This window comes from Leptosomus discolor, chromosome 3 (assembly GCF_034619465.1).
Source record: "Leptosomus discolor isolate bLepDis1 chromosome 3, bLepDis1.hap2, whole genome shotgun sequence".
In the NCBI taxonomy this organism is placed as follows: Eukaryota; Metazoa; Chordata; class Aves; order Leptosomiformes; family Leptosomidae; genus Leptosomus; species Leptosomus discolor.
In genome coordinates, this window is record NC_141393.1 from 11,853,272 (window position 1) to 11,981,693 (window position 128,422).

The 128,422-nt window shown below is 39.3% G+C and overlaps 3 protein-coding genes across 3 annotated transcripts; 2 read left to right on the forward strand and 1 right to left on the reverse strand.

The window, feature by feature from the left end:
- Positions 1–23,576: 23,576 nt before the first annotated feature.
- TDRD9 (tudor domain containing 9) lies at positions 23,577–108,395 on the reverse strand. The gene is made up of 36 exons (XM_086462969.1): positions 108,229–108,395; positions 87,200–87,306; positions 80,248–80,345; positions 79,611–79,832; positions 77,036–77,158; positions 74,589–74,669; positions 70,780–70,944; positions 63,366–63,469; positions 61,754–61,812; positions 57,408–57,462; positions 57,174–57,258; positions 56,436–56,493; positions 55,728–55,832; positions 53,557–53,654; positions 53,044–53,175; positions 52,207–52,369; positions 52,061–52,124; positions 51,466–51,529; positions 48,803–48,847; positions 47,728–47,781; positions 45,480–45,596; positions 44,418–44,525; positions 41,227–41,327; positions 40,301–40,474; positions 37,805–37,916; positions 36,216–36,428; positions 34,411–34,500; positions 32,196–32,456; positions 31,584–31,733; positions 30,429–30,499; positions 29,786–29,895; positions 29,505–29,601; positions 28,677–28,815; positions 27,501–27,610; positions 24,641–24,713; positions 23,577–23,627 (listed from the first exon to the last, which is right to left on the reverse strand). The coding sequence occupies exons 1-36, from the start codon at positions 108,393–108,395 to the stop codon at positions 23,577–23,579; spliced, it is 4,026 nt and encodes a 1,341-aa protein (XP_086319095.1).
- Positions 101,005–102,470, forward strand: RD3L (RD3 like). Its single transcript, XM_009956761.2, has 2 exons — positions 101,005–101,303; positions 102,173–102,470. Exons 1-2 carry the CDS (start codon positions 101,005–101,007, stop codon positions 102,468–102,470), a joined length of 597 nt encoding a protein of 198 aa, XP_009955063.2.
- A 908-nt stretch (positions 108,396–109,303) lies between the features above and the next one.
- On the forward strand, positions 109,304–114,032 carry ATP5MJ (ATP synthase membrane subunit j). The gene is made up of 4 exons (XM_086463246.1): positions 109,304–109,362; positions 111,013–111,136; positions 112,958–112,978; positions 113,834–114,032. The coding sequence occupies exons 2-4, from the start codon at positions 111,013–111,015 to the stop codon at positions 113,857–113,859; spliced, it is 171 nt and encodes a 56-aa protein (XP_086319372.1). The 5' UTR covers positions 109,304–109,362; the 3' UTR covers positions 113,860–114,032.
- The last annotated feature ends 14,390 nt before the right edge of the window (positions 114,033–128,422 follow it).

Below are 128,422 nucleotides of genomic sequence, written 5' to 3' on the forward strand. Positions count from 1 at the left end.
GAACATGCTTCCTGTATGAAAGTGGTGGGGATTTTTGGTTCCACGTCATATGAACTTGATTTGTACCCTGTGCTGCAACTTTTTAGTAAAATTTAACTCAATTTCAAGGCAAAAATACATATTATGGGATGGTCCAAGCAATTTCTTCCTCTTCCAGTTTCTATGACTTACTATTCCAAGAGAACCAAATTTTATGCACTCCCTCCAAGTTGTCAATCTCTCTCTTATACTGGCTAGCCCAAAACTTGGCACAGAATTCCAGACATAGCCTTTTAACTGCCAAGTAGAGGAGAGCAATTGTTCCCCTTGATCTGCCGGCTCTAATTGTCTTGCTAATGCAGCCCAGTCTGTAAGCTTTCTGTTGGCTTTCATCACTGCAAGGGCCCTTTGCTGACTCATATATGACTTGTCCATATGACCCCCAAGCCCTTTTTGCACATCTGCTACTTAATTTTTTGGTCTGCAGCCTGTACTGATTTATGTGGTTACTCCATCTCAGATTGTGCATTTGGCTTTGATGAATTTTATGTGGTCCCTGTCAGCCCATTCCTCTGGCCTGTTGAGGTCCCACCTTGCATTTCAGGCTGGACCATTATTCTAGTTTTAGTTTGTCCCTAAAGATCACCCAGCTCTCCTAGGCTTCTTTGCACTTCAGGACGGCCTCCCAAGGTATCTTGCCTACTAGATTGCTGAAGAAGCCAAAGCCTGCTCCCCTTAAAGTCAGAGTCTTTAGTCTACTCCATCTCTTCCTCACTTCTGTAATATGAAGGCCTGTTTGTGAAACACCTCCTCTTTGCCTTGCATCTACGTATACCACAGAACTGCTTGTAGTTCTTGAAAGTAGGAAATGTTTTGTAATACCAATTTGCTTTCCTTAGTTGCAAGAAGACCAAGAACTAGAGATAGCGATTGTAGCCAACAACTCAGCATCAGACTCATAGTATCACATACCTAATAAGGCTTGACTAATGTTTGATTAATGCTTAATTTTTAGTTAGTAACAGATGGATTACTTTATAGCTGCATCATAAATCAGTGCTTGTTTATTTGCGACTTGCCTGCTGTCTCAGAAACATCCCCATCATGGCAGTCCCTGCTTCCCCAGTAATAACAGCTGCACCTTTTCCTCGAGGATCCTAAGCACTGCTATCTCAGCCGCCGCAGCCAAAGCTGCCCTTGACTGTCATTCCCTGAGTGGCTCCCTCTTGTTTGTGAGTAGCAGATCCAGGAGACTATCTCCTGTATTCAGCCTGTCCAGCACCTTTGTCAAAAAAATTGTCCTCGATGTCTGTAAAATCTCTTGGATTGCTTGTCCCTCCTCCACATTGCCCTCTTAGATGTTGAGGTTGTAGAATCCCCCATGAGAACCAGGATCTGCAATCAAGGGATGACTTCTCCCTAGTCGAAGGGGGCTTCACCCACCTCCTGTCCTTGATGAGGTAGCCTAGAGTTGGCACCACTCATGACGTTGCCATTGCAGCCCTCACTGTGATCCTGACTAGAAAGCTCTCAAAAAGCCTATAAACCTTAGCCCATAGCACTCTGTGCATCCCTGTACATAGAGCACAAAACCAGCCCCAGCCCTCACCTTCCTTGTCTTTGTGAAAGAGCACCTGTATCGATGCATTGCAATCTTCCCTCGCATGAACTCTCCCATCATGTCTCTAATTCCCATATCATCACAACTCTTAACTGCACACAGACACCTGGTTTCTCATGTTGCTTTCCCCGGCTGCTTACATTCGTATACAGGCACTAGAGGCAGGCCCTTGGTTGTCCAACTTCCTTGGATGGGAGGGAATCCTCCCTGTTGTTCTGTCCAGTGTGTTTCCACCCACTGATGGACCTAACTTAAAAGTCTCCCTCAATAATCTTGGAAGCCCATTGACAGAGATGTTGCTGGCTCTCTGTGGTGTGGAAGCCATCTCTGGTTGGTAGCCCTTGTTCCCCAAAGACGGCTTTCTAGCTGTAGAAGCCCAAGTCCTGCCAACACCTGCCACACAGCTAGGTGTTTGTTTGCAGAACATGTTTGCCCCAGCCCAGGTCTTCCTGTTCACCCAGGAGGAACAAGGAAGATGTAACCTGGGCTCACATTGCTGTTGCTGCTCCTAAGAAACAGAAAGCAATTTGGGATTATTGTTTTACTAAAACAAACAAAAAAATGGCTTAATACAATGCACAGCATAAAATATGTTGTAAGTGCAAACTGCGGGCTCAGTTCCCCCTGGATTTTGCTACAATCATACTGAAACTGAACTTTTGGAAGTGATAAATCAGTGAAGATTAACACAATTGTAAATGGATGGCTTTATGACACTATATTTGCGATTAATTTCAGTATACAGAGATCTTCACAAACCAGTTCACATGAAACAGGTATTTCCCAGATGTTTTATGTTTTTAAATGAGTACATTCCATGAACATATTCCAAGTCATGTCTCTCATAGAGCTCTCAATGAGCTTTAGCATGAACAAATTACAAGACCATAGGAGTATTATCAGGTTATCTGAAATTTAGCTCGTGTTCAAGTGACAGGAAGCAAGAGTAGTGCTAGCATAAGATAATTGCCTTTTTCACTGCATAGGAATCCACAGAATTCCTAATAATTCGGAAAAAGGGTCTTACAAAAGGGGTCAACAGCATCTGTCTCATTAAAAACTCATCATTTATCTAGATTGGTTTAGGAGACACAAGTACCTGCTACTCTTAGTCACTACTGGTTCTCCCTCTCTCCCTCTTTTTCTTTTTGGTTTACTGCTGAACTTTCTTGTCAGGTTTCTCTCCCTAGTTATTCACATTTTGTCCCTTAAGTCATGGTTCCCTCGGGAGCAGTGCTTGATCAAGCACGTTTTGGACCTCCCATTTTCCACCAGTCTCTTCATTCACAACCCACTTGATGTGCGGCTGTCCAGATGGTGGAACATTGAACAGCAATCAAAATCATGGGAGTTAAAAAATAAACCTGGGGAAAACAGGTTGAAGTACAGAGTGTTTCCAACCTGGGCTAGTTTTCTGATCCAGGTTAGTACAAAGACCCACTAATTGTTATATTAGAAAGTCAAAAGTCGCAAGAATAAAGATAGAAGCAAAAGACTGAGAGTGGGAAGGTCTTAAATCAACTCCTACACTGAGTGAGATGCCCACAGAACTGTGGCCTCAATACCAAACCCTGAGAACAACCTGACCGGGGAACAAGAAAGAGAAAAGGAACGTACTTTGGGAAGGCAGAAATACTTTTTTTCCTCCTCCCTACTACAGTAAAATAAAGCTGTTTTTCCTCACCTTGATAAAGGCATTTATCACAACGCAAAATCTTACCATTTTTCAGTATTGACTCACCTGTGTCAGTGCAGAAAAGAAACTGCCCAGCCAGCAGTTTTCTGACAAGTTTTACATAAACTGTAGGCTGTACAACAAACCCCATCAATGTCTGAAGGCAGAAACGAGCTACATTAGTAACTCCAGCTGCTGTTGTTTAACTGTGTGTATTGACCCATCCACTGCAAAACCTTCTAAATAAACGTGTTTTTGCTGCAGGAAACCCTTTTTTCAAAAGAATGAAAAACGTACAGCTAATTCTTATTATGTATCAAAGACAAACATTCCACTTCCTTTATTTCTAACACAGGTCTCAAGCCATTTTTAATTGGTGTATTTTTTCCCTTTGCGGTGCTACTCAGAGTTTAAAAAATAATCATGAAAATCAATGAAAAGAATCATTAATTTTAAACTCTGCAGAAAGACCATTTTAGGTTCTGCGGGACTCCTTCCACAAAGAACTTGGGGCTTTCTGGTGAATATGCTTTGGCCTGTCCAGTAGATGACTGGATCTAAACCAAAAGGAACCATAAAATTTTCTTTCACATCTCTGATCAGAGAGACCCAGTTCAAAACATTTAAAGCTCTGACTTAGAAGGGAAGAAGACAACATATCTTTGCTTTGACAAAACTGAAGTTCATCTTGAGCAGGATTATTATCATTAAGTCAGAATTTCAAAACTTTGCTTTATTGAACAATCAGCTTTTGAAAATGTTTCTGGCAAAAAAACGTTAAAGTTTTTTTCCTTTTTTAAAAAAAACATGCATCATTGTTTATTTACAGTTCTCTTTTCCACATAATAATAGAGTTTATTTAAAAAATCAAACCTGTAGGCTCTTAACTGCATACACCTGATAATCACTTCCTATGTTGGAATATAGAATTCGCAATGACTTCGCTATGTCAGAGCAGCGACCTCGGGAAAATTGCAAAAGGACATATAGGAATGACTCCTTGCACACAGAGACGGGTGGAGGACAGGAGACCAAGCGGTACCACTGGCAGAGAAACTGTCTAGCGAGCCCACAGGAACAGCGCTTAAGGAAGAGATGTAGGTATCAGAAAAAGAAACATGATGTGGGAGCTCAGAGTTGCTTGTATTTCACTGAAACGATGCTACAGGCAACAGAATATTGCCTCAGAGGGTATAGAAGTCAAGCTTAAAACTTTCATTTCCAAGAAGAACTTGCTCCAGCATTTCTAATAGCTCAGCAAAGGGCCCAGGCTGTGCCTCTGTGGTGGTTGCCCACACCCCCCTCCATCCCCCCTGGCTGCATCGCGATGTCAGCATCCGCCATTGTGTTCCTCTATAATGAATGCCACGAGCTGGGACAACCTGGTACTTTCTGATCTTGCCTAATGAGGCAGTGAATTGAACCAAACTGGTACCTTCCCCTCCAAAATGCAAATGAGATGAGTTCTGTCATCTTAGTCTTGACAACTCAGCTTTCCACTCTAAAACATAAAGGCACTCTAACGATTATGATTAAGGCAAAATGTAGAAACAGCATACCAGCAAAGACTTCAGCAGTCAGGATAGTTCAGGAGAATGAGGACAGATATTTCTCATTTGTCAGTTTGTCTATTCGAAACGGTAACTAAAGGTCATTAATAGCTGATGGCTGCTCACAGGCCTATGTAAAGTAAATGGGTGCTGTCACTGAAGCGTAAAGAGACAGGGTTACTCCTAACACCACTTAAAAGTATTATTTGATATATATTGATGGATAGATTAAGAAGTAATTGCTGTGATGGCAGAAACTGGCTGCGATGGCAGAAACTCCTTCCAACAACTGAGTGTCGTTATATTCCTTCTCGTGTCCAGGATGGTATTAGATACAGAACATTAAATACCACTTTCCTCTATTAAATACCGCTTTGCTATTCTGATTTCAAAACTCCCTGCTTCAAACAAATCCAGAACTCACATCTGTTAAGTCATACAAGGCCATCATCATTCTTTTCTTCTTGCAAGAAAAGTCACTTATCTAGATGCGGCCTTTCCAATTAATTTTTCAGAGATACTCTTGTTTCTTCCAGGCTTACGTTTTAAGACACACAGACTGAACCTTTTGTTGAGCTATTAGAAATGCTGGAGTAAGTTCTTGGAAATGAAAGTTTTAAGCTTGACTTCTCTACCCTGAGTTCTCTACAGGCAATACTCTGCTGCGTGTAGCATCGTTTCAGGGAAATACATGTGTTGCAACTCTCTGAGCTCCCACATCATGTTTCTTTTTCTGATACCTACATCTCTTCCTTAAGCGCTGTTCCTGTGGGCTCGCTAGACAGTTTCTCTGCCAGTGGTACCGCTTGGTCTCCTGTCCTCCACCCGTCTCTGTGTGCAAGGAGTCATTCCTATATGTCCTTTTGCAATTTTCCCGAGGTCGCTGCTCTGACATAGCGAAGTCATTGCGAATTCTATATTCCAACATAGGAAGTGATTATCAGGTGTATGCAGTTAAGAGCCTACAGGTTTGATTTTTTAAATAAACTCTATTGTTATGTGGAAAAGACAACTGTAAATAAACAATGATGCATGTTTTTTAAAAAAAAGGAAAAAAACTTTAACGTTTTTTTGCCAGAAACATTTTCAAAAGCTGATTGTTCTATAAAGCACAGTTTTGAAATTCTGACTTAATGATAATAATCCTGCTCAAGCTGAACTTCAGTTTTGTTAAAACAAAGATATGTTGTCTTCTTCCCTTCTAAGTCAGAGCTTCAAATGTTTTGAACTGGGTCTCTCTGATCAGAGATGTGAAAGAAAGTCTTACACCACATATACAACTTGCTATTTGCAATTTTATGGTTCCTTTTGGTTTAGATCCAGTCATCTACTGGACAGGCCAAAGCATATTCACCAGAAAGCCCCAAGTTCTTTGTGGAAGGAGTCCCGCAGAACCTAAAATGGTCTTTCTGTAGAGTTTAAAGGAATGATTCTTTTCATGTGATTTTCATGATTTTTTTTTTTAAACTCCGAGTAGCACCGCAAAGGGAAAAAATACACCAATTAAAAATGGCTTGAGACCTGTGTTAGAAATAAAGGAAGTGGAATGTTTGTCTTTGATACATAATAAGAATTAGCGGCATGTTTTAATTCTTTTGAAAAAACGGTTTCCTGGTGGTGCCCAGTGCAAGGGCAAGAGGCGCTGGGCACAAACTGGAACGCAGGAGGTGCCATCTGATCATCAGGAAACCCTTCTTCACTGCGATGGTAGCCGAGCGCTGGCAGGGTTCACCCAGAGAGGCTGTGGAGGCTCCATCCCTGGAGACACTCAGCAGCCACCTGGACATGGTCCTGGGCAGCAAGGGCCTTGGAGAAGGTGACCCCCAGAGGTCCTTCCCACCTCAGCCTTTCTGTGGTGCTGTGGTAAAGAGGTTTTCCCAGCACATACGCAGACAAGGCTGAAGGCACCTGTTACCTGGTACCCGAGCACAGAGTGCCTGTACTGAGGGAGGCTGGATTTTAAAACAGAAGGGCTAATACCTGCAGTAGTTAAATACCAGCCAAGGACTGGGATAGCTTAGAGGACCGGAGGATCCCCAGACGCGCTCCTGAATTTATTTTAAGTACATTTGTGTGGGCCTGTCCATAATGCTCAAGGGAACGCTGATCCCACTCTGCGATGTGTGTTTAAGACTGACTGCTGGTATGTTCTCCCGTTTGCGGTATAGGGTTCACTCTAAATGGAGCATAATGACCTTTTCTAGTCTTAAAATTGTGATGGTTTTGCCTAGTACTTACCAAGGTGACGGACTCTTCATCCCTGCTGAGTGATCTCAGGCCTGCTTTAAGGAATTCCCAGTGCAGTTGTCTGTCACATCGAAGAGGAGAAGCAGCAACAGAAGCAAGCCAGAAGAACACGTGTTTTCTCTTTTCCTCAGCGAGCTGCTGGCAGACTGCTTGGACTTGAAGCAGGGTAATTGGTGCCTGTGTGTCCAGGTGGGAGCGAATGTCATATACCGGGGGTGGGGGGATTCTGGGAGGTGCAATGGTTTGGGTTGTGCAGGGGGTGGATGAAGGCGGAGGATGATTGTTGAACACAGAAGAGTGCTGAATACAGGGAAGAAGCTGAAAAACGAAGAAAGCAGCAAGAATGTGTAACTTTCCTCCTGAGCTGCTGGTTGGAAAAGGTGAACGGCACGGGAAGATGAGGACTGGTCAGAGGCTGAGCACAGAGATAAGTATGCTTCGAGGTTTTGCTTAGGGGGGTCTGTATCTGTCAGGGCCACCCATAAAGCGTTTGGGTTGAGGTTGACAGCGGAGCTGGGGAACAGGGAAGAACCTGCTGTGGATCTCGAGATGGAGAGGCTGTTGCTAGTCAGATGGGGCCTTGGGGTGCCCAGACTTCTGCCTAGCTCCGCCCTCCGTTTTTACTTCTTCTCAAAGTGCAGTTGACCCACAACCGTTCATCTGTTGGCTGTACCAGCGCTTAGCCCACGTACCCAGAGGTTGCCAACAGACTAGGGAAGTGTTCTCTCTGGGTCCTGAATTGGCTCTTCATAGTGCTGGAGAGCACTTGCTCTACAGTTATGTCCATGGAATCATCCTGTTGTTATGACGAACACCTTTACACAGCGAAAGAGAAAAGGATATAATTATTAGAAATCAGTAACAAACCTGTAGGTTTTAGTCACTCAGGTTTGCCCTAGGGAATCTCGAGCTACACTGGCCTTTAACATACCTGCAGCTGTGAAACCAAGCGATTTCAAATGAGTTTGGCCGCCTTTGTGGAAATTCAGCGCTGATCGCAAAGCGAGGTTAGGAGTTTCACATTTCCTTCACCCCCAAAAGCGTGCTAGTACCGGTGTGGGTGGTTTGAATGAAGCCCACAGATCTCCTGCTGAGACTGTGGGCACTTGCAAAATGGCATTCTGCAGTGAGTGTGAGCGTAGAAATTAAGGTGAGTATGGATGTCCATTTAATGTGGTTTATCTCCAAGGAAAACACAACTGTCCTTTTTCAGCTGTTTGTGATTCAAAGAGGTACAGGTGAGCGTGTGTATTTACTTCAGAAATGTTGGTCTTTTCTGGCGCAGCTGTGCTGTTGTAGCCACCTGAGCTACCTGTTTCTAAAGCTGGCTCGTGGATTTTACAAGAGCTTTTGTTACAGCGCAGGCGTGGAGTTGACAGTGAACAGGAAAAGGAAGGTGGGAGGTGGCATCTGAATCATGAAGGGATGGAGACTTTATCCTGGGGTGATTTTATCGAGGACAACGAGTGCAGTCACAACAGGCTCTGCCTTGCTTCCCCCGTGGTCAGATGTCTCAGGTTTATTTACACTAAGCACCTCACTTCTGCAGAACTCTGACGTGCCCAGAATGAGAACTGGGTGAGACAAAGGACTGTTCAAACAGTCGCACAGATGATGGTCCAAGTGAAAAGAATTGCCTTGGAGGAAGTACAGAAATGCTTCAGCTTGCTAACGGAAGGTGAGACTTCTCTGAAACTGAGATTTGTGGAGGATTTGTATAATCTTGGGAAAGAAAAACATCGTTGCGTGCAAACTATAGTGAGATAAAGTATGTGACAGCTAAGGACTGTCATAAAAGCAAGTCCTGTGTATAGCCTTCCTGCAGTAATCCTGGAAGTTCTGGTGAACCCTTATTTGTGTGGGTTTACAATAGTCAAGGTGATTGTCTAGCTGCGTCATCCATCAAAAATAATGAAGCTCTTAAAACTCTCTATACATTTTTAGATCCTTTTTCAAGGATCAGCTCCTCTGGGCTCTAGAATGGTCCATTGCAATGAGCAGGAAACCAAGCAGAGGTAGAAGGATGCCTACGTGGATGAACAAGGAACTCCAGACGAACGTAAAGCATAAAATAGAAGTGTGCAAGATGTGGAAGAAGGGACAGGTGACCCAGGAGGAATATGGAGATGCTGTCAGAGAATGCAGAGATGTTATGAAAGCCAAGGCCCACCTGGAATTGGATTTATAGGGGGATGTGAAGGACAAGAAAGAATTCTACAGGTAAATCAGCGGCAAAAGGATGACTAGGGAACACATGGGCCCGCTGCTGGATGGCAGGGCACCTGGCAACAAAGGATGTGGAAAAACCTGACAGTGCCACCTTTGCCTCAGTCTTTACTTGTAATATTTGCTTTCAGGAATCCCAGGTCCCTGAGACCCATGGGAAGGTACAGGCCAAGGAAGACTTACTGTCACTGGAGAAGGATCAGGTTAGGGAACATTTGAGTAAACCAGAACTGACAAGTCACTGGGACCTGATAGACTGCACCCACAAGTGCTGAGGAAGCCAGGTGAGAGTATGTGGGGACACTCGATAATATTTGAAAGGTCATGGCAATCAGGGGAAGGTTCCTGAGGAGTGGCAGAAAGCAAATAGCACTTCTACCTTCCAGAAAGATGAGGAGGAGGAGATGGGGAACTAGAGGCTTGTCAGCCTCACCTCAGTCCCTGGAAAAACGGTGGAGCAAATAAACCTGCAAGCCATTTGCAGACATATGAAGGTCAAAAAGGCAATTAGGAGCAGTCACCATGGATTTATCATGCTTCATCAACCTGACAGCCTTCTGTGACTAGATGGCTGGCCCAGTGGTGAGGGGAGAGCAGTGGATGTTGTTTGTCTTGACTTTGCTATGGCTTTTGACACTGTCCCCCCTAACATCCTCACAGACAAACTGGTGATATATGGGCTAGGTAAGTGGATGGCGAGGTGGGCTGAAAGCTGGCTGAACTGCCAAGGTCACAGGGTTGCAATGAGCAGCATGATATCCAGCTGGAGTCTAATCACTAGTTACTACCCCAGGGGTCAATAATGGCACCGACATCTTCATTAATGAGCTGGATGATGGGACAGAGTTCACCCTCAGCAGATTGGCAGACAACACGAAACTAGGAGTTGTTGATACATCAGACAGTTGTGTCACTGTTCAGAGGGACCTGGACAGGTGAGCCAATGAGTCAACAGAAATATTTTGGAGTTCAACACAGTGAATTAAATTCTAAAACAAATTAGTAGCTCCTTAAAGAAACTGCAATCGGTCAGAAGAAAATATATTTAAAAAATAATAATCACAGTAGCTAATCTCATTCAATGTATGATTTCACATGTATGCTGACCCTGTTTAACACTTTGAGCTCTCAGCCCTTACTGGAGCCCAAGGCAGGTAAATTAAGTCTCTGATAGGTCCTAGCTGAATCCTATTTCCTATTAAACATCCTAACACACTTCATAGTCTGAAGAAAATCCTGAGGAGATATCTTATCAAAATCCTCTAATCAAGGCAATAGGTCTTTGGACTGGAAAAAAACAAGTAGCATTCTACTTGAAATACTCAACTAAAACCTAAAAAAACTAATTTGTCATTTTAATTTTTTTTTCTGTGGACAGTCACGTGCCAATTAATATACCTCAGAGGTAGGATTCATCATCTTACTGACTTCATCTGTCTAAAAGACAGGCGTTTAGTCTCAACTAATTAGTTTAATAATTAGTAGTTAGGAAGTTAATAATTTAATAGTAAACAGAATTTTCTGAAAGGCATAGTATACATCCAGCATTCACAACGGTTGACCACGAGCTAAAAAAACTTAAGGTTTTGTTTGTTTGTTTTTTGTTTTTTTTAAGATCTGCTGTGTTTGATCTGCTGACAGAGAACACCTAGGTCAGAGTACATCCTGTACCATCAGTTCCTCTCAGCCTGCAGCCCCATGAGTCACCGATTACAGTGACAAGGGACACAAGGTTGGGAAGTAGATGCTGTTAGTTGTGTACAAATGCCGCAGTGGTTATCAGACTGCAGAAGCTTGCAGAGTGGGCTGGGCAAGTTTAACTCCCCTTTCTTTGAGGAGTGGGCAGGACCAAAACTTTTCTGTCAGAGCCAAGAGCCCACTGAGATGACAGTGGCATTGAGGTATTTCCATGTTAAAAGGTGGTGGTGGGGGGGAATCCACAGGAATCATGCAACTGCCATAGGTGTCAAGTCTCAGAGAAACAGTCAGTGATGCTAAAAGCACCAGGGCAAATGCTAAGAAAAATCTGGATACTACATGAAATACTAGCAGAACTCATAGGTGGATTACTGTACAAGAGGGACTGCTCACTTCCGTGTTTTTTCAGGCTTCAGGTTATTAATCCTTGCCTTTTTTACATCTGCCAGAAAGGGTTAGGCTCTATGCATCACTGATCACCGTTTTGAGAACAGGGAAATCACACCTCAAAGCTGGCTGTATTTGCTCCGGCACCGGGTAGCTGTGTGGGCATTTGGCCAAGAAACTGTCCTGTCTCAGCCTTGGAAGCATAGCTCTAGAAAACCACTGATGAAACAAAACATGCCAATCCAGATGTGGCGCTCAAATGACTCGGTAAGGAGAAGTTTCTGCAGTTACCTCTCCTTCACCTGTGGGGTGTGAGTTGGTAACAGATCCTGCATTGGGTTCTCTAGAGTACAGTCTGGCACTAGGCTGCAGGCACTGGTAAGGTGCAGGCTGGATATGGCTTTAGGCAAAGATAAGTAGTTTGGAATCAAGGATTAAAATACAATTGGGAGAAGGCAGACAGGGTACATGAGCACTGAAGTGCAGCATGAGTCCCAGGCCCCACAGAGGCTGCAGGTAAGATAAGCTACTGACATTTTTAAGGGCTTCAGAAAATGAAGCAAAATTAATAATAAAAACCATCCTGACACACAAGTAGGAAAGGGGAACAAATGCCAGGATGGGTTAATAAAGCAAGTGCCTGAGCCCAGCCCCACTGAGGACATGGAGTGTGCTGTAACCAGTACACCAGCTTGTTGGCAGGAGGTGAAGGCCGGGGATGGGCCTCTGTGTGCTGATGGGGTATGCACTGCTTTCTTGAGAACGCCTGTGACACAAGAAGGAACTCTGAAGGCATATATAGGCTACCAAAGAGAAAAAACACCTGTGAAACACAACATAGCCTTTGAGTAACAAGTCAGAAATATCTTTCTTAGATTTTTCTGAGCTGTCCTGGTGCCCAAGCTGCATTAGCAAACCTAGCTGCATGGAGATGGTTTGGAGAAGATGGTGCCCTCCACAAGAGTTGTTTTTCACTCACTGAGGTCTACAACACTGGTCTTCTTCTGCTGGTCCCACCTTGATGATTTTTGGGATTGTCTTTTATCTCCTCTGCCCCCAAAATGCTGTAGCCTGCAAATTGTTTCTGTGGTTCTGCAGCCTGCCCAGCCAGTGTTTCACTGAGTCTCATCCACTCCAAAGAGCCCTGGGGGCTGTGCCCTTGGGGATGGTGATCTCACCTTGCAGTTGTTCATCCTCCCTGCTCTGGGGAAACCAATTCCAAGAAACTGACTGAGAGGCATTGTTCCTTTTCTTCTATTCATAGCAGTCTTAATCACACCACTATTGCTTTATTTTTTCCTAGTGGTGTTCATTATGCTGGTTTAGTAGTTTCTTAGCTCATCAATTCTGCTTTCTGTTCAAACTCAGTCAAAATGCCAACATAAATAATTCAATGTACTGGCTGAACTTAATAACAATTACTAGAACAATATGACAGTCATCACACCAAGGTGTTACTAACAACAGTGTGTGCATGTGTGTGGGGGATATATGCGGAAATGCATCTTTCTCCAGAGTTTAAGATCAGCTCAGTTTCATCTCAGTAAGTCTTTTTTTTTCCCCTATTGTTGCTTTAAGATCTTCTTGTTTATTTAGCAAGTAGTTTTTCAACCTTATCATATCTCAGAAATTCTCTGGAACTCTCTCTCTCTCATCATGTCTAATGTTTATGCACTGACAAAGACAACATGTTTCACTATTTGTTATTACCTTTTCTGCAGATAACAAAGTGAGGAAGCGAGAAAAGGAGTGGTGGATTGTCAAACGTGGCGTTTCCCTTTCTGTTGCCTGGCCTTCCCGAGCCAGGCTGCTTTGCTGTATCCAAGGAAAGCAGATCCTTCCAAAGAACTCCAATAAAAGCAACCTTGTTAAATTCAAGTTCCCTTCTACCTGTCTGAGAAGTAAGACCTACTCAAAAGTTTAGTGAGGGAGACAGAAATCATGTGAGTGCCAACTAATGCAACCTGCATTCTTAGCTGCTTACAGAGTCCAACAGAATCAGAACCTTACACAGCATCAAAGATGGCCTAATATGTGGAACCAGGTATTCTGGGGATTTCACAATTCCCTGTTTTGTTGAGGGTTAGAAAGAACCATCCTAGCCTTCACAAGGGCCCTTCAAGTACTGTACTTTAGAAACTAGCTGGGTTCTAGGTTGGCTGGAGCTCTTAAAAATTATGTTTATTGGCAACTGTTAGGGTGCTTGCTACCATCCTCAATGCTGGATGTGTCTAGTCAGAATTCAGTGTTTTATTTTTATTAGTTGATATTTTACTAGCCACTGACACAATTCATAACTGTATAAATAAAAGGCCAGAGCTCTTGTTGGTGGAATCCCATATTCTCTTCTATAGGTAAACAGGAACCGGGACCACATGGTCCAGATTCCTGTACACTGCCCCACCCCTGCTTGAATCATGAAAATTCCTGCTTCACATCTCTTTTTCCTGACACTAAAAGGTAGAAAACCACATTGCAGCCACCCCTTTATAGTGCAGGCCTATACAAGTTTCCCTTAGCCTCTAACTTTCTTTATAGTGACTACAAGAGAACAAGACAATGCCAAAGGTCATTTTTCTGTAAAAGCCTGCTGGCACTAACAGCCCCTCCAGCCCAAAAGTTCCTTTTTATTCCTATCTCATAAATCACTACTTAACAAAAAGATAAAACATACAACACCTCCCCTACTCACCCAGAGCACTAAATAAACCAGAATAAGAGAACTGAAGACCATGTCCAGTACCTCAGGATACTTGGCTATTTTGGCCAAGTCTTCTGCTGTCATGTTACATGAATCAAGCAATGACGCACATTCTGGGAGTGCATAGATTATCCTTACTGTGTTTACAGAGAATATAAAAACCAAAATTATATCATAAAATAAATTCTATTGTAAACTATAGCCATTTAACTACTACTTGCAGCAGGTAATGTGGCCCTAAGTCATAACCTCCTGTGTTTCAGAACAGTTTGCAGTAGTTTTTCATTTACTTCAGACAAAAATTACTTCAGATTATATTAAAGCTAGTCATTGGAATGACTCTGAACTGGGAAAATTTTTATCAAATGGCAGCAAGCTCAAGCTGACTGTACATTAATACTTAGCATGAGGTAAATATAAGAATTACATAATACCATGCTAGAAGGTCTAAATTAAATATAACTGGATTTATAGTTGTCAAGCAATCCCATGAAACTATATTGTTGTAGCAGAAAAATACAGAGGAAAAAAAAATAAGAACTGTCTCAGTTCAAAGAAATTGAAAAACAGTAACTTGAAATCTGGCAGCATAAAATTAAGACCAAAACTTACATTTTGGTATGAAAATAATAATTGTAGCCTCATCAGTGAATGCTTTCAGAGCTATGACACAAAGGTTTAACTTGCTATCTTGCATGTATGCATAGAGAAAGTATGCAAAAAGTCCTTTCCATTCTGATTCCAGTCTGTGACATGAAGGTTTACAACATAGGATTACAAAACAGCCATCTCTAGAAGCATTTTGCTATCCATCATGCGCTTCAGCCGAAAACATCCATTTAGCAAGTGTGAAATCTTACTTCCAGAAGCACTCGCGTGTTCTCTGGACACTCACAAGTATCACAGACTGTGCTTCCCTGTGTAGATTCTTCATCCTGTAGCACTGGCATCCTATGGTGGGTCTCTACTAAGGTATTAGCTTCAGTAGCTATTCCAATTTTGGGATTTTCTATCAGCAGCAATCACTTTAGTTTTCCCCCAGTGTATTTACTACCTCCTTATATTCTACTTCATAAATAAAATCCAAGAAATACCTATTCCTTAGAGAACATGTAAAATAGTCAGCTTTAAAGTGTGCCTGTTCAATTCCCACAGGAATTGTGATTGGGCAGGAGGAGGCTGTTTGCACATGATTGCTATCCAGACCGAGTGAAACTAGTTCAAGAGAGAGCCAACATTTTAAACTAGAGAAAGCGGAGGAACTCCCTACAGCTATTTTCCGTGATCCCCTGAAATATGTGCTGTGGAAGATACTGTTCGTATCGAGAATTCTAATCAAATCTTATCTACTTTCCTGTCTTTTAAATGTGGGTTTTCTGTCCTTATTAAAAAGATAGACCAAAACAGCCCCAGAGATATATATGCATCCTTTGTGCTGTTCATTTACTGATTATGCAGCCTAGATTTTCCCTAACAGACCAAATAAAAGAGCTTTGTAAATGTTGAAGTATTGCTGAGAACTGTACTATTCCTTTTTTAAATACAAGTATCCAGGGAAAAAGCTACCCCTGGGTGTTTTATTCTCTGTTTAGGAAGAAATCAAAAAGAGAGAAATGAAAGATTTAAAAACCCTCCATGGAGTGCATGAAGACCAAACACAGGAGGGAAAAAGAAAACCATCACAGTAGTGTGTTTGTGGAACACCTGGGACTCATCACTCTGACCAGCAAGGAGAGAGGAGACAAGTTGCATAAGCATTGCATGAAAAGGATGTGGACTCATCCAGCTGTGAGAGAAGTTTTGATTGCAGTTTTTTTTGTAGGAGAAAGCAGTCTCTGCACTTTTTGGAGGGTAAGAGGAAATGGACACCTGCATTCGGAACACACTCTTTTACCTCCTTCCTCCCCTGAACCAAGCGGCAACCCCGCTGCTCTCTGTCCCCAGGTGACTCACTGGAGGGAGGGACTTGCTTGGGAGCAGTGAAGGCCATAACCCTTCAGGAAGGCATGTGGTGCATGCAGCTCACTCCTGCCCCGCTCACCTCCACCTGCCTGCCGGCTCACCAGTCTGAGGTTGAGCCCCACAGTGAGCACCACCACCCAAGCTCTGCTCTCTGCTCCTTTGGAAGAGGCCCCAGCATGCCCTGCTGGCTCAAGAAAGAGCCAAGAGCTCATCCCCATGCCAAGAAACAATTGCTAGGACCTCCCCATCACGGGGATGTGAAGTCACCGAGGGGGTGACTCGTCTCCCTTGAAGGGGGGACCTCTGGGATCCTGTCACAAAGCTCCCTCAGCAGATGGAGCAACCACTGTACCCTCTGCTTCCCCAAGGGATTTAAGTCATAGAATCTACCAGACTAGACATTTCTGAAACTCGAGTGAAAGCTAAATACAGGAGCTTCAGATGGAGATGAGAGAAACCCCTGCCCATGGGGCTGTGCTCAGCGCCTAAGAAAACAGCAATCTATCTTTCTACAGATTCACCAGATAATCTCAGAGGTTGCCTCTTCCCTCAACACACCTTTGGAGGATTAATATATACATTTTTCCTTCCTCAGATATACCCCATTCTCCTCAGGTTTCTTTCATTAGCTTCTCTGGAGTTGCATCTGCTTTTCTGCAGGTTCTTTTACGGAAAGGAAACTCCAAATCAAACTATAATTGATAGCAGCATCTTTTGTTTGGTTGTTTTTTTCTGTTCCGTTCTGTCCCTTTCTACAGGCTAAGATAGATAAAAAGCCCCCTGTTACTATGCCCTTTGAAAATGTGCTAATTATTTTCCAAAATCAGTATAACTCCTGTCCCAGTCTATGCCAACACATCTATCCTGGTTTAAACTGTGATACTATAATTTACCCTAATTCACATGGCCTTTTTCTGAGATTTGTATGTAGACTGGCATCTCGCTTTAATCTGTTTTAAGGAGTGTGGCAGATGTACACAACCTACCGCACGGCATGCTGTTTCTGTTTGAGAGATCAACAGGGGAACAGAGCCCTAAGAATAGGCTGTCTTATTTAAAACTTAAATAGTTCAGCTCTTTCAAGGACCAACCCAGGTATCTCCAGAGCTACAGTACTAAATACATCCATAGAGGCTCCCCTTTCCCATCTACATTTAAGTGAAGGCTAACTACTTCTTACCCACTAAACCACAATCGGAGCGGTAGGGGGGAAGCCCTGAAAAATCTCACTATTGTTTGCACACAACGATGTTTTTCTTTCCCAAGATTATACAAATCCTCCACAAATCTCAGTTTCAGAGAAGCCTCACCTTCCGTTAGCAAGCTGCAGCATTTCTGTACTTCCTCCAAGGCAATTCTTTTCACTTGGACCATCATCTGTGCGACTGTTTGAACAGTCCTTTGTCTCACCCAGTTCTCATTCTGGGCACGTCAGAGTTCTGCAGAAGTGAGGTGCTTAGTGTAAATAAACCTGAGACATCTGACCACGGGGGAAGCAAGGCAGAGCCTGTTGTGACTGCACTCGTTGTCCTCGATAAAGTCACCCCAGGATAAAGTCTCCATCCCTTCATGATTCAGATGCCACCTCCCACCTTCCTTCTCCTGTTCACTGTCAACTCCACGCCTGCGCTGTAACAAAAGCTCTTGTAAAATCCACGAGCCAGCTTTAGAAACAGGTAGCTCAGGTGGCTACAACAGCACAGCTGCGCCAGAAAAGACCAACATTTCTGAAGTAAATACACACGCTCACCTGTACCTCTTTGAATCACAAACAGCTGAAAAAGGACAGTTGTGTTTTCCTTGGAAATAAACCCCTGCTAGGGCTCGGCCACCATCGCAGTGAAGAAGGGTTTCCTGATGATCAGATGGCACCTCCTGCGTTCCAGTTTGTGCCCAGCGCCTCTTGCCCTTGCACTGGGCACCACCAGGAAACCGTTTTTTCAAAAGAATTAAAACATGCCGCTAATTCTTATTATGTATCAAAGACAAACATTCCACTTCCTTTATTTCTAACACAGATCTCAAGCCATTTTTAATTGGTGTATTTTTTCCCTTTGCGGTGCTACTCGGAGTTTAAAAAAAAAAATCATGAAAATCACATGAAAAGAATCATTCCTTTAAACTCTACAGAAAGACCATTTTAGGTTCTGCGGGACTCCTTCCACAAAGAACTTGGGGCTTTCTGGTGAATATGCTTTGGCCTGTCCAGTAGATGACTGGATCTAAACCAAAAGGAACCATAAAATTGCAAATAGCAAGTTGTATATGTGGTGTAAGACTTTCTTTCACATCTCTGATCAGAGAGACCCAGTTCAAAACATTTGAAGCTCTGACTTAGAAGGGAAGAAGACAACATATCTTTGTTTTAACAAAACTGAAGTTCAGCTTGAGCAGGATTATTATCATTAAGTCAGAATTTCAAAACTGTGCTTTATAGAACAATCAGCTTTTGAAAATGTTTCTGGCAAAAAAACGTTAAAGTTTTTTTCCTTTTTTTTAAAAAACATGCATCATTGTTTATTTACAGTTGTCTTTTCCACATAACAATAGAGTTTATTTAAAAAATCAAACCTGTAGGCTCTTAACTGCATACACCTGATAATCACTTCCTATGTTGGAATATAGAATTCGCAATGACTTCGCTATGTCAGAGCAGCGACCTCGGGAAAATTGCAAAAGGACATATAGGAATGACTCCTTGCACACAGAGACGGGTGGAGGACAGGAGACCAAGCGGTACCACTGGCAGAGAAACTGTCTAGCGAGCCCACAGGAACAGCGCTTAAGGAAGAGATGTAGGTATCAGAAAAAGAAACATGATGTGGGAGCTCAGAGAGTTGCAACACATGTATTTCCCTGAAACGATGCTACACGCAGCAGAGTATTGCCTGTAGAGAACTCAGGGTAGAGAAGTCAAGCTTAAAACTTTCATTTCCAAGAAGAACTTGCTCCAGCATTTCTAATAGCTCAGCAGAAGGCCCAGGCTGTGCCTCTGCGGTGGTTGCCCACACCCCCCTCCATCCCCCCCCCGGCTGCATCCCTGGGCACTGCTGAAGAGCCTGGCTCCGTCTTCTGCATAGACTTGATGTACGTTGGTAAGAACCACCCCCCGAGCCTTCCCTTCTCCAGGCCGAACAGCCACGGCTCTCTCAGCCTTCCCTCAGAGGAGAGATGGTCCAGTCCTGAATCACCTTGGCGGCCTTTGCTGCATTCTCTGCAGTAGTTCTGTCTGTCTCCTACTTTTCATAGTTTACAACTGAGTATCAAAAAATGAGATGATGTTTTGGAAAACATCCTCTAAATCTGTTCAGCACAAGCATCAATGATGCTGAAATCTGGCCATTTTAAGCACAATGGTACTCCTGCATTGCTGCCACTGTCCATGACTACACACTGGTTGTTTTTAATAGAGAAGCCTTCCTGAAAAATGCCCATAGATATTTGGAATTCTCTTTTTTTGGTACATAAACCATAAGACCGAGATCAGAAAGGATCTTGCTTCCGCGTCCTTCCAGCCCTCTTGTCCCTAAATGTATCTTTCTGGAAACCACCTTTTGGCAACATTTAGGCATACAGGAAAAATACAGAGATAATGTGAGTGACAAAGAATGATTAAGGAACTAATTTGAAGAAGGAAGGGTATTGATGCTGAATGCAGTCAGCTGGCTTTGGCTGACCCAACACTGTGTGTTCATAATAGCTTCAAAGAATTCAAGAAATAAGTATATTGTCTTGTCGCTGAGGGATGGTAATGTTAGCGTTTGCTCTTGGGGCAAGAACCACAGACTTCAAACTAAGGCTAAAATTTTTCCAGTCCAACAAATTCCACATCGCTGTCTGTTGCAACACCCTCACAAAGAGAAATGGATAAAACTCCCTCAGATAGAGCGCATTTATCACCCCTCTTTAGGGTTCTCAAATTTCCTCAAGTCACAAGTTTCACATAGCACAGCTCTTGAACTGTAGCTCCAAAAGGTATTGCATTTCACATTTTTAACACTATCCTTCTTTATTATTATTTAATGATCTGAAGACTAAATGAATAGGCTGGCAGGCAAATGTCTTCTGGGAATGTGTTTTAATCCAGACAAAACCAGTCTGAGCAGTAATCTAGGAAAAATGCAAGATTTCAGTGTAAACCAAAAGATTTCCTGGGCCAACTAGAGCATTTTTTAGGGTGTATTTGTCCATAATCACATCCAGCTACTGAGGCGCATACACCTTGTGTTCTAGTGGAATCCTTTTGGGCAGGTCTATCTGAATTTGCATGGGACACCTGCACCCTGGAAGTCCCACGCTTCCACCAGAAGCAGTGTTCTCTACCTGCGGGCAGAGAACCCCAGCTGTGCCGCCACCTCCTTCCGACTGCAGAATCCTGCATAAGCAGAGTTATGAGGCAGAAGAAGAGAGTTGAGAAGAAACACAGACTCCGTGTCCTGCACAACTCCTTAGTGTAAGCTGAGTTAAGTGGCATGTTATTCTACTAGTGATCATCCATGCTATTTAATTCTACTTTTGCTGATTCTAGAATGTTTCAATCACAGACGGAATTATTAGTCTGACCTGTTACAGCTTCTTTAAAAAGATACATAAACAGTATTCCCCACCCTTGTATCTACCAAAAGGAAACGCTTGGGTAAGATAAAACCAGGCATTCTTGCAGCGTAGCTTCTCTGGTTCCGGAACTCAGGAGGGTACGGAGTTTGAGTTGCTCAGTTTTAACAGCTATTGAAGGCTCTGCCTTCCCTGGAGTTCCAAATCCTTTTTTTATTTGTTCATTTATTTGGATTCTAGCACAGCCTGTGGCTGTAAATTCCAAAATTAACTATGTGCAACGGCTAAAAATTACTTTTGATTTAAGACTTCTTCCTGATTTCATTGTAGCTGTGGGGGAAATTATGAGTAATAGTGACTGCACATGTTTTCAGACTTCTCCAGCACCTATCAATACAGACTGCCACGTTATCACTACTACTGGAGGCATTCAAGAGGGTTAAGGTCACGATTTATACATTCAGATATTGATAGAAGAAATGCACAAATGTGGATGATCACTAATAAATTTGAGTAACTGAAATCTCATTCTGCTGGATGTTGGTGAGCACCTGGAGATAAGATGAACCTTGACAAACAGTCATGTCATGGCCTTTTTCTTATGGAAGCAACCCCTGAAAGACACAAGGTTTACTGCGAGCAGGTCTGCAGCCAGACAAAGACACTACTACTTTACAATATTTCTTTCTCCACTGCTACATACTATTAACCTTGAAGGGAGAAATCCCCAAGCTGTTTACTTTAAACTTGTTTAAGCACCTTTGCAATGCTGTTGAAACCTAAATCAAACAGTAAAAGACAACTGCTGCCTTTTAAATTTTAGTACTACATGTCCATCTGGCAACAAATAACATTTCCCAGCAAGGCTAACTTGTAAGATGTTCTGTTTGCTTCAAGGACGGTCTGTCAGGCATCACATCTGCAGGTGTATTATGCACACAGGACAAACCCGGGAGCTCTTAAGTCAATACACAGCGCTCTCTTCTCAGCGGACCAACGGCAGGTTATGGGACTGCGGGGAGTCAGCATCCCTCAGCAAAAGGACGAGAGCAGAAACCCTGCAGTCTGATGATGCCATCACGTCTGATGACGACAGGGTACCTCTTTTTTACCAAAAGCATCACAACCCGCAGGAGACCTTCAGAGGGGAACAAGCAGCACCAGTAACCCCCACCAGATGGCAGCAGGCGCACAGGCACAGACCGGGACACCTTGTCCACAAAATAAAAATAAAAATAATAATTAAAAAAAGACAACTATGGAAAATATCTTCTGTTCTTCTCTACTCTGAGTGTCAGTGTTGCTTATGAGGAATCACGGTAAGTTACAGATCATGCCTTCTGGCATTACCAAGTTACCTTTTCCTGTCATTAACGGGCAAAGAGCTGACATTCTGCCTGTTTCATTTGCCCCCAAAGGTGTTTAACTGCAACACTTAATCTGCATACAACACTCAGCCGAAAGACACTGCCGTCTAAGCCACTTGAGATGCAATTTTTCTATTAAATTTATCACACTATATAGTGTGATGTTTTATAATTCACAAGGATCAGTAATATGGGTCTAAGGAAGTAATGCTTACAATAAGCCACGGAAATTCCCTATTATATAGCTGCCCCTCTGTTTAAGTACAGCTTAAAATACTTTCTTAGTCTAAGCATCCCCTTATTTTTCCCAAATCTACCACTTTTTTTACGGTGACTAGTGATACTCTCGCTCTTCAGAGGATGACTGGATATTACATAATCTTCAAATCTCTGAGTGAACAGTGAAAAGATTAATACTTTTCCATGTACTGTTTGTGTATTCATGTATTTCATGAATGCAATCACATACCATTAATAACTAAATTTAGCTTTTATTAAGCATGACTGCACAACAGAAGAGACAAATGCATTTTATTTAAATTCTGCATTTTATTCTGAAACCAGTGACCTCATTTTTAGGACTAAAGATCTCATGGGTAAAAATAAGAGGAAAGGATGAAATAAAGGTGCCATGAATCAGTAATTCAAAAGCATTCTTCTGCCATACAGGAAAAGAAATAATATATTACGTTTTGCTGTACAAAAAATTAATGAAAAAATTGTATCCAGTAAATGAAATTATAGTTTGGATCAGAATATAATCTAAATCATCAGTTTCCTTTGACTTCTAGTTTTTGGTTAAGAAAAAATCCCAAAGACCTTTGTGGCATGGCTTTTTAACAAACTAATAACAAATAAAGTAGGAAAATGCAACTTGCAGTTAAAGACAAAAAAATCAGGCCCCATGACTTATGAACTTTTAGTCAGAAAATGAACAACTCACCTAGACTTGCTTTGTCTTATCACATGTACCTTGTGATAAACCTGCCAAGAAGTACTATTAAACTGAAAATTGCATCCTGCTTTACGTCAGTTTGTTTTATGAATAAACTCATCTGCTCTGGGTCAGCAAACCTTAGCTTTTTTAAAAAACATTAACATATTCCAAACTTTATTTTAGTATGCATAACACTAATCTTAAGGAACAGTCTTGCAAAACCAGTGTCCAAGGGTTATATAGGGAACAGAAGTAATTTTCAGACTAGCTGTAATACCCTGTCCTCTGAAAGACTTGTGGAAACACTTAAACATTCAACACAACAAGCTTATGTAGCTGATAGAGACAACCTTTTCTTTCGTGCTGCATTTCAGGCTGGCTGATGATACGCTGAGAATCCACCTAATCAAAAGAAGCAAGATGAAAGTCAGAATGTATCCTTAAGAATATTTTCCTACATAACACAGTTAAGGAAAAGTGTCTTGAAGAGTTTTGACAGTATCAAATCATACAGGAATTTCAGTCCATGCCACACATTCCAACGTAAGAGCCAGTACTATAAACTGCTGTATCTCATGGTTTGCCTGAGTCAGAATACCATTCCACAATCAATTCCAAAGCCTTACAGGTAGTATTTTATGTGATGATATAAGATGGATGTCCTGAGATTATTCAGGCTTCAGATGCAGTGAGGAAAATCCTGATCCAAGGCCTCCACGTTAACTTGTTATAAAAGCTAAACACCAATATAACTGAATAGGAGATTATCTTCATAATACCAAGGACAATGAATTTGAAATATGAAAATAGAAACACTTGGGCTCAAGGCAGTACATCAGGACTCTGACCCCTCACTGAATGCCTACTAGAAATATGTGCCCTTGGTGCTTGTTCACTGTTACCAATCTTTTCAAGACGAGAGACCTAAACCCCTCATTGATAGGCCTCAGGGTAGGAGAGGCACAGGGAGGGTGCATGTAGAAATCTTGCTCCTGCACTCAGTAATTCCTTGCCTCCTTTTAATTAAGAAAATGTACTTGTTCCGTCAGGAAACCTAATGGCCTGCAGAGACCCTTATAGAAATAAAGACAAGATTTCTAATGGAGCAGGAAGCTGGACTTTTCAGCTTTATGAAACCCTCCCAGGTTTCAAGAAAACTGCTCTCCTATCTGATCCCATCACACTCATTCTAAAGCAAACCACATTTCTGTCTGCTTAAAAGGGAGAAGCCACCCGAAAGCACAGCAACCCAAAACAAAAGGAAAATGCACTGCATTCAGGTAAATCCTAAACAAGGAAAATGTATCCACCTTTTTCTTCTGGGCTACAGGTGCTTAATAGCACAAAGAATTTTAACTTCCAACAAAGAAAATTTTAACTTCCACTAAATCTAAGTTGCCTTTACAATCTCTCAACTTACAAACCATTAAGTGTTCTGTTTGAAAAGGCTAAATATTTGTACACACAAAATTAAAAACCAAAACACCCAACAAATGAAACAGACTTCACAAAAATAGGATATCAACAGGGACTGATGTATACACAACAGTTCTTACGCCTTAAAATTCAACTGTACAGTTCCTTCAGTATTTTTAAATTCAAGACTCAAAAGAGACATCCTTCTAAAGGGAATTCTCCCTTTGACCACTCTTAACTAACTGTAGCGGGGTACTCTAACTACTTGTCTTAAGGATCAAAAAACAAAACAAAACAAAAAATTATCTTTATACCCTTACCTGATTCCACGCGTATGGTTTCTCAAACCACGTACGAACAATTGTATCTCGAGGTTTTGATTTGCAGATTAAACTGAAATTACATAAAAATAGCCTTAAGAAATACAGACAAAGGAATTTCTATATTAAATACAACTTGGCATTTATGAAGTGTCTGTGCTGAAGGGAATCTTAAATTTCCTTGTTAATCCATTCTGATTTGTTCACTTCTCTGTACTTGGCCCCTCTAGTGTAAGAAGTCAAAATACAAATTTTCAGAGGGTTGTTAAGTGTACCAGAATGTATTTTCTTTTAAAGAAAATAACATTATTTTAATTTACAAAGTACTAGAATTTGCAACTGTCATTTATCCCATAAGTTTTCTGCATGCTTATTCACTAGAATGTATAATACAGCTATTTTTATGGTATTTTGTTTTGCATGGCAACTCAATTACTATAGATTGTCTGTCTGCTCCAGTTATTTCCTCAAGCTGTGCAAAGTACAACAGTAGTAGACTTTAATTAATTCTGTCTAGATGTGTTTTTCAAACACTGATTTTAGTCTTAAGTAGTGGTGACATGTTGTAAATAAAATTAGCTTTCGAAAAAATGGAAAAAAGTTATGAAAGACTGCTCAGGCTAAATTTTTACGTATTTACTCTTATTAATTTAATCACAGGTTAATTTTTTTTCCAAAACATAAAACAAAGTACAATCAGAAAGAAGTCTTCAAAATGAAGGAAGATTTTACACAAAGAAAACGACACCATGACAATGACCAGATTGCCTCTTCCTTCAAGAAGGTAAAAAAAAAAAAAATTAGCTGTAGGATTGTTGGAACAGAATCAGTAAAAGCACAAAGATCCCAAGAGAGAAAATGCTACCACAGAAAGATATAAAGTCCTAAAGAAAAAAAAGCCCAGAAGGCTGATGAGAATGACTGAGTCAGGCAGTCAGCGCTGACTAACTGGGGAACACGTCAGCGCTGAGGACCTGTGCCAAGGAGCTGTGCAGGCTGCTCCTTCCCCTCCCAACGGGCTGCAGATGTCTGAACCAACCCAAAACAGGTGCCGAAACAGCAGTAAGCGTTCACCTGTCCAAAGAAAGAGCAGTGACATTTCTGTGCCTTGAATTTAGCACGTAAGTGTTGATGTCCAAGCATGAGCTCCTGTCACTGTCACAGTCACCTCCAGAAAGGTTTTGTGGTTTTGCTTCTTCCTGCCTATCCACTTTCCTTGACTTCTCCCTACACTCATTACCACAGGAATCACACAAGCAAGCCTTGCTCGGATTTGAATTCTAAACGTGGTACTACATGGCAGTGTCCAAAGGCAGTGCAGACACCAACTGGCCTGAGGTACCTGGACACAAGCAGGAAATTGAACATTGCATCAGCACCGCGCTTGACAGCCGGTATGTTACCAAGAGCTTTGCAGACGTGAAACACGAGCAGCTTGCCGCCAGCCCGCACTGGCGCTCCTGACACTGAAGCGCAAGCAGCCTGCACCTCTGAGGTACGGCCTTTGTGAAGCCGTACCACCACTTTCTGGAGGCACACACAAGCCCTGCAACAGCTGGCGGGAAGCTGCCATGTCCCAGAGAGAAGAGGAGTGAACCCACCGGCAGCAGAAGAAAATAATCACCTTGCTCCCTTGTCACATCCAACATGTCTGCTGGTCATCTAACTTATAATGGGTATCTCCACATCTTCTGGCAATTGTGCATGCTCTTTTAATTTCATTTCCAGTGCCTCAAAAGGTAAGGTTAACTCCCCCTGCACCACATTGAATTTTCTTTGAAGTTTTGGAAATAAGAACTATGGGTACTTGCTTTCAACTAAAGGCAATGTATTAGCTTTTTCACAGATAGGAAGGAAAAAAAATAATCAACTGAGCAGGTGCATTCAAAACCAAGAAACACCTGAAAATTCAGTGTGAACAGCTGCTCTGATAATCATTTTGATAACCTAGGGTAAGGGTGGCTGAACTTAAAAGCCTCTGATCTTTATCAGCATGAGGAACTGCCTCACTTCAGCATGATTATTTTAGAAGAGCTCTATTCATGAAAAAGGTCGCATTTCCTAGAGATGAGGCCAATAATAGAGAGCACAACTTAATGCTCTTAATCATGGCTTTTTTAAATCTGTTCAGTACAGAGCCAGGTAAGGATGAGAGAAGTCTACTGATGATGGCCAGTATCACATAACATCTACAAACAAAGGAAGATTCTTCACGGCATGCTCAGCAGTGGCAGACATCAGAAGGAGCTGTTACGGGGATACTTCATTGAACTAGCTCCCCCAAACACTTCCCACACACAACAGGCTGAAAGAATTCTCAAGACTGGCTGCACTGACCCACAATAGCCTTCAGTTAGCAGCAGCAGGGAGGGCCTGCTGGAAAGAGGCAGGTGGCCTTACTTCAATTCATAAATTAACCTGGGACTTCCAGCAATCAACTTGGCCAACAGCTATCCTACACAGGTCTGTTGAGGGAAGAAAGGCAGCACACGCAATTAAAATTTAATGTATAAGGAGAAAGAATTCTAAATCCTTCTGCGCTTCTATGCCATAGGACTTTATTAGCTTTGTCCTGGGTGCACAAAGCAAACACATCAGAACTGGTAACCTGTAGAACAGGTTTTACATTCTAGGTTTTATGACTTAAGTGATGAGGCTTCCCTGAAGAACCAGTGCTTCCACAAGAAGTCTAATGTTGTTGAGTATACTGCTTTATAAATAAACAAAGTAAATGAAACACATCACTAAATGCACACGTACGTAATTTCCCCAAAGCCTAACCTGAACTATACTTCAAGCAATCATTTATTTTGTTTTTGCTGAGACTGTGAAACAGATCTTATTTCTACAAAATTATTACCATAGAAGTTGCTGACGAATGTTTTCCTGTAGCTGTGTCATTCTCTCTTGTCCAGAACACACTACACATTCACAGAGCAGCTCATTAATGGCTGACCTTAGGATGTTTATCTGTAAAAATAACAGTGACAGAATATAGAGCACTCTAAACCAGCACTAGTTCTGTATTATATTATACTGACATGAAGGTGGTTGTGGCACCCATACCACCACTTCAACTGGAATATTATTAACATAAGCAAAATCATCTGAAGCTTTAGAAATGCTTCTTCCTCCAGACACATCTCTGCTGGTCAAAGATGTTAATGTTCAGCTACTTGATATCATGATCTCCAAGGTTACTCAGATATGCCATAAAACATACAGGTTACCACTTGCCGGGATTTTTTCCAAACACAGAATTCCTTTTGTAAGAGTTTTAAGGATTTTCTCTGTCTGTCCCTAATTTTCACATCACAACAGTTACCATTCTAAGGTGTCATGAATACTGACATCACACACATGAAGTCAGTGCTTTCAGAAAACAATGGCTCACATATGTGCACCAAAATGTCCACTGTGTCCTTAAAAAGCCTCTAGAAATCACTAGTCATCACCTAACATACCTGCTCTGTACACAGAACTGATTAGGCATGTGAGGTCCTTCACTGTCTAAATCACATGTCAAATCTGAAGCACATGTCAAATACAGCTTACTGTCCCGCGTAACAGAGTATATGGACATACTTCCCTCTGACAGGGCTCTGTCTACAAGTTGCAAAAAGGCTGTAATGAGGAATATGGGGGTTTTCATTGTTTTGTTGACCTGCTCTGAGAGAAGCAGCTTGATACAGATGACTTATCAGAGCAGCAGAATCAAAGTGGAGACTGCAAAGTAGTAATGCTAGGCTGATCAGTAAAAATCACAACCATCCTAAGAACATAACTAACAAGTATTGACATCTGATTAGTGCAAAATCGATGCTTTTGTTTTGAAAAGTGTACAAAGTATTGTTCTATAATATTTTATTTTGTTCAAAGTGTATGGAGGAGGTAACTGTTTTTTTTTTTTTCTGGTAAGAATCCCAAAACCACAGCTTAAAACAAGTTTTCTTATTAACTCTAAGAGATAACAAGCTCTGACGCACTGAATTCTACTTAATTCCTACCATAGTGAAAATTCTTATGCATGTTTTACCTCTGATATGTCTTCCACTCCAAGATGCACATCAAATGTCAGCTCCATGTCATTTTCTGGAAGTAGTGGAGCCCCACGTGTCTGACTCCAACCCAAACCACACAGAACACCAGTAAAATACTTTCCCTCTTTATCAACCCTTATAGGAAAAAGAAAGAAAACAGTCTTGTCTAGAGATGAAGAAACTAAACTCACATGATGACAGACTGAAACAATTTGACAAAGCCATGCCAAGCAAGACACAGATGTTTCAAAGATGCTAAAACAACTGAGAGGCATTCGCACGTAGTCATATCGTTTTTTTTAAATATAGCGATGAAACAAACTAAAGCTCTAGTTATGAAAACATATACTCATGAAACTTAAAAAATAAAATCATACATACGCAAAATGAAACTTTAATTAAGGAAATCTAGCTTCACTATGTTGAAATGAAAGACTACAGATACAAGGATTTAAGCAAAACACAACAGTAACACAACTGCCAGAACTCAGCTTTTACAAAAATCACACGATTTCCTCTCCTCACGTAGATTCAAAACTTGTCCAGTTCTACAGTTCATCTTTCCAGGCTTCCAGCATGACTGTCAGAAATTGTATTGCCTTATCGAGAGGACAGAGCCTGCAGCACCAATTTGTAAGTACATGAAACGAGTTATCTTAGCTACATACTATACTAAAACTGATAAAAGATACAAGTATTACATGAATAGGAAGAAAATATACTAAATGCTAAAAGCAGAGATAAAAAAAAAATCTGTCACAAATCTGTGAGGGTCCTAAACAACAAAAAATGAAAGAACCACCACTTTTAAAATGCATGAATACCTGAGTTCTACAGCAGGAGCAAAGAGCATACTGAGGAGTGCAGGTAGGCCGGGAATAGGAGGCATCAAAGATGTTTCCTCTAAAACCACAGTAGATCCTGTCACCAAAAAAAAAAAAAAAAAAAGAAAAAAAAAAAACTATCTGAGGAGCATCTAATGAAAAGGAGTATCTAATGAAAATGAAACCTGAAAAATATGTAACTGCAGCAACATGCTTATTCATAGAACTACTTAAAAACAAAAGTCTAGAGAAAGTAACCAAACATTTTTAATAAGCATTACCTGTTGCATTTAATGATAAAGACGCAGCGACCAACAATCGCTGAAAGCTGTCTTCTGGAGCATCATTGACAAGAACAGAGTTTATGCTTTCCTTTTGTATGACAGCATTTCTGGGGAGGACATAAGAAATATTTTCAATATTAAAAAACTAAAAAACATACAAACATGTAAAAAAAGAATTATTTTGAATTCACAATCCAACCTCAATGGATAGCAGTTACTGGCTGAAGATTGCCTGAACACCATTTAGCAGATGTACATGATGGTCCAAAAGACATTAAAGCACCTTCAATCACAGAATGTTTTGGGTCGAAAGGGACCTTAAAGACCATCTAATTCCAACCGCCCCCCTGCCATGGGCAGGGACACCTCCCACTAGACCAGGTTGCTCAGCCCCACCCAACCAGGCCTTGTAATAATAAACACTATTATTAATAAATAATATTAAATAATAAAATTATTCTTAAAACTTTCCATAGCAATAGCGTGCGTATTAATACAATTCAGGCCTGACTACTTTAGTCCTTTCAATGACTAAACATTTTGTAAAAATTTGTAAGAGTAAGTAGGATGGTTTTTGCTTATTTATCAAATGTAACAGCTGAGAATATGCCTATACTTCACGGTAAAACTCTTCTCATACCTGAACTGGGATACTCTAGTCATAGTGTAGCATCTCACCTCATAAGGACTGAATGGGCCAAAAACCGTTACCTTCAAAGAGAGAACAAATGACACTCTAGCTAGCCAGCACCTGGATCGCTCCAAATCAAAATCCTTTATAAATTAAAACCAAAAAATGTTTCAGCATGTATTGAGCAATAATGAACAATGTACATTGATAAACAGTATTTTCATTTCACCCGTCTAAAGCAAGCTTTGGCTGTTGAGGCTCCTAAACAAAAATAATGTATTTTCACAGGTGCTGGGGATTCATGACTTTCCTCTGGCTTAAAAAACACAAGTTCAGACTCTGTAGAACACCTGACAAAATCAAGTCATTTCTGTTTACATGAGCATGTCTTTAATCTTGAAAATATCTCACTTTATAAAAGCCAGTAGTTAAAAAGGATTAGTCCTGTGGGTAAACTGAGCATGATTAGGTGCTTGAAAGCCTAAAATTTTGTCAGGTCTGAAATGAGAAAAGAACTATAATGTAGACAAGGCTTAATTTGTAATCAGAATGCAGAACAGGACATATATTTTCACGTTTTATATTCCAGCTTAGTAGTGACTAGATATCTCAAAATATGCAAGTAAAAATAAATTCTGAGTTTGGAATTGGCAGTGGAAAGCTGTACCCACTGTTTCGTTACTATCCGTTACTGGGGCATTCACCGCATCACCAATCCTAGCTGCTTACCTATCACTAGCTAAGGAAGAACGAAACACCGTGTATAGTAAAAAACATGTTTAAATTTTATGAAAAATTGATAGGGTTGTAATCTTGCTCTTTGCTGCAGCTTATATAACTAAGACTATCATGTGTGGAAACATTGTGTTCAGTTTTTCAATTTTATCTTCATTCCACAGTGGTTCAAAGTGCTGCCTTAGAACAGGTCAGAAGAGTTGGTTCACTTAGCTCTTATGCTATATTTATAAAATTTTGGTAAAAGCTGCAATAGGCTGGTCTGCAATGGTGGCCACATACTACTTCCTATCAACAGAAAGCAGAATGCATTATGAAAGGCATCAAATATGGTTTGGTTATTAAAGGCACTTTCAGTCTTCACCTCCATTCTAACGATATGAGGAGCAGGGTCATGTAACGACACACCAAAACCACCACTCGCATTACCTTATGGGTTGGTGCTTCAGATTTACTGTCAGAAATCCAGTTTAACAATCTTTCAATGAGATGCTGTTCTCCTTCTGTCGAAGGTACAGGCATGTTCTCTTCTTTCTTTACTTGGTCCAAAAATAATCTCTTGAGCAAATCATGGCTTTGCTACAAAATAATGGAAGAATTAAACCCATGAAACAGATATGTTTTTCAAAAATTTTACATAAAAGGTCCTATGTAAAGAACATGCATACTTGCATATGAATACAAAAAACAATGTTTTTATTACCTTTCAGATTACATAAAACATAAAAATGGAAGAAAGTTAAAACTATGAAAGAGTTACGTATTTTCAAAGTTTCAAAACACAGTGGAGCAGTTCAATTGATACAATTATCTCCTGGGAAACATCTCTTTCAAAAGGTGTCTCAAATCAGCAATGCTTTTGGCCAACAGCTCAATATGAATTATGCACACACATAAAAATACATTGTCCCATTTAAATATTAATCTTGCCTAATCCCATAGCATTAGTCAAGACTTCAGCTCAACTTCTCGGGACTTCAGACAGCCTGAGCTGAAACAAATTAGAGTAAGAAAAATAGAAGCAGCTTACTCAATACATACTTGTGATTCATAGGATTCTTCTGCTAGTTCAGCATAACATTCTTCAATAAGCACATCTCTAATATTCACAAGCTCTTTGGATCTCGAGTAACGGAAGACATCCACACGCAGGACATTACGCACAAGCGAATACACCCTCACTGAATGACCATAGCCATTCACTAGTGAGGCAAATTTCTGCCTGGCACTGTAACTCCACCATTCCCCACATACAAGAGATTTTGCAGATGGACGCATCTTGCATATCTTGAATTCTAAAGCCTAGAGCAAAAACATTTAAAACAACACTTGCCCGAGTAAAGAATCAGCATCAAAATCTTTCATTTTCTCAACAAGCTGTCTGAATTAGTAACTATAAAAATGACTTCATAATTATTGCAGTGGCTTATGCTAATTCTGCTGTAAAGTTACTGGCATAATTCCTATTCTGTCACTGCGAATGCAGCTACACATTACACCTCATATCACTTCAATATTGTACAGAGTTGTTAACAAATCAGAGCAAACAGAGCATAAATAGAATATAATTTGGCATTACTTCACCATTCACATTAAAATCTTAGCAGTGTAGAGATGTCTTTTCTGGAAAAAAAACCTTTAAAATCCACAGTTCTTTTCAACTAAGGTAACAGAAAACTTGGCAAGACCACTGCACCTATTCTGTCCCTGGCAGGCAAAAATAATCAAGTTCTCATTTAACCCCTTTCCACAATCACTATCTGTAATTATGTCCTCGAATTGATTTACAACAGAAACTCTATTTTTTTTCTAGCTGGTCATTAAAACTGGTCACTAAAAGATTAGGCCTGAAGCAGAAATACATATCCCATTAATGCATCTGAAGGAAACACAAAAAAGAATGCTTCTTGTCAAAATTAATTCTAGGTCTTTTTAAAAATCAGTTATAAAAGAAAACCAAACAAAATTAACCCTGTTAGGACCTAATACTAAGAAGAGATAAATAAAACCATACCTCTGCTGGTTCCTTTCTCATTTTCAAACACATCAGAGATTAAAGTCAGTATGATACACCTGTTTCAATTAGCTTAAAAATATCTGAATGAGGACTGAAAAGCTGAATTTCACTTGAAGTCCCGTTATGTTACTTGTAACTATAGCTCAAGAGAATTATTTTTTTCTGAAAAAACTAGCTATTAGTTCAGAACAAAGCCTCTCAGATTTGTGTTACAGATCACAAGAGATTTCTGTCTGAAAAGATCCAAGTAAAGCCAGTAGTTCAAAGAATGGCAAAGCAGCAGAAAGCAAAACCAGAGACTTCTAGCTTTGCGAAATTTAAATCGGGTATTTGTCTTGTAACTAAGTGTAGCAGAGCAGGAGCTTTGATGGAGCAAAAATACTCTGCACAGTAACTGTTCGCAAGATACTTGCCACTGCAGACTTGTGCCATGCAGAGAAGAGGAGATACTATGCTGCAACTTGTCTGTAGCAGCAGCAGCTAGGTTTAAGCAGAGAACAATAGATTAAACCAGTCATCAGTATTTTCTCTTCTCTGGGCTGTTTTCTAGGCTGTATAAGCCTCTGTCATTTGCTCAGAGGTTCTTTAGACTAAAGCAAAGCTGATCTACTGCTCAGTCTGTTACTCCTCAGCTTTGCATACAAGCAGGCAATAGAGGAACCAGAACGTTCTCCTTCTAGAGAAAAGTTCTCCTTCTCAGAGAACTGATGGACAACAATGACACTGACAACCAAAAGCAACAAGCAGCAAAACACAAGCTGTTAGAGCAATTTCCTCTCTCCTTCCACCCTGCCTGTGATTACAGGTGGGAGACAAATCCCGCTATGTTGTCCCCGCAGAAACAGGACTAGTTCAAACATTTGGTTAAAAAAACCCCAACCAAACAATAAATACAAACAATGTGTTTTTTTGTCAGGCAGCAAGTTCAGGCTTCCCTCCTGCCTCCCCCCTTATCTTTTTCTTTGCAAGTGCCCCTGAAAACAACAGGCTGGGTAACATTTCTCTGCAATTAAATACAGTGCAATACAGTTACACAGAAGAATTACTGCTCTGTGCATACACATCTGTGGAAAACATCCATCCACCTATTAGTGAAGCTGATTTGTAAGTACTCCCATTAGCAAAATACATGTTACTTCATTATTATTCTGAAAAGCATTATGATCTGAAGTACACTTCTGTTTGCCAGAGCAGACATGAAAGTATCTACTAAGCAGCAGCAAATAGCATCACCCCTACCTGGAATGGAAGCTCTTGAAGACAGCTTGGAATCTCTTTTAAACTCTTTAAATGCACTTTTGATCTATTGCCATAATCCACAAAAAAAACCTGGAAAAATAATCAAGAGGATCAGCAGAGTTTCCACAACATTAAAAGCAACAACCCAAGTTTAATAATGACAGTACAACACAATCTTCTCAAGTGAAATGGAAGCAAATTCAGAGTCTGGAAAACATGCAAATGAAGTCATGTCAAAAATAATAGGTCAAATTTTATCATGTCTATTATTTGACCACTTGGCTTAACATTCATTGGTAATGCAAATAATCTGCTAAATCTAGAAAAGGCAAATTTCTCTGAAAGGGTCTAAATCTCTCCCCACAATTAAATCTCTATAACCTTAACTTCTTAAGTGAGTGATACTACCTAATAATTGCTTTTGATAAGCCAATGCTAGCATGGATCTGGTGACAAATACAAAAAAGAAAGTGATGAGATTAGCTTATTCACTAGTTTTCCATGACTAAGCAGGTGACAGTGTTCAGTATTAACTCTATAGTGGTGATACCCAGCTATGTTAAGAAATCAAGAAATTCAAGAGGGCTGGGCTGTGCAAAGGCAAACCTTACAAAAATAAACAAACAAATCAATCTGTCCTTCTGCTGAAAAGTATTGGCCTGAAAAATGAATAGCAATCTTGTCTGTGGCACTACTTTCCATTACTGATCTCAGCACAAAAAGCCAAAATGTTCTGACGAATTTGCTGATACAGAACTCAGGAACATAAACAAGGCTACAAAAAAGGTCACACTGAATGGATCTGAGAACTTGACAGGAACGGGGAAAACCAAATGGTATGAATTAAAAGATCATATCCTTTGGAATTTTTAAGAACTTCTGCTATAAACAGTCCATTATTATTTATAAATTCTAATTAGTTTGAAATTACCAAGGAGACAGAACTGAGTATAAGATGGTAAGAGATGGCCTATGCAAAAAAAGCTATGAAAAGGCACATGTGGCATGTGCCACATGAAATATTTTTGAATGCAGAGGAGAAACACTGTGTGGGAAGAGGAAGACAACCATCACTGCATAAGCAAAGGCTGAACTGTAAGTATGGGAGGCATGCATAATTCTGCTTCAGAAAACTGATGTCAAAACCAAATAAAGGAGTGAGATGGGAGACCAGGTGAACAGACAGTCAATGTAGTATGTGAGATGAGAAAGAGTGCAGCTTGCTTCAATTAACAAAACAAAGTCTAGGAAGACAGACAAGAAACTGGAGGGGAGGGGACAGAGGAGGGTAAGAAGAAAACTTAAGTAAACCAGGGGAAGAAACACTGGCAGAACAAGATTAGACGAACTGGCCATGAATGATTGAAAAGTACCAATATAGTGGGGTGAAGAAATTCACTTTTCAGATGGATCTCAATATATTTATGAAGAGAAATTGATGAGGCTGCTGCCCACAATGCAGTACTGCACTCTGATCTAAGCATTCCTTACCATGTTTTCCAAGTTACTGGAGGTTTTAATCTTTATTTTGTTTCGCTCTGCTTCAGCACACAAAACACTTGACTGTATCAACAGCCTCTCAATCTAGCACTAAAATATTCCTGTGTTCTGGAAAGAAAAACCAATTCATCTATTCTGGCAACATCCAATTAAGGTTTCAGTTTAGTTCTGGTTCTACAGACTTTACTGGAATATCTGTAACTACCATGAACAGAGTGCTTTATATAAAAAAAAGAAGTATAGCTCCAATATCGTTAACCCAATTACATCTTACCAATTCAACACAACATAACATATTACTGTACCTCAGCAAAATCTCCACAAACACACAGAATACGAGCTCTATAGTATCCTTTGTTTTCTAGATAAGTGAATGGTGCCAGACAAACCAACTCTGGATGTGGAGACACCTGCAAATCCCTCAGGTTCTGGTAGGTAATTTCAGAACTTAGGTGCTGGAGTACAATCCTATTTTTTTCATCTGTCCTGTAACCCCAGAAGTGTCCAACTTCAACTATCTGAAAGTATAAAAATTAGGCAATATCTGATTTCATATTATTTTACTCTTCTACATCAAAATACATCTGTGCAAAATACACGAAAGCACTCCTACTCCTGACACACACACAGAAATGTTCTCATACTGCAATAATGCAGTGAAACATTTCTCATAATTAGATGTTAATTTAGAGTGATTATTTGCTGTGCAACTGCAACACACTTTTCATCTAAATAGACCCTGATATAAGCATTACTAAAATACAGAAAATTAAGACGACTGCTTCCATTTTTCTAAACCATACAAGGTATACAGTTGATTAGACAGATACATACAGATAAGGTGCACTTTTCTTATTAGTGAAAGAATATCAGTTAGTTACATCTATCAGCAAATCAGCATTGTTATCGTTATGACTAGCCATCTTTTAGGAAGCTGAAAAGACCATGCCACTACTTACATCAAACTGAATAAAATAAGTCATCTTTTCAAATTGCTTACTGAACTCAATATACCGTTTCTGATCTTAAATCAAATGCTCATGATTAAAAAAAAAAAAAAATCTTTAAAATACATACAACCATTAAAGCTGATGTCTTAAATAGAAGTAGCATGGATACCTAAGTGATTGGAATGTGTCTGATCAAATCCATGAACATTTTTGTTCCAAGAGACTTAGCCAAATAAAATGAAGAAAATACTCTTTTCTGCACTTGCAAAACATGCCACTACTATTAAGAGCTGTTTTAATACTTCAGCCTATAATTTCCACTAGCTCAGTGATTTGGATTTTTTTTTTTTTTTTTAAATTTCAGCAGCATATATAGTGCTTGCTATTACTCAATTTGTTGAGATTATAGTTAACACAGATTTTAAAAACTCTCAGCTTCAGTATTCTGAAATACTTATATATACATATAATTTTCCCCTAACACGCTATCTTTTATGCATGCAATATTTTTCCAAATGAGCATGCAGTACTGTTAATTCATCTGATTTCTCGCATCTACAATTCCCAAAGAAAATTGTCAGTTAGTAATAATGAGGAAAATGGTCCAAATACCTAAAGATGCTCATTTCTATAGCGTGCACAAATATCTTACCTCTCCCATTAATCCTCTTTACATTTATGCCCACTTCCAGCTAACATTTACTGCCAGCAAATCCCACAAATTTTGTCAAGTGCAATGTTTGAAATTTATTTGCGACATGTGAGTACTGTTTAACAAAGAACTACTAAAAATTAGACCAGTAATACTCTCCATACTTCTTATGAATACCTCTGTGCTAAAACCTTTAGCAGCAGCCATTCTTTTCATTTAACATTCATCTCTGCAAAGTTATCTATGTACCAACTATTAGATACGACCTACTTCAGATGTAGAACATTCCTACCTCTGTTATCTTGATGGACAGAAAAAGATTTGGGATCATCTGTGACTGTCGTAGAGTACCAAATGAGATTTCCTCAGGCTCCACTGTCTGCTTCTGACAGTCCACATTCACTCTAAGAAGTTTATGGATAAAGACACTAAATACTTCAATCACAAGCAAAAACTCAAGAGTTCAATTTTTTTTGCTTTCATTTGCTTCCCACAGCGCCCCTAGGGCACATTTATGTACTTAATGATTTTTATTTAGAAGTACATTAATGCAATTAGAACATAAGATGACCACACAGAACCAAAATACTACAGAGAAACTGTCTGAATTCCATTATGACCAAACACAGGAACATAATAACAAGACATAACTGTGCCATCAGTTTATTAGAAATCCAAAGAATTAGGATTAAATAGTGAGGCTTTTTGCTATGGCATACTTTCTAAGCTTACTTTTTAAAAATAAATTGAGTACACCACACCACAAAGATAAATTCAGAATATAATTTTTTAGATATAATATTAATTTTACTTAACAAAAGTTAAAGACAAAACTCTCAAATTAGTCTTTCAGGCTAACAGACTTCTTTCTTGATTCCCTCAAGAATTAATTTTCACAGAATGCTAGAGTTTGGAAGGGACCTCTGGAGATCACCTAATCTAATCTCCTGCTAAAGCAGGCTCACCTACAGGAGGTCGCACAGGATCGCGTTCAGGCAGGTTTGGACTATCTCCGGAGAAGAAGACTCCACAGTCTGCCTGGGCAGCCTGTTCCAGTGCTCTGTCACCCTCAATGTAGAGAATTTTTTTCCTCATGTTCAGGCAGAACTTCCCGTGCTCCAGTTTCTGCTCGTTGCCCCTTGTCCTGTCACTGGGCACCACTGAAAAGAGCCTGGCCCCATCCTCTTGGCACCTGCCCTTTAGGTATTTATAAGCACTGATAAGGTCCCCTCTCAGTCTGCTCTTCTCCAGGCTGAACAGGACCAGGTCTCTCAGCCTTTCCTTATAGGAGAGATGCTCCAGTCCCCTCATCATCTTTGTGGCTCAGCACTGGACTCTGTCCTGTAGCTCCTTGTCCCTCTTGAACTGAAGGGCCCAAAACTGGACACAGTACTCCAGGTGTGGCCTCACCAGGGCAGAGGGGGAGGAGAACCTCCCTTGACCTGCTGGCCACACTTCTTGATGCACCTCAGGATACCATTGGCCTTCTTGGTCACAAGGGCACAATGCTGGGAAACGGGTAACTTCCTGTCCACCAGGACTCCCAGGTCCTTCCCCGCAGCACTGCTCTCCAACAGGTCAACCCCAGTCTGTACTGGTGCATGGGGTTATTCCTCCTCAGATACAGGACCCTACACTTGCCCTCATTGGACCTCATTAGGTTCCTTTCCACCCCACTCTCCAGCCTGTCCAGATCTCATTGAATGGCAGCACAGCCTTCTGGAGTATCAGGCACTCCTCCCGGTTTTGTATCACCAGCAAACTTGCCGAGGCTGCGCTCTGCTCCCTTCACCCAGGTCACTGATGAATATGCTGAACAAGACCAGACCCAGTACTGACCCCTGGGGAACACCACAAGACACAAGCCTCCAGCTGGACTTTGCACCACTGATGACAACTCTGAGTTCTGCACAGAGATTTTAAGTGCTGGTTTAGACACAGTAGAACTGCTAAAATGTTTTATTAAAAAGTAAATACAACCAACTGGAGGTGAAGTATTCAACTGCACTTTAACCTTTCCAGTTCATTGCTGCCTTCCTATTTTAATTTTTTTATTTTAAAATATTAAAAACATTATTTAAAATATAAACATTTAAAAATATTATTTAGAATATTTTTTTAAAATTAAATATTTTTTAAAAATTAGAATGGCTGCAGAGCAATCAGGAGCTAGGCAGGTTACCATTTTAGCAATTGCTGGTATGACCTCAAACTGAGAATCACAGACAGCATGTAACAACAATGAAACCCACAAGCCAGATTTTTCTGGCAAAAGCAGGTGTGGACCAAAGCAACTCATTACATCGCACACCTCATCAGTATGTTCTATTATGCCTCCCCACCTTACATTGTTATATTTCCGCCCCAGTTCCTGTTAATACTCCTTCTCCCTCTTTCCTTTATGTTCCCAAATGCCAGACCTTATTTATTTTGGTTCCAGTAATCCCACATTGTCTCTAGCATGAACAGAAATTACTGTGTACATCCATATTTCCATATGCCAAAGCCAAATAGACTAGAACCTTAAAAAAAAAGAAAAAAAAAAAAAGGACAGTATATACTTGGAGTTATCTTAAACAGTGAAACACCTTTAACTATAAAGAAGTATTTAAGACAATCACATTATTCCCAGTCCTGCAAAAACATTCAAAAGTTATACAAAGTTTACACATTTTTTTTTTTAACCTAATGTGTCTTCCTTGGTGACACTTCAAAGGAAATTCCCACTGAATCCAACAAACCACATTTCACTGCAAAGAAACCAATTTTCCATACGCACTACAATTACCTGAGAGATTTCATGCTTGCAGCTCTCAGACCTTGCACTTGCCTTTCAATATCTTCTGGATCATGAACATGCAACTCAAGAGGAATTTTCAGCTGTGACATCTTGACTGACAGGTACACTGCAGGAAGAATCTTAAAGCCCTCCGCTGGGTTACAGGAGAACTCCACAAAAGCCCTGTTCAAAAAAATCCAAACAAATCCCAACCCTGGTCAATAAATACTTCATGAGGAATCAAAACCCAACAAAAAACCCCCACAAAAGCCATAATTTCTTCTCCCTGTCTTGATCTTAGCAGGCCAACAAACAGGAAGAAGTAGGTTCCTCAGGCTTTGCTTACTGCTCTTATGCACCTTAAAACTTTATCATGACTGCTATAAGAAAACTTTCTAACATTCTCACAAGCACATACCAAATTTACTGAGCATATTTAATACAAATACAAAGAATGTGAAAATATATGTGAATAAGAAAATAATTAAAAGATTGGAAAAGGTATAAGAAGGGCTACATGAATTCAGCTTTGGGCAGTTGTTCAGAGTTAGCCAGTCAATTAGCTGAAACAGCCAGTCACATGCATTTTCTGCAAAGCCATCTGACTGTACAAATTTGCTAAATTCAGTATGCAAGTTAGAAATACAGACAGATCGGTTGCACTTAAGGTCCACTGTTAGACAACAGAAGAGACAAAACAGAAAGCAGTGTCTAACAGCTAGTTTATCTAATGTTATTCCAACCAATACATATCAAACTTCAAACACAACTTTCTTACTCTAGCTAACACATTAAAAATAAATTACTGATTCCAAAGAGATAAGAAGAAATAAACTAATTTTGTCATTGCACCACTGACAAAGAAAGAAACTGATTACTAGTTTCGTAACTGAGAATATGAGAAAGGCAGGATACTTGAAGTATTTTATACTTACTTTGATCCATCATAGGCAATAGATTTTACCTGCCCACACTGCCTAAACAGTGACTGTAATTGTTTATGGTATAGATATCCATAGGGAGGAATACCCTTCAGCTATTAAGAAAAAAAGAAGTTAAATTTGGACACATTAGATTATTTTAATGCATTATTAAGTTCACCTAAATAGTTAGCTTCCTCCTTCACTTGAGCTGCAATAGTGCTATACAATCTAACCCCCAACAAATTCCAAAAATGTTATATTCTATATTAAGTTAAAAAACCTCAGAAGACAATAAAATTAGAATTTTGCTGCTTATGCTGCCCTACTGACTCAAATCAGTAGATAAATTTTCTTTCTCTAACTGTAAATCAAGGAGCTTCATTTGTAATTACCTTTATTTCTTTGATAATTTTCCCTAGAAGTTGTCATGTATCTCTCTTTTTGCTTGTAACAGAAAAGGAATGAATTGCTGTGCTTCCCTGTCCACCACCGGGAACTACATCCTAGGCAGTGTGTGTAGCCTGGGAAATAGGAGGAACGACAGCTCTGCATGTCCTGGCAGAACTACCACAGACTGAATTACTGAAGTATGGGTGGGACAGCCTGCACAACTGAAGAGCACTTATGGATGGATGGATACTCTTCTTAGGCATGACAGACAAAAAGCAACCTCCTGGTCTTCCCTGAGTGGTGTAGCTCAAATCTCAGGTGCTCTTAACATGGAGCAGACAATGAGACAAGCCAGCTCTTGTGGGTCAGGATAAGAGAAGAGGTCAGTAAGGGTAACACTGAGGTGGGAATTTGTAACAGAGCATCACTCAGGACAAAGCAGATAATCTTTAGGCAACTTGCAGAGGTCTCCAGATCACATCTTAGATGCAGACTGTAAGTTCCCTGATAACCTGCTCTTAGACACAGGCTCTTAGATTTCTGAAGGGTGTTGAAAGCAACTTCTTAACACAGGTCATGATCCAAACAGCGCTCTTCTGGATCTTCTATTAGTGAACAAGGTACGACTTGTTACAGAAGTGATAATCAACAGCAGCCTGGGCCAGAGCAACCAGGATCTCAAGATCCTGAGGAGAATGAGGAAGACAAGTAGCAGAATACACATCCTGAAGTCTAGGACAGCACAGTTTGGTTTATTCAGGGAACTGGTAGGTGGGATACCATGGGAAGTTGTAGAATCTCCATCCTCAGCTTCTTCCAAACCCATGTGGATGAAGGCCTAAGCAACATAGTCTGAATTCACTGTTAACCCTGCTTTGACCATGTCACCGGACTAGATGACTTCATGAGGTCTCTTCCAAATTGAATTATTAAATGACTTTGTTATTCTTCTCGGATTTTAATCCTAAACTCACTACAAATTGATGAAGTCACTGGATTTGTAACACCTTTTCAAAGCCATTCTACCAATAACAACATTCTAGTTAAATATATTGGGTTGCATAATGTTAAGTAGAGTGGATTCTATAGATGGTGTACAGTTAAGTATAACGGGGATTATGACTTCAACATGTATGATTAAGGCAACAAGAGATAGTCACACATTTCACAAATTCCGTGAGCTAAACTAGCTTGAAAACTAACTACAAAGCAACACAATAGCCTTCTCCTACTTTAACACCTGCTCACTCAGGAGGCAGATGAGATCCAACATAAGAAAAGGGCATGTGTAGTCAGAAGCAAAGCAACGCTCCAGCAGCACTAATTTCCATCAGTATAAGGTTGTAGTTTCATGACTATTAACATGCTACTGTAGTCAGATATCCATTTCTCTACCTGTCTTCGGAGATCTTGCTTTAACACAGAATCACGTAACTCCTAACTAGCAAGTTGGAACATCTGGACTTTGAACTATTTTTCAGGGGCTATACAACTGTCTACTCTTCTCTTTGGTTGTTACTATCATAGACAGGAAAGAACAGATTATTTTTAGAAATTCTTCATATGCCTTGAAGTTACAGTACCACGATCAGCTGCTGGTCAAAAACGCGGTCTAGGTCAGACTGCAGAAGCTGCCTCAGGGCAAGATGATTTAGCGAGACCAGAGAGTGGGAGGAATAATTGCCTTTTATATCTGTGGCACACACAGTGTTAGGAGCACCATACAGCTATAAAGAGAGTCTCTCAAATTGAGAGCTTGAGGAACTTGCAGCACTTCTGCCCAAGAAGATCGTTTACACTGATAAAGACATAGCAGCTACTTATTCCTTCAAGATAGCAAGCAGTTGATATGAGTAGATCAAGAGTTACATACATTAAAAGTAAACAGTCATTAAAGCTAACAGTTTAATCTTAATCAGTGTTGCTCTGGCAAAACTAATCTTGTCTTTATTCCACCAGATTGAGTCTAGTCCGCTATTTTGCTTTGATATCCTTAAACAATATGTTAAAAACTTATATAAATGTGTTTGTGCATACATATTGCCATGCCAGCATCTCCTTCAGTATAGAACTAGCCTCTCCTCTTGGGTAAGCAGTAAACCACGAAATTCGTTGTCAGTAAGCTTATTTATGAGTTCTTCTCCTGCCTTTTCTTCTAACTATTTTCTCTTGTGCCAATACAAGTCTATTCTTTGAGTGTCATCATTTTTAGGTTTCTTTTCTTTAAGCATAGGTCATGGTTATTTTTACCGTGTTATACCTAGGTCAGATACTCCAAACATTTTCCTAGTTTGGATTGTGTACCATTTTGCAAATTCAACACAGCCATCTCAAACTTCCACTTATTCAATCAGATAAAAAAAAATATTTCTAAAAGAAGATAAAAAGAAAGTAGAGTTCAATATCTGAGTAACCTTAAAGCAACAAATATGTTTGCTATGCCCTATCAAGTAGGAGATTACAAAAAAATAACATTAAAGTTGCAACAACACATTTCATAAATAATTAGCCTTGATAGTCCTGTTCTATTTTTCAGATCTTCTGTTAGTTTTATGGAAGTTGTTTGCCTGTGCAAGACTAGCAATCAAATGCATAGAGGCAGTCCTCAGCAGGAATTCTTCTAAAATTGCCCACCCACACAATGTTTATTATACGGAAAGAGAGGTGGGAGAGAAGACAACTTAACCAGTGAGGATCAGAGTAGGTAATTATTTCTGTCCTTGCCCAAGACAGAACAAAGCGTGAAAATACCACCCAAACACTACATATTTATTACTTGATTCTTTATTAAGTCATTTGCCTTCTTAACATACCATTACAGTGGTTTTTGGATCTTTGCCAGCAAGCTGTCTCACAGCAACTTCTTCATCACATTTTCCAAATCTAAAGTAGTTTGGATAGAAAGCACCAGCTATTACAACCTGAAATCAAGAAAATATTTTGTAAAACACAGATTAGATTCACTTTCTTGAAAAGAGATACATAGCAACATAAAGAGATACCAACAGATCTTTATAGGAAGATTTTTTTCCTGTGTCTTACCAGGAATTACTGTAATTGCAGATTAAACTAACTCACGCAAATCCTTAAAAGCATACTTTCATGAAAAGAGTTCAACGTCCGGAACAATTTTACAGCATTTTACTATTTTTGTATACAGACTTGCTCTGTGAAAACTGTAATTGTTAGCCCCGTTTTCAAGAAGAGCCTTAATTTTACATAAACTCACATAAAATAGCGACATGAAAATTGTTCAGTTTTCATGTTACATCTTACAGTATTTAACAATTCAGCTCTGAAAGTTCACTGCTTACACAGTTAAATCAATAGCCACTGAAACAATACACAGGTCTGTGAAAATAAAATCACTACTAATCAGTTCAAATAAGACAAGAAATTTAATTGGAAATTTGACAAATTTACAACACCTCAAAGACACCTAATGCCACACCCCCACCCCAACTAAACAAGCCAGTTGTGGTCTGAATAGAGCACTCAAAACAAGTGAAAACACCATTTTCAAAACTGTTAGTTCTTAGCCTGCCAACACTAACCATCCTTCAGAGTATTTTTATGACTTTAACAAACATTAGTCTAGATACACAGTTTAGTTCATCTCAGCATGACTTGGTTTTATTCTGATGACCTACCAGAAGTGTAGGGACAGCCAGAGTGTGAATTCTGAACCATTAAAAGTAACAGGTTTCCTTGTAAGTGGTCAAAAATAATTATTTTTTTTTTCACCTGCAATCTCAAAATCTACAGTGAATTTTGAAACACAGGTGTAACACTAGCTCATCAGTACTAGTATATAAAAACCCAGTCATAAATTTTGTAAATAATGACTCTCCCCTGAAGAGTCAATAAAGCATTACCTGCAAAATGAAACGTTGTTTGTATAGACCTTCCTGATCTGTAGCAGATGGCTCAGCATTAACACACATGTTAAATTCTCTGACTCGCTTTTTCAAGTTGTGAAATAACTCTGACACCTGAAATTTGAACTCTAAGTTACATATTAAACAGATCAAAATTGTCCACAAATTAAAATAAAATCTGCTAGTAAAAGTCTAAATAAGTGCGCAAACTCCTTTTCCTTTTTAGGTGACTACTATGCATTTCACCTAATACACTGCTTAGCATCTCTACTTTGGAAAATAATTTCAGTACTTTGACTCAAGCAGTTTTCTGACTTCTCTTTATAAAGTAGAATTTTGTGGTCACAAAGCATATTATGCGTATATGATATAGAACAGAATTAGACAAAGAACTGAAATAACCTTTTACAAGATGATAGACTGATTCTTCATTTAAACTGTTTTGGGTTTGTTTCTTAAAAGCTAAAAAACATGTTAACAACCTGCACTTGTGCACCGAACTGTAGCATTGACCACACATGCTGCCCCCTCAGTTCAGCAGACAACTGTGATGACTTTAAGCGAGATGAAACTTGTGCCCTAAAGCAGAAGACGCTCTGTTATGCTTCCAACCCTAAGCATATACAAGAAGCTCCCATAGGCAGCCACTGGTCCTCCAACCATACAGTGAACGTCTTCATTGTCTCAACTGGTTTTAGACCAAACATAGGAAAGTACAGCCCGCTCAACTGCTTCACATCTATGTTTTCCTTTCTCCTGCTGGCAATTTTAGGATACTAAACTCCTGTTATTTTCCTCACAGGACAACTACCATAAACAGAAATCAAGCTGTGTGGCTGCCTCAGTTCTGCAAATCCACTTGCATGCAAGGAATGATAAAATTAGTATCTGAAAGTGTGGTAAATAAAAAAACCCAGATCTTTTTAACAGGGGTTAGTGTAGGTGGCCATTCGGAACTCTCTAACTATTATGTCATGCACAACCCCCTCTTGCACTATCTGAAACTGGGCCAAGAGAACACCAGCTACTCAGGAGGCTATCATATAACACTGATCCTTCAGCTCTCCCGTTTTACACAATTTGCTTTGTTCTCCTCTTTCTTCCTTGCTATCAGATATATAAGCTAAAAAACTATTATTCCATCTCTTATCCAGATGGTTGCTTACTATTAAGCTTTTTCCCCTCTCCTGTGCTTTACAGGCCCTACATTGCTCATGCCAAGGTATGACCTGCTGGAATAATGGGCAAGGCCATGCTCTGCCAATCACAGTTATTCAGGAGATTTATTTGCCTCCCCTCTCAACATACCACAATAAGCTTGAAGCCCTTTGTGATGCAGAGTTCTCATTAATTGCTGCAGTAATGTGAGCAACAAATTTTCAAGTCCAGTCCTCATTATGTAACTGTATTTGCTTAAAATTATCCTAACTGTAAGAACAAAAGTTATGTAACAATAGACAGCAGTCACACAACCACCAGTGTATATGAGGACCTACAGAATGAGCAAACAATACTAGAGGTATCTTAAAAAATGTTAAAAATACATTAAACAGTTAATAATTTAACGCCTCTTTGTTTATCCTAACAGGATAAAGGAAAACTCCCTTCATCTAAAAGCTGCCAGCTTGACCGTTTCCAACCCCCACTTCTGAGCTAAGGTAATACTGGCTGTACCTCTCCTACAGGCTCTACCAAGAGCCATCTCTCCACAGGGTCAACTGTGGCAGTCAACAAGCTACTTAAAGAGTCCATCCCTCCCAGGCATGGGTACTTAGCCTTACCCAACATAAGTGATTATCTGCACTCCATTCTTCACAAGAATGCTCATCTGCCTTTGTAAACATTACAATTATTTCCTTTACCTCCTTCCTTTCTTTGAAATGGTATATAAACAGGGTCTCCGCAAACACTTAAGAGAAAAGAGAGGAAGAGAGGAGGAAATGCTGCCTGAATGTTTGCTCACTAGGACCAGAGGTAATAAAGCTTCTGTCTGATTTGTCTTAAATTGTATTTGGAGTCCCGATATTCTCCAACAACTTTACGTAGTACCATCCCTCCTTCCCCAAAGAAACAAAACCTAAAAATTCACAGTTCATTTAAAGAAAAATATACATCTATATATATATGGATAGATACACAATAATACAGTAGGCTTATCCAAGACCTTAACATTTGTAGAAATGGAAATAAAATAAGGAAAGTTAAGTCCTTCTGCTTATAAAAACTATTATCTATTTCATCTTACCTCTCTGACTTTCTTGATATGAATACAATTTGATCGACCCCACTCAAGCTCTTCCTGGAAAAGAAAGTGAAAAATGTAAAAGCAAAAATTGTTAGAAACTTGTTTCTTCTACTGCTAGTAAGCCTTCTCTCATGTTCTTCTGTACAGACACAAATAATACTTATACATAGCGAGGTAGAGAGGTAGACATTTGATCTTGTTTCATGGCTTTCTTCTGCATCCATATCAATCGCGTATTATGACATGTATGAAAATAGAAGACAATTATATATTTGTCTAATGAACTATACTTTGGTTACCACCAGTGCAGCTGTGGGTCATCTAAATTTTTCATATAAACCCACAAGTCCCAATTTCTTTGTGTTGCTACTACAGAACCTACTTTAAGGTGGACACTTCTCCCAATAAAACAGAACTTTATCTGGCTGCCTAAGTATCAGACAGATTCTGGCCATCTTGGCTACTAATTATGCCTCAGTGTATGTTACCCACTGGTGTGCATAAAGCATATTATGCTCTGAAAGAAGCAGAAATAAAAAAGGTTTTAACTTAAACACACAAAAGAAAGACCGGAGGCAGTTATTGTGTGCATACTACTGTTTTTTTGTGACTGATGCACATAAAGATATTCCCATCTTTCAGGTTTCGGTGTTTTGGGTGGTTTGTTTTTTTGTGGTTTTTGTTTGTTTGTTTGTTTGGTGGTGGTTGTGGTTTTTTTTTGGGGGGGGGGGGGCGGCAGGCAAGATTTGTGTGTTTCTTTTAAAAAAAGAGAGACACATGCATATTAAAAAATATTTATTTCAACTACAGCCTAATTTCCCTTGGTAGTTTAGATTTCAAACCTTCTGTCTACTGGTTGTCCATCTGTGAAAGGCACTACATAAGGGATTGCCTTCAAATATTTGGCACTGGATTCAAAGACTCGTGCTCTCTCAAAGCCTATGCTTCTATTGACTTACAAAAAATCATAACTATTATAAAGAAGGACTGCTAGCAAAAATTCCTTACTAAGAACATAGAATTCTCCAGCATTGTCAAGTCACCAATAGAAAAGAAGAAATAAAGTTTAACTGACCTTGGGATGTTTCAGCTCCCCTCTTTGTCTGCAGGCCTGCCATGCCTAAGAAAGAAGTGGTGTAGTATGCAGGCACACACTGTAGTGCTTTGGTAATATCTATTACAAATATTACCATGACATTTAAAACTATGAAGTTTTTTCCATACCAATACTGAAGATAATTTTTTTAAAACCAATTTAAAAACTAGAGATGCCCTTGGGCTAACACAGGCTACAAATACTTAAGCAGAAAAGAGTATAAGGAAATCTGAATCACAGTAATTTAGGTTGGAGGAGACTTCTTCAGATCAATTGTTCCAGCACCCCACACAGCAGGGCCTACTTAGATCAGGTTTTTGAGGATCTTGTCTATAAAACCCTGAGTAACCTTGACGGACCTCATGGCTGAACCTGCTCTGAGTAGGAGACTGGACTACAAGACCTCCTGAGGTCCTTGCCAGCCTTAATTATTTAATGATTCCAGTCTAATACGATGCTTGTCTGGTTGATTCCTAAGTAGATATAAATACTGCTCACTCTTATGAACAGTCTTACTCTATTTTGTTGAGGGTTGGCAAGCTCTGGGTCTTCCTCTGCTCATACGCGAGCACACAAAGCAGTGAGGCTGCAAAATGTAATTCTAAGAATGCATTACCGGAAGGCTGAAAGCATGGCAGGGTTCTAAGTGTTGTACCACGACATGCTAAAGAACAAGAATTGCTGTAGGAAGATAACGATTCTGCCTATTCAGCTTAGAGATGATGGTGTGCAATGCTTCATCTACAGACTGAAAAGGAGGTTAAGCACTATTGGATGAACAGTAATTACATATACTGCCTCAAACTTGCCATCAGCTCCTGCAACTAAATTGGAAACACAGCATTTAAGCCACTGAATTTCTGGACATAGCTTATTGATTCTGGATCATGGAGCATTCCAAAAGGAGACTGAGCATGGTATGTTCCAAGGCTTTAAAGGACTAAGTCCTGATCTGTGGTGGGGGAGGTACAATAGCCACCTGATAGCACAGCAACATACAACAGGCTATCCACCTAGTTTTCTGAGAGGAGACAGACTGAGTATTAAAGCACATGCAAACATTCATAAATAAATAGAACAACTTGGATGCTTTGATTTGATGCTGTAATAAAGCAGAGTACTTTCAGAACCTTTCTTTTGTCCTTGCTTTGGGACAAAAGTAAGTGAAGTGACTGATTCAGCTACAGTTCTGACATAGAAGCCTCCCAGAAAACAGGGCTGGCAGAGAAATTAACATACCCAGAATATTAATGAAAATAATTTCATTATTAGGCAGTAAATCTATGACAGAAGTCTGCAGAATCCATTTTGTCTAGTTTGAAAGCAAGCCACCTCATAATACAGTTTTCCAGCTTACTGTGGACACTGACTATTAGCATAGTTGAGTAGCCAGACTGCATTTCCCTATCTTGATTAAGGTTATCTGATGTACTGATTTTAAATAACACTTTTGACATCCACCATTGACTTCCATACCCAGGTCTTACAATATGTCAGAAAAACAAACTCCACATTTTTTCTTTTAAAAAACTCTCTTTTTAAAATTGCGTCACTTAAACACGGTTGATTAGCCTTTACTCCCCTGGATTCTCCTCTTTCTACTACCAAAGCTTTTGACCTTTTCTAATTCACTGAAACCTTCTCATAAGCAAGGACTTAAACAAGACATGCTAATGATTCACAGAACTTCAGCCTACCCTGGAAGAAATCTAATCCGAACCAGGGAGTTCAAAAACAATTTCCTTCCCTGTTCTTTTCAGATACTCAGCCATTCAAAACATAAAGCTTCACATCACTCACACACAGAGATACTGCACAGGAAGCTCTGTCTGAATGTGTGTGTTTATTCTCAAGGGCAACACATTGCGTTATAGAAATATCACCTTCAGATTAACAGGACATGAGGGAAATATAGTATACAACATAAGGGAAATTCAGAAAAGATGACGCTTCAGCCTCAGGATCAGTGGGTAAGGTAAGCACAGCGTAAGTGCCCATGTGCATTTCACAAAATTCTGATGCCAGAGTACAGAAAAACAAGTCAGCTTTCACCAAACTGAAAAAAACGCAACATACACAAAATGGAATAAATTAAATCTGCAGCTGAAGATTGTGGAGTCTCCAGAAGATTGCAGAACATGTCAGACTATCCATAATGTAAACCACTGGATTTTCAGCAGTAAGTTCCTCTGGCAGGCAGCTTTTCTGTGCTGTATCAGCAGCTCTGCTTGTAACTGCATGGATCGACACCACTGTCCATGGTGCCGCGCTACCGAAAAGCCAAGTGTGCAGAAAAATCCCATTTGGACAGAATAAATATTACAAAGTCAAAGCTATGAAGTCTGGAGAAAGCACATCAAACTCATTCTGTACTAGAATCTACCAGTCCAAATTACCCTCGGTTAAAAAAGAACTACCAACATCACCGCATCTCTGGCATTTTATTTCTACTACAATAGAGACAATTAGACTAGTAGCGTTATACAGCAGGACACAGCCTTCAAAAAGTATCACTAAGTAGCCAGGAGTAATTTGAAGTTTTTAACAACTTCAGAGCACAAATGCACTGATCCTACAAAGGTGAGAAGCTCCATCTTGGTCTGTCAGATTTCACTGGAAGATAAGCTAGAAAAAAGACTTACCTTAAATGCATTCACAATTGCAATACAGTCACTCTTACTATTCCTAGCAAAATACAGTTTGTTGCTGGCAATACAAACAAAAAGAATTATCAACAATATTCTTCTCAAATATTGAATGTATTCTACAGCTCAGAATGCTACACTATTAACACCTCCCAGGATCTTAATAAACAAGGTCAATACATTTATAATAATTATTTGTTCTTATTCACATCTCCTTGCTGAAGGTAAACTGTGGGCAGCATAACAAAAAAAAATAATCCTTACTATTTAAAAAAACCCACCATTTTAATAGATGCTACACACAGCGTCTATTTCACATCACAAAGGCAAAGCTGTGGAGCTTTGAAAGCTGAAGCTTTGCTGAAGAGTACAGGTCTCTTATTCAGAAAAGGATGAGTTATCTCTGTGATACCAATTAGTTCACACAGAAATAGATTTCAATATCTCAGCTGCCCTGGAAAAGCTTCTCTTTGCACTGCTCGGCATTTTGACAGAAAATTACATTCATAATATGGAAAATCATATTTAGTGGTCAACTTAGCCCTCTGCCCTCAAATGTAGTCAGGAAGCTGTAAAACACACAGAAAAATACCTGTATCCACCGATATGCTGTTTGAAAGGTACTACAAAAATATTCCGCAGAGAAAGTGCTGCAGCTACAATAAAAACAAACCAAAATGAAAACCCGCAAATAACTTGTTTTAAATAAATGTTCTCACATGTTCTTCTTTCAGTTACCTATAATAAGGCATTCTTCTAAGCACCCGAAGACATGCCCAAGGACTATCAGTTTTCCAAGATGCAGATCCACTGGCAACTGTGCCAATACCCTTCCTAAGAAAGTCAGCTCACCATCATGTGGATTTTCTTCTTTTTGCGCACAAGTTGTAAGTGCTCCTAGCTAGAGAAATTAAAATGTGTTCACTTGTAAAAGTTGACAAAGTAAATCTAAGACCAGTTTGTAAGAAAACAAGCTAAGAAGCAATCAATTGTCTCAAAGTAACATCAAAACTGTAATTAAGTTGAAGTTCTTAATTTTAAAAGCCTAGTATTTTGAAATCAAAGCTTCTACTACATATATTGTATATAAAAGCAAGCTACAAATTACACAAATATCATTTCTCACACACTTTGGAAAAGAAAAAGGTTTAATGTAATGAAGGTTCTACCCTGTATCAACTTTATAATTGAAAAGCAAACTTCCTGTACAGGTCAGTAGTAGATCTTCAGGCTGCCTCCTATACATCATAAGGTATAAGAGTGTGATTTTGCTATTTATGAATAAACAATTTCACTTACAGAGTTCAAGTTCTCTTACTTTTTTTTTTCTATTTTTTTCACCACAGAAGCTAGTTCCCAAACAGTATCATTAGTCCCTGCTGAAATTATAATCCTGTTTTAATGAAGTAACTGCAAAATTATGCTGAAGAAGGTGGTAATCAAACAACAGTCAAACATGAGAAAAGATTCTCTAGCTCCTATTTCAGGTTCCAATTAACGCTACTACTACCTTAAATACCAAGAAAAACACTCCTACAGTACATTTTTATTATCTTGATTTTAAGGAATGACTACCTCTTTCAGCTGAAGTATGGTACGCTCAATGTCACCTAAACTGGGTGGAGAAAGAGCTGTTGCCAGCAAGTCTTTTGGTCGCCCCATATCAAGCTGCTTTATTTTTAAGACTGTAGATGCCAACGGACAACGCTGAAGGGAAGACAATGTTATTGTTATTTTTCCCCCATGGGAAATGTGACAAAGTGTTTTATATGAAAAAAAAGTTAAAGTTTACAATTTAGTAAAACCTGAAATTCATTTTGTGTAACTAAAGATATTTTTCTTTTGAACAGATTGCTTACTTTTAATCCACATCCATTTTACTGCTGTAATGTGTCTCCTATGAATAAAACTATGTGTAATGGTCTTTGTCAATTATTTATCAACTTGAATTCTATTCAGCGTTACAGTTATTAGTAACTATTCAAATGGTACACTGTCTTCAGAAAAAGTAAAGCAAAACTACTTTTTATTGTTTCTGCTATGACCATATGCATTAAAAAAATTCTTAATGTTCCCCAAAAGTCTTACCAGCATCTCAGGTACTGACTTCTCTGGAATAAAGACTGTCCAGAAGTCCTTGTGTACAAGCCTGTAACAATACCCTTTGGAAACACGTCCAGCACGACCTTCACATAAAAGAACAAATCACCAATTTGTAAACTGCCCAAGTTTCAGGCTGTTCAAAACCCATCCATCTACAAGCTTTCTGGGCAGCTGAGCAGCACATGACAGCTGACGCTGCAGGCTGACTGGTATTCTGCTATGTGGCAGCAGACAGGCCCAGTGGAGACATTCTCTCTATCCTTTCCTACATAAAGACTGGATGAAATAATTTTGCTTTCATAGCAGCAGTAACTAACAAAATGAGTTACTTAAGTATTTCACTCAAATATCTCTTTCACATAACTGCCTCAAATCAGCATCCAACTTTCTCAGTTAAAGACATGACAGATCCTGTGCTAATATACACTTCCTTAAAACCAGGAAAATGCAAGTCCTGCCAAATCTAAATTTAATATAGGTAAACGTAGCCAATGCCAGTTAGCCCCAACATGGACCCACTGCTGGCCAAGACCAAGCCCAAGCTCAGCAGCAACAGTAGTAGTGCCTCTATGGTAACATATTAAAGAAGATGGAAAACCTGCTGTGCAACAACAGCCGGAAAAGAGTGAGAATATGAGAGAAAAAACTCCACAGGCACCAAGGTCAGCAAATAAGGAAGAGGAGGAGGTGCTCCAGGCACCAGAGCAGAGATTTCCCTGCAGCCCATAGTGAGGCAGGCTGTCCCCTTGCAGCCCATCAAGGTCCATGGTGGAGCAACTACCCACCTGCAGTCCATGGAGGACCCCACATCAGAGCAGGTGGATGCCTGAAGGAGGCTGTGACCCCACGGAAAGCCTGTGCTGGAGCAGGCTCCTGTCAGGACCTGTGACCCCATGAAGAGGAGCCCATGCTGGGGCAGGTTTGCTGGCAGGACTTGTGACCCCATGGGGGACCCACACTGGAGCAGCCTGTTTGTGAAGGACTCCACCCTATGGAAAGGACTTGTGGAAAGGACCAATGCTGGAGCAGCGTGGGAAGACCTGCTGCCTGTGGGAAGGACTCACACTGGAGAAGTTAATGAAGGACTGTCTCCCATTGGAGAGACTCCATGATGGAGTAAGGGAATAGTGTGAGGAAAGAGTGGCAGAGACAATGTGTGATAAACTGACTGCAACCCCCATTCCCCATCCCCCTGTGCTGCTCAGTGGGAGGAGGTAGAGCAATCAAGAGTGAAGTTGAGCCTGGGAAGAAGGAAGGGGTGGCGGGAAGGTGTTTTGGTTTTTTGGGGGTTTTTTAAGGTCTGGGGTTTTTTCTTATCACCCTACTCTGATTTGACTGATAATAAACTGAATTAATTTCCTCAAGTCAATTCTGCTTTGCCTGTGATGGTAATTGGTGTATGATCTCCCTGTCTTTATCTTGACCCACAAGACTTTCATCATCATTTTTCTCCCCCTGTCCCTTTGAGCAGGGTGGGGAGTGATAGAGCAGCTTGGTGGCCACCTGGCATCCAGTCAAGGTCAATGTACCACAAGCTGTAATTGTGAAGTTCTCATAATATTTAAAAATTAGGATATTTTTATATCTGAAGATGCCATTGTTATTAATTTATTAAGTACTGGTTTTGCCTGAAATGAAAAATTTTGATATTTAAGAATACTGTCTTACAAGAGCCTGTATGAAACCTTATTGTGCTACAAACACTGGTTTACACTAGAGACACTGCTGTAGGTATTTCAACTGATTTAAGAGTGACAAATAGACATGAAAGTTTCTTTTACTCTTGAAACTCACAAGTAGTTAATAAATACCTAGCAGCATCTATCTCCTCTTTTTAAAAATGGCTGATGACAAAAAAATGATGACTACTAAATAACAAAGAATCCTCCTAAGTTTTATGGCCCATGAATTTTATATATTTTGTTGAAAAATACTAAAATTCCTCTGAAAAAATACTTGAACAAAATAAAACATTCAGGCATAGTTGTTTAATCACATTTTAATATCCTGACATGGTAAGAAGTTACATTTCCGTATAAACTATTCATGGTAAAAATAGTCCACACTTTTTACTGTTAATAAAATGAAAAGCAACATGGAATTCTCAGCGAAGGTTAGCTTCTAAAATTCATTTCCATTACCTACTGTCACCTTACCTTTTCTTTGATTACAGTCCATTTTAGACGCCCAGCAAAGTCTCAAACTTTGGTAATTAGTTTCCTCATCACAAACCAAAGTTCTAGTTAAGCAGAAATCTATCACTGCAATTAAGAAAAATAATCTAGTATTATTATGAAACAATTTATCTTAATGGCTAACTATGTGTTATCAGAAAAGGAAAGTACCAATTATTTGAAAACCAATAAAGAGAACACTAGATTTATAAACAATCAGACCCAGAGTACTCTGAATACTAACAGAACTGCAAATAGATTTTAACATAAATATAGGTTAGTGCAGATGACAAGCATTAAAAGTGAGATTTCCGCATTTAGACATTCTGTATCAGAACTTGCTTAATCTTATGCAATTATTTCAAAATATAGTCAGAATGAGACTATAAAGCTCAAGGTACTTGTGACATAAGGTCTGATTCTGCTTGTTACTGCATTTCAAATTATTTTTTCCCCTTCCAGTAAAGATTAAAACAAACAGCCCACTCAGCACCTCTACTATTTGTTCATATATTCAGGTTTAAAACTGTTGTCTGTTGTGAAAGAAAGAATTCAACAAATGGCAAAATTAAGCTCCAACAGCAGTGCTTCGAGTAAAATGGTGACATATTGTGCAGATTTAGGCTAGCACAAGTATGGAAAACATTACAAATACAGTGTACATACAATTAGAAGATTCAGATAACTTACCATACTTAACATCAGGAATTGTCACAGAGCTCTCAGCTATGTTTGTAGATAGAATAATCTAAGTTTTGAAGCAAAAAACGAGCAACAAATGCATAAAGAAAAAATTACTCACATTAATATTTCTACATGAAAAATCCAATTCACTATGAAGAAATGCAAATGTAATGGCAACATAGTATTTCTGCTCTGCATATTAAAAAATGCAATACAAGAAAACTTGTATTTTTTTGTCCTAAGATCAGAAAAGCATAACAGAGTAGTATAGCATATGACAACATAGAGAAGAAAGGAAATACTTCCTTATGCCTTTGTCATAAGAAAACATCACACTATTAGCAGTGATAAAAAACCAAGACACTACCCAAAATGTTGGGTACAAAGCAGGCAAGAGACCCCATACTGGGGGACTACTTTGCTATGTAGCATCACCAGCAGCACACTACTGTCATGCAGGTGCAAGAATTGACATGCACAAACTATTCTGAAGGATAAAAACAGTGTCACACAACAATATAAGGATAACTTCCCGTTACTGCACTTCTCTTGAGGGCTGAACACCAGTTAAAGCAACAGCTTGGTAAGAAAGGCAGTTTAAACCTTGAAAAAACAGAACTGCTTTGCCCTCACACAATGGTTTGAGTTGGCGCAGCTAGTACTAATTTATATACATTATTATTTGCTATTATTACTCTAGCAAAAGGTTTCTCACACTTAAAGTAATGATTCAACAATATTTACTTTTCTGCAGCCAGGAACTGTAGGCAAAAATACGTTACTTTGTTCCTCTAATGTCACACGTGAGTGAAGCGTGTACACCTGCCACCTAAAGAAAATATATTAGTGAAATATTTACTGATGCAAGAATATAATCAATTACACCTCTGCTAAATCATATTATGTACTTAGAACTCATACAGCTGAAGGATTCATGTTCAAGTTTAATTGAACTGAAACAAATGTGATCTAACTTACCTTTTACGATACATATTTGAGAGACACGAGTGCATGTAGCTTATTTCACTTAAACCTACGGAAAAAGTAATCAAGAGTTTGTTTTCTTTTCAGTGACCACTAACAATTCTAAAACCAATTCTCACATCTACTCAAATTCTTAACTGAATTCCATTATTACCTCCTTTTCACCATATAATAAAGTAGCAAAGGTGTTAAATAGTAAATGTAATAATGAGCCACTGAAACACCGTGAGTTAATTTTTCAAGAGTCATTTTGCATAAATTTACACTTACTAAAGTGGCAATATCAGATATAAAAGCCATCTGTCAGCAGCCCATTATTAGCCCTTGTTTCAGCTCCTTACAACTGACATGCTCACCACATACTGAATGTCTGGTCTAGGATAAATTTGGGTATTTCAGCCAAAACAAGAGCAGGGTCAAGGAAAAAAAAAAAAAATTTTGCTATTTCTGCCTTAGTCATCTTACCTTTGGCAGTTCCAGTGCCCATTCTCTAAGGCATGGATTTCATATCTGGGGGAAATCTTACAACTAAGGGATTTTTACTGTGTTCTCGAACATCTCCACAGGCATAAGCCTTCCTGAGAAGCCTAGATTAGTTCTTATTGAGACAAAAGCCCCATTTTCAAAAATCTGTCCAACACTGGGCTTCCCCAGTTGGATATTAAAAATGAAATTGTTCTGCAACTGCGGTACAGGATTGCTGCAATTTTCAGTAAGGCTACATGCAGTTTGAGCACCTGTACATGAAAGTTCTTGCATTCTTTAGATGACTCTTACTTGACTTCAGAACTAAGAAGGAAGGAAGGCAAATGCAAGAGGAGGAAGAGAGGTATTTTCAGGGAAGATAAGAGAGAATAATAACTTAACTCAGAAACAAAAGGAAAGGAGGATAAGTGATGGGCTGGAAATTGTGATTAAGTAAGCAAGGAAAAAAGGCCAGAAAGCAAGAAACTGGGGCAAAAAAAGGAGAAACAGATTCAACAAGAAAGCTGACTGGGAAAAGAAATTGCAGGAAAACATGGAGATTAGTCAACTACTGGAGCCAAAGACTGAAACTGGAAAATGAGGGGAAGTGACTATACGTAAGGGAGATAAAAGAAGTCAGGGTTGCGGGGAGAACAGGTGAGTTAGAGAAGGAAAAAAAAAAATGGGGGCAATCAGAGGGAAATTTTAGAAGTTTCAGAGATGTCTTTTGTCTGAGGCTACTACAGGGGAAAGCAATGTCATTAGAACCTAAAAAGGACATTCAGGAAGCCTAATTTACATCACAGGCCAAATGAAGTAAAAGTCCTTGAGAATGCAAATAACTGTCCATATAACAAACTAATGAGTAGCACAATAATGTAAGGAAAACACCTTCTGTGCCCTAGAGAAAAACGTGCAGACTGAGAAATATAACAATACCACTTTTAAAGACTATTATAATATAGAAAAAACATGTGTCTGTTCATGAACTACAGCATGAAAGTAAAGATAGAGAGAAAACAGAAGAACACCATGATATGGTCTGTCTGGACAAAGCCTGCCAGACCAACTCGATCCCACTAGGCACCTGCTTGACTATCTCACTGTCTAACGCGTCCTACTTGCCATACTGCCTGGAGACATATCTGAGTGAGACATTGAGGCTTGAATCCAACTCATGTTTAAAAACAATTAAAAGAGGCTTGATCCACAATTGGTAGAAGCAGACTCTGCATAACTAATATTGATAGTAGTTACTAATCAGTCTAGTAATTACTCACTAGACGCAGCAGGCAGTATCTGCTGCCCAGTTCTGGAAGTGACAGGAGCTGATCAGGACGCCTACAGAACAAAAGGCTGCCACCAGGAATCTTGGAATGAAACCGTAACTAGTAACAAAATCTGTTTGGCAAATCATACCAGGACAACAAGGGGAGTGGGACACAGAGAAGTGCAAAAGAAAATACAAAACAAAGAGACAGACCCAAGTCGAAAAGATGAAAGCTTAGGACAGTAACAGCAGAATCCCTTTGAAAGAAAACCCTAAAGCTTTAAGCTAATGCAATTCCTGCCATCAGCAAGCGCATGCAAAGTACAGAGAAATCAGGCCATCCTCATCTCCTGGCAAGCTCCTGAAGAGGATGACAACCTCCTGTTGCTTTCATTTAGCCCGTCAGCTAGTCTGGCAGAAGCATGTTATATACTTGAAGGTGTAGCTCCGTGATGATTCAGTCAACACAGCCTGACCTCTTTTTCCAATTTGTTCTTCAAAAAGTCTAAACAATCATACATCAACGTACATGCTCAAGAAACACTGAGGTTTGTCAAGCACACAAATGAAAAAATGCCAGACTTAACACTGGTTGTGCAAACATAATGCAGCCCACTGGGAATAGATTTCTGCATGTATGTTAAAAAAATAATCACCATACAGTTTAACATGGTACTTCGTATCACCTAGGGACGGACTAGCCCTAGAATCAAAGGAGATCTGAGTACTGAGATACACCTATCTGTAAAGAATCAGACTTGGTAACATAAAAAGAACCCAACTAAGCACTGAACAAGACAGGCAATTACAACAAGAAGGGAAAGCATGGCATCCTACTCAAGACAGCTACAGCTGCTCTATAGAAGTGCATTCTGCCCCATCACTGAGTTCCACAAGCACAGTGGGCAAAAATCATGTAACTACTCCTCAGCACGACACTACTCTTTCTGGCTGCTGATGCCTACTGAGCCTGAAATGTCCATGGGAGTCTTATTTTGAATGTACAAAGTGCTATGTAATTGTAATCACTCAAAAAATCTAGGCATCTCAAATCAGAGTCCTAAATGTGGAGATTATTTTTACCCAAATCTCTATCTCAGCTACCCTCTTATAAACTAAGAGCTCTCCTCTCCTTTTCTCCTTCACAAATAGTTCTGTATAGACTATTTGTGAAGAAAATTTCAAGAGGTATTTACTTATCCTGTATTCAATATCAGTCTTGAGTATCCAGTTATAAAACAGGACAAGATCAAACTCTGAACAACAACAATAAAACCAAATGTAAGTACCAGCTCATTCAGAAAGCCCTACCTATACAGGTTTTCATGAATTTACCAAATGTATTTAAACAAGTTTAATTTTATCAGTTGCAGTTACAAGCCATCAGGGATAACAGCACAGTAAAAAACACCTCAAAGTGAAAAATAAAAAAGATTTGGGAAATCTAAGGAGTAATGTCAGCCCAAAATGAAGACTCAGAGGGCTTGAAGAAGACTGAAAGCCTACCAGACAAACACCAATATGAGAGGCCAGAGGCAACAGAGATGCCTCCCTACTTTATTAATGTAGGACCCATTACTGGAATGGGTCCTACATTGACACAATAAAGTAATTCCTTCTGCCCATTTTTATAGAGAGGATAACTCCAAGAAAGGCAGCTCTATTGCCTTTTAGCTGGCAGGGAGCACCCTCCACTGAAAGCTACTCTGAAAGCGCAGTATATTTTTGTGCTGGTGTGCTGTGTTTCAAGCCCTAGTGCTAGCACGTCTACTGCTATGCTCAACACTGCAGGGAGATGACATTCATAAAGATTTACAGAGTCAGAAAGTCCTGGTAGGGACAGACCTCACTGTGCCCAAGGAAACAGCTGCTCCTGCCTCGGAGGTGACTCTCCACTAGAACGTAACAAAGTCTTTTGAAAGTTTTCAGCTAGTAAACTTTCACATCCATGAATTAAAAGAATACTTGAAACCACCGGGTAACAGGTTTGTGATGCTTGGGAAACCTCATCTGCAGCCTAGTTACACAAAAATGAGTATATGCTTTTGTTTTGGCTGTCATTCTTGACCCTCTAAGCCAGATTTTAGAGGGAGAGTAAGATAACTTAGCTTTACTGTTTTAAAGAAGACTAAAACTATATATAACCAGTTCTCTGATCATTAATTGCTACATCATCGTACGTGCTTTTGAGCATTTCTACTACACTAATCCATGTTCATGGAAAGAAAAAAGTGAATTTTAACTGTTACAAGAAGAATCTAAATAAAGACTACACTATATGCAGCTAAGAAAACGTCTCAAAGAATCCTAGGAACTTCATAAAATATTTAGTAACTATTCTAAAAAATTGAGCAACTGAATTTCTGTGGATTAACTGCAGAATTAATTTTATTACTGTAACTTCATTTTTAAAACAAAGTCTTAATTTTTGACTCACAACTCATCCAATTATTGCCATATGTAAACAAGTGTGCAAGAAAAATACCCAGACAGACCAATCAACCCCACATAAATATATTTTTAATAAATCCCTAGAAGAAGTGCCAGAAGAAAGCTTGTTAGATGACAAATAGCGAAAAAGAAGGTTATTAAGATGTGAACTCACCTGGTAAAAATACTAGCACGCTTCCACACTCTGATGTAACACTCAAGCTTTTTTCCTCCCTAACAAGAATATGCAGTTTCATTACTTTTACAACCTCAGTCTACTTTATTACCCCAAGTTATTTTATTCTGAAAGAACAACACAACTGCACACTTTTCCTAACATGTATTATTTAAACTTTCTGAAGAAACGGAATTCAAAACATGGTATATAAACATCGGACCTAGATCAATAGGTTTAGTTTTGTCTTCAAAATTATGTCAAAACAGAAACATTCTTATTTAGCAACGAAATTAATCAAAATCAGGTTACCAAAAATCTTAAAAAGAAAACACAGTATACTACTGCAGAATTCTATGCAAACTTATTCAGTAATTTTTCAAGTGTATGTGATGTTCTTGTATTGTAAAAATATCACTAGACACCTTTAACAAAAGCCTAGCATTAAAAAAGTTAGCCATTATCAAGAACTACAGGTTATGACAAACTTAAGAGGGAAACATCTTCAATCAATCTGTTACGAGTCAAGAAGCTAAAAAACATTTAACGTAATATAGAATTCATTTTTTTGTTATCATTCCTGACGTAAATTTTTTTTCAGGCATTTTGAAACTTTACTCTCAAACTACATAACAAATGGAAAATACAGTTTATAATGAAAGATGTCTAACAATGGATGTTCGTAATAGCCCTTTTGGTATTTGAAAGCTGAAACGCTAATGCCTTCATGTTTCCTTATAAAAGGTAGCTTATTAGTAAACGGTAGTTTAATTTGGCTATTCTAAACTACAGTAAAACACCTTAATTTAAAAAGATCAAAACAAATCATGAAGAAAAAAAGCTCAGAAGTCACTATATATTGTAAAAAAGTTAGTGCCAAATTTTTTGCATTTAGGTACCTCCATCAACACTTGTACTTCAGTGGTTCACTTGGCAACTGCTCAAGTGACCCTCAGTAATACTCTCTTAAAATTCCAAAGTTTACATAATACTAAGTTTAAAACAAATTAAGTTTACAGAACAGAATTATTTCTTCAGCATACATTTATGAATGACTAGAATATATAGGAACAAAAACCATTCCTAAACTAAATACGCACTTATTGTGAGACCAAAGTTATAGAAGCAACTTTACTACATTTTCAGATACTAAACATCAATCTACAAAACACAGAGTAACACAAATTAATATTTAATATTTCAAAAGACAATAAGGCATTAAACAGCCAGTGAAAATTAATGCCTTGTGTTCTTTTTTTCATGGCTTAATGTATGTTTTAATTTACAACACAAAATATCTTCATATAAATAATATTCAGCTCTGGTCTGCAGCAAGAATCTAGTTTCCATATGACATGGCTGGCTTGAATGGTCACTTATACTCCAGGGCATGAATTGTATTTCAAGAACACAGGACATTCAGTAAGGCCTACAAGCAGTCTCAGTATGACTACCCTGAGCAGAAATCATACAAATACACAAAACAAAAGCAGAGATGCACTGAAAATTAAGTTACCACTAACAGCGATAATACACGGGCGGCTGCTGCTCCTTAATTAGTGTCTCATCTCCCCAAAGAATCACTGAATCCAGATCTCAAACTGTATCTTACCTATTGCTCTTTGCCTCCAACTCATCGAATGACCGCATTAGCGACATTGCTATTTCATACATTTCCGTTACTATCACTGGTTCCCCAATCCTTTGAGAAGGAAGCTGTATGGAGAAGAAAGCATTGAGGTTTACACAATGTAACAAGCTGTAGATCATGTATGTGTGTCAATCTGTCAGGTGCTTTTTGATTAAAACTGATCCATCACAGAAGCTGTGCAAAGAAGTAACTTAAACTGGAGTATTCATTACCTTCTAAATAGACATTTTCCTTCAAGTAATTCCTTCAAGTAAATTCCTTCTGTAATTTCCTTCAAGTAAAACCATTCTAATGCTAAAGAATTCACAGAATCATTCAGGTTGGAAAAGACCTTTGAGATCATCAAGTCCAGCCATCAACCCTACTGATATTTACCTACTTCAGGTAAGCACTAGCCCACATGCCATTACCTAACATTTTCAGGACATACTCCTTATCCAGAAGTGTTAAGCACATGAGAGTAACCATAATCCACGGGAAGGAGAGGAGAGGAATTTGTGTAAGGCAGGCACGATCCTTCTCACAGATGCTATAATGCAAGTCTCTACCTGACTGTCAAATAAATCATGTACTTCTCTCATTTAAATTGCCTTTGCATTTAATGGATCTCATGTTTTAGGTTACATCCTGTCAATGAACCATGGGTCTGTTTTACACAATATAACCATGATGATTCTGTCTACACTGCTTTCTAGCATTCTGTCACAAACTCAGGGCTTTAATATTTAAGAACACAAACGACCAAGTCTTCAGAGCAAAGACAGTAACTTAATCATGGTTCAGTTTTAACAAGCAGATACTTAATGAACTAGACATGCTCTGGGAATGGTCTATAATATCATGCATTTTTCCCTTGTAGGGAAAAGAGCTTTTGATCATTGCTCACCTTTCATTCTCAGGGTTTCTCCTCATTCTAGTGTAAACTTTTTACTGGACTAACCATCATCTCTAACTTTTCTAGACTTGTATTACAGTGTAATCTGCCCTCCACATACTTCACATGCACGATTAGAAATCCTACAGTGGAACTGCACTTCTTTCCCTCCTATTATGCCTTTGAATTTCCTTCCTCTTCCCTCCCTCAACCATCAAGTGAAATATTTTATTTACTTTCATGCTGAAATCTAACAGTTTAAGTCATCCAAGATTTTCCCAAGAAAAATCAATAGGTTCAAGTGATCATGTGTGTGTGCTTTAAGAAATCATGTGTTGTCTTACTAGCTAAAAAACCTCCATTGCCATGTTTATGCTCAACCAAGTATTTCTCCTAGCCTATCAGTCACCTTCACCTGCTACTTGATGCAGTACAATACTATTTTATTATTCAAATATAGCTTTATTTAAGCTTGGACTTCTCATGTTTACTTTTAAGGAATGATACTATAATTGAAGCAGCAGTGAAAACCGAGCATTTGTGCTTTAAGCATAACACACTGTAAGAGCGGGACCACACAATAAAAATGCAGTAGTCCATAGTAACTGGTAAATACGTGCAGATAAATACCAACATATGGTAAGATGCAGCTGCAGCCAGGGACTTTTAACAAGGACATAAAAACACAGGGAAAAAGCCACTCCTGGGAAGAAATTTGAAATGCAAGCTGAACGTCCGAGAGTAACATTGAGATTGCTACACACAAAACTAAGATATTCCAGGTTTCCCTGTAAGAGAAGCAGAAGGTACTTACCAGTTGTCCACACTTCATAGAGATTTGCTTTTACTTTAATCAAGCACGACAGTAGTATTACACACTTACTCCAATTCAGTTATCATATACGCAAAAGAGGATTCTGTACAAGTTTTCAACGAGCAAAAGAGCAACTGAAAAGGATACTGATAAAGTTGGAATGCATCGTATGCGTACTGGTAAGAGTATCATTCATATAACGTGGCCTTCAATTGTCTGAAGTGAGATGACATCCAGTAAGACAACGTGTAAACCTATCATTTGAGGATTACAAATTTCATATACAAGCAGATGGTGTATTGGTTGAAAATAAAAAACCACCTGGATCAGCTTCTTTGAGCATAAGCAAATACCTATCTTACGGTGCAATGTCACTGACAGTCACACATGACCCTAGGGCAGGAAAGGTCATTCTAAGAGTGCAGGGTGTTAGTGATTCTGTACAGAACTGCCCTTTGCTCTGAAGTGACTCAGGTCTCATCAAAGTTTTCAGTCAGCATCCTTGCCAGACTTGTACGTAAAAGAACCCTTGAAGCCAAAGGGTACTCAGTTTGTGATGCTGGGCAAACTGATGGGGACTGACAATACATCTGCAACTCTTACCAGATTTTAAGGGGACTGGCTGAAACTCAAACAGAAGCAAATTATGACCACTTCAATGACCAGAAGAATGAAGAGACTTCCTTGTAAAAGGAGAATAGCAAGGACTTACCTTATCTAACAAAGCAAAATGAGAGCCAGAAAGAGGTATTCATAGACTCATAGAATAGTTTGGGTTGGAAGGGACCTCTAAGGGTCATCTACTCCAACCCCCCTGCAGTGAGCAGGGACATCTTTAGCTGGATCAGATTGCTCAGATTCCCATCCAGCCTCTCCTTGAATGTTTCCAGGGATGGGGCTTCTACCACCTCTCTGGGCAGCCTGTTGCCATGTTTTACCACTCTCATTGTAAAAAATTTCTTCCTTATCTCTAGCCTAAATCTGCCCTCTTTTATGTTCCTCAGGAGTGTTTAACTTCACCACTTGGCTTGGTGTCACCTGTGAACTTGCTGAGGGTGCATGTAGCCCCGCTGTCTACGTCATTGATGAAGATATTAAAGAGCACTGGTCCCAGTATAGAACCCTGAGGGTCAGCACTCATCATCTATCTCCATCTGGACTTCAAGCTGCTGACCACTACCCTCTGGATGTGACCATCCAATCAATTCCTTATCCATCGAACAGTCCACCCATCAAATCCGTATCTCTCCAAATGACAGAGAAAGATGTTGTGGGGGATCGTGTCAAAGGCCTTACGGAAGTCCAGACAAACATCCATAGCTCTTCCCTTGTCCTACTTCGATTACTGCTACCTATAAACCTATCCAAAAGTAAATAAAATGTGGGAAGCAGAAGAATTATTTTAATCTTAAAAAAAAACCCAACCCAAAACAAAATCAAAACACAACCCCAAAACAAAACCAAACAAAAAACTCAACAGTTTTGGCTCTAATGTGTCACAGTCTCCCAAAGGAGAAAAGGCAGAGGAAGCAGAAGTGTCCTTTCATTTGCTTCCTTCCCAGCTCCAGCACTGGGACTGCATACCCAAGTTCAAGGTTCGGGGCCAAGAATTTTAACCTGGTCCAAAATCTTACCTGCAACTGTACACATTTGACCTAGTAGAGATGTTTCAGAGAGCTAAAACTGCAGAAAACTGAACTATCTAAACTATCAAAATGAAGTTGGTTATTTTTCTACTAGTTTCCCATTCTGAAGGAGCTCATGACAGGATCACCGCTGCACGCAGCACTACTGCTAGCACCGACTTGGCAACACTGATTTAGGTTAGCTTTTCCTCTGCAACCTCAGTTCTGGGCCTTCCAACCCTCATCACAACAGCCAACCTGTAACACTACAACGTGTTAACCCTAGGTCACCTTGGTGTCTGCAGAAAACCCTAGGAAAATTATCCTACTTTCTTCTGGTAGAGGATGGATTGGTGGATCAAAAAAGCCATCTGTAAGAACCTGACAATATTCTTTCCACTTCTCTGATTCCCTTGAGTCAACTAGCCAGGCAGACTTTTCACATGCACAACTCTTGTCAGCCGAGAGCTTCTTAACTGAATTTCATGCCCACTATAGTAATGCTTTTCCAATGAAGCTTGATTAGTTCATGAGAAACCACAGACAACATTCTAGTAGTTTTGAGAAGTAGTACTTCCCCCCCCGCCCCCGCCAATATATGTGATAATTTAAGGAATTTATTTTTTCTGGGCTGCTCAAACCTGACTTTTGTTTTTAGATTATCCCTGCTTAAATAACTGTCAAATTTGTCTTTTCAATTCTGTTACCGATTGTACCTTTAGTATTCTTTAACACGACAAGGCTGCCACATCACTCCTAATAAAAGGTAACGATGTGACAAACAGGAAATCCAAAAGCCCAGTCAGAGATGACTGAAATAATACAACATAATTGGAATAGCTTTTGACAGCAGTTCACTACCTTTTGTCTGGACTCTGACTTCACTTCCAGGGATATGAGGAAGTTTTTACACTTGCAAGCCAAAAATGGGACTCTCTTTTTTGCCTTAGGTAAGTAGAGACATGGAATTTCACAGATTTACGGTGAAAGACTAAAATCTAGACCTCCTACTTACTTACATTTTTTAAATCTGCTCACAGAATTAACTATACAATTAATTTGCATTTGGTATCTCCAATACTATACTATAGCAATAGGTAAACATTTACACAACTAGATTTAAATTTGCCTATAGATACAGCCTTCAGGCATTTTTCATTAAAACCTGTGTTTCACTGATTCCTTGGGGCTTAGAGGGTGCCGATATGACAAATTAACGATCCAGTTAAATATCTAGAACAGTGTGCTTACAAAGAGCATTACGCCAAAAGAAAAAGAAATTACTTTTTATAAACCTATGCTCAAAAATTAAACAGTAGCACCTATAAATGATCCAATATCTGGGCAAAGGTAAGTCAGTGCTACGCTGAAGAGCGTTTCTCCCTTCCCTCTTATTTTTATTCTTTCCTACAAATGAAGCAATTCAAGTGGAAAGCTTTATCTTTGATTCAGCTAGATGTCTACTTAGCCATAGCAAAGGGTTTACTGCAAACAGGCATACAGAAGAAAAAATAATGACTGTCATTTCCATTTGTCTTCCAAATCACAACTGATATCAGTGAATTCCTGAATTATCCAAGTAAGAACTGCTCCAAGAAAATTTTTATTTTCAAGAATATTTTAAAACATTACCACTTACAGAAATGAGTGACATATAAAAACCAAGAGTTCTGCAGGATTCATAAAAGAATTCTGCATCTATACAGTAACATCCAACTATTTTAAAATTTTTTTTGAGACGAGACAAGGGTTCATACCTCACAGCAATTGAGACAGTTACGAAGAATTAAACTGATCTCAATCAAGATGCTCTAAGGAATGAGTTATGATTTATATAAACTAATTTTACAGTTATTGATTTCAAAATCAAAATGAGACTTGGAAAAATACTGTTTACCTAAAAAATGAAGACTGTTTTTTCTTCTGTATTCTTTTATGTGAATTTTACAGGCTTTTATAGGCAAAAATAAAATATTAAGAACTAAAGCCTGAAGCCTGTACCTTGGGTAGTTATCTAACTGATTTTGATTTTAGCATGATGAAACATGGGCAGCATTAACTTATTCACTGTCTTAATACTCAGGCTCTGCTTTCATTTTTATTAGAAAGTTACATAAATCTTCTTAGACCTTCCATGTTTTTAAGTATTTTTAAAATAAAACTACTGTTCAGAGAAAAACTCCACACAAAGCACCATAAGAAACAGGATGCCAGACCAAACATCAGTGCTTTCTAATTCAATTTCTTCTTCTTTTCTTCATATATATAAAAAAAGAGAAAAAAGAAGAAAACCAAGAGCACTTATGTGCTTCTATTGTTGCCTTAAGGAACAAGTAACTTCTTGGACAACCATACTCTTCTCCTCTTACTGAATAACAGAACAGCTATAGCTAGGACTACACAACATAAAGAAAACTTTAAGAAAAAAGATCAAAGCTAAATGCTCATAGACACAGAGGAAAAAAAAATCAAAGAGGCGTTAAGCACTGAAAGCAGTTCTTTTTGTTCATGACCTTTGAGGTGAAAGGTATGGCAGCCATGACAAATGTAACTCGACTGAAGCAGAGTTCTTACTGAATTTCTTGGTTACCTTTTTGTGGTCATCTATCATCAAAAATCTTTAAAAAAATCATATATTACATAATCTTCTCCGTATTATCTGAGCTGCCATAATAATGTACAGAAACTGACAGGCCAACTTGCTGTATGCATTCAGTTTATTTTTTTGGCTGCATTAAAACTTCAGCAGTTGACAGCCTTTTATTTTAGCTTGCCTGTCTTGAGGCAAAACCAATGTCTATGCGGTATACAGTGTAAGCAATTATTTTCTTCTGGGTTTCCCATCAACCACCTGTTTGTCTAATTTCTTTAATTTATTTTCTGCAGAACTGAGGGATAAAAGCTAAATAACAACAGTATGTTCACATACTGCTACTTTTTAAGTGCATTCCCTGTTTTCTCCATTGTATTAACATTGTAACATTGATCTGATTTATCAGAATTAAGCAATAATTACTCCCATGCCCCAGTTATTCTTACGAGTGGTTGTCACTACTAAAGCCTCAGTGCATTTGTTCTACTTTAACCTGTTTATTTTGCCTTGGACCACAATACTGAAAGAGTTCAGACACTCAAGTAAATTCCTACACAGCTGTTTTTCCACTGTAAAACAAACTGCTATTATAAAACCGCAGATACCAGATTAACTCAAACTTCCATTTATTCCTTTGTTATCTGTAGTCTATGCAGATACATGCTATACAGTAGCATGTCAGAAGCTCTACAAACAAGTATGCTGTACAGTTTATAAGCTCAAGATTGACATGTCAAATGAATCTTCAAGCCATTACTACTCTCGTTAGGCATTAGAGCAGTAATTCTCCAGTGCAGCCATATAGGCTGTTAAGTGGTCACCAGGGATTGTTGAATATCTAGTACTCTAACATATTTTCATTACCCAGAATTACATATTTGCCACGGTGGCCTACATGGCTACAACAGAAATATGTTCAAAACTACTGACTAACAGCTCAGGGACTATTAACAAAAAAAAAAAAAAAAAAAAAAGGAAAAAGTAGGAAGCATGTAAGCCTCAGGTGACAGAGAAGCCAACTTGGTAACATCAAACTTCTAATCCTACGTGTTTCTCTTCTGATGACTCTCTTCATTTCCTAGCTCTTTCTGCCTTTGATACGCAACAGCAACACGAACCAACCCAGGAAATATTCCCCAAGTTTGTCAGCTGTATTCAAAGAGATCTATAAATCCTCATATGTTACTTTCTGCACAGACTTTCACATTGTTCATCTTGGATGCAAATGAGTGAACAAAATGCCACATACCACCGAAAATTCCCAGACCTTTACATTCTATTTCTGTTAGATGAAAGAGAAACTAGGCTGCTGGTAAGGAGACTCCTGATTTATCATCATCATATATTAATTCTTATCTAGAATTGTAATGTAAAAATTGGTTATTTTTAATTTTATTATGCAGCTTTCAATTGACTATTTCAATCTCTTTCTTACTATGTCCAAAGAAATAAAGTTATATTAACAATACCTTGAAATGAACAGTGTGCTTCAAATCATCAAGATAATATTCTTCAACTGCATAAGGTTTGCCTTCTACCTTAAGTACACAGGCTGGATTGAGACCATTATGAACTGGAAGTGCAAAGTAATCAGCAAATTCTTCACAATTGATGGAAGCAGACATTAATATTACCTGTTAAAAAATTGCACAGCAAATGTAAAACATTAATTTTAACACAAAATGCTGGGCTACGCTGCAATCGCCACTTACTCTTTATGCTAAGATGGTCTAATTTTGGTTACTACAGGTAGGTATCCTAGGCACATTTAATACAATCAAAGCTAAATGCTCAAGATTCCCTAGGTAGCATGTGCAGAAAGGTAAACACCTGTTAGAGAACAGCTCAGGCTAGATACCTAGGGCAGACAAGGTGAAAAAACTTTCTCCTGTGGTGAAAGTTCAACCTAAAAACATACAGTACTCTTCTGTAAGCTTATGATCCCTATGTGCTCCTCAAAAGAAAAAAGTGCATGCCAAGTGTTTTCAACTCCTGTTTTACTACAGCATTAGACTAGATATCAATGCCTTTAATTCCATCAAAAATCGGGCTCACTCCTGTAAGAGCAGTAACTGTACTTATAACCCAGCCTTAAAAACATTACTACAATGATTCTGAAATATGTCAAATAAGTTTTCTCTCTGTTTCAATTAATTTATGCAACTTAAAACTCTCAAGGAGGACACTGAGCTCCTCGCTCTCTTTTCTCACTCTGCCAAGATTCTTAACCTGTATTCACCTAATCAGAAGAACAGAAATCGCATTTGCTACCTGTGATACCTCTTCTTTCAATTGTTATGAAATTCAGAATTTACAGCTTTGTTGTTTTCTCCCTGGTTAGACAGCATCCTATGTGCAGAATAGGGGAAGGGAGAAGAATGAAGTAACTTAGTGGCTATGGCTATTTACCCTCTAACCCCTCCAATCGGAATGTGTTCCCACTGCTCAGCACAGCCAGCTGCAATTAACTGGACGGCTTCAACTTGAAAAATGACAAAGAGCCAAGGAGTTACAATGAACTGTGTAGTGTTCAGGTTCTACCTCCAGGTCTCCTGAGCTACTTTAAGCAGTAGCTCAGGAAACCGGGACACAGTCGGCCATCTTTTGCTTTTCTGACACCTTGCATGAATTCAAAAATAGAATGAAATAAAGACATCAACACCCTAGACAAAAATGCCACAAAATACAAAAGCATTCCCCTTACTATGTGACAGGCAAGCAAACTAATGAAGTGGGCATTGTGCCACTGTGCTCAGCTCCAAAGCACACGTAAAGGCAGAAGGAATACATGGAGAGGGCAGACTAAATCATGAAGTCATTTAACATGATCCTGAAAGGAAGAGAAATTGGAAAGGACGTAATTCTGCAAATATACAAAACCTGTCCCGCTACAGCATGAACTGCCTCATGGCTCAACAGATAGTGGCTCACCTATGCTAGGAAAATAGGCTAAATGTAACCTTGCCCGAAGGCTACTGAAACAAAATCCAATCTAAATTATCCTAATTGCAGTTACAGGCAAGGAATATTAAATTACCTCTTCTTCTAGACAATCTTTGTAATCTGCATGGAGTCCTTCCAAACTGGAAGGAAAACCATAGGTTCCTAACAGTGTGTCTGAAGGATCGCATTACTAAGCCAAAGGTTTGATCTACTCCCAAAGCAGAAATCCAACAAGCATGTACCACCAACATGGCAGAGGAACACATTGGAATAGAGGGTAATCAAAGTAGACAGTTCTTCAAGATCAGGCAGTCCAAAACCACTTGTGCAGCACAGATACGTCAAAAGCCCCACCAGATGATACCAAAAATATGCACAGAAACAACTTCTCACTTCAGATGTCCCTGAACGGCAATTTGCTAGAACCCAGAAATATCACTATCCTTATCCTGTTCTTACTTTCCTACCGAAGCAGCTGTTACTAGTCACTACTGGAAATGGCATTGTTTTGTCTGACCCAATAGAGCCATTCTTACAGTCACAGGTCTTCCTGCAACACTCCCATCCCAGCAAGATCAACCTTAGAACAGTCAATCAAATGTCAGCTCTGTGATCTAAAAGCAATAATCTGCACCAGCCATCTGACAGAATACTCAGCATAGTTGTTAGATGAACCACAACAGGTAGGTCTTGTCCCTCCATGTGTCAGAATCACTCTTGGCATACTGTTACTTGAGGCAATGTTGAATTACCTGCTACTTCAGAGGTCTACAATGTCCAGATTAGGAGATGAACACCTCATGCAGATTTCATATCACCCTGAATTAGAAATACATTTTTTTCCTTGAATTTCATGAATTCAAGGGGGCTGGGAGGAGAATTTCGCATTTTAAAAATCAATTTGCCACATGATCAAAGCTCCCTTCCTTTACAGTTTCTCAAAAGGGGCTGAAAAGGGATGAAGTAGGAGACACTGGGCTTAGCGTATAGATTCAAACCGAATCACCTGTTCCACTCTGCTAAAACCCAGCAATTGACATCAAGAGTTCCCCGCTCCCCACCACAAAAAAATTCAAAGGGACACACATACGCATTCTGCAAATGTAAGACTGTCTCAGATTAGTACAATAGGAAACTGTCATCTGAAGGAACAACTGCAGAGAAGGATATAAAGAAGATACAAGTTTTCCAGCGACAGTTTTGAGAGATTAATCAGAATTATAGAGAAAAAAAAAATTCAGGAACCTATAAAAGAAAAATGTTTTCTAACAGAAAAAAATGACAGGACCTGTAGGAATTCCTGCCATTGACATGCACCAGATAATCAGCATCAAGGGCAAACTTTTCACAAACTGCGTATGATCAAACTGTTTGGTATTCTTGGTAGGCAAAGCCTAAGAAAGGCTGAACAGCTTCACACTATTGTCTCTGAATTTAAAGACAAGTGAGCTCCTTTATTGGCACGAGAAGGGGTAAAAAGTAAAAGATGTGAAGTGCACACATGTGCCCTAGGTCCAACTAGAAGGGCACTTTCAGTGAGAGCATCCTTGGAAGATATGAAGATCATGTTATCTGAGTTTGAATCAGCATGGTGGATTGTTCAGAAGAACAGCCAACGTAGACTCAAGGTCTGCTTTGAACAGAACAGTTCACATTAACTGAAGCACTAAAGAGACACATACAGTCTCACAAAATTTCTGCAGTCCCAAACAGCTGCACAGAAATACACCAAGTTGGCCTAAATCTCACTTGTACTTAATTTCTTACAATTCAAGAGTTCATTACTTTGAGACCACGAAGACTAAATATGTCATGCTAAATCTCTGCAAACTCTGCTTTAGTACAAAGCACAATTTCCTAACATGCAGAGAAAAATCTCAGCCACATTTTACTAGCTACTGCCTAGAAATTACAATACCACATTTGGGGGGTTATTTTGCTCTTTTTCCAAATATGTTGTCCCATTTAAAAAAAAGCTCAGTATTTCCAAGATCTAATGCTACCATATTTAACAAAGGATAAGCACTGCCCTCAACACCCAATATATAATTCTAATCAAATATCCATCTTGCATTTTTTTAGCCTTAAGCAGACTTTAGAAACTAATGCATTTTAACATGAGGAAAAAAAAAAAGTCTCTCGGGATACATTACAGCAGCCAGGAAAAGAATGCCCTTTAGCTTGCTTGCTTATGAAGAGTGGCAAACTAAATAATATTTTAATAGAAAATAATGACACATTTATGGTAAGTTCTTTAAAACATGCCCTTTGTAGATCAAATACATGTACAAATTTATTCTTCCAAGAAAAGTAGCAGAATATACTTTGAACCTACCTTTACAGACCGTGAATTTGTACGCAACAGTTTACGGATGATCAAAAGCAAGAAATCTATTTCTTCTGTACGTTCATGCACCTAGAAGACATTATCCACAATTTAATTTTCACTAATTCATGCTCTTCCTTTTGACAATCTCTTTGTTTGCTATTGAGTCCAAAGGTTGGACTCTATGATCTTGAAGGTCTCTTCCAACCAAAACTTTTCTATGATTCTATGAATTTCATTTTTATTTTTCTAACTTGGAACAACTACACATTTTCATAGAAGAAATCACACCATCTAAGACTATGAATGTTAATCACATTTTAAAATCCCAACACAGCTGTTCAGATGACTACAGCACCCTTTGTGGAAATCATATGCCACTATTAACTCATGAAAATTATAGAATAATGACTAGAAAACAAATCGTGACCTCCAGCCACTAGTTCTACCAGAGTTGACAATAACAGCTGAAGTGATAATGAAGCTGGGTAAGTCAATTGTATGGTAAGACCACAAATGATCCAGGCAGGGACTACGTTGCCTTGTCTAAAAGCTAAGAAAATTGAACAGACGCTCCTTGTTCCCAATGGCTTCTAGGTATGATCAAAATACACAACTGCTTTCTAAAACATTATTTTCTACCCAATTCTTTATATACCCTAGCACCTGACTTTTCTGACTGCCTCTTGCAGTTCAATAAATACTTCTCAACATTATCAATGATGATCAGATCACTGTCTTGAATTACAGTTTAAATACATTAAGTGCAGCAGCTTTTTGCGGAGCTCAGCCTTCAAAGGTCAACATTCATCCCCTGTAAGGCAATTAGCATATTCTAACATAATATCATAATCTAACTGTATACTTACATTCAATACTGCCCCATCACAAAAACAATTTAGCTAAAGCAGTTTTCAGGCTGAAAGCAAGGTCTGCTGCGAGAAGACACGATTTTCGGACCAAGCCTTGTTTAGGTATGTTCCTAAATGCTTGCAGCAACCTAAGAGGGCTGGGATCTGCAGTTAAGCATGCAGCGTAGAACATGCAGCTGTTAAAATGGTTACTATTGGGTCAAGATCACAATCTGTGGGGTAGATGTAGGGGAAGAAAGTGGCATACGGGAACAGGAGGGACCAGAGTTTCAGCTGGGGAAGCAAAACACATATATAGTCATGGAAGCTAGGAGCTGCTGAAAGAAGTGGTACAACCTGATACCATCAGTTCAAATTACAGCTCCCAAGTAAACAAGGTTGAAAAATCTCTGCATAAATCTGTTCTCCTGCACAAGGGGCCAGAAAACTTCACTCATGAATTTTCCTACCTAAGTAGTAATTTTTAAAAATAAAGGAACAATCTAACACTTCTCTATGTATGCATCTTCGATTTTTAAAATTTTGCATCTTACTTCTAATCCACATTTCCTTATCTTTGGCTTAAAAATGTTAAGGTTTGCAATGTATTAGATAATGTATTAGAGTGGTCTCAAATCTTTCCCATGAAGACAACTGGTACAACTTTTTAGGATTTGCAGGTTTTTTTGGTTCTTTTGTCTGTTTGAATGAAGTCCTAAAGCTCCTTCATACAAAAGTGTAACTATTTGCTCAATCTTTTTCAGATCTTCAATGTGCCATTTCAAATGCAGTCACAACAGCCTTCATTGTTACTGTTAAGAGTCTAATGGTATACCAAGTACTGTCTCCCTGCTCCTCAAATGTCCAAGAATCCAAGTCACTCTCAGCTACAACATCATAATGGAATAAAAATGAAAATGAGCATTAAAAAAAAAAAAAAATTAAAAAGAGAACTGTAAGTCCTCTTCTGTGTCACTACATCTGAGATTTAAGTCCTACATCTTACATGTGATTTACATTCATGGTTTGTGAAAGAACAGTTTCACATTTGGCTATGTTTAACGTAGCTTACCACAGAAAATAAGCATAAAAACATGTAAAAGTATACAAATTACAAAAAAGTGTATTTTCTTTAGCTTTTTAGTAAGTGACAGCAATTAATAATGTGTCCACATGAGTAGACTGTAAATCCAGCCAGAAGACAGAGAGCTTTCAGAGGGTTATTTTATTTTTCAGGATATCCCTGAAGACTAAAGACTCTAAGGGCAGTAACAGCCAAGCAAGTTAAAACTAGCTGCCTCCTCCTAATAGGCCTAGTGGGACATGTTCTTGAAATCCAAACAGTGAATTTCAGAAAACATTTCAAGGCACTCATACCAAAAGCTAAGGACTCCCAAAAATCCTCGTCACACCCTCAGTTCTAAACTTTGTTGCTCAAAGGATTGGCTGAGACAAGCTTACTTCAAGAAGTGTTAGCTTAGACACCTTCTACAAAACATCTTTACAAGTAGATGTCTGCATTTTTCTTTCTCTAGCATGGTAAGACAGACAAAAGAGAAAGATGTTTTCTTAATATGAAATTTAAACTTATTTCCACCAACTTACTTCATCAATGAAAACGTGTGTGAATTCAGCTAGGCTTTTGGCAGAAACTACTTTCTGAAGAAGAACTCCAGTTGTCATGTATAGCAACCTTGTCTCCTTTGTGGAAATGTTCTCTAAACTTACCTAACACAGTGAGAAAAACAATATAGACAGGAACAGGTATTTAATGTATTTACAGGAACATGCATCTGAAAAGTTGAAAAAGAAATATAGTGTAAACCCACCAAAATTATTCACTCAAAACTGTAAAAGCCTCTGTGCAAATATGTTCTTAAAGTCCAGAACCAGTTAACCGCAAACATTTTCTCTGGGAGAAATTAAAAAAAAAATTTTATCCCCTTAAGTTTATCAAGTAAAGGATCAAAATTCCTTGCTGGGGGCTCCAGCCTGAGAATTTTCTTCAAAGGCTTTTAAAGGTACATACATGAATCTCTCCACTAATATACAGAGCAATAAACAGATTTTGACAAAATACAGTTTGCTTACTGGGTAAAAGAAAAGGAAAGAGGTATAAGATATCAATGAGATCAGGCAACTTACTCCTGAGAGGAAAGCTCTACAACCCTATGTTAAACAATGGATTTTTGATTTCTAAAATACTTCTGTAACTTTTGCTATCTAAGGTGCTACCTACCCACGCAGGCAGAGATGTGGCCATCTTTTCACTTTCAACTTTTACAACAGCCTAGAGCAGATGAGCCTACACTCAACTGTTCTACTTCCATCTCCGCTCAGTTCAGCTCACACAAGTGCTCGTAAAAGGATGGCACATCCACATGCAGTGTCCTGAAGACAGTTTGGAAGCACACCAGCATTCCATGTCTTCAGAACTCATTAGCCTAATGAATCAATTTAGCAATTTTATGACTAATTAATACAAGGTATCAAATTGTATAAAAGACTTAATGTAGAAACTATTCTGAAAAAAACCAGCATACATAACGCACAGTAATTCTACAAAATGATATCTGGCGGTTACTAATATTGGCTTAGTTAAAATTTGAGATAATGTCAGGTCATAATTTTCAAGGAATCATCTGAAGTGTTCACCTCTCGGAAGTGAAATTTAGTGATTGAGCACAAAAAGTATTTTTACTTTGTCTTCCAGTCTACCTGTGGAAAAAAATAAACTTCAGAGCTGTGTTAACAAAACAACTTTTTCCTATTACAGCATTTGTTGTAGATTTATCAAAAGAAACTGCTAAGATTCGATACTTAGACAAAGAACAACATTCAGTAGTGATGATAATAAACATCCTTTTGATGGGAAACGAGGCTGATATATCTGCATAGCCCTGTAATATGGCATCACTATCACTGGTGACATGCCATCAGCTTTGTACTGAGTTTGCAAGGCCTCAGGACTAAGGCATGTCAGGCCTGCTCCCTTTGAACTTTTCTTGATCTGCCTTCACCTTTTCTTTACTTGGTCTAGTGGTGACGGCAACTTAGTGTAGTGTAGAGATACAGAGGCCTGCTACAGTAGCCTAAACCTTGGGAAGTGGAAAAAGGATGTGGGACAGAAGTAAGCAGATGTGGGATAACAGATGAGGCAGAAGCTTGGCACTGTAGACTCATGCTATAAACAACTCTAAGGATCAGTTGAAAATAAAAACCCCTCAGGCCTGGAACTGGACAAAACTGGTTTTATGGGTAACAGAGAAAACATCTAACATATATAAGTGGCACCATATGTAGTACATCTGGAAGTAACATGGAGCTGCAGCCCAAAGGAAGAAAAATAAAGCTGTAAATGCATGTTAGCAAACATATATACATATGACCCTAAGTGGAAGAAAGAAAGGAAGAAACAACAAGAATGAAGAGAAAAAAGAAACCAACACATATTCCTCCCAAAGGACTCCAGAAGCAGTCTCCATGAACATCCTCCCACCACCAACACCAGTGTGAACCCACCGTCCTTAGGACCCAGAGAAGCTAGCCCAGAGATAGCTGTTGTCAAGCTAACAGCGACACCATCATCACAGCAATTTATTGTGGTTACTGACAAAGAGCTCATTAAAGCACCAGTATCTGTGCAAAAGTTGAAAGTGGCATCAAGTTTATAAATGGAACTGAGTTTGGAGCAGATTTGGACAAAATGAAAGGAGGCGGCAGATTTAAGAGGAAAAACTAGTTCAAGTTTTTCACATGTTAAGAAGAAATCCACAAAACAATCAGGCCATAAACACATAAAGGTTTTGACATAGTTGACAGGTAAATGTACTAAAGTTAAGCAAATAAAGTATATTAATTAAGGATTTAAAGGAAAAATGACATAATGTAGTTCTCCTACAAAAACTTCAGTGATAACATAGATGTGTCCACTTATCAGAACACAGACAATTAAATATTTCTGTTGGAGTCTCACTAGCATTTATAGTTGTTCAACTTTAAAATCTTCAACATTTAATTATGAAAATTTAACAGCAGACAGTTAGAAACCTGCTATTCCACTTTAAAATCAGATTCTCAAACATTTCTTCAGCATGCAAGATATGCTTAAAAGTAATCAAGAAAGAAGATACAGTAATTTTAAATGTATTTTGAAATACAATTGGAAATTTTCTTATACCTGGTATCCTATAAATCCACCTAGTGTCCACGATCGTTCCTTGCTAATCCACCTGGCAATGCTGCTGGCACCAATTTTCCGAGGCTGGGTAACAGCAATCTTGCAGTAGACAGATTGCTGAACATAATGATCCAAAATATATTGTGGAATCTGTGTGCTCTTACCACTGCCTGTTGGTCCTTGTACAATCACAACTGAATTGCTTTCTATCAGAGACACTATCTGAAACAATTTTTCAAGAAAACTTGTAAGTCTACAAAACTCAAAACAGATTTCAAACAGATCTGAAATATCAATAGCTTCCAGGCCACATAGAAAATATGACACATTTTACAGAGATTTGATATCATCTCCTAGGCATCTGTAGATAACTGGACTCATAAAACACATTAGAAGATCACAGAAAAGAATATGGGCATGCATTCGCTTACATACTTCACACAAATACGTATAAACAGAAATTATAACAGCAATGTTTCTTCCTCTAAGAATTTTTATAATGGTTTTGCACAACGAACAAAGGTTTTGTACAATGCTTAAAACAGGAACAGAAGTTTCCTTCTGAGACAAAACAAAACCAAAGAAACACATGATTTTCAGCTTTATTCCATAATGAGAGAAAGTACCACGAAATTACCTCCTCCCTGTGTTTGGCTATAGGCACATCCACACATTTACGGTTAGTTACTGGTCTAGAAGTCAAATCACTTGATTCACACTGAGACAACGAAGTATCTAGGCATAAAAATAACCAAGAGTAAGTTATTTCAATACAGAAAGGGAAAGAAGAATATGGTCACAGTATTTGAAAACCTAACTTCTATCAAATTTGAATCACATACTTACGAGTATTAATAGAATTAATACCTTTTATAGTATCAGTAGATTGAAGAGATTTTCTCTGTTTACACAACTGCTGTTTTACTTGCAGCAGCTCTGAAAAGCATTCCGTGTATAAGCCACCGTCAGCATTGAGCATGTATACAATTCTATAATTCTATACACTTTCCTCTTCATTAAAAAAAATATTATTTTTGCATGGTTTGCATTATAACTGCCAAATCCACCCATTCCCAAGAACATTGTCAACAATACTGAAAAAATATGCCTTACTCATTTACCCATGTGTTGTTTCCGTTAGAGCCTATCGGATCCACAGTACAAAACAACCGGCAATTTGATAGGAAGACCACTATATTTCTATCATTTGGCAATTAAAACAAGTCTGGCAGGTATCATAATGACCTTTCAATGTGATACTACATTCTGCGGTGTCTTGGCAGGAGTTAGTCACCGTTCTAACGGGGTCACACAAGACAAAAATCTTACAGTGCTACTGTGACTTTCTGCTCAGCACCCTGCTGTCAGTTTGACCATGAAGAACAAAAGAGCCACTGAACAGGTGTGGAGACAGGTGTAGAAAGGGAAAACCACCACAATAGTTTGGTAAGCAACAGTTTTGCAAGTTACAATTAAACAATTTGGCTAAAAAGCCCACTATACTTAAATCAAAGGTGGAAAGGCTTTCTATTTCAAATGGGTTTCACCAGGTACTATGGTGAAATTTACTTATTTGCATACAGATAAGAAAAATTTAAGATTTCACTTTTTTTTTATGTCATATCATTTTTCCAAGAAATACATAGAGTAGTGGGAAAGAAATCTAGTATTCTTTTTACAAAGCCAGTACTTAGTGTAAAATAGAGGTTATAGCCTAGATACCTGACTACAGTCACAGCGTCCTTCCCAAAGCCAGGTTACTAATAACGTCACAGTGAAGCAGCAGGCAGAACAACTTCTTCGGTCTCTGTACCACACCTGACGTACTCCAACCCCCCCCAAATTGTCTTCACGTGTCAAAGAATATAAAATTAGTTATTCCCACACTAAAACAAACCCCCAGAAGCTGGACAGTTTAAGACAGTTTCATTAAGCACTAAAACCCAGAACTCTTCTGAAGCCACACTCCCCAAGAAGAAAGGTACTTTACCCAGATTCTGTGTAATGCAAGATTTACACTTGATCACGGCAGTGATTTACTTAGTGCTAATAAACACATACGAAACAGAACTTAAGAGCAGCATCTCGAAAATATTAACTGTCCTCTTTCAAATACTTTTGGTGAAGTTTCTAAATATATTCCCTAGGAAAACTCATATATAGCATTCTGTCACAGCAATACTGTACAAAGGCTCAGTGGCTTCCCTCTGGCATAAACATGTCACTACTTGGACATCAGTAGCTCCACATGATTTGACCAATGCTGGAAGAAACCTCAAGCTGCTAGGGAAAAGATCCCCATGTCAGCATATTCCTGCCAAAGCAACATAGCTTTCCCACCTCTATCAGGTTTTCCATGTAACAACTGCAATTTTGAAAAATGGCTTAAGAAGTATGGAACAGAAGACAGCAGCAATTCTGTAACAGTGCTTATAAAAAAGGAGGGAGGGACAAGAGAATTTAAGTGGTACAATTCACATTGCGAGCTTCTCTAACTCAGTAAAAACCCAGTGTATTAGGGTAAAAACCCGGTGTATTAGTAAGAAACCATTAACCCAAAATTGAATTAAGAATTTTATTTCAAAAATAGAAAGAAACAAACAAAAAATAAGTAAACCACCACTAGTATTCATGTATCTGCTGAATAATCACATCAATTTAATCAGTTCTGTGAATATCATTTTTCTCATTGATGAAACAACTTTTTTAATATATCTTTTTATATGACAGTTCTATGACAGCAGTATCTTACTTCTTCCCAAGCACAGAAGTCTGGAAAAAAAATTACACCAAAAGTAAATGGTCACCCAATTTTAGCCACCATCAATATGCAGAGCTTGAGAACTGGCAGCCATATAACCATTTAGTAGATGCTGAAAGTACTGAAAACGTTATGGTTCATTTCTTCAAGACACATACTTCGTGCTTAAACTGAAAGAAACATTACTGAGTTTGCCTGGGGAACTAATACCATGACAACTGTGAGACTTTTGTCTAAAGCAGACAGTACAGTCTCAGAGTAAACTGGCAACTTCAGCTGAACAATGTCACGACCCAAGCAGCCATGAAGTGGTTCACTCTAACAGAGGATACAAACTTTTTCTCAAATCTAATCTGATCATTAGTGAAAAAACAAAGCTGCAATTGGGAACCTGGGTAACCACCTCAGACAACCTTAAACTTTCACTTTTTTTTTTTAAAGAACATTAAAGGTATTGTTCTCAATGAAGAAGACTCGCTGTAGAACAGAAATACCTAAATATACAGCCCTACAGAAGCTCCAAGGTCATTCTACTCATTTAAATAACCATTCAACTGTGGACTCTGTAACAGCGTAATTACCTTCAACTGCTGTTTGGTTTTGCATTGGTTTTTTACATCTATTTATATACTAAATCCCAAAATGAGAACTGGTCTTTAGAAAAACAGATCATTTCTGCAAATACAGAGGCATCTACAGATTCAAGGCACTACAGGACCACAGACTTATCAGCTAGAAAGGCACAAAGTTTCACATTTTCAATTGCTTATACTTTCTAGAAAACATTACTAAGACTGGGACAACAAACCTAACCAGTGCACACCTTCATAGGACATCATGCTCAAAAAACACACCTTGCATTCTGACATATAGAGAATGCAGGACACTTCCAACCTGAAAACAGTAAACTGAGGAAGCATGCAACTGCCCACCGCACTAGTTTATGACAAGCAAAACACTTCTGTGTATAAGAAGCATCAATGCCAATCCAGAACAAATGATGATATTAATTTCTCTATTCAGAGTCAGTGCAAAAAGAAACCGAAAACTCAGTTAGGGGAAAGATGAATTTGCCTGCTCACTTCCTTTTCAATTATTATTGAAGTTCTGTAGAGATATGTTGACTGCCATGACTAAAACAGTTTATTGCGCACAGAAAGAGGAATTTTCCAGTATCTCAGTTACTGTAGCCCATATAGCAGATGTAATCCTTCTGGTACCTGTTTCCTGAATTGAATTTGAAGAGATCCTTTAACACAAGATTAGATTTTTGTATTCACCAGTTGTGGGAAAAGAGATTGTACAGCTGGATCTTGGTGTCTGCCACTAAGCAAATTAAAATGAGATGCATAAAAAATATACTTGAAATTATTGGTTAGGTGAGTCAAATGAGATGCTTATTATGCCACTGATCATCCTTCTGCTGAGCTACAAATGCACAAGTGATTACAGTTAGCAAGCAAGGTCATGGGAAAGGAAAGTCACAGGAGACAACCAGGCCCCTACTCTGAGCCACAAAGCATAAGGACTTCAGAGTAAGTCACGCTACTCCAGTCAGAACACAAAGCACATGAAGTTGCTGCTGATAGGGCCCTGAAGAGCTTAATCCAGAGTCTGGGGCAAAGCAATTTTCCTTCCTGACTGGGGAAGCTAGGCTAATAGTTTTCTGTGTCTCAAGACAAGTGTTTCTGTGTCTCAAGTGCTGACTGCTGAAGGATGCATCCAGGCAACATTGAAATTCCTAAGAAAATATCACAAGTAATTAGTCTCTGCTCGTGAGACTTCTGCTCTCCATTGCAATCATCTTCAACCTGAATATTCTGAATACAAAAGGTTTTAAGGTGAAGATTTGGGTTATGATTAATTTTTCTTCCATGCATGTGTCCTGAATCCAAAACACTTAAGGAACTCTATAACTTAAGTTTTTTATAGGCCAGAAACCTAATCAGAAACAATGTTTAAATTGCTTCTTCTCTGTAAGCAATTACTTCAGCTGGGACCTAGAAGATCCCCAGAAGACAGCCACTCAATGGTGTGAAAATAATGAAGACAGAAGAGGATAAAAACCTGGCATCCACAAAACTGCATTAAAATAATTATAGGCATCCTTTAAAAAACAGGTATTTACTATGGCTCTTACAAGCTTTCTTAAAACTCTTAGTGTGCATGATCTAGCATACCCAGATTTGAAAAGAAATAACAACCTGTTTTCCATAGGATGCTTAAAGCAGGCAAGTGACCCATACACATCGCTCTGGAAAGTTTCCCCCTGCACAACAAACTGTGACCTCACCGAATCAAAGGTGTGTGTAAGTCTGACTCCAAAACACAGAATCACCGTGTTTCAGAGTCAGACTAAACTGATTGAAACAGTGAAATGATGGGCCAGGGAAGAACTGCTAATGCTCTACTTGTTTTGGCTAACAGTTGTGACAAACTGTTTTCTTCTGCTTTTATTTAATCACTTTAACTTCCTTTTCACAGCAGTATCATTTCTACCATGTTCTGCAGAAGACAGAACTCCAAACACAGTTCCCTGATGATCTCTTTTCCTGACAAGAGAAGCAGATTAGGCATTTCTATTTGTCTTCTTGGTATAAGAGCATATGATCTTTCAAAGAAACTGGAAAGCACAAAATTTAAACTCCACAGAACTTCATAAATCACCAAGGCACAGGAAAACACCACAACAGTTTCAGTAGCTGCAAGATGTAAAATAGGCTGTCAATTTATACAGAAGGTACAATCTACAGTTAAGAAAAGACAGACCGACTGACAGACCGACCAACCGACACAACAGAATGGGTACGAGCTCTGAAACATTCAGGAGAAATCAGCTTCTCATTTCCATGTTGTGCAACTTATTTCTTGACTACATATGTACTCAACACTGCTAGAGTGGCAGGGCCTAGTCTAGATAAGTCCTTAATCGCTTATGAAAATTTTCATGTTCTTAAACAGAACATGCACTTCTAGACTGATACAGCTGATAGCTACAAATGGGTCTTGGAGCTCTTGAAATCTGCACAATGAACACATTACCATTAGAGAACAGCAGACCCATGAACAACATACACGTTTATAATCTATAAAATGAACATTACAAATCTTACACTCACTCACTGAGCTTCTTTATTATTTTGTCCTAATGTAATATTCCTGAATCTATCTGTAAGTCAAAGTTGATAGCAGTTAAGAGCTGGAATTTTCTGAAGTTTTGGTGTTATTCTACATCTAGGTGGGATTTGGCATCACTATCCTGTCTGCTGAGTCCCCCAGTGGATTGCATACAGCTGGGGACAGAGCACTGACCAGAGGCAGCAGGCATCAACACTGCAGGAACAGCTCCTGAAGCAACTGAGACACCACACCATGACACAAACAGTAGGAAGGGGGGGAAGGGGGGGGGGGGGGGGGGGGCGGGCAGGAAGGGACAGAGGAAAACATCTAATAGATTAATAATAAGAGAGTATGTATATGCTAATGTTTTAGTAATTTTTTTTGAGGTTGTTTGCTAACTAGATGCTGTTTAAGCAAGCTACAACTGGAAGGCAAGAATAAATATTAGAAGGTATAAATGTCAAGGACAAACATTTTAGGTTAGACCAAGAGAAAACAGGTTATTTATAAAATAAAGTACTGGGATGACTATGCAGAAATATTTCCTAAAAAGCCTAAGGTATAACCCCATTTCTTTTACAAGAGGAACACTGCTAGCATCAGTTCCATTCAAACTGAAGCAGGCCACCAGTGCTGCTAAATTAAGTTGCTAGCCTACCTTAGGCAGAACTCTGATTTAATAGCTGAAGGACATTAAATGACCTATGGTACTTCCTTGAATCAATCAATACCACTATACTTCTAAAGAAACACCAAAGGAACTTAGGGTTAGTCAACTTGTTGCTGTCCTTCCTTTGCTAGTAAAGCACATGAAAAACTAAGGAACACCACATTCCTGAACTACAATATTCAAAGCTTCCTCCAGTCCCTTTATTCCCTTATTTTCACCTTTCAACACCTCCTCCTCCCCCACAAATTTCACTTAATGTCAAGTGAACAAGAAACAGTACACTGCACATGCTGGACAGGCCAAGTGCACCTGCTGCCTCCCAGCTGATGACAGACCAAACAACTGGCTGCTTCACCTACCCAAGTTCCAGAGGTCATATAATTTCCAGAATCACTGAAGGACAGCAATTTCTAGAAAATTTCTCAATTTGTCAAATTTTGGTATATCAGCAGAGGGATACAAAAAGTATTACAGACACACAGAACAGACAAAACACAGAAATGTCCTTTTCTTGGGAAATCAGCTACATTAACAAATTTGGAAATTAAGAGGCACAGTAAGAGTTTGAAGCTGAGCTGTCCTGACAAGTGAATCAGCCTCATACTGCTTTTACCAGAGGTCCTAGGAAAGAAGTGCAATCAAATTTCTCTTTAAAGGCTGTTCAAACCAATGATCAAGTATACACAAAAATAACACTGCTAGAAAATGGGAAAACTCATTAGAAAAGACATGAATCCAATGAGTGGTATATTTGCCTTGTAGATATATACATGCATTATCAACACAATAAACCAGGTGTATGCACATATATCTATGCAACAGTATTATACATTGTGGTTTCCAAAAAATAAGGTGTTTATTTTTTAATACCATGCCTTACATAAAACAAACACACATACAGCATTAAATAAACAAGAAATACACAGTATGGTTTCACAGTTTTGTTTAGAGGAGGAGATGGGGAGAAAGACCACAGGGAGGAAAAGGACAGGTGTATTTGAGTTTATAATAGGAACCAAACATATTTTTCTTTTTTACCTGGTTTATAGACAAGCTGATCATTTCCAACTACATCTAGCTCTTGTGTCTCCACTTGTCTGTACATTTCAGCATATTCAGTTCCAACACTCTCTGTGACAGACAGCCTGAAGAGGAAATAAATGACAAATCAATAAAGGCTTCCTAATCTAAGTCATGGATATCTCTGGGAATAACAGCATTATACAGTAAATTCGGAGTCTCACTGTGATGCAGGAACTACTTCAATGAACAAGCTTCAGAAATAAATTTTGTCTCTGCAGTTAGATACTAGCCTGAGGAAAGTGCCACATTAAATCTTTTCATTTAGATTAAAAAAAATTGAGCTCCCAAAATATCATCTTTTAAGTTTTTAATAGCTAGGAATTTCTCTCATAAGGGAAGTCTACAATTTCTTCTGAACAAAGATTAAACAGCTCTGTTTCACCAATTCTTGACACAATACAATTAAGAAAATACATGTAATTCTTGCATGATTCCCTGGAGACATGGGAAGTAGAGAGGAGTAAACACAATCACCTCACTCCTTCAAGGAAAGAACTTTTCTCTTTGATCCAAGAGATGATGGCAGCCAGTGGGAAAAAAAAAAAAATTAACACAATCACCCAATCGATGAATTTTATGGAAATTTACTACACACAAGAAAAAGTCTATCCATGACATAAATAGAATGAAATGGGATCTAAAAAAAAATCTCTTCTACATAAACAGTGTTAAGATAACCACATGGATTTCACTAGAGAATCAAGTAGCATATATATAATGAATGTATGATTATTAAATCATAAATTAATTTAAACGTAGAAGAGTTTTAACACATCAAAAGCACCCTCTTCTTTGTTTGTTTGTTTTTTTTAAAACAAAATACAAACTAGAAATCAAAACTATGGTTTTGCACTTTAAATTAAGCTCTGGGCCCAGTGCAATCTTTTGCTGTGCAATAATTTGCTAACACATAGCAAATCCGTTTCTCTGTCGGTGTATATTTCAGACATTTTATAAAAGGATACTGCTGAGGAATTGCCTATTTCTTGACCCAAATAACAAGCAACACTGGCTCCAAAACCAATTAAGCTGAAAACAACAAGAGATTTTTAACACAGCACTCTGTCACACACTCTCCTCATGGAGTAATTCACATACCTTGATGCCACAGAGCACCCACCTTCTCTGACAAGGCAAACTCTGTGCCAGCTTGGCTTTGCTACAGACTGCTCATTCGGATCAGTCGTTATTTCCTCTCCCAGGAAACACAAATTATTTATCACCTACTGCCGTCAACAAACCAAGAAATGGCTTTTTAAACAATATTTTAGGCATAGAGCTAAGGCAATTTTTCCCTGGATCTCAAGTATCTCTTAATGCATCTGCACAATCACTACATGAGGAACAGCTGCCTACTTTCAGCAAGCAGACTACAACACTTTCATCACTCTAACCCTTCTGAAACAGCTGGCACAGGGAACATTCCACAATAGGCCTGAATCCAAGGCACAATTTGGAAAAGTTCATACACACCACGTCAGACCGCTCGCTAAGTAGGTTATTTCACTCAATGTGCATCAAACACAACAAAACATAAAAATAAGGTATCAAAGTCAAGTGATCAGTAGTTGGAAATAACATAATTAAGCCTGGCCACGCAACTTCAGTTTGGCAGCATTGTGTGCACATATACAACCCATTATTTTTGATTTCCTTAAGACTGCAGCCTCACCAAGTGCACTGGACACACATCTTCCGACAGCACAACCTGCTTATGCAGTGAATAAAACTTGTCCTTCAGTCCCCCGCAAGACAAAAAACCCTCTGATAAGGCAGTAAATGCTGTCATGGAGGAGCAGGTATTACTCGATCGTCAGCACCCTGAGCAAACAGCAAGCAAAGCACTTCAACAAAAAGCTTCCACTGAGGGGTAGGGGCTAAGGGTAAGAAAGGCAGGACTACCTTCCTTGTTGGCTGTAAAGACCTTGCAGAAGCATCAGTAGCTAAGCAGCAGCTGAAGTCAGCTAAGAAAGAGCTTTATGTAACACCAGATATATTCAACTAAATGCTCCTGGAGATGGAGTATTAAGCACTTCAAAATGGACGCTCAGAAGCATGTATGTGCTTTTGACCTTTGCCTGTACAGCTCCAGGAAAACGAGGACAGTATGACCACAGTGATTTGTGAGAATACATTAAATTTTTTTGGTTTGGATATCTGGATATTTTCTTCCAGAAATTAGGTTTTCTGTCTTCAGAAAACAGCATGCAGTAAATAAACCTCAGGCTATACAATGAATAAAGAAAACATTTAATAGCTAGTCATTAAGAATGAACATTGCTCACTCAATGCACTAAATCAGGGTACAGTCTTGGGGAAAAAGCAGATGCAATTGGAAAACTGCATATGGGCATATGAAATGAACAAACAACCTTCATTAATCATTTCTCAATGTTTTAATGCTGAACTTTGCAGCTTTAATAAAATTAAACGCTTACAAAATAATGACTTTTTTTTTTAAGCAAAATGGAAATAAAAATCATTATGAAGGCCTCTGCCACTCTCCTAAGTCATCAGAACAATACAATCCTTTCAAGCCATCATTAAGAAGGCATCAGTAAGACGTGTCACCCTGTATATACCTGGATAAACAGAAAGGGATGGAACATTTTTCTAATGAGTTTCAACAAACATTTGCTGACAGCAGAGGAATGACAAGATGCAGAAAATTCAGATCCATTCCAGGCTAGGAAAGGACAACACTAATGAAGGGACTTTTTTGGATTCTACTTACAAAACATGTGCCTGTCTAATACATCAGTTACCTCTTCCCCATTTCTATTCCCTCTGACACAGCAAAACCCCACATTTCAGTAAACTTGTCCTGTTATAGCATATATTCCTCAGGCTTTCCAGATTCCAGCCTTGGCACCCACCTACTTTTAGACTCCCCCGGGGTCTTTTCATCCCCTGAATACATGACAACATCGGCAAACAACAACTTTGCAGCTGCATATATGAAACATGTTCAGAATTTTACCACTTTGAGAGGCAGTAAAAAGCACCTTTGTGACTCGTAACACAATTACTGACAATTTAAAGTCATCAATTTAAGGAAGTACAGGAGACTAAATATTCTGGTTTTTCCTTCCTTCCCCTCCATTTAAAAAAGAATGCAAGAGTTTGATCTCATTCAAATCAAGGACATGTTTTATCTTCAAACACACCCAGGTTTCTGTGGCTGAACCTGAAAACATAGGACACTGTGCACCCTGAGTGGACAAAGGCAGACAAAATTATAAAGCGCTGAACACGATCAACCAGTAATGTCATTCAACAACAAGTAACTCTTGATATGTCCTAGCATCTGTAAAACATGAGATGTGTACACCTTCATAGGTAGCTGACATGTTAAAACCGACATATTTTGGAAAACACTCTCAGAAGTAGGAGACGGGAACTTTGAGCTTGATGAGCAGTGGGCACTAGGGGGCTTTCTATCCAGGTAAAAAAAAAGGCAGAACACAGCATGCCTCTTTTTAGAAGAAGATTAACCCTGTTTCTTATGAAATAATTGTATACTTTTTATTATTTATACGTTATTGAATATTTAAATATTTATTTTTATTATTTAAATAAATAATTTATATTTATTATTATTATTCTATTCCTTACCACGTGGTTTAACTACTGTAACATTTTTCTGAGGTGTGACTGATCTTGGTACACGAGTACTTAAACTAATTTTGAGCATTTGATTGTGACAAAAATCTTTAAAAATATTTCTTATTTAGGTTTAAGGGAAAATTCAGTGTCATGAACATAAAATTAAATACAGCTGCCACCTTCAAGTGAATTACTAGAAGGGAAACACAGTTTAACACCAGAAATTGTTGACACACACAACTGAAATGCTTTCAACCACACTGAGGGTGCCTTTCCTTAAATAAATTCAGCTAGAGAAAGGTCTTCCTTTTCTTCAAGCTATAGAATGACCTCTAATAAGTCAGCAAGGCCACCATAACAGAGTACACTTGGTAAATTTTTGTATTTGAGCATTTGAAATATTAACCAAAGCATTTTTGCATACACTTAGTTATAAAAAATAGAATCAATTGCCCAATCTCAACCATAACTGTGACAGGTAATTTATTTGGCTCTTTCCAGTGAGATATACTGCCATGCCAATGCATACACTGACCACATCTCTAGAAGTGATGCTTAAAAAAAGCCTTATTAAATGAACAGATACATACAGTCTTATTCCCTGAAAAAATAACACTGCTTATGCAGCAAACCTGATTGTATAAAGAAAAAATTCAAGTATGTAACGAAATTCCAAGGATTAAGATGCTTGCTTATCCAATTTCAGATAAATTTCTATTAACTATTTCATTTTGGAGTAGAAGCTCCTATTCAAAGCCATGTATTTTCAAGAAAATTTCCATCTTAGAGACAAACAACTGAAAAATCAGAGTGCTCTAGGCCTGTGCTTTTAAAAACTCTTACAGATGTACTTTTTGCTTATTTATGTTCTGCCCCATTTGACACAAAAACCCCTGTTCACATGAGACTGGGAACTGAACATAAAACTAGTGTCAGTCATTTCACAGATCACATGAGAAGGACTGCCCTAAGTCATCCCTTCTATCACATACGCAAGCTGTCCACCTACTTAAGAGATCTTTGGGGCAGGGGGAGGAAATCACTTGAAAAAACACTTAGCCTTACAGCACACAGAAATATTTCGCTGTACAATTTTAGTACAATATATACAGTAGACTGTTTCAAAGCCTCTTTTCTGAAACTAAAATAATGTGACACTTTACATAACTGAACATTTGCCATGACAGTAAATAACCTTCCACTGGGTTTACTGAAGGACATACTGAAAGTTACTTTCCTTTTAACTGGCAGTTGGCATTCCATACTCACAGAAGACTGGTCTTGGGTGCAGAAATATGCTATTTTTAAAGAAATAATGTACTGTCATTCAAAAACCATGTTTCAGTCACAAAAATAGAAGATTATTAATAGAATTCAGAATAAGTGAAATTATTAAATCCTAAAATGCAGATATTACAAAGTGATTTATAGATTATTTTAAGAATCTAAGATTCAATGAGATGCATGCTTTTTTCCACTCAAGCGATCTGTTCTAAAATGCAGTTAGCTAGATTTAGTGATAAAGTCTTCATACATAGGCATCTTACAGGCTTGCACTGCTCTTCCTCACAGCAGTTATTCAGAGCTCCTGTTTTAAAACCTTAACTAGCTAGGGAGAGGGAGAGAGGGAGCACACTAAAAACTGCTTTGTAAAATCCTGAAAAACTCAAATGCAAACGTTTGCATTTGGATAGACTATGTACACTCAAGATCTCAGAAATATTTCTTCTACGTCAAACTAATACCTCTGTAAGACCTTCCGTCTTCCACCTCACCCACAGTTAAAATCCAGGAAAAACAACAACCACAAACACCAGCCCAAATCATCAATTTCACTGTCTACTGCTCTGGGATTTTATGCCAGTGGGGGACACTGGGACAAACTTCTGGGCTTCAAAGAAGTTGACTCTTCTTGGAGATGAGCTGTTGATGAGCTCCTCTTTCTTCAGCCACAGCTCAAATAGGGATGTTTGGAAGAGGGCAGCTATTACCAGTGGCAGATGGTGACAAGCCACACAGCAACTACGTCTCTACCGCATATGAAACAGCTAATTTTGTAAATTAATGTTGTTATAATTAGTTATGAATTAGAAGGTAGATGGGTGTTCATATTTATTAACGTAAACTGCCTGAACATGAGGAAAAACTTCTTTACATTAAGGGTAATGGAGCACTGCAACAGGCTGCCCAGGGAGGTTGTGGAGTCTCCTTCCCTGGACATATCCAAACCCCACCTGGACGCGATCCTGTGTAACCTGCTCTAGGGGGTCCTGCTTTAGCAGGGGGTTGGACTAGACAATCTCCAGAGGCCCCTTCCAACCCCTACCATTCTGTGATTCTGTGAAACCTAAAGCATGGTTCCTCTATCAAGGATTGTTTCTGATCCTTTAGCAATATTCACAAAGCATCTACGCTCCTTAAAACCTCAAAATTCATCCTTTCCCCCCAACCACAAAGGCAAGGAACTTGGCCAAATATCAAAAAAAAAAAAATCCCATAACAAGAAAATTCACACAAAAGCATTTTGTTATCAACATGGTAAAATCCAGCTGAAATACATCTCTGAATAAAATACAATGCAAGTAAGAGACTGCACTGAATTAAAAAATGCCCATGAAGACTAGTATGGAACGCAAGATCCCCTCAATTTCAAACTGACGCCTGACTGCCTATTAGTGAAGTGTCATCAGCACCAGAGATATTAATGGTACAGACAGTCCAACTGGAAGAAATCAGCTTCAAACACGTCCTGATTTTATTCATCACAGCAACAGAAATACAATGATAGCTTACACAACTTTCTGTCAGTTAACACCGTCATTACTGCTGTTAGCTGTCACAGCAAAGGACCAAACAAGGAATTTTACCAAGAGGCCTCTTGTGGAAGCTCATGGCAAGTTTTGTTCATAGTTGTTAAAAAGCGAAAGCAGTAGTCAAATGCTGTCTGAAGCGATCAGAGGAGGTAGACTCACCATCTGTCTGAAGCCTGAAAGAGCTACACCAAGTTGTTCTGTCAAATGAAAAACGCACTGCGAAGTTGATCATTAAATCCAAAGAGCAGGGCTGCGTAAATGGAAGCAAATCGCCCTACCTGCTAGCTACTGCTAGCTACAAAAATTAAATCTCCCATTTCTCAGATGACTGGTAGCACTGGAAACCTTTCTATGTAACTGTTCTGGGGCTGGCTGGGACAGAGTTAATTTTCTTCATAACAGCTCTATGATGCTGTGTATTAGATTTGTAACCAAAACAATACTCCTAAACCACCACCATTTTAGTTATCGCTGAGCATTATTTGCACAGCATCAAGGCCACTTCCATTTCTCACATTGCTCCCCACTGTGAACAGACTGGGGGGTGTGCAAGAGATTGGGAGGGGGTACAACCAGGCAGATAACCCAAACTGACCAAAGAGATATTCCATGCCCTATACTGTCATGCTCAGCAATGAAAAGGGAAAAGAGGGGGGTTTCAGTTAGGTTTGCCGTCTATTGCTCGGGAACTGGCTGGACATCTGTCTGCCCATGGGAGGTGGTACGTGACTGCCTTTGCATCACTTGTTTTGTTTTCTTTCTCTTTTCTACCACTTCTTAAACAGGCTTTATCTCAACCCCAAGTTTTCTTGCTTTTACTTTTCCATTCCTCTTCCCCCATCCCACTGGGGGTGAGCGGGGAATAAGCAAGGGGCTGTGTGGTGCTTCGCTGCCTACTGGGCTTAACCCACAACAGTAAAGTCTCTGCCCTTCACACAAAATTCATGGCAGCAAACCACAGCATGTGCCTGTATTACCCACAGATACTAACAAAGAAATATGGAGCACACACCACCATGCCAATGTGTTGAAATGTTAGCTAGCAATGGTGATGACCTGCTATCAACACTTCTGGTCAATTAAGAATTACGATGATAATTTCTTGGTGTGTCATGAGTCTCACTCATAGAGAGTGCTATACTTTTGCCTCTTCCTGTACTCAGAACTGACTTGGATCTGCAGCTTTTTTTCTCCCAGAATACAGTTTCAGAACAATACTTGTTCACAAGAAAACACTATATTGGAAAAACAGATAATCTGTGGAGAACTTTTATTCTTTGTGAGAATTTCAGATTTTGCAAGAATTAAGTCTGTTTCAAAAATATGCCTTCTGCATTACAGCAAAATACTTATTACAGTAGCATTGAAAGGTCATAATCAGAATGTAAAACTTAACCACACATCATGCAAATATCTAAGTTTCCTGTGCTAAAGAGACTATTTTACTTATTTCTTTTAAAAAATATTTCAGAAAGCATCAGGATAAAATAAACATCATCTGTCACCTCTTTTTATCTAAGAAATATTACATTGCCATAAACAGTCCTATCTTCTAAAGTAGCTGGTATTAAGGTTACTTATGATGACTTTCAAGCAAGAATCCACTTTTCTTTAATGCTACTGCTTATACTAGAGGAAGCTTCCTTGTAAGCATCCACAAAACCACCTCACAGTTATTCTTCAAGTACCCCTTCAGAGTTATGCTTTGCTATTGTATCAACAAAGCTAAATCCAGGTACATTCAGCACCCGCAAAACATGCATCCCACGTTGATTCGTTCTGTTCCTCTGTGGTAAATTTCAGCTATTTATATCCCTATGTTGTCTGTTGTACTTACATCACAAGCGTATGTAAACATTCTTACTCTATAGTTGTGCTATACCTTCAACATAGAGCTGAGGGCTCCTGGTCGGTAACATACAAAGTTGTAAGAGTATTTATTGACAAGGAGAGATTCACGAGCTTTAACACTGAAGAACTTTAAAAGCAAGCAGTACTTCTTCTTAGGTAAATGCTAAATCTTTGCAGCCTCACATCAGTTATTTGATCCCAGAATATCATCCAGTTCCCCCTCACAACTGTGATGTTAAGCAGGAAGAGGCAAAAGAATTCCTAGACCAGATGAGACATTCTAAGCACCAGACATTTTCAGGTTAAAGATTAGAGCCATGAACTGTACTTCCACGCCTTCACACCAAGCCACACACAGGGCTGAACAAAACCACTTCGAAACTGAGGGTTCTCACAGCAAGTGCTGGGTTTAGATATATCTCTTCAGTATAAACCATACCCAGAACATAACTGCCACCATGGATGTGGTGCTGTCTTAGGAGGAATTCTTTAAAGCTGATATGTACTAATACCACATCAGATTGATGCTCCTTTCCCCTCAGTCAAGTAAGAACCAGTAACAGACTCCCTAAATACGCCTCCTACTAACCACAATGAAGCAATGAAGCTGTAAATGGAACGGTGCCTCATATTTATTTTAAGGGTGACAGAAAATAATAAACAGAGCACAAATAGAATAAACAGTCTGCAGTAGGAACTGTTCTGCCACATGCACCAGGGCAGGCTCATTCTGACTGGTGACCCACAGTCAGTCATTATGAAGATCACCTTCTAAATTAGAGGCTGTGTCTATGTTTGCTGAAGCAAGTAGGGAAACCCCCCCCCACATCTTTCCATGTTAATCTATTCTAGAGTAATTTCATGTAAATTATGCTTACTTTCTGTACTCACATAACTATGGGAAGGTAAGCTAAGTTACCCCAATGATTCCTCACTTCTGTATTTGCAAGCCAAATGTCATGAAACCAGCACAGCTAAAAACTATGAGGAAACCAAATATATCCACCATAACTCGTGACAGGTCCCCACCACAACAAAGCAGAGGTGCATTTAGATTGCTCCACCGTTTCACGTGTGGTTGTCTTCACTCACTGATACAAAAGTTTAACAACCTCCTCATACACAACCTCTGTCACACAAACCTCTCTTAGATTGCCTAGCTCTGTTCAGCCACTCTTATGGTGAGTTGTTTATTTTTCATGTGGTCTGAAGGCACAGGAGACAGGTCAATATATCTAGCTGCGTGGCTGTGCAATCAGGGCTTCTCCACAGGCCTCCATTTCTACTGTTATTTCAGAACAAGTACTTCTCAGAAGCACGAGTATTTTACTTACATAGCTAGAGTAATCTGCAGTGGAAACCATACGCACAGTGCAGTACAATCACTTAGTTAAGCTTAAGGAATTGCTAGAAAAAGTATTTTGTACTCTCTTACGAAAGAAGAAAAATGAGATGTTCCTCATTTCTCCTCCCCTCGACTAATGTCTCCACAAACCAGGTTACACAGTCTCCTAGCCAAGTGACTTGAGAAGCATCTTTGTAAACTGGTAGAACTGATCATTAGTTCAAAAAGTAAGAACTGTTTGATGTGAACCTCCCATTAACTTGGGGTTGGATGGAGAATAATGAGTATAGAAGAAAGAGAAAGACATTGACACTTTGGAATACTTTTTTTTTTTTGACCAAGAAGTCCACAGGATAGAAAAAAAGCTATCATCAAGGTTTTTAAAAAGTCTGTTCTGTACACTGCCTTTTTAAAAATAGAAAGAAATAACCTGTGTGACTTCCACAGAAAGAGATGCATTATATCCACCGGCTGCCACCCTTATTTCCATATTTACCCAACCAAGTTTCAATTAGCATGTGCTCTTGTAAGGCTTTTGTTTTGAAATTAAGACTCTTTGCTGATGAACCTGGACGTGCCATAGCAAGAAAAAAAATAAAAGACCACTAAAACTGTCTGAATTGACTTATGAAAGGAAATCTGCACTTTGGCTCCAGCAACTCTTGCTGCTCCCTCAGTTGAATTTGAGAATAGCATCAGAAAACAGGCTTGAAATATGCTACAGGAAAAAAAAAAGGTTATATTAGGAGAAAGCATAAGAAATGCTCGTGTGAAAAGACACCCTTTCTGATTTACCTGCATAAGAAGAAATATCATTCACTGCAGCTCAAAGGAAATTAGTAAGTTACAGAAGTAACAGATGCTTTAGGAATTCATTAAATTCCTTGCCTCAAAAATTAGAAAACAAAAAGAAAAAGGTTGAAGCAAAGTTTAAAGTAGTTCAATGAATCTTCAATTTACACCTTATATTGCACACGCAGACAATTAGGGTTAATTTACAGGGAAAAAAATCAGTTGGCAAACAACTGCTCTGCTGCAGTGGCAGAGTAAATTATACTTATTAAAAAAGACAAAAATCACTCACCATTATAGAACTAATGTTATGGTCTCACTCAAGTAGTATAATGTGTTTTAGTCACTAATACCAGCGAAGAAAAAAATCAGAAAATGGAAACTGAAACTATAATAATACTGGGTTTGTACGCTACAGTAAGAAAAAGTGCTAGACTTCACACCATTTGTAATTTTATTACTGTAATTTTAGGAACTGCCTAAAAATTAATGAGAGGAATCAAAATATAGCCCTCTCCTCCCCCAGGTTAAATCGTAACAATAACTAGTTACTAGTAAGTTGTCTAATAAAGACAAACTCAGTAATCCCTTCAGGGAACAGACCCGCTATCAGCCAAAGTCAAGCCAAAACTTCCATCCTGACACAGCACTGCAGAACCACGAGTACATTTTAGGGACAATTGGATGGAACTGTAACTCTCCACAAAGCTTCCAGGATTAACCATGGGCTAGCAACTGTGCAAAATACTGCTCTACTTTTAAGTCCCAGATCCCAATGCTAGCCTCACACAAGCAGCCATCTCTTCCTGAATACAGATCTGAAGTGCACACAAACGCAGAAACAATACTCAGCTTTAATGTTCTCCTACCAGTGGAAAGATAAACATCATTCTCAGTATCCTACAACTCACAAAATTTGATGTCGCAACCAAAGATTAGCTAGGGAAAAAACAAAAAACCAAAACAAAACAAAAAACCTGTTACAGGTTTCTCATTTAATTAATTTGCACACCTTCCTGTATACATCACTAATTTGCAAAGACACTATAATGGTTTTACTATTTTTTAAACTGCACAGCAGTTCACTTTCAGATTTGATACAGTGGAAAAAAAAGCAGCGACATGTTAACTTTGCTGTAAAGGAGGTGGCAAGGAGCATTTTAATTTCATCTGAAAATCTGTCAGGACAGTTCTGTCATCATAAACCTATCTCCCTTCGTTTTTCATAGCACCACATACAATGCAATGTGAAAACCTTCCAGTTGAAGAGGATTAATACTGACATTTGAATTTTTCCAATGTATAAGTAATATCAGCTTTAATAACAGCCATACACGTCATCCTTTATGTTGTATGACATCTAGAACAAATTTACAGAACCCCTGTTCTCCCCACAGTTCAACACACCAGTGGAGGCAGAAAAGTAGGAATGAAAAATACTTACAGGAGCAAAGACAGTCATTAGAACAAGAAAGAACAGAAGAGAAAGCACTTCGTATACCATGCCTACTGTTTAGATTAATAGGAAGAGACCAGATAACTGGAACGGAAAATGGCTGCTTCAGCGACCTTTAGTGTGCACATTGCCATCTCTGAAAATGAATCTTAAAAATGGATATGCTCAAAATACTCATCAAGGAAAGAGGGAGCAGGCAACTGACAGCCAGCTGAGAGAGAAGCAAAGTCTATGGTAAGACTTACAATTCTGGGGTTTTAGATCAGTTTGACCTCAATTTGCATCTCCTTATCATTCTATTCCTTTAATTAGATTAACGTGTCTTTCATGGCACGCCATAGGTGTTACAGACTGGCTTCTTTAAACACATTTGAAATGTTAATTAAAAATGCTAAGAGCTATGCACAGTAATGAAAAAGTGTAGTACCATGAGATTGATGAAATTCATCTGGAAGTAGTATTTAATATAGCAACAAAATCCTGAGCAACTGTCAAATAGCTCTTTTCTGTCAACACTCACTTAACAAAGGCTTTAGATGATCTTTACTAGAGAAAGACTATTCTTAGCTGTTTAAAAATGACAGTAGAACAGCCTGATCCCCCTCTAATGGGAGAAAAGTCTTCCAGCATCTCAATGGCCTGAAAGTTTAGTTTGATGATAAAAGCAACATAGTTATTTTTAGCACTCTACAGGCATAAAAATACAGCTCTAAACTGTGACCTACAGCTATGCACAGCCAAGCATCACATCCTACGACAGCCTTAACTTTAGCTAGAAGCACGTCTGTAGTTGCTTCAGACTATCATTATTCATCTCACTACCAACAATACCTTTGGACGGATTTAGCAACAAGCATTTGAAATTGTTACCATCTTTTTTTAAAGTGCTGCCATCGGCAGAACTCAATTCAAAGGTAGGACAACTTAATGGACTTTGTAGAAAATATTTGAGAGACCATGTTAGATTAAATGGATTACTACTTCTCTCTAGTACAGAGGATGAAAAAGAACCTTAAAAGCAGAAAACCTTAAACTGTCATATTCAGTACAGAAAGTCATTTTTCTAAGCACAGTTTAAATGAAAAAAAAAAAAGAAGAAAAAAAATGAAAAAAACCTTGTTTTCTTCCAGCAGTAGTAACAGCCTGGGAACACGGTATGCTGGAATAAGAGACCTTCAAGCAAACTCACCTGAAACAACACTGTTCACAGACAACTGCAGAGGTAATTCATGTTATTTTATTCCAGTTAGCATGCTTGTGTCTGCATGATTTGTAACAAACTGCAACTTAAAAGCCTATTCCACCAGATTTCTGTTTCCAGGTTATATAAACAAGAATTTATTTAAAATACAAACTGATATCGAAGTTTTAAAAACAGATCACACAGTTCTAGCACTTAACTTTATTTAATCACTTTTGAAATGTCCAGGTAACTTCAGATTTTGGAGGTTTGGGGTTTTGTGTTTTGTTAGGATTTCTTTTGTTGGTTTTTTGAGTGGTTTTTTTTTTTTTTGCTGTTGTTTTGTTTTGGGGGTTCCTGTTTGGTTGGTTTGGGGATTTTTGTGGAGTTTTTTTGTTTGTTGCAGTTTTTTTTTTAACCAGGATAAAAATATTTCCAAGATGACAGATATACACTTTTAAAAGCTGTAAACTTCACATAGTTATGTTAACTCAGAAAACAGATGAAAAATATAAAATGTAAGGCTTGCCAGATTTAATTACGGCTTGGCAATTATTGTTATCACTACTTACATAGTACTGCAAAAGGTTTTAGAATCATTACTAAAGTTTACTTTAAACATTCAGTTGCAAGGGTGGAAGCCTACAGGTATAAGTAACTATCAGTTGCACAGAAATAAGTAGATTTTTTTTCTCTCCCTCCTTTCACAGATTAAAAATGCCACTTTTTGGCTGGATGAAATGGTCAAAAAATGATTCCTACAAACCTACAAGATATCCTGGATCAGAAGTAGTTACAAAAACCCTACTGAGGGAATTGAAATGGCACCTGAAAGAGCGTGAAAGATTAGTGCAAGAGATTGAAAATGAACAAAAAGTCCAGAAGACTGGCATGGATTACAACTGGCTGAAGAACTACCAAAACCCTCAAGCAACAATTCCAGCTACTGAGCAACGGCAGCTTGAAGTTCTGTGTTCACAAATCCAGCCTTGCCAAACAGGAACCGTTCTCAGCAGGTAACTGTTTCCTATTTCTAACTTTGAGTATTCTATCATAAGTAAGATGTTTCTTCTACCTAATCCAAGCTTGTATTTGGCTCAGATCTTTCTTCCAAAGTAATAATGACCAGCAACTGGAACACATTTTTACAGGTGTTTTCAAAACTACATCTTTACTTGAATATGTTATACTTGAAGGAAGTGTTTAATCATAATTTTCCTGCTCTAATCCAAAACAAAGGAACTTCTGATGCTTAAACATGTGACCTCTCAGTACTTTCAGTTTTGCTCTGTTATTTATCCCAAAAATTTATTAAATAGTAAACTAATAACCAAAAATCAAATTCAAGCACTAATGCAATGCACTGTTACACAGAAACACAGCTTCACTCTTCAAAATACCTGAAAGCCTCTAAATCTAGCAAATCAGTATTAAAAAAAAAAAACATTTAAAAAAATATAAACAAATCAACCTCCCCCCCATTTTAAAAAGAAAATTTCTCCTACACCTGTAGTTTCAATGCATTTTCTAGGGACACATAAAAACAACAGAACAAGCCTATGTGCCTTTTAAAGCCCAGAACATACCTAAGGGCAAAGTCAGTTTAAATCAAGTTACCCAGATGGGCCAAAAAGAAAAAAAAAAAAAAAACATACCAAATAACAGTAGCTTTCAATCCTCATAATAGCTGGACCACATCCAGTGTATTGTTAGTGCTCTTTTCCTCTTACAATCTTTTGCGGTAGGTGTGTGTAGAAATGTAGCAGCAAGGAATAAATGACACCAGAATGCAATCATTTCCTCCTCCTTCCCCTCCCCTCAAAAGAGCAGAGAGGAAACAGAAGTCTTCAACACTGATTAGATTTCAATTTTTGTTTGTTTCTAGATTTCGTGAAGTTTTGGCAGAAAATGATGTTTTACCCTGGGAAATAGTCTACATATTCAAGCAAGTTTTAAAAGATTTTCTTACTACCATTGAGAGAGAAAACCAACAAGACCAACTGGTAGATGCATGGAATACAAATTGCTCTGAACATTTCAGCCTGCATGGAGACAGTTCTAACAAATCAGACAAAGATGAAATCCCCACGGTTTCGAGTTATGTTGACAAAAACACACAAAGCATGTTTCCCACCTTCTCTCATAGAATCTGGAATCTACCTTATTACTACCCATCAAGTTAAGTTGGTTTGTGTTTCTTTCAAAAAGCTATGTAGCCATTTGCATTCCTTTCTTGTGACTGCCACCCACAAACATAGAAATAAGAAATGTGACATGCTTTCCTTTTTTCCAAGTTCAGAAATTAAAATCCTTGATTATAGCTAATACGCAGTAAACAAACTTTAATTATGAACTCTCCTTTTATCTTTATAGTTCCTTAAAGATGTTGCGTTAGAAGGCACCTTTTAACCAAACATGTAGATGTTTCTGAAAAAAACTCTGAAGCCTTTTGGTTTTTAGCCATATACAGCTAGATGTATTTAAACAAGAAAAGACTGCTTTCCATATTTTGAAATAGCATCAATCCACAAAGTGTTAGGCAAAAAACTTATGTATGTGTCAGCTTTTAGGCTCTACGGGAACTTTATACCATGTAAGGTAAATGGCTTAATATAATATCAGTTATACCAAATAAACTGGTAAATACTTTTTGGAGCTGAAGAGTTATTTCTTGACTTCAAGAATAAGTTCTAAAATGAAAACAATGTCAGAAGTTATCACATGCTGCATGTACTGTTTCTACATTTTTTCCATACTGTGCTCTCCATGGCTGAAGTACTGTGAAGGTAGACAACTAAAGTAAAACATTGGATATTTAACAGCATTTAATAACTAGCTCTCTATTCTTCAAGAAATTAATGAATTATTTTATTTCAAATAGCTGTACTTAGTGGAAGCTATCCTGAAACCCAGACTCTGCATTAAACTTAAAATGTTTTGATCAAATCTGACAGTACTTTTCCAGAATAGCAAAAGTGTCCATGGTTCATTTCCAAAGCCAGAGGTGATAATTTTAAATTTAACAACATTTCATGTTCTTCAGTTGCCATCATCCATCACTATGGGTTCATAATGAAGTTTTACAAGACTGATTGGATACGTAGCAGTTACAGTCACAGCAGACAATTAGAGCAGAAAATCAATGAAAACATATGCCAGAACTCAGTTTGCTGCATTTCCAATTGGACTCCCACCACTGTATGTAACAAATTTTTACATGTCTTATGTAACCTCTTCATCTCCAGATTTCCTTTTAATCTGTCACATCCTAAAAAATGGGCAAGACTCAAACGGACCAATTCACAAGAGGCACTATTTTGCAAACACGGAGGAAAACTACTTCCTCCGTTTTCTTCAACCATACTGAAGATGACATTCACATTTCCCCAACATTTGGTAACATACAAATGAAAGGTATTTCTTTATGCTCCACTGTTGTATCCCCCATCCAAGAAAGAATTTCCTAACAATGAAACATAAATTGGGTAAAACAAATGGCTTAATGTTTTCCTAAAAGGTAAAACACCTTTGGAAAGCTTATAATGTAGAAAATATTTCATGCAGAAGAGTGGAACATAATACACACAGGAGGTGAAACAATCAGAACTCTTGCATACACCTAACTGACAAAGCACTAAAGGAGTACAGTAAATCAGTTCCTACAGGTTTAGGTTAATAATTAAAAAAAAAACGCAGCTCAATACCAAAAGTAATCAGTCCCTCCATTTTCCATAAACTAAACACACAAAACTTTACAAGCATGTGTAAACTCGTATCTGCACTCAGAGCTAGTACAAACCCTTTGCCCTCGTTTTGTGGGTACGTGGATAAATAACAGAAGTGTTGATCTCAACTTACTCTGCCCTACTGATGCAGGGAAAAAAAAATTATCGGATTCTTTTCATGCAGTTCTAAACAATCCAGACATGGATCCCTGCATGAGGGCAGGAAGAGTTTGAAAGAAAGCTCCTTAAAGAGTTAAGCTTCAAGTACCATTTCCACAGGAAAGAGGGTAACAAGTACTGAGCATATAAAAAGGCATTGGAAGAACTAATAGTGCATTGAGAATTAACATCCATAATGCTGGTTTCAGGAAAATAATTTTTATTTGGTCAAAGGTGCAAGATTCATGCAACAGCAATTCACATAAATTAGTTTCTTAAAACGGTACCCTCACAGCTTTCTATGGGAAAATAGGTTTAAAAAAGCTCTAAAAATTTACCGTCCAAATTTTAGTTTATGGAAAATGATAGACCAGTAAACAAGCAAGGCCCACTTACCTTTATGATCATCAAAAACAAGTAGGGGAAAAAAACCCCCACCACAGAAAACAACCCCACAGGATGATCACTGATACAACTTACACATTCTTTAAAAATGTCACTTCAATTTCACTTTAATATAAGCAAATGCAGTCTTCCAAGTCCAGAAACAAGGACCATCAACTACAACACATGCTAAAAGGCAGTCACTGAAAAATAGTTAAAAGATATATCTAGGCATCGTAGCCAATTCAACGTTAAACCCCAATGCAATCCAGAATTAAATCAAATACAGAAATAAGAGGTAACTTTACAGAACACAAGCACTTTCATCTGATGAAAATACTACATATTCTCTCTAGTCAAAAAAAAAGCAAAGGTGTAAGAGCAATACGACAAACTAAAAAAGTTAAACATATTTTAAAGAAATCTGCTAGGTTTACCACAATATGCTACAAAAAAAAACCTCAGCCTGCCAGCTAAGACAAGCCGTTTTCTGGAATTTAGGTTACACCTGGATTTCAACTGTATCAGATAGCAGTGACATGGCTGTAGGCCACTCATCATTTCCCTGCTGAAGACCACTGAGAACTAAGCTGTTTCTTTAAGCGCTTTTTGTTTACGGCCTACATGATGAGCATGAGGTGATCTGAAACTATACTGTTCCTTATACCACCTCAGCTGGTATTTCTGACATAGGCAGGCAGCCGACACAAACCATCTGGGGACAGACAGGCGAGTGGCAATGATTTCAAAGGGCAGCACTGCCTCCCACTTGCACCGGGGGCAGGTAGAACAAACAGCGTACAATGTTTTAGCCAAGTAAGATGGCTATATACAGGGCTAACTTGGTGAAAGCTACACCTACAAAATGCAAGAAATCAAAGAGAGAATAGTCACCTCCACATTTAAGCCTTTAAGTGTTTTAATGTGAGCCACAATTGTTTTGATAACAAGGAAGGATTTAAGGGTCCAAACTTCTTTTCATTCAGTTAAATATAATCAGTAATTAGAAAGTTAACCAATGAGCTATTTAAGGACAAAACTTCAATAACAATTTCTGAGAACTATTATCTTTCCCTAACAGGCTCAATTACTAATACTAATTCTAGAGGTAGTTCAGATAACAAGATATTCTTAAAAGCCTTAGAAAATGAGGCATCATTGGTAAAGGAAGAGAACACATTCTACATTTCTTTTTAAAGGAGATGTGAGGCTTTTAGATCCTATTAGACAGTCTCAGTAAATTTTTTTGTAAAATACTAGCTATTACACACACTTGTGTGCAATAACGCCTGTTATTAACGTTACACAGACAAGGAAATACACCTTCTTATAGAGGTTCTTTGCATTTTGCAGCAGTACACACATGCACCTAACATCTATGCTCGAAGATTTTATACAGGAAATTCTGTCCACACTCAAATTAAGGATGCATATCCTCCCTTTTGCTTTCCCAGATTGGAAAGAAAAAAAAAAAACAACAAACCACACCTGTAAAATAACTTGTCTCAACACAACTGTCAAATCCCACCATTAGGTTATCGGCTAAGACTTCTGAGTGGAAAGGGGTATCTGTCTAACCAAAGAAAGATCTGCTTCTGCCTAGGCACACAAGGTTTGATGAATCTTGCTAATTTCTCCTGTGTTACTTGGATTTTCAGTGGCTTAGTGCTCAGTTCAGTTCAAAAATCTCTTGTCAAATCCTTCTCAAGTACTACAGAAATCTTATTGGAACCTAAATAAAGGCTGAGAAGTCCCAAACATCTCATACATGCTGGGTTTAGGAACTGCAGTCACAGCAAATAACCCTAAAAACTGTAAAATTCTGTCTGGTCACTTCTGGAAAAATTTAAGTACTTGCATAAAACCCAGTAGCTCTCAGTCAGAGATTCAGAGCTTGCTAATGGCAGCACTTTTACATTAAGGGATGAGAGGGGATAGATATTTTGATGTACCACTTTTGTCCTTTCCTTGGAGCAAAGACAGAATCTGATAATGGTCTCTGCTAAACAGTCAGAATATCTGCTGTTAGGATGTTAGGCAAAAGGTTCATTCTTTCTCAGAAGCCAAAGTACACCCTTTCAAGATAGTTCCAGAAACACAGCAACCCATACTGCTATACATTGTACAGGGGAAAAAAAAAAACAAAACAAACAAAAAGCAAAAAAAAACCCTCAAAACGACAAAAAAAACCACCACGACAAAAAGACACTCACTCTACATTGTATCTCCAGCTAATTTTGAAAAAGACTTTAGTACATGGAAGTGCATACAAAACACTTTTCTATAGCAACCACAGCTACATTAACCAAACCTGACCTAAATACTAGGATTAGTGTGCACTGCCACATCTTCCAGTTCAGGCAGCATCCAGGGGAAAGTCTGATGGGGCTTTTTTTCAATATACAGACACTAGTGAAAACCAAATGTACCTGGCTGCTACGCAAATATACACACAGTTCTCCTCCTTGGCTGTAAACTCTGTGATCTGAGAATAAAGCATATCCACAGTGATGTACCAATATACCTTTAACTAGCTTTACCCTGGGAACTCAAATGCTTCAGATAGGTCACAAGAGGAACAAACGTAGACAGCTGAGTTAGAAAGCACACAGCAGCCAATTCAGGAAAACAGACTGTTAACTGCCACTCAAAGAAAACATAAGTTCCTATAGGGAAGCAAACAGAAAGATTCAGTTTGAAAGTAACTGCAAACATCTATTGTAAGTGACATCAGTATCTCAGCTGCTGGAAAACTGCTGACTGGAGAGGACAATTGGAAGAAGGAAGAACATCTAAGAAATTAGTCAATCTTTTCACAAATTTATAACATAAGTAACAAACTGAAGTTACCAACAGAAATATAGGGTAGGTAACACTCATTTATTAGGTTTATTTGCTTACAAACTTCAGTATAAATGAAAAGTGCTTTGTTAGAAATAACATATGAAACTACTTGTCAATTAGTTTATGTACTGCAAAATAATTATACAGCAGTCAAGGATCAGCCACTGAAAACAAAGCAATAAAAGCTAATACTACTATTAAGGGACTACGAGGGTTTGAAAAAAAGATCCGCTCAAATCATCAGTGTTGTTCATGGGTACAATAGTTAAATGCATAAAAACATACTCCATGAGAATATTATTCCCTAATCAACAAATAAATTTACTCAATCTCATTTATCACTTGTCACTGCCAAGATTTCTAAGCTACACACCTGAATCAGAATAAACCAAGTCTTTCCTAACACTGTTCCACAGCTTTTTAACAGCACTTGCCACAATTGCACACCAGCACTAATGCACTTCAGAGAAAGCAAATCCTACACATAGCATGTCTAATAATGATCAAGAGAATAGAGGTAAGTAACAAAGCAGAAAATAACTGAAGTATTAAACCCACAAGCACACACCTATCCACACCTGGACTACAGCCACAAACATTACCAAAGGCGTTAGGCTGGAATCCAACCACCACACCACCCCAAGCCCACACAGAGCAGGGGAGGCAGAGGGGGCAGTCCAGACCCTGAGGAAATGCTCCCCAGGCCTGGGCCACAGGCACACCCACGAGAGAAGGCAGGCCATCGGTGCCCTCACGGCCAGGCCTTCATCCCTGGCGTGAGGAGTGCCTCCCGGCCGCCAAGAGCAGAGGCCCAGCGCCCCACACTCACCCTGCAGCCATTAACGGTTCCTGTGTGGCAAGGGGGCCGGGAGAGCGGCGGGGGGCATGGTATAGAGGGCCAGCCTGCGCCTCCTCGCCCAAGAGCTCGACACCAGTCACGTCTTTGCCGATGGTGAACCAGTCGGCGATCTGCTCCGCGGTGAGCTGCCGCAGCATGATGGCAGCGACACGGGCCGGGCCAGGCCAGGCCAGGCCAGACCAGACCAGACCAGACCGCACCGCACCGCACCGCACCGCACCGCACCCCCACTCCCGCCTCGCGCGCGCCTCTGCGTCGACCCTCTTCCCGCCTTCGGCCCGGCCCCGCCTCCGGCACGTGACCCAGCGGCCAGACACCCGGCTCGTCCCCCGCAGCTGAGGGAGGGTCGGCGCCCTCGTTGCCGTGAAGGTTCCCGAGCGGCGGGCTCAGCAGCGCGGCCGTCAGTCCTGCCGGGTCCCTCCTGAGCCCTTCCCGGGATCAGGCTTCCCCCACGAACAGTGGCCGAGAGCTGCTCTGGAATCCCAGGCGCCCTGTCCTTCCCGCCGCGTGGGGGAAGTGGCCCGCAGGTGCCTCAGCCCTCCTGAGTTTGACCCAACGGGTGCCTCCCGGGCCTCCGGGACGAGCCGTTCTCCAAGCGACACGCCACCTAAAGACTCGCAACAGACCCTTCCTTCCACGGCCCGTGCACATCGCTGTGCTTCCCCCCCGGGAAGCGGGAGCGAGGTGCGAGTCTGGCAAACCGTTGCGGTGAGAGGAACGCTGGGACTGCGTGTGTGGGCCCCTTCAGCGTCTCTCTGAGGGCCGGGCAAAAGCCCTGGAGCGGCTGAGGGGGCGCAGGGCCGTGACGGGACTTATACATCGAGCGAGGCTGCTTCCCCCGCGCCCTCCAGGGCCTGAGGAGCGGCAGCGAGGTCTGCAGGAGGCAGAGCGTCACCGAGCTGGGGCCGGCCTGTGGCAGCCGGGGCGCGGAGGGCGCTGTCGTCCTCCGCAGCCGTAGGGGGCGCTGCGGCGGCGGCGGCGCCTCTCCCGACCTGCTGCCTTCGCTCTTTGGCGCGTCTTTTCCCAGCGTCCCCCGCGGCGGTAGCGGAGGCCGTCCCCGCTCGGTGACCTTCGGTGGCAGCCCTCGTCCTCCCGCCTTTAACGGTAGATTTCGGCCCAAGTGAGCCCTGATGGTTGTCGGTGGCATCGCTCAGGGGTGTCTCGGGGGGGGGGGGGGGGGGGGGGGCGGGTGGGCAGCGTGGGGAAGGGGGTGGCGGGGAGGTGCGGCTGGCGGCGCTGGGGCTCTGCGGCTCTGCCGTAACCCCCCCTCCCCCCCGTTTGCTGATGGGGCTGTGGGTCAGGCCCCGGGCGGGCGGCAGGTTCCTCGGGCTGCGGTGGGGTCGTGGCAGGGAGGTCACTGAGAAGACACATTCAGCATGGTTCCGGATGGATTTCGGAAAATAGGGCCTGAACGACGTCGCGGCCACCGAGGCCTTGGGGAAGGGTCTCTGCCGGGTTTTAACAGGGTGTTAACTGGAAATAGCGTTGCTTATTCTCTGTGTTTTCTAGTGGTGGGAAAATCCTTTTTTTCTTTGCAGTCTCCTTGTTCGTTAGCATGTCATGATATTCTGCTGTAGCAGAATGACTGCTGTTATGGCACTAGTCATCTGAAACTACAAATACTGGAAACTTTGGGGGAGGTGCAGTGTTCTTAAAGTTACTGGTGGAAGCACAGCACTGCTTCGGGAAATCTGTCCACAATAATAAATTTGATTGAAGTGTCTGTCCATAAACAAATAAAGATAAATGTGGGTTTGTCTGTAATTATACATTAATTACCATGAAGATGCTTTCGTTCTTTAAGAAGCACCTAGATTTTTCCAGTTGACTTTGGCTACCCTTGTATCCTTTTCTCTTTGATGCTTGCCAAAAGATGGTTCACATTTATTAATGGCAAATAAGTAACTAAGCATTACCTCACAGAAGTTTAAATCAGATTTTCTTTCCTGGGACTCTGGTTTACCATATACTGTCTGTATGTGTATATAGCTGCCTTTATTGAGTTGTAGTAAGTGTAAATAGTGACTTTACTGGGATGAAGTGCTGTATGTAAGACAGTAGAACATGTAGTATTTCAGTGCAATGTGGTGCAAATGTGTACTATCACGTATGGGAGTTTGGGTAAGCTTTATTTTAAAACATCTTAGAGCTTTCTATTCGTCTAACAAGACTGCACAGAAAGGAAAAAAACATCGATGGGTTTCTTGCTCTTGGGGCTTATTTTTTTAAAGTAAAATATTCATGATAAATCATTAATTCAGTATTTTAACATCACTTATTTTGCTATTTTGAGCAGAAATTACCATGTTGGGAGAGACGTCTTAGCTGTAGGGGAGGGAGGGAAAATAACTTGGTAGTGCAAGGAAGGAGCCTCACAAGTTTGTCTGGAACAAGGCTTTCTTCCTGAGAGAACCAAAACATTCAATAAAAGCTGTCACTGGTAGGGAGAGGAGCCGAGCTATTGCTACTCTAAACGCTGTATTGAGTCATCTTTGAAACCTTTCATCAGCTGTAATTTGTTTTTTATTGTCTTAGCCCATAAATTTTAACCTTAACTCTAATTTTCATTGCTTTGCTTTGGAATAAGTACTTTTGCATGTTTGGGGACTTTTTTTTAGCCTGTAAACTGCTGATGATATATATCAGGAGTGTTTATATACATAAATATATATGTGTGTGTATATACATAAAAAATATAGCAGGTAAGAGTACAGTTGCAAAGCTCACCATTGCAAAACTTCTTATAATTTTCAGATGGTGCAGAGCATGATTCCAAAGTCATGGAGAGCCATGAAATTCTACTTCACTACCGTGTATCAAGAAATATGGGTTGGTGTAGCATTAACAGCTTACGTCTATTACAAAATTTCATATGGTGGTAAGTTACACATTATGGTCTTCACCGGCTGTTACTTTATAGATAAGTTTATAGATGAGAATATCCTTGACAGCTAGAAATCAGTCATTGAAAATATCCAGCAAATAAAAGCCTCTTACTTAAGGCCAGGTCTTTGCCATAAAAATTTAGAAGTTTTAACATGCCCTGTGTAGAAGGTTACCCTAAGAAAAATACCAAAATACCAGTGTAACTGTGCCCACATTACGAAGATTAGGTAATGTAGGAATTGGTTTTAAAAACACACATCTAACTTGCTATGTATAGCCAGGGACTTCTCCTGTAGATTTGTCTTGAAGGGGAATTAAGACTGTTCTGAACTAGAACTTACTTTGATTAGAATTTTTTTTAGAATCCTTATGTTGTTGAGTTTTTGCTTAAGATCTGCAAAAAAATACCTTTTTTAAAATGTTTTTCCTGTGTGAACTTGTGAAAGTTAAAGCACTTAGTTTATTTTGGGCTGATGCACCTCAAAACGTGAAGTACATCACTGAACATTAAAATGTGTGCTACTTGGTGATATTGGATCACTTTCTCAGAGGAAGAAACAACATCTAATGTAAAAATAATAAATTTGAGTGGGCCAGGTCCCTCAAAGCAGAAGTGTGCAACAGTCTTTTCCAACCTGAATGATTCTATGATTATGGTGTCTTAAAGGTCCTGCTCCAATTCCAAGTCAAACCGTTTACTAGCTGTCATGGAAAATGAAATGTTATAAACTGTAGACAAACTTGACAGGGAAAGGAACCCCTCACTGTGGGAACAGCTGAGTGATGTTACCTCAACGTTTCTCTAGCTTTGTCCAAATAACTTGTTGTATGTCTGAGACTGTTACACTATGCTTACAAGCTTAAGTAAATATTAGTGGAACAGACAGGAGAAGAAAAAAAGAGTTTAACTTTTGTTTTAACTTCTTTAGTTTCAAGGAGAATTCAAAACCGACAGACTGTTTCGAGTTTGTGTTCATGTCATGTTTATTTTCATTTATGATTTATTTCATAGATATGGTGGTGTATGGTTTTGAGGGCCAAAACCGTGATACGGGGCAACTGTATGCTGAGCATTATTTTAAAGTAAAATTAGCTTTTAATAGCTGTAGACCTTTCTACAGTTTGGGGTACAGTTTTGCAAATAATATATGTATTTATAGAAGAGTATGTTGTAGAATAACTTAGATTGGAAGGGACCTCTTGAGCTCACCTGGTCTAGGCTGCTTGAAGTACATCAAAGTTAGATCAGCTTGCTCATGGCCTTGTTCGTAATTCAAATGAATATTTCCCAGGGTGGCGATTGCACAACCTCTTCTGCCTGTCTTCCTTATGAAGAATTTTTTCCCTCTGTTTTTGTCTGACAGCTGTAAATCAGTATTTTATAAGAACAATTACAATGGGAATGTAAAATAAGCTGTTTTATTTACAAAGGCAGATTTTTAAAGCAAACTGTATTCTTATCACTTCGGTTTACATCCATATATGGTGTGTGTGTATATCCATGTATTATATAAAATAGTACCATTCTGTATACGTTTCTTTTGAATTACAGCAGGAGTCTTGATGGCTGCAGTTTTGAAATGCGTGGAGTCTTGGTTAATTAAAACCAAACAATTTTTAAAAAATCAATACGTTTAGTGACGTGTTCCATGGGAGGTACATGATGTACACTTGTTAGATCTTGTTCAAGCTAAATTAGCAAATCGTTAGTAGTATAATCTAATTGAAGTTTACCTGCAAAAAAATAAATAGGAATCTTTTTTTTAAAACTGTGATTGTTCAGCTTGTTTCTTTTTTTCTTTTTTTTTTCCAGGCAAAAAAGCAGTCGCAGATAGTAAGTATTAAATATCTAATATCCTGTCTTATTTTTTAAATGAGTACAGTACAAATTAGCTCAGCATGTTTTACCTAAGTGTGGGGGTTAAGTTACGGATTTAGAAAATGTTTAAAGACTACTTCAAAATGTGTAGTTTCGGTTGTATCGATGGTTTTATAACATAGAAACATCGGTGAAACCTGTATGGATGCTGCCTCTGTCTTAAATTGTCCTTTGTGTAGGTCTTAGGAGTAGAATGGAAGTTGTATGTCTTGACTGGGCGGAGGGGGAAATACTTCAATACAATCTTTAAGAGTAGCTGCTATTTTAGCTGTAAGAAACTAAGAAGTTTGAACTTGTATTTTGAATTTGTATTTTTCTGTCTTCTATAAAGTAGTGTTTAGATACTTATGGACAGTTTCTTCTGACATCACACTGGAATTTAATTTTTCATGAGCTGCTACATCTTGGTTAACTTTCTGCTCCATTATAGATAGCCCATTTGCTCCTAGTTGAATTTGTATATACAAACATTATTTACGTCTTTAAATGTGTAATTAGTGAAAATACTGCCCAGTAGACTTAAGGATAACAGCATAAATAAACTGTAATTTAGAAAGAACCATACCAAAACTGAGGAAGAATGGATGTTTGCCTCTAATAGTCCTTTAAAAGTATTAGAGGAGAGAGATTTTTAGTATTGGCCAAGTTTACGTATATAGTTTGAGGGTTTTGTTTTAGTTGATGAGGCAGTTGAACCTGCCAGTTCTTGTGCTCAGATGGAGATACAGTTGTCTGTTCTAGGTTCTGAACTACACTCCTGAGTTGATTTGCTCTATGCTTTGAACAGTCTAAATCGTATCTTTGTTTCAGAGTCCTCTGGTGCTGGCCATCATTAAAGACCTCTTCTCTTCTTGGAGTATGAATTTGGTGGTTCGTCATCTTTACTGTAAATGAAGCAAGTTACAACCATAGGGACGTTAATTCTAAAACTGTACGTGGTCCATCTGCTGTAATTAGAGAAAGAATAAATCCATTGAGCAACAAGGAATTAAAGATGTTGGACAAAGTATGCTGGAGTGTATTGTTAACCTAATTTTTAGAATAAGCATTTTTTCTTTCCTCTAGTTCTTTCAAGTTCCATGTTAAACTTTTTCAATAGTACTTTGAAAAATACCAAATTTCTATAACTAAGCTTCTTAATAGAATTAGCCAACATTTCTTACAACATTACAGCATTAAACCTCTTTTGGGTTTTTTTGGTTTTTTGTTTTTTTTCCCTAATGGTATCATTTTAGGCTAGAGCTTTTGAAATACTCCGTTTACTTTCAGAATGTCATTTAGTAGTGTGGCAAGTGTGAGGACTTAATTCTCAGCTTCTTGTCAACTTGTGGTGCAATAATTAAGGGTACAAAAGGTTCTTTTTAAAACCTTATGTTTTTTAAAGAGTTCTTAGTTCTGCAAGGTTTAAAAGCAAAAAGCTATATTGTTATTAAAACACCACGCAAAATCTTTACAGAGTTTTTTTTAAAGTACATTATTGGCAACTATCTTTTTTTGTCCTTCATATTCAGTAGAGCTAAGGAATTATTCTGAAAGGCTCTTCCTTTAGTCACAAATTTCGCAAAGGAGTAGGTAATAAAATGCCCATATTGTATGAGAAAATTGGTATTGCGTGGGCCCTCGTGCCATTTGAGCTCACGAAAGTCGAACAGTTTAAAGAGAACAATGAAATCACGCACTGAGGAAGCAGTTAATATGAGCATAAACAAACATTTAACTGACATCAAAGAGTTTTCTTTTTTTCTGAAAATGTAGAAGTAATGTATTGGGTAATGTACTTGGAAGGGTCATTAGTGGGTTTTGCAGATAGCTGTTACTCCATAGCTAGTATTATGTTTTGGAGATACTAGTAATCTATATATACTGTCTTACAAAAATCAGATTTCAGAACTGTACATACTGAATTCTCTACCAAGGACAGATAGTGTAAAAAACCAAAATTGGACTTTGTGTCATGTTTTGTTTAAATTTAGCCTAATCTGCTTTTGAGAAGATTAAGAGGTTTAAGTCATTTTAATGACTTAATGCTTACGTACATCTTTTTAACTACTTCACTGAAACATCTTAAATCTTTCAGCTTGATTAAAGTTTTGCTTTTCAATCTCTCTGACTGCAGTATCTGGCCATAACTTAAATTTTGTATTTGAATACTCAGGAGCTTGATAACCTTTACCTGCTGATGGTTAACATGGTAAACACTGCAAACACTGTGTTGTCTTTCATTTCTTCAAAATTTGTACTTTTCCTGAAGCTTAATAGCTATACCTACTATGAGTAGAATAAAATTGCCAGTCACATTTCTCTGAAAGCTTTTTTAAAACATGCACTTAATAGCATTACTCAATTTGAAAAGAATAGTTGACATCTCTCTTTCATGCATTCTTGAGATTTCTTCCTCCTTCTGCAGTTTTCTTTGTTGTTGCATCTTCTCTTGATATGTTTTAGCTGAGTCTTTCGTCAGTTTTTCAGCAGAAGAATGAATGAGGAGTAGAAACAACTCACTATTTGTTTCTTTCCGTGAAACCAAAAGCATTCAGAAGAAGGGAACAGAGAATAAAAAGTAGACGAAAATAGAGCTTCAAATGAACAGATATTAGGGCAGTGGTGATTACAGGGTGGATCAGAGTTGTGGTATAGTTAATAAGTAGTTCAGATTGAAAATTTATGCCAGGTAAGGAGCTGTATGTGCATTTGTAATGCAAATTTATGATCACTAAGTTATAGTTCCTAAGATACTACACATACTTCAAATGACCTGCTTTAGCAATTTTCCAATTACAGAGCTGAGGAAGACAAGCTAGGAAAAAACATTAATCACTGCAGGATTTGCTTCACCTTAGCTAGAACCTAGCACACTGGGACTGAGCTCTATCAACATCCTGTCTCATCTAGATGTTAATCGAAAAGCAAGAGGAGCTTCTGCTAACCTGCCCTTGGAGCACAGTTAAGTGCACCTTTAGGTAAACTTAACCTACTTCAACTCTTAATGCTTCTTGATATCTGACTTGCTTGGTTATCTGGTAGGGAAAGCAAGTACATATGGGCAGCAATGTCTGGGTTGTGAAAGCTACAATTTCTACTGAAATAATGCTGTCTGCAGCTGGTTCTTCCATTAATTAGTGGAAATTAATCTTCCATTAATTTCTTCTCAGAAATTCCTGTGAAGGTTGCAGAATATTCCTGTTTGTGATTCTTAACACACAAGTCTTTGCCAAAGATAAGGGAAGTAAAACTGGTCTTTAAATAGATTTTTTTTTTTCACTTGAGCAGGATACAGGAGGAAATTAACTTTCAGTCAGTGGCTTGACTGAAAAGCAGAAGTCAACACACCCGTAATGTGTAACACCTGTAGTACTGCCTATATACTTTCTGCTCCTCCATGCGGAAGCATAGCAGGCAGTATAAGAGACAGCAGAGGAAAGTTAGCTAAAGCATTTTAAGTGCCATTCTTACTTATAGTGAGGTGAGGAAGGAGTAATCAGTTGACTTTGCAGCGCTAGTGTCTGGAGCGTAGCCCTAGGTAGAGAAGCCTTGCAAAGCAAGTACCCTTGAAGTGAATACTTTTAGAGTATGTGCCTTTTTTCCTAATTTAGCTAGGGTGATTCCTAAAGCTAGCTTAAACAGAAAAGGTTTTCTTGTTCCAGGTAATTGTCTGTGTAGACAAGCCTTAGCTCCTGAACCAATCCATTTTCTATGCAAATGGCTATTTAAGATCAGGACTTCAATCCACGGAGGCAGTATTCATCATGATTCACAATAAAACACTGGCAGAGGGAACGCTCACTTCTCACTGGTGGATCAGGCTGTTTCCATTCAGCTGCTGCCTCTTTACATTGCTGACATTTCTAAAACAAGAGGATTTCATGTAAACTTTGTGTAGTGAAACAGTTCAGCAACTCCGTTTTTCATTTGTGAGAAGGTACCAGCAATGCCAAAACCACAGCATTCACTACCTTTGCAATGTTAGTGGAACAGCAGACTCGTGTAGGGCTTGAAAAGCCTCATCCAATTACCCAGCACCATCTTGATCAAGTTTTGCTGTGGTGCTGGTAGGTTTTTGGGGCTGTTTTTTGGGGTTTTTTTAAATCGAAACAGAACATGAAAGCTCAGCAGTTGGGGCTGTATTGATGACAATGCTAATGCAAGATATGGCCTTTTTACAGTACAAGTACTTCTGTATTTGCTCCTCTGTGCTCGCTTTACTTATGGTCAGGATTTCTCACTGTGGAGCTCTGAGATTTCTAGAACACTTTCAAGAGTTATCCTACAATTAGGAATCTCAGAGTATCCTCTGCATGCTAATAGAGTATTATGGAATACTCTAGGGGAGCAGCAAAGTACAGTCAGAGCCAAGGCAGTATTAGTCACAGGGCCCAACCTACTTAACCTCTTTAATGGCTAACATGGAAAAAAACCCAAATATGTATTCATGTTAATTGGGAGGATGAGTAAAGTTGCAGGAAATGATCTAAAGTAACTAAAACAGCTGAAGTAGTCTCGTGTTTATCTGAATCATGATAACAAGATACTGTTTGTAGTACAAATGCAGCCTGATACAGAGCTGGTATGTATAGGTGTGTTGTACTTTCAGTCCCCAAGGAAGGAAAATGTATCAGGTGCTGGTTAGACAGAGGTGATTGTATGTGACATCACCACCAGCTGGCTGAAATGAAACAAACTGAGGAAATCAACATGTGAAATCTCTATTGTTTCATTCACGGAAATCTGTAAAGCTCCTAGGGAGGAAAGAATAGTAAGATGGAGATTCCCTGAGGCACTAAATATGTTGGTTAACAATTCGGTAAAGGGAGGAACAAGAAGTGGCAAGATAGTGCTTGAACAGCAAGCTCTTCGTACTATAATTCCATGACCTTTAGCAACTAACGTTTAGCAGCTATTATTCTCTTTATAAAGCCATGTCGCTCAGATTTGGTAATTTACAAAGAACTCATAAACAAGAAATTCCTGTAGTCTACTCCACTGCTGCAGGCAAACTACTTGGAAACAATTACTGTCCCCTAACTCAAAATGAACTGACCACCACAAGAATGGTTTATTTGGAAGTTTTAATTAAATTCTGCTGAAGGTACTATGATGTGTTTGGTTGTGGTTTAACAGTATGAGTACTCTGGCAGCTACACCAGCTTGTGGAGTTTCCACCCTTACACCTCAGTGCCTTGCTCCTCATAGTGGTGCTGATACACCTATTTGTGAATAGTGTCAAGCAATTTTTCATCATTTTAGGGGGTTTTCCCCTCTAAAATAACAAAACAAGCACTCAGGGGGTTTTTTGTTTTAATTTTGATCCATCTTCTGAGCATGTTTACAGCAAATCTGCTTTATAACTTCACATTACAGCCCAACAACATTATTTTTTTGGCAGAAAAGGGGCAGAAGAATCAGAATTTTTAGCTTCCCATTCACTCACCCAGCTTTCCTGAGTCATTGTGTCCCATACAATAATTTAATGCAAGTTTCCTCCTCATACCCAGCTACGCACATGATCAAAGTACTGTCTCTCCCTTAAGAACTGTCATCGCTGTCAACACTCAGAGGAATAAAAAGAATGCAGATCTCCACCCTGTATACAAATGGGGAATGTCAGCTCGTGCTTCAGCAAAAAGGCAGAACCTTGCTTCTTTCCTCTGTGACAGCACATCGCTTTCTCAAGTTTATAGTTTCACTTAATTAATTGGGACAAACAAACAAACAAGTAGGGAGCAGGGAGAACAGTTGTACCATAATATCCTAATGCTCAATACTTGCAGGACGAATGCTTTTAGTAATAAAGGATAAATTTGGTAGTGGTTCTTCAAATCAAATTTGTCATCAAATGAAAATACACTTGTAATTATTATGCCTTTCAAAAACCTGAAGCAACTTTTTTTAATTGACATGGCCTTTAGTTATTTTATATCCATATCATCACAGTAAGTTCAGCTACCTGCTGGGACAGACAATAGAGATTTCTTCAGAGCTAATGAAGTGTGTTTGCTAGGAAATGATAATAGGGATTATGTGGGTGGTAGAACTAACAGCAGTATACTGAATGAATCCCATCTGTGATGACTACTACTGCCTACACAGATTTTTCCTGCAGTATCAGTTGTAGTCTTCATTTCTTGTTTTAACCTGTTGTGTTTAGCATGCTTTTGATAATGCTAAGAATTGCTGCAATTAAGGGGGAATTTTTAAGGTATGAAGTAGAAACTGTTGTGAGATCTTTCATATGGAATGCTATATAAACAAGCAAAACCAAACTGAACACAACCAGAGTATTATGGGAGGAAAAAGGAGGGATTAGTAAAATGGATTAGCATGTGAACAGGTATTTGATACAGGACCAAGCATACCGGGAAGGACACCCTTTTTTGGGGGGGTTAACCAAAAGCATTTCCACTTTTATAATTAACTCCATTATTTATCTTGAGGATATTTACAGAGCAGTCCCAAGCTATACTTTTTTGCAGCACTATTATTGACTCTTTACTCTTGATGCTTCATCATTTAAACCTTTTAATTTAGTGTACGTGTACAGAAAAATAGCCTTGTTTAAATTCTCTTATACCTGACATTACAGTTCTCTCCTTGTACTGCATGTTGTATTCCACGTATCACATCCCATACAGCTTGAAAAGAAAATTCTTTTGGTCCCAGTTAGGACCCAAAGACACTTCTTCAAAATAATTAGCAAAAATTTAAATTATGCATTTCTTTCAGTAAGCTAAGAATTGGAGTCATACCAATTTTAACAAAGGATTTGACTCTTGTTTCGGTAAACACCAAGACATAAATACTTTTCAGCATACTTTGATTTAGTTAATTCTTTTGGAGTAATGCAACTAGAAAAGGAATTTTGCCAAAGATGTTTTTACTTTGCTTTCAAATTATGTATTCTTATTAATGCTAACTATCACACCTCTTTTTAAATTAAGGCTACTAATTTAAACATGTATTCAGGCCTGTCTAGAAGGACAGAAAAAGAAGGCAAGAAAAAAAATTGTGTAGAACTTTCACATAGCAATTGGAAGAAAAAAGAGAAAAAGACTCAAGTTATTTTGTGCTGTAGCTTGTCCGTTTATAGAACAGAAATACTGGTTCTGAATTTGAGACATAAGCAATAGACAAACCTTTAAAGTAGCATCTAATCATCCCCAAGCAAGTTGGTTATTATTATTGTGTGTACTCCTCCGTGATGAACACGCTCCTTTCCAGTCTTCTGAGGTTCAGCTGCATATTACGATATCTTTGAATAAATCAACCTAAAACAGATTCTAAACACATACCAGTGATACATTTTCTACTGTCACTGTTTCTAGGGCTTTTCATGGAATCATTTTCAATAGGCTTCCATCAGTGCCCGGTACAATTCATCTCCCTTTACTGTTGACATTCTTTTGTTTATGCAGCTAAGAACTGCAGTAAACCTTGTTGTAAGATCTCAACAGTAAAAATAGAAATTATTCAGAAATATGTTTCTGGAAGATTACAAGCCAAGGCACTTAAGAGGCAAAATCAACTTGCCTCATTAACGTTCCCAGGACTAGAATATCATTGCTTTACCTGGAAAAGCAGTATTTACACAAACAGTTAGAAAAGATGAACCTTAAGTATCAGTAAGGCAGAAAACCAGTATTTTTCTTTATGACATGGAAAAAACATCATTGCAAATGTCTTAGATTACACCTGCTGGTCAGATTATCTGAGTGCAGCTGCTCATCTATAAAAATGCACTATTAAAAAAGTGTGAGACAGACAAACTCAGATTCACAATAAACTGTATGTACCTGTATAGAAGACTGCCATGCCTTGACAGTTTTTGGTAATCAAAAAGCCCCAAAAGTGATCACTTAAGGTGTTGGGGTTTTGTGTGTGTGTGTGTGTGTGTGTGTGTGTAGCGCAGAAATGTTTTCCATAGAGGTGTATCTTAAATCATAACCATATCCTATTTCACAACTGTAATGGTGTTTTGTTTAAACAGATTCAATACTCTGTATTGTATTTTTGGAGGAAACTTACCTTGTGTATTCTGATCTGTAGAATCTGTGATGAGTACACACACAAAAAGGTAAAGAATGTAATTTCTAGTAGTGTAGTCAGTTGTTTAAATGCTAACTATAAACAGATTACTATTTTTTTAAAAAATACACATTTAATTTGGTTCATAATTTCTTTCTCCTACTATATGTGAGTATTTTTCTGCTCAGAGATATGTTTTTTCTTTCCAAGCCTCCTTTGCACATCAGCTTGTCTCAGTAATTGCTGAAAAACGCCTTCCAGTATATCCCAGATTTCAGAATCACGCACTTTCCTAATCTCCCAAACTGTAGTCCTTCAAGTTCACCCATTACCAGGTACAACAGCAGGAAGCAAGCGCTCCATTACTTTATACCCTCTACATGTTTTTTCTTATTAGATCTACTTACCTCAAGTAAGCTACCCAAGAAAAAGACACATGCTAGAAGAGGATACACATTTCAAATTAGGAATTACTGGTCTTGAATATGGGAATAATACAAATTTAACATGAAAACAAACCTAAATCTGATCCTGCAGTAAATGTAAGAAAACATTCAATTATAGAAAATAAAGTAGTTGCCAATCTTAAACAAGGAAGTGATGGTTAATACAAAAGTTGAAGATTAGCTGCCCACTATTTTTGCAGCTTGGGTAAAAACTAATCATGTGTCACAGAATTCTGCATTAGGCCTTTAGTTGAGAGAGCAAATATTTGAAATCACTTAATATATAAACTGTTAAAAACACTTGAGTATTTGACTGACTGAATCATGGCTGAGATACCCGAGAATGATTTTAGACTTATAGTAACAAATGAAATGGCTGGACTCAAATCTTAAAACATGACCCATCCTTTTTCCCCTCAAACTTTAGCCAACTGGTAAACCCAAAATGAAGTGGCATATAAAAAAGAGTAAAGAGTGAAGCATTGACTTGTTACTCTATCCCCTCATTAACCGATGTTTCAACTAATAACTCATCATCTAGCTAGTCACAGATGCTTCCACTCATCATGGGTATATTGAAAAGTTAGAAAAAAGATTTTTGTAAAGAAACCTCTTGGGACCTCAAATGGTGATAACAGCCTAAAGGTACAAGCAGAGAACACCATTCCCAGGACGTTTAAGTTTCTGTTTTCTCCACCCCTTTGGGTATCGTTAATGGTTTCATCATTATGCATTACAGGGGAGCAGAACAAGATTTTCTACCTGTAAAAACAATGGCAGGTAATCTGTCTTATAAAGCTATATCTTCCGAGGCTACAACATAAAAAATTACCAATACCTATTAGTGTAAGGATTTTATGAGCGTGTATAGTGACACATTCCCAAGGAGGCCGCAGCATTCTCCACTAAGTACGCTCTTTTGCATCATGTGTATTGGATTAAGCATACAATTTATGTTATTGTTTAAAGAAATTACATCTCTAATCCACCAAATGCGGGGCTGAAACACATGACATATCAGACACTCCAATCCCCAGGAAGTGCACACAGCTATACTATATACAGATCATATGGCTTCACTCCTGCTGTAATTATTATACTCCTTTTCAGAATGATGCACTGAGTGGATTGTGCTCTGGAAACTTTAGAACATTAGTCATTTAGTCCAGCATACATTACTTTAGAATATTACAAGGTAGTGATGAAAAAGTATCTTTCTCTCCTGTTCACGTGTCTCAAATACTGTATACAAAACAGACATCAAAGTGTTTCCTTTAGATTATTATTTATAGTTTATCTCTGAACAGGTTTGGTGGGGTTTAAAATGCATTGGCTGTATATGAATTCAAACATGGCAGCATATGACTATTGTTCAGCATGAATTCCTTATTGTTGCAGCCTTAGGAAGTCAGCTTGATTCTCGAATGAGAGGTTACTTGCGGCCACAGTAACAAATTAACATACCTTTCCTTTAAATATACACACTTGGTTTACACAGTACTTCACTAAAGATTTTAGGCTACTTGCTGTGAAACTCTCCTCGAAATACTTAATCTTTTTGTCTGTGTCATCTGTTACATAGCACCGCACCTGCACGTTAACTGCCTGGCAAGCTAGACATAACTTCCATGACTCAACTTCTAAAATTGCTTACCTGCTTTTGGCCAGTTCCTCCTGCATTACAGCAAATGCAAAATGTCATTTTTGAAAGGAGAGTTGTATTCTGTAATAAAGGAATCCACTCATTCATTTAGAAGGAATACATTAAATTGTTTGTAATACACATACACAAAAACCCCCAACACTCCTACGCACACTCACTTTTTAGAGATTCTGTTCTGCCAGTTGTGAGGGATCCCATCCTAGCTGTAGCCATCCAAAAGTCTGCTCTCTAATCTGAGCTAGTCATCCAGGCTCCATCCTAAATCAATAGAGATAGGCACTTTCAAAGACCAGAAGATTTAGATAGTGGGATGAGTATCTCAGCATGGAATGAATTGCCTGCGGATCTGCCTCTCTCCCTTCCCTCCCCATCCCCATTTATCTGTAGAAGGAGCCTGGATGACTGATTGAGACTATGCGCCTGACTTCTAAAGTTGGATAAGATGGATCCCACCCTAAATGTTTGACCTCTGAGACGGTTTCTGGCTATAAATAGGAATACCTGTTATTTAAAATAATACCACATGAAAAGAAAAAGTGTTAAATTAATTAAAAATAAACACTTATTTTCCTGTGACACCTCCAAAGCCTGAAAACATTTTCCTATGCTCCAGAAAAGCACCTTAACATGTTAATGCAAAACTGAAGAAAATTTGGATCTGAGAAGGTAGGAAAGCTCATTTTCCTCCTTTTGTCTATGCATAAAAAAGTAGGAGAGATTCAGACTCTTAAAAACTTTAAAAAACATCTACATATGAAAATCTCACTAGAAGATACTTAAAAAACACAAATAGGAATTGGAACTTTATCAGCAGCACTCCTGAAAATGTCATTAGTCTCCTACCCATGTCTTTGGGAATCTCTGCTTGTCCTAAGAATAACATTGTGTGATTAAGTAAGAGGCCTGCTGATTTATTAACTGCAGCTACATTCTCTTTTTAAAATAAATCTAGGTTAAATATGAAACATATTTTCTTATTTTTTCTCTATGTAGCTATAAATTTCAAGTATTTTAGCAAACCACTAAAATGATAGTTTATACATTTCAATCAAATCTCAATTTCTAGCTAAACACAAGCTCAGCACAAATCTCAAAAACTAACCATACCATAACTAATAAATAGTAATTCTTCATTTTTTGATGTTGTCAGTTGAACAAATGTCTGTTAAGCTATAGTGGCTTCAATTTGTAATGTTAAATAGTATTGCTCTGCTTTTTTAAGAACCAAGAGGAGAGTAAAAGGTATCTGCATAACATGTTTTAATACTTACACCAACAAAGCACAAACTCTTTCCTTTTTCTAAAGGCCAACAAAGTTAGAGCACCTCTCACAAACGCAACATATCTGGAAGCAAATTCGGGTTCTGTATCTCTGGCTTTATCCGCTTCCATAACCACAGTCTCTTACCTTATCTTCTTAGGCATTCCCCAAATCGTAACTGCTTTCACACAACCTCACCTATTGAAGACAGGCAACTAACTTGTAGGTATCGCTGGCTCCTTTGGCCAAGCAATGTAATTTCTACAAAGTTGGACCGGTCAGTTGTCATGGAAATGCATGGGCAATGGGGAAAAAATTCTACATTATTACAAGCACCCATTTTCCTGCTCACAGTAAACAAAACATTTGTGTTATAAGTTGAATCAGAAGATTTAGTAATGGCTCCTAAAAGTGTAGTTCCCGAAAAGACTGTTCTTTGTGGAGATGTTAATTAATTTACAGCAGGTAGAGTTTATGTCTTGTGCTTTGTAAATATTGGTTAATTTTTTTTTCCTCATTTCTGTGCGAAAATGGCGATGGGAAGGGATGAGGCAAGTGGGTTTTTTTCAAGAGAAGCAGAGATAGGAGTAGGAACAGACTTGCATGTAAAGTGCATACTCTACCTTTTGAAGACGTTTCCTCTTAGCCCACAGCATCCAGTCTGTCTGGTTGCTGCATTGGCTGAACCTGCAGCTGCCAGAAGCAACGCAGGGTTGACAAACTTTTATACTAGGGGCCATTATTCCAACAGAGGCATTGCATGGAGGAGTGCCTTCCTTCCCAGCAGCAATTGTCTACACCAGGCGCTCCCACTTTTCATTTTGTCAGCATTCCTGCTGTTGCAATGGAAAAGTAATAGTGGGGTAATCCTGACAGTATTTTAGTTTTTATTATCAGTCACTGAAAACAGGGAGAAGTCAGCTATAAAGTATACCAGCAAAGACATTACCGACCATCATTTAAAAATCACTGGCAAAAAATCTAAGCTGGTTAATGAGAAAGGCTGTAATTTTTGAAAAACAAGCGTGACAAAGGGTGCGCAATTCCCTTGTTAAAATGAGGATTTCACCACAAATAGTAAAAGGACAAGTAAATCTCTATTCACTTCTATTCTTTCGTGCACTTAAGTTCAGTATGAATTTGATGAATTCCCTTTTTTTTTTTCTTAACATACATAACTATGAGCACATTATAGCCTGTTTCATTTCAGATCAGCCTAGTTGCAGGGTTAATACTACTATTCTGAGAAGATCTTGGAGTTCTCTCCTGGGTCTGAAGCATTGTCGCCTTACCCATTTCCAAAGCTCTGTGTGTGAGGGAGAATCACAGTTCACAAGAAACTGAGTATGACAATAGTGTTACTGTCAGCAGGTAGCACTCTGGATAGTACTTGCAAAATAATTTTAAACCGACAAAGTATTATCTTGTGCTGATAACAGATTTTGCCCATAGGACCAATTTATTAAAAGCAGCAGAAGCTTTGACCTACCACAAAGCTGACACCAGAGCCTGCAAATACACTGAGAGGGATATGCACTGAAATCTTGGGCATGTATATATCATTTTAAGGTAACTTACACAATTACCCATTCTAGAATCTTACATTAATAGGTTGCATTTAACATACAAGCTCGTATTTGAGATTAATAGGCTATTATCACTTCCCCTCAAAGACTAACACAAACAGTCTCTAAGCTCCTCTCAAAAACTTACCATTTTTTTCACTCCTAGCTGAGATATGTCATGGTGTTCTACAAATAAAGTAACAAAGGCTGGAAACCAGCCATTTCCAGAAGCAGCTGAAGCATTGGGGAGGTCCGTGTATTTTGTAGATAAGGATTTACGACTCACAGCAATATGAAATTTGTCTGCATTGCATGTAGACAGTACTAACATATGGCGATGTTTTGACTTGTAGTTGAGCTTGACTTCTTCCAAGCTGTTAACTTTCATCTTGCTGTGGGAGCTCCACAGAATGAGACACCAGAAAACGAAGAAACTCAACCTCACTGGCAAACACGAGACTCGCAGGAGCCCAACATCACGGTCCTGGGCAGAAACACCTTCTCTCCTGCTGTTCAGGCGAGTTTTGTACATCAGACAGATTTCACAAGTAATGCACGGGTGAAGGAACGGTAAAACGAGGGTGACGCTACACATGACGTTATTGTAGCCACAAAGAACAGCTACGCGCCGAGGCGTGTGTCGGTAGACCTGGAAAGCGACCTACCCTGGCCGCCTTCTCGCGGGAGACCGACACCCCCCCCCCCCCCCCCCCCCCCCCCCCCCCCGCCGCGGCATCCCCCAGCTCCCGCACGCCCGGCGGGACGCGCCTCGCTCCTCCACGCCCCGGCGCGCAGCTACAGCGCCCGCGCTCGCCCGCGTAGCAGCGGGGCCGGGCCGGGCGGGGCGGGGCCGCCCCGCCGCCACCGCATTCCCCGCATTCCGCGGGCAGAAAGCGCCCACGGCCGCTGCCCCTTCCTCCGCCTCCGGGACTCGCGGGCAATCGGCACCGGGCAGCCCGCCCAGAGGAGGCAGCGCCCGCCGGGGGCCCGGCCTGGGGGCAGGGCGGCACAGCACCGCGGGGAGAGCGGGGCCGCGGGAGGAACCGGCGGGACAGGGCCCAGCGAAACACGGAGCTGGAGGGGAGCGGGGGTCACGGCGGGCCGGCAGGGGAACCACCCTCGGCGCGGCGGCCAGAGGCGGACGCGGGTCCCAGCCGCGCACGGAACCCGCTGTCACGTGCAGCGCCGAAGCGCGCACCCGCGCCCCTCCCGCCCCCTCCCCACGCGGGCAGTGCGCGAGCCTCCCGCTGCCCCGCCCCCGGCTCTTCCCGCCTCGGCCAATGAGGCCGCGACGGCGGTTAACCCCTGGCGGGGCGGCGCGGCGCGGGCGGAGCGGAGCAGGAAGCGCCGAGGGAAGGCGGCAGGGGAGGCAGGGAACGCAGGGAGGCCGCCGCCGCCGCGCTGAGGAGGGGGGGGGTTGGGAGCCCGGCCGCCGTCGCCGCCGCCTCCTTCGCCTCTTCCTTCCGCCCGCCCGCTGTGGAGAACGAGGCGCGCGGGAGGCACCTGTCACAGCCGCCAGGGCGAGCGCGGCGTCCTCCACGGTGAGAGGCGGCGGCGGGAGAGGCCCGGCACAGCACAGCGGCAGCGTCGGCGGGGCTGGCTGGGGGACGGCTGCGGAGATGATGCCGGTGAGTAGGAAGGGGTTGAGTTCGCGTCGTCCCCTTCCCGGCCTGGCGCCGCGCTGCCGGGCGGTGGGACGCCTTGCCTTTTCCTGCGGGGCCGGCGGCGGCGGATGGAGTGCGCGGCGCCGCCGTCATCTCCGCCCGTGTCCCGGCCAGCCGGGGCAGAGGGCGACGGTGCTGCGGAGCCGCTGTCGGGCTCCGCGCCGCGGGTGGGGCCGCCGGTCACCGCAGTCCCTGGCTTCTGGGGGGGACACGACCTGCTCCCGCTCCTTCCCTCAGCGGGGGGCTGCCGCCTCGCTCCGCCGGCCGAGCAACTCTTGGCGTTGCACCGGCCGTGACAGGTCGAGGGCCGCGTCCCCCCGGGCTCTGCCCTCGCCGCTGCCTGACAGGGAGCCTTCCCCGCCCCCCGCCGCTCTCTGGCGCCCGCGGCAGTTTCGGTGGGGGGCAGCGAGGAGCGCAGGTTTCAGCGGCCGAGTATCGGCCGGCAGAGGACCGGCTGCTGGCCGCCGAGGCCCGGAGCGACGCGTGGGTGGGTTATCTGTGTTTGTGTGAGGGGGTGTGCGGGGGGGGATGTTTGTTTGGTTTGTTTTTTTCTTTCCAAACGGCGATCCTTCGCCGCCCGGGTGCGGGGAAGGGTTAAGCGATCCCGGGGCAGGCGGCTCTGGCCCTTCGTCCGGTTGTCAGGCGAGTGCAGGCGGCAGCTTCATTTCAGCCTCGCCGCCTCTGAGGGAAAGGCGGTCTCCCTCCTTGGTTTCTGCCACCTCTTTTGTGAAACCGTCGCTGATTTATGGAAGATAAAGCCTTTCATTTTCCCGCAAACAAC

Coding starts and splice junctions, on each gene's coding strand:
- ATP5MJ (XM_086463246.1), top strand. CDS start 111,013: ATGGTGCAGAGCATGATTCCAAAGTCATGGAGAGCCATGAAATTCTAC. Junction 111,137..112,957: donor TTACAAAATTTCATATGGTG/GTAAGTTACACA, acceptor TTTTTTTTCCAG/GCAAAAAAGCAGTCGCAGAT. Junction 112,979..113,833: donor CAAAAAAGCAGTCGCAGATA/GTAAGTATTAAA, acceptor TCTTTGTTTCAG/AGTCCTCTGGTGCTGGCCAT.
- RD3L (XM_009956761.2), top strand. CDS start 101,005: ATGCCACTTTTTGGCTGGATGAAATGGTCAAAAAATGATTCCTACAAA. Junction 101,304..102,172: donor ACAGGAACCGTTCTCAGCAG/GTAACTGTTTCC, acceptor GTTTGTTTCTAG/ATTTCGTGAAGTTTTGGCAG.
- TDRD9 (XM_086462969.1), bottom strand. CDS start 108,395: ATGCTGCGGCAGCTCACCGCGGAGCAGATCGCCGACTGGTTCACCATC. Junction 70,945..74,588: donor CAAATTCACGGTCTGTAAAG/GTAGGTTCAAAG, acceptor ATTTTTTAACAG/GTAATATTAATGTCTGCTTC. Junction 57,259..57,407: donor TCAAATATGTATCGTAAAAG/GTAAGTTAGATC, acceptor TATTTTCTTTAG/GTGGCAGGTGTACACGCTTC.